The sequence below is a fragment of the Sturnira hondurensis genome, unplaced genomic scaffold (genome assembly GCF_014824575.4).
Source record: "Sturnira hondurensis isolate 20B ecotype Veracruz unplaced genomic scaffold, ASM1482457v3 Scaffold0000167, whole genome shotgun sequence".
Taxonomy (NCBI): domain Eukaryota; kingdom Metazoa; phylum Chordata; class Mammalia; order Chiroptera; family Phyllostomidae; genus Sturnira; species Sturnira hondurensis.
Window position 1 is genome coordinate 6699980 of NW_028072798.1, and position 139378 is coordinate 6839357.

A 139378-nucleotide genomic window follows, 5' to 3' on the forward strand; every position below is an offset into this window, starting at 1 on the left:
ACGCCACGCAGAAGACACAACAGGACCCGTGAGCTCCGCCTGAGTTACCCTGTCCTGAGACCGGGGTCCCGGGCTCTCCGTTTTAGCTCGCACGTCCGTCACCGAAGCCCAGCGAGCAGCTGCTTCACTCTCTGCGCCACGGCCACCGGGAAGCAAGAAGAGTTTCCGTTTATCTTCCCACTCGTTAGACGTTTTACTTGGACTTTTCTACCCCATCTCCTCTCTCACGATCTGGCAACAAAACGTCATAGCTGGTGTCTGGCTCTTCTGCAAGGCAGCCGAGATCTTTCCCAGCTCAGTGACGTCAGGTCAAAGGGTGATTTTCTCCATCACCAAACTAAGGCTACACTTTAAGGGCCAGAGCCCTTCTATTCTGTAGCAATATAGGGTATAATTCTAGACTGAGCACACCAACTAAATCAACTAGGCCAGATGTTCTCTGCTCAAAGTAACCGCCCGTTACAAGCCCAAACGATGGCATACAGTGCCACAGGATGGAGAAATGACAGAGTGCCGACGCCCGCTGGTTGACGAGGAGAGTATCCGATACTCCAGTAACTCACAAACCGACAGGATTAAATCACGGTCTGAAGACCCGTCCTGCTTCCCATACTTACTCCCCCACTGGCTTTTACTTCCCAATGAAACTGCTGGGTTCAAGTGCAAAAGGCGCCTTCTGGGCACACTCAGAAAACACACACTCGCAGAAATCTGAGGTGTGTTCCAGAAGCCCAGAAACAAGGCAGGGGAGCGACAGATACGTCCCACACCTTCCCGTGGCGGGGGGGGAGCAGAGCCCCTGCACGCAGGCCGCACAGAAGTAGAGTGAACGAGGGCAGGGGCTGGACCGTCAGCTCTGCGCTCCTGCATCACCTGCAGCGAGCAGAAGTCCCACCTGGGAAACCCAACTTTCTGGGACAACTGACAGAATTCTCATCACTCAGGGGGAGCAGTAAAATAATAGCAAAAGGCACTGTTCTAAGCACCTGATGTGTAATAACTTATTTAATCCTCAAAACAGCCCTATTATCATCCCTGTATCGCACAGATGAAGAGCGTAAGGCACAGAACAAATGGTTCCGCATCTTGCCCCAGGTCCTGGAGCCAGGACGGGAAAGGTCTCTTCTGAACCCAGGTTCTCGGTCTTTCCCTAGTGGACAGTGCCATGACACCATGACACCATGTGTGTACAGTGTCCCATGACACAACGCCCTGCACGCACTCTCCATTCTGACAATGTCCCTTTGAAAGGCACAGCTCGACTGTACCCCTTGCTGCGAAGACTATGCCACGATGACACCCCGAGAGAATCAGGGTAATGTAAAAAGACCCCAGTCCCCCCCCCACCCACGGACACCAACCTGTGGGCTCCCCGCCGCCGTTGGGGCTCAGGTTTGTCCAGAAGATGGTGTGATTGATGTGGCCTCCACCGTTGAACTTCAGCGCAGACTGAAGAGAGATCTGAGTTGTGACGTCACCTGAAACATTAAAAGGCATGTACATCTTTTTAAATTCTTACTTTTTTGGCCATTCTATACACTATGTTATTCTTTGTAGAATGTCAGGTAGTTGGTTCAGTTTGTCTATAGCATCCTATAGGTCCTAAAACTCTACCATTTCAGGACTCTACACAAACAGGCCTTTGCAAAATGATCTGTCCCGGGGACTTTCGGGTGCTGAGCGGCACGGTGAACTAGAGGGGCCCAGCAGCGGGGGCAAAGCAGCAGGAAACCCGCCCCCCAGCTCCGAAGAGCTCGAGTGTCCTCCGCACAAACGTGGAAAACAGCGGGACACCAAACTGTGTGGCCCCACAGACCACGGGACACTTGCACCTCTCATTTTCTAGGGAGACAACTACTCACCGGGAACTGTCTCAATGTCACATTAACAAGAAATGCAACATAGTCAAAGCTGAACTCCTGATTTCCAACCCCAAACCTGCTCCTCCTGTGGGCTCCTCACCTCAGGAAGGGCCAGCTGTCTCCTCGAGAGGTTTTGGATGACTGGGTCATCTTCACCTCCTTTCCCTCACACCCACATCTAACCCACCGCGTGTCCACCAGCGAGGCCAGCTCTCCCTTTCACACCTACATGGGATCCAACCCCTTCTCGGGGTGCTCGGTGCAGACCAGCAGCACCCATCCCCCCGCCTCTAGCCCCCAGCATTCCTGCCACCCCAGTGCCCTGACCTCCTGCTTCCCCATCTGCTCCCGACAGTCCATTTTCAACAGAGTGGCCAGGGGACTCCTCCACACCCCGCACCGATCACTGCTCTTCTCAGTGTGAACGCCCAGTCCCTCCAATGGGCTACACACACACCACGGGAACCTCTGTAACCCCAAGCTGGCCCAGCTGCAGGCTCAGCACGCTGTCAGCTTAGGGTCCCCGCGGCTCCCTGTGTGGGACCACTCATCCCCTGAGGCAGCCTCATGATTCACTCTCTCATCTCCCCTTCGAGTTTCCGCACTGCCAACTTTACTGTGCAGGCAGTTCCCCTACTTCTTCTCCCCACACCCCCTACCATACTACATATTTACTTGCTCACCTGTCTCCCCACTAAAATAAAAGCTCCAGTGAGGACAAGGACTTTCATGCACTGCGGTGACCCAGGGCTCAATATATTCCCTTGTGTGTAGCAGGCACTCAATAAATGTTTGTTGATTGACTTGAATATATTAAATAACTGAATATATATATTGATAATTGAATACATTGAACGTAGTTTCCAAGGTAAAAAAATTCTCTGACACCTGTAGTACTTAAAACAAAATGTCACATTTGAAGACATCTTTTTCTGCCTTGCTTAACAAGTAGGCAAAATATTTTTATATGCCTTCCAGAAGCTATGGATGAAGTGAACTACCAGATAACAGTGAGAACTCCCTTGTGAAATGATTAGCAGGTGAATGATTATCATTCACAAGATAGCAAGAGACAAAGTGAAAGACGCAGAGAACCACTGAGGATGCTGCTCAGAATGTACGTAACAGAACAAGCCCTCTGCTGCTGGTCTCCGGGCGCACAGCGAGGACATGCGCAAGACACAAAACCGTTTCCTTACACAAGGCCGACCCACCACCTAGTCAGCAATTCAGACAGGAGGGGACCACATGGTATCTGAACGCACCGTTGACCTTTGAAAGTTTTTTCTAAGATGCCAGCTTTCTGCTGTTATGTTTATAAAATAACTTTCTCACAATCAGTGTCTCCCTTTATTCATTTTTCTTGAAAAGTCACCCTAAAAATAAATTTAAGTTTATTAAATTGTGTTTTAATAAGTCAACAGTAACTACAGTTTTCTAATGAAAAATAAACACACTTATTAAGAATTAGTTTAATAATTTCAATCTCTTGAGGTTTAGCTAATCGTTTTTAAATTGTAATAGCAATTTGGAGGGCTCAGGATCTGCTTTGAAGGACACTTATCTGTCGCCCTGGCCGGGTGGCTCGGTTGGAGCATCACCCCATTCACCAAAACTTCTCTGAAATTCAACTTTTCCTTTGGTTTCACTTCATTTTTTTCCCTTCTGTTTAACATAATAAAGGTTAAATAAGTCTGTTACTTACATGTGATGAGATTGATGATATAATTTTACTTCTACTCCTTCAACCCCAAATCTCAAACATGAAAAATTCAGCTCTTTAATAATTTTTAAAATACAGCTTTTTAGATTAAAGACAACTGTGCAGGTACTTAGCAATTAGTGGGCAGTACAGAATATAATGTAAAGCTTTTTTTTCCCCAGTGGCTTTCACTAAACAAGTAAATCACTGAATCGCTGTTCAATTGCACAAGCAAAGGAGAGAAACTGAGCTATTTTGAAGTTACTGAGCAGAGGTTCATAGGTGTCAGATGTCCTCAAGTAGGAAATACTTTCACAACTGGGATACCCCCAGCCTCTCTATTACCACAGCCTTCCCGCTTCTGCTGTGTCCTGAGTCACCAAAACTTCTCCCGTTGGCACAGCCTCCCCATCTGAGGTTTCTGAGTGTCAGAAAAAAAGACTCCAAAATGTGGCAACTTCCTCTTGTTTTTGTTTTGCTATTTACTTCACCCACGATCATGGCGAAATACTGCATTTCTCCACTAGGTGTCCCCAGTCAGCAATATTTCGCTGTCAAAAATTTACTCCGCCAATTTCATAGGACTGACATTCAATAAAAATACGTATATTCCAGGGGAAAAATACGTTTTTTAAACTGTAGAGCTCACGAAGCCATACCTGCTAATTACTTGGAACGCGACTGCCAATTATTTCCTCTGCAAACCACTGCTTAAACTAATAGGCTGAAAAGTGTAATCGTTTTTGCATAGACATATCAAGGCATAGTATTCCCACAAACACCTCCAGACGCAAAACACAAAATATCCACATGTTACTGGTTTTGTCAACTGGGCTCTTAAAAAAAATAGTAACTCCATATGTTTTCATTGAATTCTAAATATCAGTAAACAAATACAAGCCTGTTTCAGGCTCCCAGAAATGGATATTTTCCTTGTGGATGTCAAGAACACGTGGAGTGGATCTACCAAACGGGGGAGCATCTCCTTGTGGAAACACGCCTGGCCGTCAGCTTCCCAGAGTGGGGAGCCGGCACCTACCCTTCTGCAGTGCGTCCAGGTACTTTTCCTCGGTGACATTCAGGTTGTTCACGTAGGCCGCGTGGTGCTTGCTGTGGTGAAGCTCCATGATCTGGGCGTTGATGTGAGGCTCCAGGGCGCCATAGTCGTACGGCAGGTCGGGGAGTTTGTGCTTCTGCCTGGAGCCCAGAGACCCCAGGGCTGGCACCAGCTTCCGGCTCGTGCTGGAAAGACAAACACAGACCGAGCCGCTCACGCGCGCAGCCCGCTTCGCGCTCGCCCGTCTGCGAAGACCCGGCTGCGGGACAAGCGGCGCAGCTGGGCCTTTGCCTGGTTTGCCCGCTGTCTCGCCCGCCACCTTCTTTGAAGCCACCTTCTCTAAACTAACGCTGCTGTCCTACGCCTCGGCAGCACCTGGATGCGCTCAATGCACACCTGCCTTTATGCAAGGCCGCCCGCCGCGCCCCGCCACACCTGGGCCCAGAAGGTGCCCTAGACCCTGCCGGGACCCAGCCCGGCAGCTGCAAAGCGCCTAAGGAGAGAGACGACCGCGGAGGGGACAACGCGCAGTCCCGCCGAGGCCCCCCGCCACCCCGGCCCTTCGCCCTTGGGGCAAGAGCCGTTTTCCCGCTGCGCGGCGCAGCCGGGCTCCTAACCTGTACGCTGCGCGGGACAACATGGTGACGCCGACAACAGACCTCTCCGAGTCCGAGCCGCCGCACCGCGCTGACCGCTCGGAGTGAACCGGCGACCCGCGCTGCGCCGCAAGGGCACTGCCGGCCGCCGAAGGCTCCGCCCCCTGCTCGCCGCTCCCACTAAGGGGGGGTGCTGCCCGGGGGGCTATCCCGCCCCCACCCAGCCCGCGCCCTGGGCCCTGGGGCATGAGAAGGAGGGTCGCAGAAACCATCTCCAGTGGGAGGCGGAGCCGCGGTGCCCATCTGCCATGCTTCTCTACGTGCCACCAGGGGAAGGCCGCTATTTCCCCCCCCGTGTCAGATGGTACGGTCCGCAGCTCCCCCTGCGTCGGAACCGCCCTGCGGGTCCTGGAAGAGGAGACGGGATAGTGGGGTCTGCAAGTTAGTCCCCGCCCCTTCCCTGGTGTCCGAGCTGGGGCAGCCCCGTGGTCAAGTGACTTTCCCGAAGGAGAGACACCTGTCTCTTTCCCTGAACTGCGTTGGCGCGATCTGGCGCGTTGGTGAGGAGGGTGGGTCCAGGTTGCTGGGAAGTTGTAGGGCCATTGCGCTCCCCGCCCCCTACACCCCGCCAACCAGTGCCATGAATGGCCTCTTTCCGAGAAAAGTGACCTTGGGACCTCCTGCAGGCCTGAGCCAGGCGGAGGGCGGTTACTGAACACCTAAGAGGCCAGGGACTGCGTGCAGGGTTTCCAGACGTTTATCTCTAGCTCACCTGGAGGAAAGGTACCATCCACTCCAACCTACAGCTAAAGAGTTCACCGAGGTTAAGCAGGTTGTACCTGTCACACAGTAAAAGAGTCAAGATTAGAACTCGATATTCACACTTTCTTGAGTACTAAGACCTACCAGTCAAGTCTTGAGTATTTGTTAGGTGTGACTTAACCGCTGGGAAAATATAAAGAAATACAGCAGAGGATTCTTTCTTATAGTGCCTTATTTATAGTCTAATAAGCGGTATCAAATGCTTTCTCAACAATTTAAAAAAAATCCTGAGTTGTGTGAGCCCTCCCCATATAGAAGTCAGGACAGCTTTAACCCTGTTATCCGCCTGAGTTGGGCCCTTATTGAATGGAATAACATAAAAGGAAATAGATAGTAGGTGCTTAATAAAGAATTTCCCCTCCGGACAAGATAGCGGAAGAGGTGGGCGACGCGAGGGAGGTGCTGGAGCGACTGCTTTCTCGCTACGATCTCGCCACCTTGAATGTTACCAAATTGCTGCCACTTTCACTCGAAGTTATCACCAGACAAGCCACAATGAACATAGATACAATTTGGTCTTGTAGCTGATGCGGAATCCGGTTGTGAAAGCTATTTTTGAAGGTCACACTGTCCAAGTCAAAAATGAACTAGAAAGAAATACTACAATCAAGCTCGGATATGCTCATGGGAAGGTTTATAAACTTGATGACTCAGGTTGTCCTCAGCCGAATGTTACAGATCCTGTGGAAGTAACCGGATGAGTTTCCTACAGACAGCGCAGGGACCAAAGGGGACTGCAGGTTAGCCAGGCACGTTTCCCTTGTCCATTGCCCTGGCCAGGATACTTTGATGGCTGCTGTGCTGAACCCGGCAGCAGGTGAATGTGGCTCTTCGACTGATAGCTGGTCATGAGTCTTGTCCTCAGCCCCTGAACACCTGGCTGCTATAGAAATTGTGAATCTAACATATATTTTGATTCTAGGAAATAAAACTGATTTGGTAAAAGAAAGCTTTTACCTGATTTGGTAAAAGCCCGGCCAAAGACCAGTGTGGACACACCCTTGCCCTTGTATACAAGGTGCAGTAGCAGAAGGAGCACCTGTTTTCCTATTTCTGCTCATCTGAACCACAATATTGAAATACTTGTTATTAGGTCCTTTGACATCAACAAACCTTAAGCTGATTTTAGGGGAGTGTAGCTGGTCGGTGGCAGTATTCTAAAAGGTGTCAAAGGTGGGCCAGGGGGTAGAGGTCAGGCCTGGTATTTAACCTCTCATGCTTAAAACAGGGTCTACAATAACTGCATAAATTGGCGTAATGTGGGATTGAATCCACCAGAAATTGAGCATTCCCAAATAATGTCTAACGCTTATATCACGGAAGGATTGAAATGAAACCTCGCTACAACTAGCTTCTGCTATAGCACGCATACCACCGAACCTGCTTGAAATAAACTTTTTCTTCTTATTTTCTTCATTCATCTTTGGGTAGCTGTGGGCTTGAAGGATTGTTATACTACTAAAAACTGGAAGACACAAATTCCTGAAGACCAGCTTCCCTTTGCCTCATATTTTATGTTGCTTTATCTCCACAATTTTGAGAGAAAAGAAATTAATTGGCTCAAATAAAACTATCCTTTAGAGCATGAAAAAAACACACAAGAATTTCACTTGTTTTCTTCCACCTCTTGCACAACCCTCTAAGAGTGATGACTAGGTCTGGATGAGGGAATAGCAAGGGGAACTACCCAGAGTGATTTCCCAGCAAGTGGGCTAGGGCTTGCCGGTAGTGAAAAATGCAACCCAGGGGTGTGTTTGTCTGAAGGAGGAAATCTGGGTTGAAAGCAGATTATGGATGTTCTTAAAACAAACATATGATTGGTAACAGGAAATCGAGAAGCATTTTAGCTGAACACATCAAAAGTAGTTTTTCAGGCAAAATAGGGCAGCATTGATATCACAAAGGTCTGGCTAGTTAGGAAGCTGCTGTATGAGCCCTAGCATGAGGTACCCAGAGCCAGTTTTAGGGTATCAGCTATGAAAACTGGAAGAAAAGGGATTCTGAAGGATGGAACAACAATTCAGTGACAGATCAGTCACTAATAAAAGGGCTTAATCTAGCTGTGGCTGGTGTGGCTCAGTGGATTGAGTGCCAGCCTGCCAAACCAAAGGGTCACCAGTTCGATTCCCAGTCAGGGCACGTGCCTGGGTTGGAGACCAGGTCCCTAGTACAGGGGGTGTGAGAGGCAACCACACTTTGATGATTCTCTTCCACTCCTTCCTCCCTTCCCCTCTCTCTAAAAATAAATACATAAATATATTTTAAAAAATAAAAGGGCTTGATCTAGTGAGAATAATAAACGCATCACTATCAGGAGACTACCCAGTCAGAAAGCAGTGATGTGCTTGTTTGTACAGATAATGAGACTTAAATTGGCCCCCAGGACAAGCCTTTTTTAATTTGCTTTTTTACTTAAGTGTAGTTGATATAGAATCTTATATTGATTATATTGGTTTCAGGTGTACAATATAGTGACTGACATTTTTATAACTAACAATGTGATCCCCCCACTAATTCCAGCAATCACCTGTCACTGTGTAAACTTGTGGGGGAGCTTTGCCTGCAGAGCCCCCCACCTTCTGCCACAGGTGAGAATAAGTCTACCAAAACATGGTCTGCTTGGGGAGGAAAGGAGGCTGATCTCTCAAATAAGAAGAGCCAAGAGCCTTTTCCTCAATGGGCTTTTACTGGGTTCGTTTGCATAGGAATACAGGGCGCATACATAAAGCTCAACAATCATTGTCAGGCAGTAAAGATAAGGAATAGATAACATTCGAAGAACTCTGAGGGCTTATTCTGAGTTAGGGTCAGTTAGCTAAAGGGCTACAAAACTTTGGGAAACAAACTCATTTCATGCTTGGATCCTTATCAAAAAATAGAGGGCATTCTTAGCAAAGCAGGTTTCACAGAATTTTATGTATCCTTTCTTAGGCCTCATCACCCCAAGGAACCTGCCCTTTCCAGCACAGGGCTGCACCGCCCTCTGTCATTGTTTCAGGCTTTAGTCAGGCAGGGGAAGTAAGGCAGCCAAGAGGGAATGAGGACTCAGGCTATGTCAAAGCCAAAGGGCGAGGGTCATCACCCCCTTTTTCTATAGCCCCCCAAGTCCTTCCCTGAGGGCCCCTTCATGACCATGCCTGTCTTAGGTTGTCCCTCCCTTGAGGAATCTTGCATGTTGTTGGCTAACTGGTCATCTGCCTGGGGCCAAGTAGGATGAAGTAAAGGGGGCAGAGGCGGCACCCTTGCCAGGGAGATAAGCTTTGTCTTTCTAGTGATTTATGATCCCAAGGTCTCTTACTCAGCATTAGCCCTGGGGGTTATAGCTTCTGAAACCAGGCAGGGCAGTTCCTAACATAAATTATAACAATATTATTGACTATATTCCCCTTCCGCTTTTGCATTTCCTTTGCAGGGGAGAAGGAATGCACAGACTGGTTGTTCTGATTTACTCAGGCATTGGGTAAAATGTGGTGAGACCAGAATGGGGTAAAGGAGTCGCAGATACATAATATGAGTGAAGTGAGATGGGATACAAACTGTGAAGGGGATGAAGTACAGCGGGCACAGGATAAGATCAAAAGTTTAGATGTACCTTGCTGTGTTAAACTATTGTTCAAATGAGAATGAGAGAGAGTGAGCTGGTAAAAATATAAGAAAAGAAATTGGAGATAATAATCACCAGGTATAAAATACCAAGTACCTCTAGAAGGAGAGTGGGGAATGCTGTTGAGGTGGAATAGAAATACAATGTATTTTTCCTATTACAGTTGACACTCAATGCTAGATTAGTTGTAGGTGTATAGCATAGTGGTTAGGTATTTACATAATTTAAGAAGTGACCCCCTGGATAGGTCTAGCACCCCACCTGGCACCATATGTGGTTATTACAAAGGACATGGCCTTTTGAGCAAGCAACAAAGACTGGGACACAGTGAGGTGACAGTGCTGGTCAAGCAGGAGTGTCTCTAATATAATGTCTGTCATCAGCTACACCATCCCAGAAGGACAATGACAACTCTCAATCTGAGATTGAGACCAAGGGTTTGGGGTTATAAGAGGTAACGAGAAGAAAGTTTCTCTTTTTTTAAATTTTTATTTATTGATTTTAGAGAGAGGGGGGAGGGGGAACATTAACTTGTTCTACTTATGATATGTACTCTTTGGCTGGTTGTTATATGTGCCCCGACTGGGAATCGAACCCACAACCTTGGTGTATCAGGACCATGTTCTAACCCAGTGGTCCCCAACCTTGTTGGCACCAGGGACGGGTCCATGGAAGACAATTTTTCCACAGATCAGGGTTGGAGGGTGGTTTGGGGATCATTCAAGCACATTACATTCAAGCTCACCTCCCGCTGTGTGGCCTGGTTCCTGACAGGCCGGACTGGTACCGGTCCACGGCCCGGGAGGTTGAGGACCCCTGCTCTAACTGGCTAAGCTCCCCAGCCAGGGTGAAGAGAAAGCTTCTTCCATTCTTCGTCTACCACGCCCAACACACGGGCCTCTTTCCTTTCTGCGTGGCAACTGCAAGCAGTACCCATTCAACGCAATTAGCCCAAGGAGTCAGACAGAGAACAGTTGACCGGGTCCGTCCCAGGCTCCTTCAGCCAGCTCAGGGCGCCCTCTGCTGCATCAGGTGGGTGTGGATTTCCGTTGAATAAACCTGAAGACCACTGGCTGGAGGAGGCAAATGTGGGTTGAGGCGAAATCACTGTGAGCTTGTTATCAACGGCATTCACATCGAGTGACGGAGCACCAGCCAGTTGTCCCCAGTGCCTCTGCCTTGGGGAGTGTCTGCCCTCCTGTAAAGAGCGCTGGAGTCCATAGTCCAGCGTGGGGGCGACTTTCCTCAAAAGTCCCCCCAGCCGCCGCGGATGAGAGTAATCATGACTGAGAGATGATGTGATCTGCTTGGGGAGAAGTGGCCATTTTCCCAGAGGAAAAAGGCCGTGAGCAGTGGCCAGTTTCTCAGGAGAAAAGGGAGTTGAGCTCCCTTCTCTAGGAGCTTTTATTGGGTTCTAATGCACAGGAATACAGGGCGGCAAGGATCAAACAGTAGATAACATTTCAAAGAAGTTTGAGGGTTTAGTAGGGGTCAGAGTCTGTCAGGAACAGAGTTTTAGGGTCTCCTGCTCGAACCCTTAACATATGAATAAGAGCACTCTTAGCAAAGCAGATTTCACAGGTTTATCAGGAAGCCTTTGTGATGCCAGATTTTCCTCCAGGACATGCTCTAGCAAGGCAAGGAGCTGCACCTCTCCCCAACAGGTATTCAGGCTTAAGGGGATTAGAGCCAGGAAGCACTTCTCCCAGAGAACATGGGGACTCGGGCTTTGTCAAAGCTGGGGGGCGAGAGTCCATTACTCCCTCTTTGTCACTGTGCCCCAAGGATCCTGTCACTCAAGAAGTGGTGTCTGCGAGAGCTGACAGGAAGGCCTGAAGCTACCCAAAGACTGGAGTCTGGGGTCAAAGGCCACAACCTAGAGAGCAGGATTTTTCAACTTCAGCGCTGCTGGCATTTTGGACCAGCTGACTCTATTTCAGGGGCTGTCCTGTGTAGGGTGGGGCATTTATGCACGTCCCAAGCCCCTACCTGCCAGATGTTAGCAGCATTCACCACCACCAGTTTCGACAACCAGAAATGCCTCCAGCGTGACCAGATGTCCCCTGGGAGCCCAAATCCTGCCCCCCACCCCCGCCAATTGAGAACCACTGTCATAGAGGTAAAACTATCACAGAAATGAGCAGCAGGCCCTGGCTGGTGTAGTTCAGTGGACTGAGCACAGGCCTGCGAACCAGAGGATCGTGGTTCAATTCCCAGTCAGGGCACATGCCTGGGTTGCAGGCCAGTTCCCTGAAGGCCAACTCCCAGCAGGAGATGCATGAAAGGCAACCATACATTGATGTTTCTCTCCCTCTCCCCTTCCCCTCTAAAGATAAATAAATAAAATCTTTAAAAAAAAACAATTTAAAGAGGTAAGGTCAGGAAGCCAAAACATAGCTATTAGATAAGTTGACTTCCCTAATTTAAAAAAAAAAAAAAAACAAAGAAATGAGGAGCAGGAGCGGGGACCAAGAAGGGAGCAGAGGAAGATGAGAGACGCCTGGCTGCACCCCGAGGTGCTGGGCAGGTGATGTGTGCGGCAGGTGAGGCACGGGGTTTGATGGTGCTTCAGCTCCTCCATGTTCAAGTCCACTTGACCTCTACACAGTCTGGGCCTGAAGCTTGGTCTGATGGGCTAGTGATCAGTAGGCAGACAAAGAACTTCTAAGAAAGAATAAAGAAGTTCTTAGTATCTGTTATGAAGAAAACAGTTAGCAAAGACCAATAAATTAGAGGCAAGTGAGGCTGAATGATGACAACAAGCTGGGAAAGAGTCATGTCCCCACGCAAAACGGAAACCATGGGTACGCGGTCACGCATGCATTTCTGATCAAAGGTAGATGCAGTTGTGAACAAGTACAAATGCCACCTGACAGGCGGTATGCAAATGGCTGTGCGCAAAATGTCGGGGTATCGGGCAAAGGGGGAAATGGGAGAGGGAACCAGCTCCCCTACTGCTGGAGATCAACAGGGTAGCAACCACACACGACAACAACAGTAACAGTTCTTTCTTACCAAATACCTACATGCAAGAATCTGTACCAGTTGGTTTTGTTTAATCCTCATGGTTCACCAAACTTTACAGGTATAAAGAACTTGAGAAAAGAGGAAGTGTTGCCCTGGCTGGCGTAGCTCAGTGGATTGAGCGCTGGCCTGTGAACCAGAGGATCGAGGTTCAATTCCCAGTCAGGGCACATGCCGGTTCCCTACAGGCCAACTCCCAGCAGGGGACGCACGAAAGGCAACCATACATTGATGTTTCTCTCCCTCTCTCCTTCCCCTCTAAAGATAAATAAATAAAATCTTAAAAAAAAAAAGAGGAAGTGTTTTCCCAAAGGCCCTGAACTAGAAACAAGTAACACCTAGGTCAGCTTGACCCCCAGGGCCCATGCTTCTCCACGCTACCATGCTGTTCCAGGCAGGGTAAAGGCAGGGGTGAGCAAAAGTCGGTTTACAGTTATGAGTGTACGAAACACAGGATTTATTCTTGTATTATTATTTATTGTACCATTTCCCATACAAACAAGTGTAAACACTCTTATGCCCACGCCTGTATAATAGCTTTGTGATACAGAGTTGGCGTCAACAGCTTTCCGGGTGAGCAGACGTCCTCTGGTTCCTCTGGGGAGCGGCCTGACAGGTCTGACAGACCGCCACCGCGCCGCCGCAGTGACCGGGGCTAAGGCACTCACTGCTGCCTGCCACCAACAGTCGAGTCACATGCTTACCAAGCATCAGGCGTGTTTGCTCCCCAAACACTTAGGCCTAGTTTTACTTACTTCCCAGTTATCGAAATTACGTGATTTCATTAAATGCTACGTAAACTGATAAAAAATGAGTCTGAAAAGGAAAAAGTTATTTTAATGAGTCTGAAAAGTAAGTGGAATGCCCTGTAAAGACTCCATAAAGGTGAGCCACTGAAAACAATCACTGTTCAATTAGACATGGGCAAAAGAAATACGTATGAGTGGGCAAGTAGTGAAAAAGCTAAAGGATCAGCCCTGGCTGGTGCAGCTCAGTGGACTGAGCACAGGCCTGCGAAGCAAAGGGTCGCTGGTTCGATTCCCAGTCAGGGCACATGACTGGGTTGCAGGCCAGGTCCCCAGTAGGGGACATATGAGAGGCAACCAAACTGATGTTTCTCTCCCACTCTTTCTCCTTCCCTTCCCCTCTCTCTAAAAATAAATAATGTATCCTTTTTAAGCTAAAGGATCAGATTGCTTTGCAGGGGTCTTTAAGCTCCCACTCCACCTCCGAGAACTGCAGATGGAAATCACAGACAAGGCATTAGCAGGGTGGTGACGAGTAGCTTCAGTTAACTTCCTGTCTCTTCATCTGAAAAGTACTGAATGAACACGCATTCGTGTGTGTTAAGATGCATTGTTAAGGTAAATATGTGACATTTTATTCAGCCCCCAACTTTGACCACACGAACTAAAAAGACTGCGTGCCTTAGTGCTCACCGAAGGACAAATACCTCCACAGTGAGCTCTGGAAGTCGAGTTCCAAAGTCTGGTCTTTGCTGTCCCCGGAGCTCTCAGCCGTGTGAGCTCTGGGGTCCTTCGGGGTCTGAGTTCAGTGCCCACCCCCACCTCACTGTCTCTCCCTCCACCTGGGCCAGGCCACTCACCTGCACGCTGTGGCTATTCCATTCTTCTTCCTCCACCCCACCCCCACTTTTACTGAGGTATGACTGACAAATAAAATTGTAAGATAGTGAAAATAAATGTCTGGTCTTTGACGTAATGTCCATTTTTGTTAATATTCGACTTCCCATTGGCCTACTTTTCTTTTAGCTTTAGCATAACCTTTTGAAGTCCAAAGGAGAAGTTTGGTTTTCTTTTCTTAAGCACGGCAGAATCTCTCGGTTTTTGGACTGAACTCTAGAAGAGAAATTCTGGACGATGGGGTGGACTGCAAAACCCCATCATGCAAAGAGTCCATTTCGAACAACTGCCAGGCAAGTAAAAAGACAACAGCAGTCAAGCAAGATGCCCTCACGACGTGCCTGTCACAGGCCACCACCGTGAAGAGTCATCCCACACGTCCTCCCTCCTGGGGAAGGCAGAAACCTCCCCTAACAGAGGAGGGGCCAGACAAGGCAGGAAAACCAGAGACGCCAACCAGCTCCCACCTGTTCTTCCCCTGCGGGCTGCTGGCTTGCTTCAGACCTGTGACGAAGAGGGAGAAGCCTCCACTTTTTAAGTCAGAGTCTTATCACATAGGACTGGGCATCGAAGACAGAGCTGTGTCTTGACTTAAGTGATTACATGACCTTTTGTTACCTAAGAATCAGGTGACCAGCAGTGGGTCCAGGGACAAAGAAAGACAAACCCATCAGGCCAGTGCAAGACACCACGAGTGACAAGAAGGAAGTCACCTTATGACTACATCCCATGAGATGCTATTACTCAATGTAACGGGTACCCAATGTACTAACAACACTTCAATAAAATGTCTACTAGGAAAGTTCTCTCTTATTTTTGGCAGTGGAGTGGAACCCTGGCTTTCTAGCAGGACTGTGAGTTCTTTCCCCCATGAGTCACTTCAGTGGGGATTTTAGAGCTTACAACACTGTTTTCCTAGGATCACCCAGAGGTGCCCTCTAAATTTAGAAACAGTATGCAAATCCACAACTTACATTCTTCTAGACATTTTATGGCTTCCTTGTTTTTTTTTCCCTAAACATTTCTGGAAATTCTTTTTTTTTAAAGATTTTATTTATTTATTTTTAGTGAGAGGGGAAGGGAGAGAGAAAGAGAAACATCAATGTGTGGTTGCCTCTCACACGCCCCCTACTGGGGAACGAGCCCGAAACCCAGGCATGTGTCCTGACTGGGAATCGAACCAGGGACCCTTTGGTTCACAGACTGGCATTCAGTCAATTCACTGAGCCACACCAGCCAGGGCTGGAAATCCTTTTAGAAGAGCAGGGAGAGTAGCAAACACTAGCTGCTCGGAGAGTTAAACTCCTGCCTCTTTGGGGTTTACAGTCCAGCACTCGTGTTCCCTGCCTTCCTCTCCATCAGCTGGAAGATGGGAAGAGGATGAGGAAGCCTCTTCTGGGCCCAGCTGGAACGCCATCCATCCCCTCTCATGTGCCATTATCTGGAACTCGGCCACATGGCCACATTGACTGCAAGAGAAGAGGGACCCTGTAGCTCACCTCTGTGACCAGGAAGAAGAGGAAATGGGTCTGGTGAGTTGGTGAGTATTTAACAAGTCCAGTCCACACACACAAATATATATATTTTTCTATAACTGGTCATTGTTAAGATATAAATTAATATTCACAGGATACCATGAAGTGTGATGACATAGTTGTATTCATCACGCAGGGGAGGAAAATTTTTCCACTACACTTCCAAGTTCTTTTGACTGGTCTAATCGTTAAACTGACATAGATAAACTGGAGGGAAAAAACAAATTCAGTTTGTGTGTACGGGAGACTCAAGTTACAAGACTCAATGGCAAAGCAGGAACCTGAGGCTCAGCATGGGGTCAGGGCCCGGGTCTTCCAAGGAGAAGAGGGTGGTAACTCACAGAATGGGAGGAAGACAAGTTTGGCACTTAGATATTGGCCCTGCCATACAGATAGGCTTTACAGATAAAAAGTTACCTCTGATAATAGCGCTCATTCTGGGCCTGGCCCCTAGTACATTCTTTTAGGTAAGGGAGAGGTGGGCGTTTTTCTTCGGTCTGCCGGGTCTTGATTGACTTCTGCTCAGAATAACCCACAAGCCAAAGCGGCACATTTTGGGGTGGCATGTTCTGCTCTCTTTCAGTCACTTTCTGAAGAATTTAGACATGCAACACATGCACACTTCAGCTGAATGCCTAATGGCCAACTGTTATCATCAATCGTTCGTCAAAGACAAATAGCGCCACCACAGAATGAACTTTAGAAAATCAGGAATAAATCTGAAGCTTTATTCAAAATAAAGAAAATTATTCTCTTATTAAACTACTTAGTAGTTTAAATTTAAATTCATTTTAAACATGATACTAGCATGGGCCTGCGAACCACACAATCGCGGTTCCATTCCCAGTCAGGGCACATGCCTGGGTTGGGGGCCAGTTCCTGGCAGGGGACACACCAGAGGCAACCATACATTGATATTTCTCTCTCTCTCTCCTTCCTTTCCCCTCTAAAGATAAATAAATAAAATCTAGAAAAAATATTTAAAAAAACATGATACTATAATAATTTCCCAGTATGTCAGCTGCTAGATTACTACTGAGGTCATTGCTGAACCTTATGACAATGTAACCAGCTTTTCCAAAGGCCAAGGCTGAAGCCAAGCACACAGTGAATTTCAGAAAACACCAAGGTCAAAGTCATAACAGGGTTTGTCCTTTAAAAACTTAACAGATACGCCCTGGCTGGTGTAGCTCAGTGGATTGAGCGCGGGCCTGCGAACCACACCATCGCAGTTCGATTCCCAGTCAGGGCACATGCCTGGGTTGCAGGCCAGTTCCCAACAGGGGACTCACGAGAGGCAAACCTACATTGATATTTCTCTCCTTCCCTTCCTCTCTAAAGATAAATAAATAAAATCTTTTTAAAAACCTAATAGATACTTATTATTTCTTTAATGCCTTCAGGTGAGACTCCCATGCAGAACCAGCATATTTGCCTCGTGGCACTTCCCCTCCACATCTTGCTCATTCCTTGCTTTCAATGTCTGAGGCCCCTCCCAGTCCCTTCTCCAAGGGGCTGGGTCCCCATCTCTGTGGTCCTACTTGGAAAGTAACTGGCCACCACATGGCCCCACCTCTACCTGGAACCACTTTCACCTCCAGCCCCCTTGCTTTCCATGCTTTTAGGACATGGCCTTGGGCAAGTAGCCCGATTAGAGTGTTGTCCCAGTGAGCCAAGGTTGCGGGTTCCATCCAGGGTCAGGGCACAGAAATGACCAACTAATGAATGCATGACTAAGTAGAAAAACAAATGGATGTTTTTTTTCTCTCTCTCTCTTCCTTCCCCTCTCTCTCTCTTTCTAAACTTAAAATTAAAAAAAAAAAAAGACTCTGTGACCACCACCCCTTTTGGCTCCCCTCCCGCCCAGACCTCTATCTACCATTTGGCTGTCCTTTGTCTGGGCAGAAGCACAATGAAGACGTCCTGGATCACTTTGCCATTGGGAGCATTTCGTTCCCAGGAACAAAACAACCCTCCCGTGTCTAAGCTGTCTCCCACCAAGAGGAAAAGCTGGTATTCAGCTCAAGGGCCAATGGGCATAATGTAAGGATATCCCGAAAAGGAGACACTTAGGTTTATCAGTCTGATGAGATGAAACATACCTTAAGTCACATTCTCTGTGGCAGTTATACCATTATTTTGTGACAGGTTTCTAGTATTGCTTAGGTCCCTAAGGGAAGCCTGTTGTGCATGTTTAAGAGAGCAGACTCTGAAATTGGCTTATTTCATCCAAGGCGAGGTTTTACCTCTTACCTGCTGTCATGGAGCCCTCTGTGGAGACTAATAAAACAATGAGGTGGTGTGCCTGCCAAAGTGTCGGCCATCATCCCCCACCTCTCTGTCTGCACCTCTCCTTGTATTTTTTTTCTCTTCAGAAACCCACCACGAGTTTCCCCAGCAGAAACCTCAGATTTCCCTGAGTCTCCCACTGGGTGACACATCTCATACAGACTTGAACCTCTCCAGGAAGGACAAGCTTGGATTTAATCTAGGACATTCTAGCACATTCCACTTAGGCTTCATCAGTCCCTTCTCCCGACTGTATACCCCTGCTTTCCTCCCCAGTCTGGACCTGTAGCGTGGCCTTCTAAGAGCCCACACGGACTTGGCTTTGACCCAGGGCTTGGAAGTGCACACAGCATTTAGATTTTTTGCTTTTGTTCCCTCGCTAGGTGGTGCTGTTTCCCAGAGTTCTACAAAGCACTGCCTTTCCATTTGTTGAAAAGGTGTACCGAACCACTCAGATTCGGGGAGACCAGGTTGTGAGATAACCTTGCCCTGGTGTCACCCCAGTCCACCACACCCCAGATCACCGGTGCTTTGACCAGGAGTCTGTGCTGGTGAGCATGGGCATGCTGGCTGGAGAGCATGGTTGCTGGCTACAGTTTTCCGTCTTGTGGGGCTGACCCTTCCCTAGTCCTTATTTAGAGGAAGCCGATTTGTTGGGGAGCATGCTATGTCTGCACCTGGTGGTGTTTCCAGAGCGCCAGCTTCTAGGCTTTATGAAAGAAAAGAAATCCCAAGGAACTCACCCCTGTGTCATCCTCAGTCAGGGTGCCTTGTGCTTGTTTTACAGAAAATGTCCAGGCTTTTTAGTGGTGCTTAATAAGAGGAACATGACAAGCGTGCCCACTCCATTTCCCAGGAAGTGGACACCTCCCAGAATTGTATTAGGGACCAGCTTGCTTGCTGTGCGGAAGGTTTTGTGGGTACAGGAGACCAACTGTAAGGCTGGTGCAGCAGTCCACGAGAAAAGATGAAGACATGGACCCGGATGAGCAGGGCCGAGGACAATACTTAGGAGGTTAACAGGGGCAGGAAAGAGCCATGGACGTAGGTCGGACATGGTTCCTAACCGATGTCTGGAGCAGGCGGTCAGCGCGATCGTACCCACTCCAGCTGCCTCAAGCCCGGGGCTCTTCTCGGGCAACAGTGCAGCTTTGTGATTTGTCCAGGGAAAAGCAGGCACAAGGCTTTTGGATGCACTGTTTTCTGAAATAAGTGGGTCTTCTAGTTTACTGGTAATAAACAGCTGCCCTTTTAAAAATTAACAGGTTTCATGAGTGTTCGACGCCCCCCCCCCATAAAACCGTCCCTGGTATACCCACAGTTAGCATGCAGCAGAGGCAAACAGAAGAGTATTCTGAAACGTTTTGGGAATAAGCCTGTCCAACCCCCACGTCACCAGGTCTATGTTACAAAGTTCGGTCTTCCGGACGTGAATCATGGTGTTTCCATTTCTGCCCTCACACCTCGATGAGCAGGAGGGCTGTGATCACCAGAGCGATTCCATGCCACGGGGAGAGCGGCTGTGTTTGATCGTGGGCTCAGCCAAGGGAACCAATTTCTCCCTGAGATTTTAGATGTTACTCAACTCTCTGTAGGTGAACTGCTTTATTATATGTTTTTTTTCTGAGAAAACCTAGCTTTGTTGGTACTTTTCCAAGTTCCTTTAACTTGTTGACGATGTAAATTCCTTTATTCTCCAATTGTGTAAGTCTGCATGTGCTGAGCCATAGGTAACAGTGATCCCGAGGGGCGGTGCCTTAAAACACGAAGACATCCCTGTACTTCATCAAAAGCCCAGCGACTGGCCTTCCCTGGGTTAGTGTGCAAGCTTCACCATGGCATTGGGGACTTGGGGACTCCCACCCACCACGTGCAGCAGGCTGGCTTCTCTTCTCCCGCTTGGTGCTCCCCACCCTAGGGGTTTCTCTGGATGCCAACTTACAGCCTCTCCCAGCCGCTGACAGACAAGAAGGGAGAGAGGGCGAACAAAGCCCTTTCTCCTCCTGCATGTCTCTCTCTTACCAGAGAGACAACCCTTTGCAGAAACCGTGGGAGGTTTCCTCTGGCCAGGGGCCAGGACTGGTCAGCTGGCCAGTTCTGCCTGGAAGAAGACTGCATGCCACTGTTTGGTAAGGAAGGCCATGGCGCCCACACTTGACCGAGGGTTCTCAGCAGAGGCCTCCTGCCCATAGAGAGGCACTGGCAATGTAAGGGAACCCTTTCGGCTCTCACACAAAGAGAGAGGTGCTAGTGAGGGTCAGTGGGTAGGGCTAGGGGTGCTAATGGTCCGAAAATGCACGGAGCACTTTTGCACGCAACAAAAGCTTCATCCTACGCAAAATTCTGATACCACGCCTTTTAGCAAACGTTGGTTTAGACCAGCCGTAATCCACCCCGGCTGAAGATACTACGACTCAAACACAATCAGGGAACCATCAGCAAGAAAAGGAACGCGCCGCGGCGGCGTGTGCTGCGCACCCTGGTGGAGGTCAGACGGAGTTCGGCGGGGAGCAGTCAGGCCGGCACAGCGAACTCTGCAGAAAGCACTGTTGTTTGCACTGAATGGGTTCCAGAGAAAAGATGACAGAAAGCAGGACCGTCTCCAAAGGCTGACTTAATTTTTCCTAATAAAGGGGATCTCCCAGGAACTGGACAAGTTTGTTCCCAAGAAGTGGCTCTGAGTTCCCCACACTCTGCTCTCCGCCCCCTGCCCCCACCAGGATTCAGAATCATTGAAACCCAACTGGAGAGCCGCACTTTGGGGGGAAAATCTCCTTTGAAGACCCTGTACTTAGTACACAGAGCGGGTATTTAGGAAATGTTTCTTGCCAACTGACTGAATAGTATGTACTGTTTAAAACAGCAATGTGCAAGAAACATCACCAGACTTCGATATCTCATTTGAACTTGCAGCTTCAAGTGGCGTGAATAATGAGGACTATGCTAGGCCTAACTCAGGTGCTCAGTAAACATTTATTGTTGATAGTTTCATAAAGTTTTCTTGGAAGGGTAATACTTAATTTTGCTAGTACTTTTATTTTTATTTTTTTTAAATATTTTATTTATTTATCTTTTTAGAGGGGAAGGGAAGGAGAGAGGAAAGAAAGATCAATGTATGGTTGCTTCTCATGCATCCCCTGCAGGGAACTGGCCCCTACTGGGAACTGGCCTGCAACCCAAACATGTACCCTGACTGGGAATCGAACCGCGATCGTCTGGTTCGCAGGCCCGCGCTCAATCCACTGAGCTACACCAGCCAGGATTTTGCTAGTACTTTTAGATTTGCAATACTACTCTTTCTCCTGTGCTTTCTGCAAATTAGAGGTTACCCGACTTTTATGTATTTTAAATTTGATCATTTGGTTCAGGCAGTGACCACCAGGTGGCTCCCTATACAAGTGTGTTCTCTATAATTAAATAAATTACCCGTGGAGTGATATTTCGGCGCCACACGAATACTGCCATTTTGCAGCAATCTGTCATCTAAAGATTTTAAAATTCATTGAGAATCCTTGCCTAAATCAATTATTTCTTTAGGGTTTGTATAACAGTCATTTCTAACTACATCATTTATTTGCTAGCACCATATAATTTTCAGAGTAGGAAGTTGGTATGGTAATCATTTCCAATGATGGCAATAGTCTCCTGTCCCCTTCTCTCTCATCAAGTACAACCACAGAGCATAGATTTTTCTCTATTCAGTATTTACAATCAATTGTAGTCATTTGCTGAAGTTGCTCTAAATTTGGCCTGCTGGTGACCTTTTAAGCTGGCTTCCTTATCTGTTTAAAATTTACTTTTAGAACCCTGAAACACCAATCCAAAAGAACCTACGCACCCCAATGTTCACAGCAGCACAATTTATAATAGCCAAGTGCTGGAAGCAACCTAGGTGCCCAACAGTAAATGAATGGATCATAAAACTATGGTACATTTACACAATGGAATTCTAGGCAGCAGAAAGACAGAAGGAACTCCCACCCTTTACGACAGCATGGATGGAACTGGAAAGCATTATGCTGAGTGAAATAAGCCAGGTGGTGAAAGACCAGTATCATATGATCTCACCTTTAACAGGAATCTAATCAACAAAACAAACAAACAAGCAAAATATAACCAAAGACACTGAAATTGAGAACAGGCTGACAGTGACCAGAAAGGAGACGGGAGGGAATTTCAGGGGATGGGGGGTAGGATTTGAAGGAACTAATATAAAAAACACATGGACAATAACAAGGTGGGATGGAGACGGGAGGGAGGTGTGGAGGGCTGCGGGGTGGGCTGGGATAGGGATAAAGGGCAGAAAACTGTACTTGAACAACAATTTAAATTTTTTTTTTAATTTACTTTCAGAGACCAAATAGACAGACAGACATGGCCAGACCATGTATAAAAATAGAATTTTGACACAGCTGGTAGCAAAGTGCATAGGAAACCCACCCCCTCATCTCCAGTAACCTGCCCAGGAAGCCAGTCTATTGGAAGTCAGAGTTAGAGCCAGTCAGACTGCTAACTCAGAAGCCTAAGCAAACCTCCTATGTAACAATCACCCCGAAATGGCCGGATTTGATTAAAAGCTGACAGCTTCCCTGGTGTCTGACCCACTCCCAACCCAGAACCAACTGAAGAAAGCCAAACCTACACCCCTGATTGATCCCAGGCTGCCCCACCTCTAATCAGCCGCCTCCAGATTCCTTGCCCACAGCCCCCGTCAGGGCACAGCTGGGCCCTCTGTGTCCCCGACTGAGAAGCTCATCCTCCTTTTCTGCCTGCCTTTGAAACTCTTGCCAAACCCAAGTGGTGGTGCAGGAACCCTCTTGCTACAGCAACCTCTTCATTAAATAGCCTTTGCTTTTCTCATTTTGTCTTCACTTATTTCCACACTTTATTGAGGTATAATTTGTATACATATGAAGGTGTAACTTATATGAAAACTAATAGATGTGAGGTATAATTTACATTATATGCTTCCATTTTAGTGGTACAGTTTAATGAATTTTTAAAAAGATTTTATTTATTCACCTTTAGAGGGGGGAAGGGAAGGAAAGGAGAGAGGGAGAGAAACATCAGTGTATGGTTGCCTCTCATGCATTCCTTGCTGGGACCTGGCCCGCAACCCAGGTATGTGTCCTGACTGGGAATCGAACCGCAATCCTTTGGTTCGCCGGCCTGTGCTCAACCCACTGAGCTACACCAGCCAGGGCCAGGTTAATGAATTTTGACAAACATATATACCTGAGTAATCATCACCCATGACGTAAAATATTTTCATCACCTGCCAAAGTTCCCATTTTCCTTTCCCATTGATTCCTGCTTCTTTTCCCTCCTGGCCAAGCACGAATTTGACTTCTTTCACTAAAGATTAGTTCTGCCTGTTCTCCTAAACCCTGGTGACATGCTTCCACTAGCCTAAGTGCTTCCCTTGCTTTCAGGTACAACAAAACGTCTGACTTAACATGTACCTTTCCCTGCCCTAGAACTGGAATCAGTCAAGTCTCCAAGATGCTCCGGGTCTATTTCATGGGAAATTACAAACCACGATGTGGTTGGCAATTGTGTTCATTGTTACTGTACAAAGACCTGCCCCCATGGTGTGCTGGGGACAGTTCAGCTCTAGTTTTAATGCTCCAAGTTCCCATCTCAGGACATCCAAGTCCCTGGCAAACTGGAACAGCTGGTCAACCTACTGCTTCTATCTAGGCCCTTTCAGTACACAGAACGAGGAAATTCACTTTCATTTATTTTTTAAATTTTTTATTTATTTATTTTTAGAGAGAGGGGAAAGGAAGGAGAAAGATTAGGGAGAGAAACATCAATGTATGGTTGCCTCTCAGAGGCCCCCTCCTGGGACCAGGCCCGCAACCCAGGCACGTGCCCTAGATCCGGAATCGAACCAGCAACCCTTGGTTTTGCAGGCCCGTGCTCAATCCACTGAGCTACACCAGCCAGGGCAAGGAAATTCACTTTTAAAAATCATGTGCTCACATCGGTACTTCCAATTTCAACATGACACGTTTTTTCTGAACTTTTCTGATCTTGTATGTAATCTCATTTTCTTACACTGTAAGTCTCATACGTTGTAACATTAAAATATTTGTGTATCCTACTAGACAGTTCCAAAACTACATAGCAACAATATTACCATTATACCCTACCGAGTGAAGCTGAAGATTCCTTTGCAGTTCTTTTTTCATCCTTAGAATATATCCCACCACAGATACTCTGAGTACTATGTTTACAAATTCTGGGAAATAATTCTTCTGTTTAACAACATAGTTATGTCACCAATTTGCCTTCAACTNACTTTTCTGATCTTGTATGTAATCTCATTTTCTTACACTGTAAGTCTCATACGTTGTAACATTAAAATATTTGTGTATCCTACTATACAGTTCCAAAACTACATAGCAACAATATTACCATTATACCCTACCGAGTGAAGCTGAAGATCCTTTGCAGTTCTTTTTTCATCCTTAGAATATATCCCACCACAGATACTCTGAGTACTATGTTTACAAATTCTGGGAAATAATTCTTCTGTTTAACAACATAGTTATGTCACCAATTTGCCTTCAACTTTGGTTTTGTTTCCTTTTTATTTTTGGGCTATGTAAACAAAAATTCAAACACAGGTTAGTCTTGCCTGTTTATTTCCCCTCACCCCACCTCCCTCTATAGGTAACCATTTTTATTGTTCCTGGAATATCCTTCCAATTTTCCATATAACCTGGAGCTTGTTCCAAACCAACAGTATCGTCCTAATAATGTGCACTTCACTGCAAGTGAGGACGAACAGTCCTTTACGTTTACAGGCCACTTCTATTTTTTTTCTGACTTGTCTGTTCATGTTCTTGCCCATTTTTCTCTTTGAACTGTGGTCTTTCTCAGTTTTGAAGAGTCCCGTGATGTAAGTTGCAATTATTTTCTCCACACTGATCTGATTTCCTGGGGATAGCCCATCATCCCTTTGACCATCTGGAGTATACTTTACTCTTATTCTCATACATCACCTAGTTCCAGGACACCTTTGGGGATAAAACAGTTTTAGCAAAGCTGGATAAGGGCAGACCAATCAAAGAATTATCTGACCCCAGGAGTCAGTGTGAGAAGAGACTCCTTCTCATTTCCCAGGTGACACCATCGTTCTTATGCGATGGTCCGGATGATACCAAGTTCTCCGCTTAAGACGGAATATTCGAATTACAAAATTTATTTTATCGGGTTCATTGAAAGCACACAAGGTGCGCTTCCTCTCCTTTCTGGGTTAGCGAGGTGCCTTTTCTAGAGTTACCGACAAAGGCACGGCGTCCATCTGCAAGACAACAGCCCCCCACCCCCACTCCGCTTCGCCTGGAGATGTCACGACAGAAAACCAAGCGGCCAGGCGGCTGCACTTCACGACAAAACAGAAGGCAGCGGTTTCTAAGCTCTTAAAACTCGTAACCGCAAGCCTAAGGAAGCCCCGATCCGTTCTCCATCCGGCCCACGGCCACGCTCCGGATCTTGCCCTGGCCCGCCAGCGCGCGGAAGAATCACAGACAGACTTTCTAAGCACACGTCCAATCACGCGCCTCCTTGGCTCAGATTCCTCCGCCAGAGGCCGCGCCGCAGCCGCAGGTGGCTAGCGAGCGCGTCCACCCCAAGCCGCTCGTCGCGACCCCGCAGCCCTTCCCGTGATGCCTTGCGGCTGACCTCTGACCTCGCGGCCCAGCCCTCCCCGCGGGCCGCATCGCCCCGCCCACGCGGAGCCTGCGGCGCTCCCCCGGCCGCGGGGGGTGCTACCGGAGCGCAGCTCCTCCTTCGCTCCTAGAGTGCCCGTGTCAGGCGCCATCCATTCACCCTGCCTCCCTGTGACGGGGCCTAGCGGCGGCCGGGAAATTACGGCCGAGTCGCGAGGCGACAGGTCCATGACTGGGCGGGACGCGAACGAGAAGGGCGGGAGTGAACGGGCGACAACACGTTTGGGGCGGGGCGGGGCGGCGGGAGGAGAGGGAAGGGGGTGGGGCGGTGAGGCCTCGCTTCCTCCCTCAGCGCCATTTTGTGGCGGCGAGACCCGCAAATAAAAGGGAGCGTGGGGGGCTGTCGCTACCGTGATCGGGCAGCCTCGGCGGCGATCGGGCAGCGTAGCCTCGGCCTATGTGACTAGGCGGCGCCGGCGCGACCTCTGTTTGGAGAGGTAGGTGCGAGCCGGCGGCGGGAGCGGCCGCGAGGATATCTGGGTCCCAGGGCTGAAGCGCGGCCGCTCTGGCCCAGAAGGGGCGCTTAGAGCACGGCGGGCGACCACAGGCTTCCGAGCCCGCCGGCCTCCCGTTAGCCGCTCCGCCTTCCCGCCTGCAGGGACACTTCCGCTGCTTCAGGACCATTACCTCCTTCGTCCGTCCCCTGGGCCCGGGTTGAGGTGGGCGCTCCCGCGGACTGGCGATACCGGGAGTCCGCCCCCTCGGTGTGCGTCTTGTCCCCGCCTCGGTTTCGCCCCCTCCCACCCACTGGCCGGATCCCGGGGCTAGCGCTGCTAAGGAGGGCAGCAAGGGAAGGGAAGCGGCGTTTGTTAACCAAATTTCACATCGCGCAGTAGGTTGTTGCTGCGGCTGCGTTCTCCTGTAGACTTCCATTTTTGAATGATTGGTGCATTCTGAGTTAAAAGATAATTCCCTGTTGAGTTACTTCCAGATTTTCGTGAATTGAATGTCTCATTTTCGATCCTTTTCTGGCTGTTAGTTGAAAGTCCAGATTTGTTGTTGTTAGAGAAAGTCCAAGTTATTGTTTTGGCAAAATCAATTAGATGTTTGATCCCGAAGAACAATGTTAAAAATCCTAAATAATCGTTTATATAGTAAAACACGATTCTTTTGCGCGAGATAGAAAAATATTTCCATTAGCATGTTACAGTTGTAAATTGTCCATCTAGTTTTCCACCTCTGGAGAATTTAGTTAATTCCATTGCTGGAAAATAAGTGGAAGTCAGCTTTATCACCACAGCCATAGCTATGATGTGGATATGAGAGTTGTAATAATTATAAAATAATAATTACATTTGTACAGGATATTAGGTTTTCAAAGTCCCTTACATTCTTGTATGTATGTAGTATAGACTCCCCTTGAAAATATAGGGGTGGGCAAAAGGTTTACAGTTGTTAGTATGAAGGATAATACAACAATTACTAATACAAGAATAAACATTTTAGCCGACTCACCTGTAGGTTTTGTCCCACCCCATATACTTAGTAGCAGTCTTGATGGTTTTCATTAATTGTATATTATGTAGCTGTTGAAAAAATTTTCTTCTTGCTCTTAAAAATTTTGTTGGTGGGTCATTTAGGAAAACAAGACCTAGATAGTATTAAATTATCTCTCACTTCTGTGACTCTAAATAATTTTCTCTTATTAAGTTTATTAGAGATAAAACTTTAATATTCCCATAATAGTACATTGGCTATCAAGGTGGTGCATCAGGATAGAAATCAATGCTATAAATAAATGTTCTCTCTTGAAAATGTAGGTGATGGAAATTTTTCCTAAATGCACATTAAAATCTTTTATGTTAAATGTTAGTATTTTACGTGAACCCCCCGCCCTTTTATTTTTGGTTTAGCACTTTCATGGCACTTCAAGCATTGAGATTCACAGCACTTTATGGGGCAGGAAAAAATGGTGTCCCCTTTCTGTTGATTTAGAGACTGTAGCCCAGAGAGTTAAGTGACTTGCTCAGAATGACATGACTGAGAAGGTACAAGAGTCAGGAAAAGGTGGTCTTCCCATTCCTAATTAGTAGGCTTTCTACACCAGTGCCAAGGCTCGCACAAGGTCAGGTTAGTAATTTGTTGTGTTGGGAGTTTGAACCAGGTACATGCTTTCCTGCTGAAGTTGTATTGGCTGGTGCTTGCTTCTCAGTTTAGAGAGGACTGAGTTGCATAACTTAGATCTTAGTGCTGAGAGGCAGGGAGGTACTGGGATCTGCGATGCTGGGCACCTAGCCAAGCAGAAGTGAGCCTCCCCGTTGTGATAGGCTGGTTTTTCAGTGTTAGGGCATCAGGAGTGGATGATGCTTCTGCCATTCTAAACTTGAGATATATTGTCTTTGAATTAGCCATATAAATAACCGAAAGCATTACATAACTTTAAAATCATGCTTAATCATTTTCTTAAGTATGCGAAAAGTTAACCAAATTGGCCAGTTTCGAATTTTATATATTTTGCTTTTCTGCATTCTCTACTTTAGCTAGCTATAAGCTGCTTGATCATTCTTCTGGATGAGAGGATGGAGAATTATCCATCTTCATTAGTTACCAACTTTTGTCATTTTATCATCTGGAAAGTGGGGACTGACTTTCAAAGTGGCTCATAGCACTGAACATATATTCATTTTTTCCTCCAGGGTTCAACTCCAAATGACATTTCAGTCCTTCCATTTTCCTGATGCGAGAACAGATTGTACTGAGAATCTGGACTGCTCACTGTCTTTGCGACTTAGAATTGACTGGAGATGGTTATTTCACTGTCAGTTGTATCCAAAAAAAGTTGCCTTGGGAAATAATAAATTTCTTAGCACATTTGTGAAAGTCAAATTTGAGAGCTAAGTTTTATTTTGACTAAATAGTTGGATGTTGATGCTTACAAATTTTAAACCTGTTCTAATTTGCCCTTGCCAGAATGCCCATTTAGCTATTGTGCAATATCATGGACTCAAGAAAAGATTGACTTCAGCTAAAGATAAGAGAGGAGTTTCTAAATGCTGATGCCCCGAATCCTCCCGCTGTGTGTCAGTGGCAGGTGGCGTGATCTCTGGCTGTGAGAACTGACATGTGCAGGGCAGATTCACATAGAACCTGCATTTACCCTCCACTCGTATTGCTAGTGTAGAAATTGACTATTAAAAAGAAAATACAAATATCCTCTAAGCAGTTTGTTATTAAAATCTACCCAGCATCAAACTTTTAAAGAAAGAAAACATAAGCCAGTGTTAGAAACTAAACTAAAATAAAATAAAATACAAACTAAAATAACCACTATTTAGAGTTTTAAAAATTAGAAATCACCAAGAATTTTGCTCTTACACATTTAAGACTCTTTTCCTCCACCTGTCAATTCTCCCTTGGGTTTTTTGAGAAATAGTAATTGGGGTCTTTTTTTTTAAATGGGGAGAAGGAAACTAATAATTAAATGCATCTTTTATGCCAGTCACCATGCTAAAATCTAATATTTATCTTCAAAAATAACAATAATTTCGAGCCTTGGTAGTGGTAATTAATCCTGTTTGAAATGGGGGGACTGAGGCCCAGAGGTTATGTTGTCTTTTTTACTGGGTTGGCCTAAAAGTCCGTATGTTTTGGTTTTGTTTTTTTTTCCATAAAATAAAAGACAGGTTTTTCATTTTCACCAAAAACTTCATTGATTTGGATATTTTGAGCATGTCGGCTGTCTCCCGGTATTGGCTTCTAGTGGGTAGAGGCCAGGGTGCTGCTGCACACCTTCCAGTGTGTGAGGCAGCCGTGCAGCAGAGGGTTACTTGGCCAAATGTGACTAGTACCAAGAAACTCCGCAAACTACTTCTGACATGTTTGATCAGCCATAGCACTTTGTCCAGATACTGCGTAAATCTTTTTTTTTTGCATTTTTTAAATTTAATTTTTATTTTATTTTTTTCCATTACCATTTAGTCCCCTTATACTACTCCCCCCTAGCAATCTTTTTTGCATTTCAGTTGCATTTTTACCTTTCTTAAAATAATAAACCCTACTGCCAAAAATATTGTGTATCTTCTTCCATCTTCAATATTAAAATGGCTGCACAAAAATTTATGAATTTTGTTAAGGGATTTTTTAAAGATTTATTGATTTTTAGAGAGAGGGAGAGAAGTATCAATGTGTGGTTGCCTCTCACCTGCCCCCTACTGGGGACCTGGTGCACACCCCAAGCCTGTGTCCTGACTGGGAATCAAATTGGCAACCCTTTCAACACTCAGTCCACTGAGCCACACCATTTTTAATGCATGCTATGACTGCTATCAGTACAATCTAACAAAATTGTTTCAAATGAAGTGAAAGACAGCTAAGCACTACTGGAGCCATGTGTGGAAAAAACATAATGGACTTTTTGGCCAACACAATGTTTTTATTTTGTTGCCCTGTTCTAGAAAAGCAGGGCTGTCCTGTCTTCCGTAGTGTGTTTCTCGATCCTTTCAATGCCCTTTAAAAATAGTTTAGCATATTTATTGCTAATTAAGCTTGCAATTAATTTTACTTTAGTCAAATAAGAAGTTGAATAACTACGTATTTAGAAAAGAATGAACAAATAGACCTGGGGAAAGTGTCGAGTTGTAGAAGCATATAATAGTTTATTAACTGGAATTTGTATTAAATAGCATCCATAATACTTAAGTTTTATAAATAAAGTTTTGCATAGCTGTGGTGCCTTTCTGTATCATTCCAGGAAGATGCCTGGGAATCTGCCTGAGGTCAATATCTGACTTCAGCACAAAGCTATCAACTCTGCGAGGTTTGTCTTTAATAGGGCAGGCGCAAGAATGCATTGAGAAATTATTTCTCTCAATCCTTTACAGCAACATCAAAAAGAAGGAACTTTTTACAAAAGAAATGTAAAAATAATCTAATGACAGTAGTAACATCATGTAATAGTAATATTGGTGTAAGATGTTAACAAAGCAGAAACTGGGCCATGTGGAAGCCCATAACGTCTCTGCAGCTGTTCTGTAAATCTAGAGCTAAAGTAGAAAGAAACCCTGGTGATTTGATCATAGTAGAGTTCACTCATATATGGGTTTGAAAAGGCCAGTATTTTTTTTGTTCTGTCTTCAGTGGAAAATAACTGACTCTCATCTCATCTCTTTTTCTAGGATTCAAGATGACCAACGAGGAACCCCTTCCCAAAAAGGTGTGTTTTTTCCCTCAGTTTTTAAACTGCATATGTGTGTGTGTGTGTGTGTGTGTGTGTGTATAAAAAGCAGAGTTGAAAGGACTGTCTGTGATGTTTGTTTACTGTCCACTGCCTCACCTGTGGCAGTGACAGCATCGTGGTGTGTGATCTACTCAACGCTGTATCTTCTGTGCGATGTGTTTTTAGAATATTCTCAGACTTTGGGAAAATTTTGTTATAATGCTTTCCCCATGCTCTGCTTTTAGCCTTTATTATACAAAAATTATACTGTAAGTAATGTCAGGGAAGGTTATTTCACAGGTTCCTATAAGTTAATTATTTTCTTTTTTCCTAATTCAAATTCCTTTGATTATAATGTAAAGCCAGTTCTCTGATTAAAAAAGGGGGGATAACAGCTGTCTAGTTCTTAGTTTCTGCCTTCTTCGCTGGTCTGCTATTACCCTGTTCTGTGTCCTTAGTTTAGTTTAGTTACTGTTACACATACAAGTAACACAGGCAGTAAATTCTCGAACATTTCCCGTAGCACTGTATTTTCTGATATATCTTTTCGGGCAAGGAAAACAAAAGAAAAAATAAATGTGACTACATCACACTGAAAATTTTTTGCATAGCCAAGGAAACCAACAAAATGAAAAGAAAACACACTGAATTGAAGAACATATTTGTCAATAAGGGTTAATATCCAAAGTTTATAAAGAACTTATAAAACTCAATTCCCCCCCCCAAAAAAAAAACCAATTTAAAAGTGGGCAAAAGATCAGAATAGACCCGACTGCAAAGAGGACATAATGGATGGCCAACAGACATAGGAAAAGACGCTCTAACAAAATTGTTTCAAATGAAAGTGAAAGACAGCTAAGCACTACTGGAGCCATGTGTGGAAAAAACATAATGGACTTTTTGGCCAACACAATGACCAGTGATAACCTCACTGGTCATCAGGGAGATGTGAATGAAAGCCACTATGAGATGTCACCTCACACCTGCCTGAATGGCTACCATCAATAAATCAGCCAACAGCATTTGCTGGCGAGGATGTGGAGAAAGGGGAACCCTTTTGCACTATTGGGAATGCAGGCTGGTGCAGCCACTAGAGGAAACAGTGTAGAGTTACCTCAAAAAACTAGAAATGGACCCTGCCTGGCGTAGCTCAGTGGATTGAGCACAGGCCTGCGAACCAGACTATCGCAGTTCGATTCCCAGTCAGGGCATATGCTTGGGTTGCAGGCCGGTTCCTTGCAGGCTAACTACCAGCAGGGGACGCACAAAAGGCAACCATACATTGATGTTTCTCTCCCTCTCTCCTTCCCCTCTAAAGATAAATAAATAAAATCTTTAAAAAAAAGTGATTTTAAACTGGTGTGCTGCAAAAATTTAACAAAAAAAACTAGAAATGGAACTGCCTTATGACCCAGCAAGTCCACTTCTGGGAGTTTTATCCAAAGAAACCTGAAACACTGATTCCCAAGAACATATGCACCCCTGTGTTCATTGCAGCGTTATTTACAATACTGAAGATTGTGGAAGCAGCCTGACTGCCCATTAGTAGGCTAGTAGATAGAATAGCTAGGGTACGTTTATACAGTAGCATACTACTTGGCTATAAAAGACAAGAAAATCTTACCCTTCACAACAGCATGGATGGACTATGAGAAGAGCATTATGCAAAATGAAGTAGGCCAGTCAGAAAGAGAGGTACCATATGATTTTACTAATATGTGGAATCTAATGAACAAAATGAACTAACAAGCAAAATAGAGACAGGCTAGAGTGAGGGCTTGACAGCTGTGGAGAGGGGACTAGAGAGGGTGGAGTCGTTGAGCAAAAAAACCTTGAGGCCATGAACCACTGACAGTGATTGTGGGAGGCAGGAGGTGGGTGGAGAAAGTTGGAGGAGGGCATAGGTGAGTAAATGGTGAAAGGAGAGTTGATTTGGGGTGATAAACAGTACAGTATACACAAGACGTTGTAGAACTGTGTACCTGAAACCTGTGTGATTTTATTAACCAGTGTCACCCCAGTAAATTTAATAAGAAGGAGAGGAAGTAGTGGAGACAGGGCTTCAAATTCTAGTTGAATTGACTAAAAGTCAAATGCGTGCCTATTCGTTGTCATGCTTGTTTTATTTTTTATTTTTTAAAGAAGTAGTAACATAGTTTCTAATAGGAATTTATAGTTCACTTGGGAAGGCAGGGTGTGTGCTTACTAACCAGTGAATATTTAAGTGAGTAGATGAGATGTGTGTCTTATAAGGGAAACTGTAATATAACCATAATTTTATAGTAGAGTAAGAGAGGTACCTCACCTTTACAACCTTTATTTGGTGTAGGGAAACACAGTATTTCTCAATGACAAATCAGACTATTGTGCCCATTTTTAAAGTTTATTTCGAAATTACTGATACACAGAAAGTTGCAAAGAAATGTGTGGGGAGGTTATGTACACTCCTCCAGCCTCCTTCGCCATTAACATCTTGCATAACTCCCAGACACCTTGCATAACATTGTCAAAATCAGGAACTTGACACAGCCTGTTCAGATATCACTGGTTATCAGGCAGTGTGTGTGCTTCTCCGTGTCCAGGCAGTTCTTCCTCACACAACTCAGTGTGAGTATCACACAGCCTAAACAGTTGACTGGGCTGAACCATCACCACAGGCCTCCCGGTGCCATTTTTTACAGCTCTGTCCTCTCCCTCTCTGTCCCTAACGCCTGGCAAAGGAACATTAATGAGTTTCCCGTTTTAACTGTGCTACTTGACAAGTGTTACAGAAATGAAACCTTGCAGTATGTGTATCCTTTTGGGACCTTTTTTCACCCAATGTAATTCTCCTGCCACTTTATCCAAGTTGTGTGTATCATGGTCTGTTTCTTAGTATCCCGGGGTGTGGGTGTATCATAGTTTTAACTCTTCACCTGTTGGAAGTTTCAGTAGTTTTCACGTATTGGCTGTTATAAATAAAGCTGTACATTCGTATATAAATTTCTGTGTAAAAATAAGTTTTCATTTCTTTGGGCTATGTGCTTAAGAGCTCCCCTGCTGGTTTATCCGGCACATCCATTTTCGCTTTCAAAAGGAACCACCAAACCATTTTCCAGACCAGCCATACCATTTTACGTGCTCACCAGCAGTGTGTGAAAGTTCAGGGTTTTTGCATCTTCATCTACCATTTGGAACTGTTTCCACTATTTCTTAATTAGGCATTCTAATAGGTATGAAATGATTGCTCATTGGGGTTTAATTTGCATTTCCCTGATAAGCAATGCTCGTTTTAAAAATAACAAGTAGTTCACCTTTTTAAAAAAATTATTTCCAACAAAATTAGGGTTTTTTTAAAAGAGGAGAGAAATGCTGATGAGAAAATATTATTGATTGATTACCTCTCATACACCCCCAACTGGGGACTTGGCCAGCAACACAGGCATGTGCCCTGACCGGGAATCAAACCACCTCAGCCTTCTGGTTTGCAGGTCGGCACTCAGTCCACTGAGCCACACCAGCCAGGGTAAAATGGGGGTTTTAAAATTACACAGACACACACTCCCTCCCTCCCTCCCCCCCTCCCCCCCCACTGACCTGACCCATTTAAGTCTCCGACTCTGGAGGTGTTCCACTGCAGCCCTCCTTTGGGGAGGGGCTTTGTATGTCTTCAGTAATTCAAGGAATTCCTAATGGAAACTAACAGTTGAGAGATTAGACCTTATGATCCTGTCTTCATAAAGTATGAAGATCTTAAGTGCCCATGGTAGTTACATTTTTAGGAAGAGCACTCTGTTCACATTTTGATTCTCTTAATAGGTTCGACTGAGTGAGACAGACTTCAAAGTTATGGCACGAGACGAGTTGATTTTAAGGTAAAATGTCTTTTATCAAAATACAGATACTTTTCTATAGAACATTATATTGTGTTTCTGTACTCTAAAGTTTGTATCTTTATGTCACTTGTTCTTTTACTGTGAATACATTTTCAAATCATTTAATGTACTTTTGGAATGCATTTTATATGGCCTGTTTCTTATATGAACATTGAGGAAAGCATAATACTTCAAAGATCTAAAAAGCACTAGGTTCGGTAACTTCTAGACAATAGATAAACTGATTTTTTTAATAGGTAACTGAATGTTTTTCTTGCTAAGAGAACATACTTAAAATTTTACGTTGAAAAGTATAACTTGCTGTGGGGAAAGAGTCTGCTTTCAATTTAACAAATATATTGGCTTGGTTTAATGTAGTTATTTCTTCCCTTTTTTTAAGCTTTTTTTTTTAAAGATTTTACTTCATTATCTTTAGAGAGGAAGAGAAGGAGATAAGGAGAGAAATATCAATGTATGGTTGCCTCTTGTGAGTCCCCTGCTGGGAACTGGCCTGCAACCCAGGCTTGTGTCCTGACTGGGAATCGAACAGCGATTGTATGGTTTGCAGGCCCGTGCTCAATCCACTGAGCTACACCAGCCAGGGCTATTTCTTCCTTTTCTGATTGCTGTGTTTAAAAGTTGTGGTCCTAAAGGCTGTGTTTTTGGTTGTGGAAGAAATGCAAGATTTACCGATGAAGGCGAGTTACTCTTTGTTATATGACAATGTCATATCATTTAACTCTTTGTATTGTTCATTTGCTCATTTGCAACTTAAAGGAGTTAGATTAAATTACTTTTAAGAGGTCCTTACAGCTCTGAATTTCTGTGGTTATCAGATAAATGTCTTGCAAAAGGATATTGTCAAGTGCAGCATTACGGTATTTTCTTTTTAATTTTTATTTACTTACTTTTAGAGAGGGGAAGGGAGCTAGGGAAACACCAACTTATGAGAGATACGTTGATCCCTTTCCTCTCACACGCCCCCAGCTGGGGACCCGGCCCACTACCCAGGTCTGTGCCCTGACAGGGAATCAAATCGGAGACCTTTTGTTTTGCAGACCGGGTGCTCAATCCACTGAGCCACACCAACCAGGGCTCGGTATTCATTTTTTAAATGCAAGAAATCAAAAAGGGGATCACGTATTTTGTTTTTTATAATTTAAATACATTCTTTCTGTATTTTATTACTATGGTAAGTTTTTTACTTGACATCTTCAGGTAAAAATAAAATGAATTAGCCCTGGCTGGTGCAGCTCAGTGGATTGAGCACGGGCCTGCAAACCAGAGTATCATGGTTCGATTCCCAGTCAGGGCACATGCCTGGGTTGCAGGCCAGTTCCCAGCGGGGGACCCACGACAGGCAACCATACATTGATATTTCTCTCCCTCTCTCCTTCCCTTCCCCTCTAAAGATAAATAAAAAATCTTTAAAAAAAATAAAATAAAATAAAATGAATTATTTTTTAGCATCCTTGAACTTTTTTCCTATAGAAATTTCATGGAATTTTGACCTGAAGAATTAAGTAAATTTAAGAGGTTGGAAGTGGGGGAGAGAAGAGTCAGTCCTCTTGTAAGATGAACACAGATGCCTTGTTCTGTTGCCTTGGGTCTGATACCTTCCCACCTGCATTTTGCTTCCTCTGCCTCTGACCTGGACCCACGTTCTAATCTTCCTTTGTCATAAACTCACCTGTAAGATAGTTTCCCCTTTACATGCCTTTACTTTCCTCCACATACATTTTGAATCCCGAGTATTCTAAAATACATCTGTCCTCTCCTGCTCAGGGTGGCACTTGCTTATGACATACTGCCACTTACCCGTTCTCTTTGAACCTCTGATATGGGACAGTCCTTGCCTTTTATCCTTACACAGATAATTCTTCTGGTTATGATGTTTAGTCTTTTTCTTGATTTAACTGTGTTTGGGGAGTGATGAGTACTGTAATTTTTTAAAGATTTTTTTTATTTTTTTAAAGAGAAAGGGAGAAAGAGAGGGAGAGAAATGTCAGTGTGTGATTTTGTCTTGAGTGTCCCCTACAGGGGACCTGGCCTGCAACCCAGGCGTGTGCCCTGACTGGGAATCGAACCAGCAACTCTTTGGTTCTCAGGCCAGCACTCAATCCACTGAGCCAAACCATCCAGGTCAAGTACTATAATCTTAATAAAAATCATAGTAGCAATTTTTAGGATTGTTGCCTTTAAGGTTTTAAAATCACGTGTATATTCTTGAAGTCAATTTAACTTCTTTTTTTAGGAAGTTCTCATTTATGATTTTTAAGTGAGCTTTTTCTCATTAATTCTTTGATGATTTTCAGTCACCCACTACTGATTTTTGACTTTTTGATAAGGATATTTTCATTGAGCTTTTATGTTTTTCTGTCACTCTAAAACAAACAAGCCTTATATAGCCCCCACAAAAGACCTCTACCCGTCCCCAAACATGGAATGCACCCGGGCTTTCGGGTTGGTGGGGCGGTAAGAACAAGCGTGCTCTGGGCTGAGCAGCAGTGTGTATGTGGAAGGTAGGTCGGCTTGGTATTGGGAAGTATTGTTTGTTTTTTAGGTTGTAATTATCTACAGCAGGTCTCTCAGGGTTGTCAAGACTAGAAAAAGATTTTCTAAAATTAAATTTTGACTAGCTGCAACTGAAGAGCCACCTGAAAACACAGGTCTTCAGTCAGCGGGTAGTGACATTCAGGGCAGCCTACTCTTGCCTCAGCAGGCAGTCGGACTTGGGACTGGGGAGAGGTATGGTGTTTATAGGCAGTAGTTGTAAGAGCAGCTCATATAGCCCATTGTGTGGGCAGAGGAATCTGACAAGGAAGGACGGTCTCCTCATACTGTGATGGTGTACAGCGTTTATGCAGGTCATTCTGCCAGTTAGATGTGGCTTTAAAAATAATCTTGAAAATAGTGTATTCTTTTTCCCTTTTTTTACAGGTAAAAATGAAGTATTTTGAGAGAGTCACATGGTATTTTCACAGAAGAGCCCAGATAAAGAACCTTCAGTCTCTTATAATTAGGCATATTTTTATATGCTGTTTGTTTGAGGTGGGCAGCATACCTGAGGCAGTAGTGGGTGTTTTACTCGGCCTCCGTTCTCCAGGCACCGTGCTGAGTGGCTCGCATTCCTTCGCGGTGCGGAGTCAGATCCGGAGAGGCTCGGCTGGTGTGTTCTCAAGAGAGGACACTTTTCTCTGTGCTGCATTTCCGTAGCTCCTATACCTGAGAGGGACTGATGAAGTGACTGATTTATTACTGGTGAACTAGGTTTATAATTATCTCAAAATGGAAGAGACCTTAAAAGTCATGCAGTGGAATTCTCAGTGCTTAATTCACAAGTTTATAGATATGATTTTTCTAGTGAATAAAGCAGTTTCAGTTTAACAGCTAACGTGGATTTATTTTTGTGCTAGATGGAAACAATATGAAGCATACGTGCAAGCGTTGGAGGGCAAGTACACAGATCTGAACTGTGAGTTTGAGTTTTACTGCTAAAGACTGTGTGGAAGATCTCCTTTTAGACTGTATAGACATGTGGGATGGTTGGTTTTGCTAAGCAGGTGTTGTTTTTATTTAGATGTTAAAAGAACTGTGTCCAGTTACCAGGGGATGGTTGAATGAGACATGGTCTCTCTTCTTGGGAAGTTCCCTGTCATTGGGGAAGACTAACATGGGATAATGATACAATAGCGTGACTGTTGTAACATAATTATGGAAAAGGTTCTGAGAAAGCATAGACAGGGAAATGCACAACTACTTGTGACTTTCCTTGATCTGCCCCTTAACCTCCACAGAGGAATTGGAATTAAAGCACGAGTGATTAGTCTAGACTTAAATTGTAACAATAGGGTATTGCTGTGTTTTCAGGTATTTTCAGTATCTGCTAATAATCCCAGCAAGGTTTATTATTTCAAACCATTTTTTAAGATTTTATTTATTTTTAGAGAGAGAAGGGGGGGGAGAGAAAGATAGAAACGTCGGTGTGGGAGAGAAACAGATCAGCTCCCTCTTGCACACCCCCATTCGGGGACCTGGCCCTTGACCCAGGCATGTGCCCTGCCCAGGAATAGAACCAGCAACCTTTCGGTTTGAGGGACGACACCCAGCCCAGCCCACTAAGCCACACCAGTCAGGGCTAATTTCAAACTGTTTTAGCCTCAGTTTTCACCGAGAGAAACTTACCATATGTGAGTATAGAAGCCAATATAGTTTTCAAGCCCATAAATCTTAACACCCTAAAATTTTCATTGTTGTACAACTATATTATAATCCGTATACGAAGTTACAAACATTATGAAAACTTAGAGTGATAATGGTCCATGATGTGATTGGCATGTTTATTACATTGAATGGGATAAAAAGAATGCTAACAAGGATTCTGAAGATTCTGTAATGTACACAGATGCTAGCGCTGAGGTTTCCCGGTTTCCCAGGCTGCGCGGAAACAGACCAGGATGTCACAGCGCAACCCCACCCAGCCGGGGGCGGGGGGGGGGGGGTGCGGGGCAGGGCTCTCACAGGAGCACCTGTGGTTGGGAACACACTTCCTCTTTCTAAAAGGAGTTAGGACGGAGACTAAAGACTTGATGCATTTTTTACCCTGGTTTTTACATCCTTGACAAAGGCAATTAGAACTTTCTTTTGGTTAATTCAGTTTGATTTTGAAATTGTAATTCATGATGTTCTGACCTTTTTTCTTTCAATCATCAGCTAATGATGTAACTGGCTTAAGGGAGTCAGAAGAAAAACTAAAGCAGCAGCAGCAGGAGTCTGCACGCAGGGAAAACATTCTTGTCATGCGACTCGCAACCAAGGAGCAAGAGATGCAAGAGTGTACTGTGAGTATCCAGACGGTTTGCCTCCTTTGGGGGACTCGTTCTTAGTCCATATTACATATGCCAGTTAGACCTCAACTAATTCCATATACTTAATGCTAATTATAAATGCACATTTTGTTAAGGGAGACATGCTTTGAGCTATAAACAGCTAAATGTAAAATTTTGGTAGATAGCCTCTCCTTGCTGGATTTAGAATATATTTTGTACGACCCAGAAGTCAGAAGCTTTAAGTTACTCCCTGACAGCTCCATGGTTTGTGAGAACTGGATACCTGAGGGTAGGGGGAGCACCGCTGTTCACTGAAGAACTGTCTGCTTAGTTTCTCCTCTGTGCTGCTCACCTCGCAGTGCATGAAGCTAGTTTTCTTAGTATCAGCGGCTTGCGCCACGCTTCCTTTTGATGGTCACAGCTTTCATTTGTACCGTTTGCCATGTCTGCATGTATCTAAATGTAGTGACATACTTGATTCACTTCAGTAGTTTTAGCCATTTGTAAAAATTTAGTTTTTGTATCTTTGTTATACTAAATAGGGCAAGCTCTATCCCTGTTGTTTTTTATTTTAAAATCTGAACTTCTCTTGAATTCTTCTGTGTGATCCCCATTCATTTGACACATACTTACTAAAGTCTAATGAACAGGCAGTCCTCTGGCCCCTGGGAACTGAAGTGTGGGGCACGGTCCTGTCCTAGCTCATCTCATCTCGATGACATGTTGTTTGGGGCTCAGTCGCACCCTTTTACTTCTTGTACAGAGGTTATCTAGTCCTTGTTTGAAAAAGTGGGAGTCACTTAAGACAATAGCCTTTGTCATTTTCTCTGCTTTCTCACCACTTTTTTTCCTTCTGTTTTCATCTTCACTACCACTGATTTTTTTCTCTAAGGTCACTAATGCATTAATAAATTTCTCTTTTTCTCAGTACTCATATGTCTTCACTTCTGTATTTTCAACTATTGACGATCTTCACCTTTGCTAGTGATTCTTTACAATTCTAAGTCTCGCCAGTATTTTCAGCATTACTGTATTTCTTTCTATGTAACACCCACCCCACCTCTCTGACAAAATTTTTTTCTCTTACGATTTTCACATCTAATGGAGTGGGCAGTGCATCTCAGGGGCCAGTCTCAAAACCACTTTGTTCTTTCCTCCTTTCTCTGATATTTAGGGTTCTAGACTCTACCATGTGCTCATGTGGTCGTCTTCCTTCTCCCTGTTGGCATGGCATTGTGCTAGATGCTTGCATATGCAAAGCAGGAATCTTACCTTCCAAGTGCTCACACCTGCTAGGTAGAGTGGGGACAGGTGACTCTGCGGTAATACCTTCCCCCACCACTGTGTCTTGAACCCCCTCTTCTTGAGTCCCCCTTTGATGTCCTGGTTTAGGCACTTCTCACTGCTTGCTTTAGACAGTGTGTGCTACTGACTCACCTCTCTGGTCCTCCACTGTCCTGTGCACACTGGCAGTTCCGACTGTGGCGTGCCAATCAGTTCTCTGTTGGTGCCCTGTTACCACATGTCTTCTCAGCCTAGATTCTAAGATTATCTGACCTAGAACCTAACCTTTTCCAGCCACATAGTGACTGTGTAAGTGTTGGAGAGGCATATTTTCTTTAGTGATAACAGTATGTTTACGTGTGCTGTGTGACCTGCTTCATTCCTCTTAAGTTGTCCAAGCAGTTGGCCTTAAGTTGAGTAATAAGCAGTTATGTTTTTGTTTTAAATGGGTTACCTTAAAAAGATTCCTCTAAGTAAAGATCCCCATACTAAGTAAAAATCAGTATGTTTGTTCAGTGGAGTGATATATTCCATTTGGTATATTTTTAGCTTTTACTAATTCATGATAGAAATTAGCTACTTATGAAATATTAACCAAATCTTACTTAAGCATTAGTGTGAAGTAGAATCTTGAACCATATCTTCTTTGGGTGTGAAGAGAGTGATGCATTTAATGCTACTAAACCATATTTCACATTTTAGAAGGGTGTATTTAATGTGCTAATAAATAGTACAACTGAAGTCGAAATGGAAGGTTTCGTATGTAAGTAGAGGGTCTGGTGTGGTGGAGGAAGCCCTGGACCGGGAGGCAGGAGGCTTGAGGTCTAGGGTTCTAGTCCCAGCTCTGGCACTGAGTTAACTGTAGTATCCCTGAACAAGTGCTTCATTTAGTTTCTCAAAAATAAGCAGTTTGGACCAGGTCAGTCACCATCCAGCTTTACAATTCTAAGATTTAAATCTACTCAGAAAAACAAAATTTATTTTGGCTTAAGGTGCTATTTATAAAGATGTTTTATAAGGTACTCTTTATAAAGTAATGCCAATGCATGTAGATATAAATACTACTTATTTTTAATTCTAGAAATGCAGATATGTGTTTTAAATTATAATCTTGTATCTGGTATATTTTTAGGGGATTTGTACTAGGCATAGAATAACTTCAGTAGGCACAAATTTGAATGACTAAAGCACACTGTAGTGTTATGTGATTCATATTTCAAACTTGGCTTTTCTCCAGTGGGTACTAGCATTTTTTTTTAAATACGACATTTTTTTTGTAATGTTTTGGTTGCAAAGTAAGATACGGCCTCTTTATTTGAAGGTTCCAAATATGTGATACACTCAAATGCCCCAAATTTCTTTTTTTTTTAAATATTTTATTTATTTATCTTTAGAGGGGAAGGGAAGGAGAGAGGGAGAGAAATATCAATGTATGGTTGCCTCTCATGTGTCCCCTGCTGGGAACTGGCCTGCAACCCAGGCATGTGCCCTGACTGGGAATCGAACCGCGATACTCTGGTTCACAGGCCCGCACTCAATCCACTGAGCTACACCAGCCAGTCAAATGCGCCTAATTTCTAATGGGTAACCTTAAGTAGTTGTTTTTAATTTTTACTCTGTCTACAGGATTTTAAGATCAAAGGGAGGGGGGTTTAAGAAATACGTTAGTAAATCTAGTGAATGAAAGGGTCTTTACCCCCTTCTTAGGTATGTTTCCTTTGACATGGTAGTGATTGTCCCTTTTGCCTTGCGCAGACTCAAATCCAGTACCTCAAGCAAGTCCAGCAGCCCAGTGTTGCCCAACTGAGATCAACAATGGTGGACCCTGCAATCAACTTGTTTTTCCTAAAAATGAAAGGTGAACTGGAACAGACTAAAGACAAACTGGAACAAGCCCAAAATGAACTGAGTGCCTGGAAGTTTACGCCTGATAGGTAAACAAATCATACTCCCCAGTCAAGACTCCCTGACAGTCCCACTGCGAGAAAGCGGTGGTGGGACGGCCAAGTACTCGTTTCCACACCAAGACTCAGACTTTTTGAGCCAAAAAAAGCCACATTCTTATCCTATCCAGCTTGTAATGGTTAATGTAAAACTTACCAGATGAACCTTGTGTTTCAGCTTTTTTCTCTTCCCCCTCCCCTTGCTTCAGAGGCCTGATCGCGTCGGACTAATCCGAAGAAGTGGCCACCTCCGAAAAATCCCCTTCTAGAACATGTAGACACTTGAGAAATGTTTCTGTTTGAAGAAAATAGAGGGAGAAACAGAAGTCTTAAGTCTGTGGCACACTGTGTCTTCAGACAGTTTGGAGGAATGAAAACCTAGAGATTTAAAATCATGAATTGAACATGTAAAATTCCAGTAAAATGCAAAAATGGAATATGCATCGCTCTTAACCCTGAGCACAGTGACTTAGAGACACTGTATGTCCGTTTTGCCAATAAGACTGTGGACTTCGTGATGTTGTTGAACTGCTTGGTCAAAACTCAAATGAGGTGAATTTTGCCTTTAAAGGGTTTATTTGCTAAGAAACAACTTAATAGTTATAAGAGAATCAAATAATAGATACCAGTACAAGTAGTTCATATACTTAACCATTTAGTTTGGGGCTCTATTACTTGAAGGAGCCTTAAATCAATGTGGTTCTAATCAACGGTTTGTTCTTTGAATGGTTGCTAATCCTGTAGATAACCTTACTGAGGACTGTACAACATGAAGGTGTGGTATCGAACTTCAGGTTTAAACTGTTGGAAGCATTATAAACATTCATCTCACAACTAGATTGTATAAGGATATTGGCTGTGATGAGACTCACTGCGTTATTTTTCTAGTAGTGAAATTTATTAAATCCCCATTCCATTCAACAGGCACATGTTGAAAGAGCATTGTCATTGGTGTTCATGGGGGAATGTGTTCCTTCATTGTATTTGGGCCTTTGTATCGCACTCTTGATATTAAATTAAATGTGCCTTGAAATAGTTGGGTTTTTTTAAGTTCAAGGAATACTATGATGATTTTGTTGTACTTTTAACGTTTTGATTTGGGGGGCGCTGTGGAGAGCAGATTGATTTTGGAAAACTTGTTGCCGTGCTCTTCAAAGGAAAGGAAAAGGTTGTGCCTCTGTTTTCCAGCTGGCATCATAAAAGACAAGGAGACTTGACACTTGTTACTTTTTGACGCCTTGTCCCAGGATATTGAAGTAGAAATTAATGTGGGACAGCTTCACAGGGTGCCTGCCAGAAGACTGGGGAAATTATGTGTTGGAACTGTGGGCTGGCCTAAGGGAGACCTTTTGTGACTTGGAAAAAAGGTATAGTGATCATTTCTAGCAAACTCATTTGATCATTTAGCTAAATGAGGCATTTTCTTCACGCTTCCATCCACTCCTGGAGGGGAATGTTTTTTCTTCAGATCATTCTATAAGTCACCAATTCGAATTTTCTTGGTGATAATGGAGTCTAAGGTGAGTGGAAGATAAATGTTCCAGATTATCCCAATGTTTAAGTGCAGTTTTAACAAGGGTGACTTAAGTTCCCTCTTAATCATTCCAGTCAATTGTAAGTATCATGTATGTTTATGCTCTAGGGAACTGATGTGGGCAGAGGGTGGGTTGAAGTGGCTTGTGTGACTCTGCAGCGAGAAATCCACTCCTGAACTTCTCAGTATTTGTGGGGGTTGGAGGGTAAATAACCAAATCTGTTGGAAAGTAGCCTATTGTGCCTGCATTAAGGCTTTTGTATATAATTTATGCCATTTAAGATCATAGTAGAAATGGCCTAAATATTTTTAGTAGATCAAGAAATAATTTATAAAATGTGTAATGAACATGTGCCTTAATACAGCCAGCACCTTTCTTTGCATCTAGGTAACAGTCGCTTTGGGATGTATGGGTTTTTTTCTTCTTACTGTTGAATTTTTTTAACTAATGAGATAATACATGATCATGAATAAAATTGACACAGCACGAAGAAAGGTGAAGATGGAAAGTGAGAGCCACTCCTGGATGTGGCCTTGCCTTTCCCTCCGTGATTCTCCAGGAGGAGAAACCACTGTTAAAAGTCTTGGGTATCAAGATCATTTCTGTGCATGTATTGGTTTTAAACAAATGTGAGCACACCTACAGATGATTTGCTGGTTTGCCTTTGTTTTCTTTCCACTTTGTCCCTTGGACATGTTTACTTGTTTGTTTTTTCCTTCATTTTTAATGGTTACATAATCCCATTGTATTGGTGTGTTTTAATCACCTATCAATAGATTTTTTTTGTTGTCTTTTAAAAGTAGGCTATAAGCTGGGGTATTCCGAGTACTATAAATAATACATCATTGATTTTAAACAAATAGTACATAATCAATACTATGTCTGGAATAATTCAAATAGAATGAGTTGTGGGGTTGGTTTATTTGGTTTTTTCCTATTCTCTTTTCATTTTGAAAAGATTCCCTGAATTACTTTGTTCACTTGAGTTGAATATTTTATGCACGTGACAATGAATATGTTTTAGAGGGTCTGTTCCAGCATTTTGGCTGTTGTCACCTTGCATTTAAATACCAAGGTGATCATGTGTGCACTTCTCTGAGGTACCCTGGCCCCTTGAAAGCAAAGCAATGCACATCGTTTGTTCTTTTGTACACATTCTTCTCTCAAATGAATTCCTTATTGTATTTTCTTTGTGGGTTGTTTGATTTTAAGATGGGTTGGCTTTTTTCTTTTTGTAGTTAAAAACAAATTTTATTTTAGAGACATTTACTTCTAATTAGAGTCTTAGATTCTTATGTTTCTGTGATGTAATGAACACAATACAAATTTTACATGATGTAATTAGTAAAATGACAAAGTTACAAAATATTTAAAGAATAGCAGTTTTGTTAAGATTTGTTTTAGTAATCATTAATTTTAGAAGCCATAGGGTTATCCTAGGGCATTTATTTATAAAAAGGTACAGCTTCATAAATGAAACATTTTTGCATTAGAATTTGTGCTACTTTATGTAGTTAGGTCACACATTATACTGATCTAAGTTGGTTTTTTTTAAATCCTTAACTAAATTTATGTAAAAGATTTTTCAGGCCGATTGGAAGACACTGATGGTACCTGCTTTGTAAGACAGAGTTGTGGGAGCGTAGGCAGTGACCTGAGAGGAAGGGACAGTGTGCCCTGCCTTTTTCTTCATTCCTCGTTTGATTTCTAAACTCTCATTCGGTGGAGGCTCAAGTCTGAGGGTGCTCAGGGCAAATGGGAGCCAGCTGCCCATAGCAACAAACAGGAATAGTAGCTAATGAAGTTGCCACAGAGAGAATAAAACCCTTGCCCTGTTCTGGCTGGCCTTAGCCCGAGGCTCCTGTGAGCAGTGGTAACCCAGGCTGTATGTTACCAGAGTTGTGTGAGGAAACTCAAGGTACAAATTTGCCTACGTTATGTTAGGTTAGAACACGTGCTGTCAGTCAAAGAACCTTGCAGCACTGAAAATCATTTACAGAGTGCTCCCGTTTGAAAAGTTCCAAGTCTTAATAGAATCAGATACATTCTGAAATAATATATCGGGCAAGCGAAAATCAGCAAAAGTGTTTTTTTATCCAATAAGATTATTCTAAACTTAACATCATCACAATATCAAACTTTCTGTCCAAGTCTCATAGGTAACGTTGCAATTATATGCTTAAGTCACATTCCTTTAAAAGTCATTTCTACAATTGCCGAGGCTGAAGAAAAGCAGGAAAGTTTTGTTGAGAGACTGCCATTAAAGGTTTTGATCGCATTTCTTGTGACTGTTGTACATATGCACGTAGGTTCTATGTGTTGTGCGAGCTCTATGAAACTGATCTATGGAAGTACGGCACTCCTAACTGGGCACATATTTGCATTTGTGATAAGTAATACAGTTTTTTTGTCCTAAGGATAAGGTTTTGTAGCATGAATAAAATCTTAACCACATACGAATATTACATTTTTGAAAAATTAATGTCATATTTTAAGGTAGCTATGAAGTTTTTCATATAAAGAAGTTAAATGAGGGATTGATGAATAGAAATAGTCTTGAGGCTCTATTTTTAAACACCTCTTTAAAAAGTTACTGAGCACACCTCAGTGCAATAAACATTCTTGTGAGAACCACCTATTAGGACACATCCTATTAAATGCTGTTCTGGCCAGAATAAATGTACTCTCATTCACTTAAATTTCATAGGTACTGATTTTCACGGATTAGGCATTTTAAAGAATTACTTATTTGTAATACTGCATTTAATTTTTCCAAGAATCCTTTCTGTTCCGTAAAGCGAAGTACCTTAGTGTTAATATCGGCATATCTGAGGTGTGTATTAATTAACTGGCCTGTTTCTATTTCAAAAGATAATTTGGAATGAAAATAGATTTCAGAATTATCAATGTAATGGCCATACAGGGTGGCCATTCAGGTGCTTTTGGTTTTGGGTGTGTCTGTACTGCGGCACTGGCAGAACACCGAAATTTGGAAGACGGAGGTGTTCCAGAGAAGAAGATGGCAGTCGTAGGGACACGTCTGCTGGGATGTGCTTGTGTTCTGCACCTGGGACCGGTGTCGCTGTAGTGATTGCAAGCAAAGAAGGTTGTAGAACATTTTGTTCTTTTTGTGATGGATGGCTCTTTCCTTTGCAGCCAAACAGGCAAAAAGTTAATGGCGAAGTGTCGAATGCTTATCCAGGAGAATCAAGAGCTTGGAAGGCAGCTGTCCCAGGGACGTATTGCACAGCTTGAAGCAGAGTTGGCTTTACAGAAGAAATATAGTGAGGAGCTTAAAAGCAGTCAGGATGGTAAGGGTTGTTTGTTTGTTTTTAAAGTTTGGTTAACATTGCCCTGCTTTATAAAACTGCCAGGTGTGATATTACAGATTAGGCCCTGTACGTGCATTACTCTGGCCAATGGTTCTGCAAAATTATGAATTAAAGGTTTCTAGTTGGGTCAACAAACAAACCTGTTTAATTTTAGTGTCTCTACTCCCCTCCCCCCAATTTCCAGATTGTTGTTGTGCAAATTTCACAAAAAGCTTTTGTTTTTTCAGGGGTGAGATTTGATGAAAGAGGAAGCCTGTGTATTACTAAGGCATTACATAAATATACCATTTATAGTCATTGCTTAAAATGGGGGGGGCTTCATTTAAACAGCTTTTCTAGGTGTAAATTTTGGAAGTATTTGGCGGTTTGCAGCAGTCTAAAAGTACATCGTTGACTGTACCTGGAAAGGTCCTATCTAGTGAATGTGATAGTATATACGTTTGCTAAGACAAACCAGACTTGTCAGCCACCACCCTTTGGCAGTTGGGGGGTGGGGGAGCGAGTGGGGCTCTTTCTCCTCTTTATGAAGGTTAATAGTAAGGAAAATGTCTGAACTCTGAAAATTAAATTATGAATTACTGTACTTGACAGTTCATTGCAAAGATCAGTAGCCAAGTATATCTTTGAAACCACCTTTTCTAGGTAATAGTTCTTAACTCTTACTCTTTGTGAACATAGTGAATACGAGATTCTGTATAGTAGTGAGGACTTTTTTTCTCTAAAAAGCTTTTAGATCTTAATGGACATTTGTATTCTATCAATTTTTATTTACTGGTGGGGTGATTTGTTGTGGAATAGTCCTTTGGCTACTTGGCCGAGGCCTCTTTGGAGTGTTCACGAAAGGTCCGCACTGCCCTCCGGGGCTACACCTGCCCTGGGGCAGAGGGGGTCAGTGGGAGGGACAGTCACGTGGGCCGGGCATGGCTCAGTTGCACGTGCTAGATGGTTTGAATCGCTTCAGACTTGGTTGCTTTAATACATTTATTTTAAACATCTGTCTTCCCCTCAAAACAAACTCACTCTTGAATGGCTATTTTAAAGTCAATCGTAGAACTGTATTTGTTCACTGAAATATTTATTGACTACCTGGCTATGTGGCAAGCTTCAAAAAGTCTTTTAAACCACGCTGTAGGAGATAATAAAGTAGGCTCTGCTCTCCTTTACATAGAACTGAATGACTTCATCATTCAACTTGACGAAGAAGTGGAGGGCATGCAGAGTACCATTCTAGTTCTTCAGCAGCAACTGAAGGAGACGCGCCAACAGCTGGCTCAGTACCAGCAGCAGCAGTCTCAGGCCCCAGCCCCAAGTACCAGCAGGACTACACCTTCTGAGCCTGTGGGCCAGGCGGAGGCCCCAGCGAAAGACTGCAGCCGGCTGGCCAATGGACCAAGCAATGGCAGTTCCTCCCGGCAGAGGACGTCTGGGTCTGGATTTCACAGGGAGGGGGACACCACTGAAGATGGCTTTCCTCCTTCTCCAGGGAATGGTAATAAGGCCTCCGACAGCTCAGAGGAGAGGACTGGCAGAGGAGGTGGTAGTTACATAAACCAACTCAGTGCGGGGTATGAAAGCGTAGACTCTCCCACGGGCAGTGAGAACTCTCTCACACACCACGCACATGACACAGACTCCAGCCCTGACCCGCAAGAGGAGAGAACGGTGAGCGGGAAAGGTAACCGAACTGCGGGTTCCCGCCACGTTCAGAATGGCTTGGACTCAAGTGTAAATGTACAGGGTTCAGTTTTGTAATATTTTTCCAGCACATTTTTATACAGTATCATTTAATTTGGGAGAGGTTACTATGGAGAAAATTAATGCATACTTTTGTCACAATTTGCCTTTTTTGGTGGGTGTGTGTGTTTGGGGTTTTTTTCCTTTTTTCCCTTTGCTTCAATACCTCTGCCACTTTGGAAACTGTAACAGTTCATTGCTTTGTTGCTAAAAGGACGTTTTGTGTAGGGTCAGGTTATTTTTCTATGAGTTAATGTGAAGTTGTAAATGGAAACCTCCCCGTAAGGTGTAACACGATGACGTCTGTGTAGCTCTGTGTCGCGAGCCCGTGCTGTGCCGGGCGGTCTCTCATGCTGTTACTATCCCGCGCACCATTCGGACCTGTAGAGTAGATGTGGGTTAGGACTGCCCAGTTTGCCCAGTGCAGTAGTTTTAGCACTGAAAGGTGGACTTGTCGATTGAGTCCTGTAGTAGTTTCAGTGTTAGATACCATTTTTCCACCATACATCTGTGCATTTTCTCTTTAGGTGCCTGAATGTTTAAGAAATTTGTGTGCATAGTTACTCAGTTTCTACAAACTGTTGTACCCAGTTAATGCATATTGCTTTGTGACTCCAGTGTATCGTACCTGTACTGACCAAACCTAAATAAAAATTTTTATTGTAACTCCTGCATTAGTTGTTATCTCATTTTTGTGTGTGTGTGTTTAGCACTGGCTGTTTATTTTCATTGAATTGCTTAATTTCTACTCATCATCCTTCAGTAGCATACCGCAAGGGTGAAAGGTTAAGTCCATGCATCAGTTTTGATGGTGCACTTAATTTTTAAAAAATTTATGCCTTGTTTTGCAAAATACACTTGGAGTTTAGGACTACACTTTAAATTTTTTCCCTGACCTGTAAAAGTGAATGTTATAAAATATTCAAAAATACAGAAAAGTATAAAGAAATAAATAGTCAACCTTTGTAAAGTTTTTGTTGAAAAGCAGACTGTTTTTTTGTGAAACAGATTTCAGGTAATTAGGGTATCTGGTCAGTAATGTTTGTTTTTATTAAACATTAGCCAGATACTACTTAACTGATTTATACTATTTTTTCAAAAATATTTTATTTATTTATCTTTAGAGGGGAAGGGAATGAGAGAGGGAGAGAAATATCAATGTATGGTTGCCTCTGCCGAGGACACACAATGTATCATGTGTCCCCTGCCAGGAACTGGCCTGCAACCCAGGCATGTGCCCTGACTGGGAATCGAACCGCGATCCTCTGGTTCGCAGGCCCATGCTCAATCCACTGAGCTACACCAGCCAGGGCTGATTTATACTATTAACATGTCTGCCAGTATTATATAGTAAGGCTACAGAGTGTTAGAATGAAAGAGAAAATGTTTTTAAGACATAAGATTCAAAGTTTGCCATGTTACAAATGTTAATATCAAGGCTTATGTTGTTGAAGGTTATAGAATCTAGTTTTTTATATAAGGAGGGAGATGAAATGTGACTTTCTGCAAGCACAATATTGTTTTAGATACTACTATTAGTACCGGGGAACCTGAGAAGTGGAGTTATGATACTTGAAACTGAGATACAACTTAATCTGAAAACTGCTGTGGCTTTGTTTGTTTAACTGGCACACAAATCTATCTGGTCTCACATGGTGTATTTATTGCATTTCATGTCTTAACCTTCCGTGCAGTGTTCAGGTAAGTAAACCAGCATACACAATGCTGAGTAAACGTGGTAATGATAAACATTTTGGTGTGTACTAAAATACTAAATATTCCCTTGGTTTATCAAGTATTGTGGTCTTTGGTTTTGTTTTCTGTTGTATATGTTCTTTTAACTTGCCCAATTTAAACAAAAAATGAAATTTTTCTTTTGGTATTATACAGTCATTGGTGTGCAATAGGAAATTAATTGTTCAATTGTTAGTATCATTTTATGACTCAGTTCTGTGTAGGCCTATTACGTGTCACTGCCAGTGTCCACGCTTCTGTTGAGTTTGCATTACCAGGTGAGTAACTTGGCGGAGAGAACTTCAGGTGGAGCAGGGGCCACACTCTCCGCTTCTCGAACTGGAGGCTCTCATTGCTGGTGTGACCAGTAAAAGTGGTAAGGCCAAAAGTGCTACCGCAGTGCCAAGCACACCACGACTGCTCCGTGAAGGTTAGCCGCCACCGCTGTCTCAGTGAAGTCCCAGCACCGGGGACACACCATCTCCCTTGGTGGAACTACCCCAGACACAAATGACTGGTCAGTCTCTCTGAAAGAGAAAAAAGAGGAGCTTTAAGGAAATGGATCATGACACCTTTGATGTCAAAGAGAAAAGGGAGCTGCCTGTGTTGACTTCCTCTGTTAAAAGCCTGTTACTTCTCAGGGCGGACCAGTGGGCGTGAAAGCACTTTTTAGATGTCTCTTAGAAACCCAGAATTTGGCAAAAGCTTGATGAGTGCTGCAAAAGACAGATACTTTTAAAAAAGATTTTAGTTTTTTTTTTAATTTATATTTTGAGAGGGGAAGGGAAGGAGAGACATCAATGTGTGGTTGCCTCTCGTGTGCTCCCGAGTGGGGACTTGGCCTGCAACCCAGGCATGTGCCCTGACTGGGAATCGAACCAGCGACACTTTGGTTCCCAGCCTGCACTCAATCCAATGGGCTATGCCAGCCAGGGCTGACAGTTAATTTTTAAGGACAGCTGAAGTCCAAGATTAAGAATGTTTCTACTTACACATGTTCCCAGAGAGTCGAAGGTGGTTAAAAAAAAAGATGTTTTTTGACATCTACTGAGTATGTACATGCCAGAAACTGACAGGTATTTTATATGCATTGTGATCTTCATGATCACTCCATGAGACAGGCACAGAGAAGGAATCCCCATGGACACAACAAGAAATGGGCTTGAAAGGGTTGCTGAAGGGCTGGCAAGTGTTGGAGCCGCACTGGAGGGTGCCGTCACAGAAGCTCCCTGTACAACACCCTGAAGCTGGCACTCTCAACAAGAAGCCAGACTTGGCCACTGTGGCATAATACATCCCGGAATCAGGTAGTGAAATGTCACCTGTGCTTCTGAGGATGACATCTCACAGCAGTCTGAATGGTTGCTGTGCCCAAACATACTAGTTGAAAACAATCATGTGAAATGTTAATGCAATGATGGAAATAAATGCAACTTGTAAAGATCTGAAGTATATAGTTCAAGATGCTGGCTAAGGTAAGAGGGTTTGGTCTCAAGCGGTTCACTTGGTCCTTGTAGGAAATGCTGGTGGTGAACGTTTCGCCAAAGTCGGGCCTTGGTGTACCAGTTGCCATCTCCACATAAGGTTTAATGGGTGCAATTAACTGCTGAAGTGCTTGTAACAGGGCTGGCTAGGTGTGTGTTCTGCCTCTCGGCCGTATTCGATGCAACTGACCAATCTAGTTTTGGGGATACTTGGAAACATAATCCAAAGCCATTCTTTCTTAACAGTTTCCTCTCAGGTGTTATTTTTCATTAATGGTGGTTTGTCCTGTACCCAGTCATCCCTACTGCTCTTCTCTGATGACACTTTCTGGAGAGTTCATTTATTCCCAGGGTTATAATGAACATGTCTTACAACCCTGGGTAAGGCCATTACCTTTGATCTTTGATCGGGACCCATCAAGGGAGCACTGAGTTACCCCTGCTGGAAGGAGCACACTTCCTACCCCAGCCCTTCAGACCAACAAGAGAGTTTGATGCATGGGAGGTGGGTGAATTCTGCCTTCTGCTAAAATCCGGCCCGGACCCATGTAAGGCCCCCTAAGGAGATGCTGGCTTCAGAGCATGGCTCTCACAGTGGTTCCTCATTCGCTCTCCTCCCAGCCGAGGTAGACTGTGATCCTAGATCCGGGTGTAAGAATGATTTCTTCTTTCACCTGTTCATTATTCTTAGTCCCCACCTGGCCCATGCAGAGCTTTGAGCAGGTAACTGATGAGGGCCTGTGAGGACTCCTCAGAGGGCAGGTGCTGCTGTGGCCATGAAACAAACACAAGCAATTATCTCCTCAGTGTTTGCTCTTCAGTTGAATCTGGATGGAGCCCCCAGGTAGGACACGGGTGAATACTTTTCTTGCACCCAGAATATACTCATAGCTGTGTCAGGCACGGGGCATAAAGAATATATTAGTATTCCTATTTAATGACCATAACGTGCTTGAAGCTGTGCATGAAGCCATATAACAAGATCATCCTGCAAAGCTCATGGAGCCTAGTAGAGGAGACAGATGGAAATAGGGATTATAATACAGGATAAACAGAAACAGGATGCCAAGGAGTACCTTGCAGGAGATAGGCATCATTTCCTCCAGGAAGACCCCCAAGTGGAATGCTATGTGGTAGGTTGGTTAACAAAGGTAGTTACAGTGCTCGCTGACATTTTGAACATGGAAGCAACAGCGGCTGAAAGAGGTGGAGATAATGAGTTAGGTTTAGATGTGTTCAATTTGATGTGCTTATGGGACGTTTTAATGGAGAGGGCTTGTTTGCTCCGATGACAACTAGGTTAGAGATGTCAGAGCTGTCCCCAAACGGTGATAACTGAAGCCATGGGAATGACCGTGTTACCCAGGGTTCCTATGCAAAGTAAGACTCAGAGAATATATTCAGGAGCAGTCAAAGTAAGCCCACAAAAGACACAGGAGTGGCCAGAGATATAAGAAGCTCCTGGGACAGAATAAAGCATGAAGCTAAGGGGCAGGCTCCTTAAATTCCTTGGACTCTCCTGTTTCCAGACAGGGAACACAGTCTGGGCAGAGGATTCTGAGAGTCACTGCTGAGTTCCTGGGGAGGACTGCCCAGGTTCATCACTGTACCAGGCCCTCCAGCTTCTCCCTCGCCACCACCCAGCTCTGGGGCTTACACTAGTTATCTTCTCTGCTTTGTCTGACCCATCCACATAGCTCTCTTTCAAGTCTTGATGTAGGTTCCCAGGACTGAATGACATTTCAGTCTACTTGAGTCTTTCAGGAGGATTTCCCAGGCTTTTCAACAGATTTTCTTTCTACAAGCTTGCAACCAAGTCTGCTCCAGTGTTCTCAACAAGCTGCACTGCCTGTCTAGAAGCCCTTTCTTTGCTAACACGTTAGGTTGTTTCTCCCCGGTTTACCAAACATATAAAAATCTCAACTTCCTACCAAGAAATCAGCCCGGATAAGTCAGGATGCTTTCTGTCGGCTTGTCAGAGAAGCTTACTTCTGGCTCAAACAATAAGGAAAATCTGTTTCATAGTTTGGTTGCATGGGTCATATGTTTGTACATTGGCCAAGGCTGAGGCTAATTTGATGGAGTAAAATGGATGCTGGAAATCAGTCACCAGAACTAGATTCATGGAAAGGGGTGAAATGTATCATCTCTAATAACCATGAAATCCCAGCCATCCCTGCTTAGCCCACCCAAGTGTTTACCCTTGACTCAAACACACTTTGCCAATACTGACAGCCGATGGTGGTTCGATGATCATCATTACTCAAATACTTGTGCTGAGTTGAGAGATGTCCAGACTGACCCATACAGAATTATTTATGAGTGTATTTGAGCCAAACTGACAATTGCTGGGAAGCAAAACTCTCGACTGAAAAAGTGCTCCAGAAAATGGCAGTTTTGCAGCTCGTTTTATACACAACAATAAAAAAAAGACATGAAAGGGAGGGGGGTACATGAAATTCACCGGTGGTAGATTAAGGGGCAGGAGAAAGCGAAGCCAGGCGGTCTCGCAGACTGGAGAAAGACTCAAACGGATAGACACACTCCTGGGGAGAGCACACTGCCACACCGGGTGGTGGGGGGACGGCATAGAGGTTACGCGGGGCACACGGGGACAACGAGGGGCTCTGTGGGCTTGTGCTCTGGGGCAGCGGGAGCATCTGGGGGGATCTGGGAAGGGGATCGTTCCCATATTCCAGAGAACGAATGTTCTCAGATGCCCACAGCCAACAGACAGGCTGACTTCAGGTAAAAAAGGACCTTTGTCCAGGCCTGGGACGCGACGACTCGCCATGGCTGACTTTTAGTGAGGAGCTTTTCTGTTCAGATCATCTACGTGGCTCCTTTCTGTCTCTGAGTGTGTAGGGCCGCCACGCGGGCCTCCGCTGAGCTTGTCCGGTTTAGAACTTTAAATCTCCAAGTCTCTGGCTGACTCTAACCTCTGTCTTACGGAGAGAGGGCTGCACGCAGCTCTGGGTATTGTTAAAGCTTCTGGATGATAATCCTCAACATTTATTAACATTTGGTAAGCATCAAGTCCTTCCCGCGCGTCCGACACTGTCCCGGGTGCTAGAGAGAGTATGACAAAGCCAGACCTCTGTCGGGGAGGTGTGCCTGCGAGGTGTGTCCAGGGGAACACAGCCAGATCTGGGGCTTCAACAGGACTGGGGCGAGAAGTTCGGGTTCCTACAGAGCTCTGACAGACTTTGAACTTGGCCCAGGAAGGGGCAGAAAGCCGGGAAAGGTTTGACGAATTAGACTCTCCCCTTCGGACTGTGCACACTACAGCCAGAGGCAATCCTTTTGACTTGTGCGGCACTGAGGCACGTGGAGCTGACCCGACACAGCACGGAGTCCGCCCACGGAACTGCAGCGAGGACCAAGTGAACCCCCAATGGGCTCCTTGGCGAAACGGTGGTCGGGGCGTGGGGCGTGGGGCGTGGGGGCGGCGCTTCTGAAGCCGGGCCAGCCGAGGCACACAGCGGCGCGGGCCTCGGGCCTGCAGGATTCGCACTGATGTTCTCGCCACTGGGATTCCAATGGTGGGTGAACGCTTTCACTGACTCGCAAAACACTGAATTTAAAAAAAAACCAACACCCCTCCCAAAACAAAAGTGTCGACAGAAAATGCAACACTAGTCTCAAGCGGTAGTGGGCGGTGACTTTCTTACTCGGGGCGAGGGGGGGGGGTGTGGGGGTGGTTCTCGCCTCCGGGCCCCGCCCCGCCCCGCCGGCCCGCCCTCGCGCCTGCGCAGGCGGTGGGCGGGGGCGATCTGGAGCTCCTCCCCTCAGGGTGGTCAATCTTTCTTTGCTAGCTGCCGCACAGTCTTCTCAGCAGCGTGAAGTGGTCCTGTGGCAGGATGAGTGCGGACTCGGACCCCGTGGTTATCGTCTCGGCGGCGCGGACCGCCATAGGTGAGTGGCTGGCGGGTCCTGCGCGGGGATGCCTGGGATGCCTGGGATGCCTGGGATCCTCAAAACTAGGGGTCTCACGCCTCCCCGGGCCGGTCCATTAGGCCCGCACCCCCTCGCCTGGTGAGGATAGTTCTTTTTCGCGTGCTCTGATTGGCTCTCCGGGTAGAGCCACTGCGCCGTCCGACTCTGCCATTGGCTGACTGAAAGAGGCGCTCTCTCGCGACCTCCTGATTGGCTATCTCAGCCCTGTGGCCTCAGGAGCGGGGCTGCTGGGTGGTCGGAGTTGGGGCACCCGGCCGAGGTCTTGCTGGTGGTCCCAGGGTGATAATGTGACTTGCCTTCTCCTTAGTACTGTAGCGTTCAAAGCCCTTGGACGTGGGAGAGGGCCGACCTCTTTTGTTAGGGCAGCGTGGCCCCTGTGCTGGGACGTGGGGATGGACCGGCCAGTTTCCCGCGGGTCCATGGCTCTCCGCGCGCTCTGGGATCCTCCTGCGGAGGTCTAGGCTGCTGTGAGTCACACGCGCTCGGCTCTGTACCCCAATGATATGCCGAGGGCGCCTGCGCAGGGGGAGAGCCCGGGTCCGCTGGTCCACCCGCCGTGGGCGGCCTCTTCAGCGCCTTCGCTTTCCCTTCTGTCCTAGGCTCCTTCAATGGTGCCTTGTCTACCGTTCCTGTCCATGAGCTGGGCTCAACTGTCATCAAAGAAGTCCTGAAGAGGGCTGCTGTGGCTCCCGAAGAGGTGTCAGAAGTCATATTTGGACATGTTTTGGCAGCAGGTAACTCCTCCGTGATCCTGGCAGAGGGTTATGTTTATTAGAAGCAGCCCATCAACGACCCCCGTCCCCCACCCAAAGTTTTGATCTTGCCTCCATATAAGTGGCTCACAGAGTTCCTTCTGTTAGAATTCTTCTTCTTGCCCCCTTTGCCAGGACCCGTGAATAGCTTCTCTCCACTCAGCATCTTTAATATGCTTTTCCTGAATGACCCTAGACCACCATCTTCCACTGCCTTTTCATTCTTTAGAAGCCGGGCTAGCGTGGCACATGAGAGAGGATGCATGGCCCTTCCCCCCATATTCCCCTAAAGTGGTGCACATTCAATAAAAATACATTGAATTCCTCTTTCGTACCCCGCACTCCTGTGCTAGGTGTTGGGGGAGGGCTCCAACAATGCAGGTAAGGTCCTTGCCCCCACAGGTCTCACTTAGGAGCTGGTAAGGCAGTTGGCTTCACGCTACTCACAGACGGGCTGAATCACTGCTGGGATGGGCCAGCTAAGTCACCCAAGTGCTCCTGTCTCCTGATTCCCGCTGGGTGTAACAGACCAGCAGTTCCTGCCAGTTCCTAATTAGTTCATTAGAACTGGTTTCATCACTCAGTAACATCAGTTCTAATTATTCGTAGCAATAATTGATAATGCTCACTAACAATCAGCTTTTATCCTTACCCTCTCTGAGACCTGGCCCGTTTTTCTGTGTATTTACATGGCAGTTCTGTAGTTTCTCTTCCCAGTTCTCCTCCCCCTGCTTCTCTGTATGGACCTGAACACTGAAGCATGCTGCTTTCTCACGACTCTTCGGGGCTTTAAATACATGAGTGCCCCTTCAGTCCCTCTCCCCTTCCTTCTCGACTCACACTTACTTGCCCCGGGGTAGTCACCTGCTGGCTTCTCTGCTGTCGTTTCCACATCTCACCTCCAGCATCTGCGCGTGTTCTAACGAACATGGAGCTGTGTCTGTTGGGGGTCTGCTTAGTGCTGGGCCTTTGAAGCACAGGCTTAGTGCTCTCGTTACCTCACTGAACAGTGAGTCAGCGAGTGGGTGAGATTAGGAGAGGTTTAATCACTTAGGCAAGGTCTGAAGTCGAGCCAACCCCTCAGTCCACACCTGCCCTTTAGCACAGATCTCTTCCACAATCATATAACAAATACTTCCACAATCATATAACAAAAACACTGGCTGTGTGCCACGTACTTACTGATCCTAACAGCTAGAGTTAAGCAATGCTCATAAAAGGTAGAAATCCTCATTCTCATGGATCTCAAATTCTGTTAAATGCTAAACTACTAATTAATTATGCTCAACATTCATTTCTTAACTCTAAAATACCTGAAGACGAGGGTTATGAACAAATTCATACAATTGTTTTTTTTTAGGTTTTATTTATTTTTAGACAGAAGGAAAGGGAGGGAGAAAGAGAGGGAGAGAAACATCAGTGTGTGGTTGCCTCTCACGAGTCCCCTACTGGAGACCTGGCCTGCAACCCAGGCATGTGCCCTGACTGGGAATCCAGTAAGTGACCCTTTGGTTCACAGGTTGGAGCTCAATCCACTGAGTCCCACCAGCCAGGGCTAAAATTTTTATAAAGGATTTATTTACTTAAATGCATTTGTAATTCATGGTAGCTTAAAAAGCAGGAACCTTCCCTGGCCAGGTAGCTCAGTTGGAGTGTCCTGGTGTGCCAGGGTTTGTGGGTTCAGTCCCCAGTCAGGGCACATACAAGGAACAGTGAATGGATGGAACAATAAATCAACATTTCTCTCTTCCCCCTCCCTTTGTCTCTAAACCAAAGAATACGCATATGAGTGGAACCACAAACTGATGTTTCTTTCTACCTTCCTCTCTCTTTAAAATCAATTTTAAAAAAGCAGGAACCTGAAATAATATTGCCTTCTTCATTAACTAGTGTCCTATGAGTGTAACTCAGAATATTTTAATATTCTTTTTAATGTTTTTCCTGCATCTACTCACAACGTCCCAGATTAATAACATTGTGATGACTGTAACCTCTATATTTTTGTCAATGACCCATTCCCTCGTTTTTTTCCAGCAGCCTCCCCAAGGCAAGCTGCTGGGCGGGGTGCGTGGGTAGTTTGCAGTAGAATGACCACTGCTCAGACACTGACCGACCCTCCGGTACAGACAGTGGTGACTGAGAACATCTGATACTTTCAGTGGTATCCTGTATACTGGTACCTTGATTAAATTCAGTGTGTGATGTTTCTTCCAACTCTCTCAGCACTCCCCCACAGTTTCTGTTGTGCGTCACTGGTTGCGTAACCAGTTGACCAAGGTGTGGTGAACATTCAGGAAAGAAGTGCTTCTCATGAGAGATTTTCTGCTTTCAGGAACCCTCTTACCTTCCCACGGCTGAGGCATCGGAGCTGCCACAGGGCACACAGCCTAGTTAGAGATGTAATCAGTGCCCCTGTTCAGGCCAAAGCCCTTACTTGATGAGGGAGTGTGGGCTTATTCAAGCCGCATGAAAAGGTCCAGAAGACAGTGTGTTCCTAATGCATCAGTAACCTCGTGGAGAAGAAGGCTGGCATCCACGAATGTCCGTGGAGCAGCACGAGATCATATGTGCGTGAGGGCTGGACGGGAGCAGATGTGGGGTGCGCCTAGGCCTCTTTGCCCCTGGGAGAGCTTGCCTTGACAGTAGCAGGAGGCCCAGATGCCGCCTCCTGATTCAGCATGCGCCTCCCCCCGAACGTTTTAGTTTGGGTTGCTGAGAGGCCCCTGTGTCCCTCCTCCAGGTTGCGGGCAGAATCCCGTCCGACAGGCCAGTGTGGGTGCAGGGCTGCCTTACTCTGTTCCCTCATGGAGCTGCCAGATGCTCTGCGGGTCGGGCCTCAAAGCCGTGTGCCTCGCAGCCCAGGCCATCAGGACGGGAGACTCCAGCGTCGTGGTTGCCGGAGGCATGGAAAGCATGAGCAAGGTGAGACCTCCGGCGAGGTGGCCGTCACAGAGCTCCCGCTGGCAAACTCAGAGCGGAGCTGGGACCAAACAGGAAACAAACAAAAGTGGATCCAGCCTCGATCCCTTCCTGAATGTTAATTATTTTCCAGATTAGGTGAGAAATTTGGGTTGAAGATAAAGCCTGTCAACCAGTGTGATTAGAACAGAATGATTTGTATAAAATGCTAACGAAGCATAAAGTATTTTCTGAATCAAACCTGCAATGGTAGTCAGTAGATGTCCTTGGTCTTAAACTTCTTTCTCATGTTGAGGAAAAGTCAAAAACATGTTGCCTCTTACCTTCCTGCACATGACAAGGAGGACCCCAGGGGCCAAATTCCGTTGACCTTTGGGAGGTGTAAAATGTAGAAAAGAGGGCCACTGAGCAGTGCCCTTCTCCAATAAGTTTGCAAGGTGGGATTTGCTTCACCAAGTTCCATCCCTCGAACTGCCACAACAAAGAGGAAAAGTATACCCTACTTCATACAGGCAGTTCAGAGGTCTGCCCTGGGACCCCCTAGCCAGAGGCCCCTTCAGCCCAGCCATTGTTGAGGCCCAGGAGGGGCAGCTGGAGGTGTCACACTCAGTAAGTGCAGTGCTCCAGAGGTGCTTGTATACGTGCCACCACAACGGCCCTTGGAGGGTAGAAGGTATCATTGTGATTCACTGAGGCCCAGAGCCAGGATTCAAGCACAGGTCTTCTGACTCCAAATCCTTGTGTTCTGCTGTGGCTGCCATTGAGTTGGTAAGAGTTAAGGCGATACCCTACCTACATATCCCTCCCCATCAGTTAATTAGGCAACCTGATTATTCTCACCATGGGTATTATGTCTCCCATCAAAGTAAGTAACACACTGTTAGTACCACTTAAGCTGCAGGTGGCAAACACAAGGCCAACAGGTGGAATCCAGCCCTCCACCTTGTTTCTACCTGGCAGGCAGCGCCAAGCTGTCACTTAGCTGTTAAGGAGCAGTTGCATTTACACAGTCCCAAAATTGCACTCGGCCCTTTGAGGGCAACTGTGAGGCTGATGTGTGTGGCCCCCGGTGAAAATGAGTTTGACACCCCTGATAAGCAGAAACTAGTTCTCTGTTTGGAAAGAAAGAATGAGGTTCTTAAAGAAAGAGGACAGCCCTGGCTGGTGTAGCTCAGTGGATTGAGCGCGGGCCTGCGAACCAGAGGATCGTGGTTCGATTCCCAGTCAGGGCACATGCCTGGGTTGCAGGCTGGTTCCCTGCAGGCCAACTCCCAGCAGGGGATGCATGAAAGGCAACCATACATTGATGTTAAAAAAAATAAAAATAAAAAAAGAAAGAGGACAGAGCAGGGATAGGTTTGACAGAAAACGGAAATGGGTAAGTAGGAGAGGAACAGGCTCCCAAGAGCAGAAAGGTGGGCTGGTCTGCTGATTCTGGGGGTTTTCGGGCCCTGGACCCTGGGTGAGGAGGAAGATGGGCCGGAGCTGGGGAGAAGGGTCACAAGGGGAGTGGAACTTAGGGACTACTGGATAGTTAAGAGTGGGATCCTGGGGCGAGGACTAGCTCTCACCAAGCCTAAATTCATTGGTACTTGTTCCAGGCTCCTCACCTGGCTCACCTGAGGACAGGAGTCAGGATGGGGGAAACGCCGCTGACTGACAGCATTCTGTGCGACGGCCTTACAGATGCTTTTCACAAGTACCACATGGGCATCACAGGTAAGGCACACGTCACTGAAGACATGTTTGTTGTAAAAAGGTTAAAAAGGCATATACTGATTGGCTCCACAGGTGCTCCCCTCCTCGTTATGAAATCCTATTTGGTGGGACGCCTTGCTTTTCTGCATAATCTTAGTCTAATCTTGAGGAAACAACCAACCCAAATCAGGGATATTTGACAACCGAACTGTCCTTGCTCTTCAAAATAACAAGGTTAAGAAACACTAAGTCAGTCTGAGGAACTCTCCCAAAATAAAACACTAAAGAAACTGACATTGAAATGCAGCGTATGATCCTGGATTGCGTCCTGAAGAAATAAATTAGCTGTAAAGGACAGGATCAGGACAACAGGTGAAACTGGAATGTGGGCCAAGAATTAGAGAGTGGTAACATGTCAGTGCTCTGCTTCCTGATTCTGAAAGCTGCGGTTGTATTCGCAAATGGCCTTGTTTGAGGGGAATACACACCGACGTTGAAGTTTAGGGGTAAAGGAGCACGGTATCTTTAACTTTCAGATGGTTCAGAAAGAATGAGGAACCAGCTGGGACAAAAATAAAGGAAACTTCTGAAAGTTTAAAATTACATACAGAGGAAAAGACAGAAGGAAGCAGAGAAAGAAAATGGCTTCTTGATAAAGTCCCTGCCGACATTTTCACACCCATTGCCAGTGGGAGGCAGGGTTGTATGCAGAACTCAGTCTCTCGGCCTACCTGGGAGCCTGCTGGTGGTGGGCGGTCAGTGCTTGTTTCAGAAGCACTGGAGCGACCAAGAGCCAGTTCCTGAAGATGTTTGGTTTTGCTTTATTTTTTCCACAGCTGAAAATGTAGCCAAAAAATGGCAAGTGAATAGAGAAGATCAGGACAAGTTTGCAGTTCTGTCCCAGAACAGGACAGAGAGTGCACAGAAAGCTGGCCATTTTGACAAAGAGATTGTACCAGTTTGTGTAACTTCTAGAAAAGGTGGGTATATAAATCCTAATGATTTAAACATCAACAAGGCTATTTACAAGTAAGAGTAATATTCAGAAGACTAATAGATGGGACTGTTCATAAATTGCATGCTAGCTCTATCTTTCAGGTTGTAACTAAAGGAGAGATCTGGGTGCACCTGAGTATGGGTGTGGGGTGAGGTGTCTATGGGACACTGTGCCAGCGCTCAGCCACTCTCGACCCCAGGAGTCCACACTGCCTGGGAGGCAGCACAGACCCCCCCCAGGGCTCCAGCTCAGAGCTGTGAGGGGCAGCAGCTGACCTTTCCCAGGACAGGTCTCTTCCACAAGTAAACACCCGTTACTTTCTGCTGCTTGTGTGCATTTCGTATTTCTTGGGTGGATATTTTTGGGTCCCTTTTTTTTTCATGTTTTATTTTAGGGGAGAGGGAGGGAGAAAGAAAGAGAAGCATTGATGAGAGAGAGAAACATCATTTGGTGCCTCCTCCCACAGGTGCCCTGACCAGGGCCGGGGACAGAACCTGCGCCCTGGCCAGGAATCGAACTGGCAACCTTTCTGTTTGCAGGGTGACACAACCACCAAGCCACACCAGCTGGGGCTCAAGTTCTGTGAGTGTGGTTAACTGACAGCTCTTATGTCCCACCCTCACGAGCTTGACTTTCACATTCCCGGGTCCAGTCCCGTGCCCGAGACCATAGCCGTTTTACACAAAGAACTGCCTGTACCTACCTTCCTCGGAAAGGGTTGTGGGTATGGGAAACTCCAACTGTCTACTGACAACAACACTCATAAAACATTTTAAATTTATTTATTTTTCGAGAGAGGGGAAGGGAAGGAGAAAGGAAACACTGATCGGTTACCTCTCATGTGCACCGACCAGGGATGAAGACCACAACCCAGACATGTATCCTGACTGGGAATCACTTTGCAGAATGACTCCCAACCGAGCCACACCTGTCAGGGCAAATGCTTTAACACAACAATTTTTATTTATGTATATCTTTTTGTTGGAATGAAAGTATTTTATAATAAATGTTCCTGCCATCTCTGCTCTCATCCAGGGTTAATTCATTTTCTTTTTTCAGGTCTCACTGAAGTTAAAACAGATGAGTTTCCCCGTCACGGGTGCAACGTGGAAGCTGTGTCTAAAGTAAAGGCTTGCTTTCTCACAGATGGGACAGGGACTGTGACCGCAGCAAATGCTTCAGGTGAGACATGCCATCTTCTGGTCTGTCTGCCAGGTTAATGCCTTTTTTTCTTTTATCTCATTAACTATGTGTACACATTATTCTAAAACTTTGTTTTAGCTGCTTTAGGGGAAAATGTTTTCAGATGTAATCACTAGTTTCTCCATATTTGATTGACTTATCCTGTATACTGAATGAATGGCTCAGCTTTCCCAAATAGATGGACAGATGCAAAAGCCAACTAGGGAGCCCTTTATCGACGACCTTTGTCCTTTCCCAGACCCAGAGTCCATAGCCTTCTGTGAGGATGAGGCTGCTGCTTCCATTTCTTGTCGGTCTCCCCTTCCCCACTGCTTTACTATTTCCGTTTCCTCCCATTGGGATGTTCTGTGGTCAGTTATGTCATGTTGCCTAAGGTACCGTTTCTAAGTGCACGCCATCTGAAATATGGCAGGATGGCTTTGCCAAGGTGCGTTAGCTCGTGTCTTTGAGTGTCAGAGGTGAGCACAGGTACACAGGGAAGTTCACGAGCACTGCTCCAGACACCGAGACAGTCGCCTTTCGCAGGAATCAACGACGGCGCTGCGGCGGTGGTTCTCATGAGGAAGTCGGAAGCCGACGCTCGCGGGCTTACCCCTCTGGCACAGATAGTCTCCTGGTCACAAGTCGGTGTGGAGCCTTCCATTATGGGAACAGGGCCCATTCCAGCAGTAAAGCAGGCGGTGAGTCTAGTTCTGAATTCGGTTGGTTTCCGTCTGGGGTACTAGCACAATAACCTGCCGCTCTACATTCAAGCTCTGCCTTCTGTAAACCTTCCAAGGTGCTTTCCACACCAAAATGCCAAGACTGAGCTTGATTTTGCTTTTATCTTCATTCCTATCAGGTTGTACTGGCTTTGTTTCCCTTTTATGAAAGTCTTCTAGTGAGCCTCAAATGAGCTCATTCATTTCCTGCCCTATATATTTGGATCATGTGCTTTAGGGCACAGGTGGCAAACACAAGGCCTGTGTGCCGAACCCAGCCCTCCACCTTGTCTCTACCTGGCAGCAGCACCAAGCTCTTAACTGTTAAGGAGTAGTTACATTTATAGTCCTAAAATTAGGTTGGACCCTTCAAAGGCAACTGTGAGGCTATGTGGCCCCTGGTGAAACCCCTGCTTTAGGGGCACTGGTTCTGCTGTTATCACCTCTCCTATGGAGGACAGGTGTTACTGGTTCAACATTTGAGATAGTCTGAGTGTCTTAGAACTGGTGTCTGGGCAAAACGTGGCACCACTAGGCTGATTCAGGAACCCGCCTGGCAGCTTTTCGAGACCCTTCAATACCGCAGTATATCCCACTGTCACCCACAGTGAAGAGTGGGCCCACCGTTTTTAGACCTTCCCCATTCATCTTTCCTGTAGGTTGCAAAAGCAGGCTGGTCACTGGAGGATGTGGATGTATTTGAAATCAACGAGGCCTTTGCAGCCCTGTCTGTGGCAGTATCCAAGGAACTTGGATTAAACCCGGAGAAGGTAAACGTAAGCAAGCAGTTCTGAGGACAGCTTGCAGGCAGACATGCACAATGCAGTTTTAAGACTGGAAACAGCAAACCCCACGTGTGTAGTTACATGGTATGTCCCGGACACGGGCCACGCAGTCGAAATGGGTGGCTATGAGACTGAAGTCCCTGCTGGGACTCACAGGTTCACTTATCTTGTTGCTTCCCAAGGCAAAAATCCTTGACATCATTTACTTGAAATAGGAACAGGGTCTTAACAATTTTTTTAAACTAAGGAATAAGGGAAGGGTCAGGACAGATGTCACAAAGGTATAAACCAGTTCCTAAGCAGTGGAAAAGGGTGGCTTACTGGTATAGCGTTAAGAGGACAAAGGTCATAGTTTAGGATTTTGACTGATTACCAGAGTAACAAATCTTTCCCCCCTTAGGTCAACGTTCAAGGAGGGGCAATAGCCTTGGGCCACCCTCTCGGGGCGTCTGGCTGCCGGATCCTGGTCACCCTGCTACACACAATGGAGAGACAGGGCGGGCGTCGCGGTGTTGCTGCCCTGTGCATTGGGGGCGGGATGGGGATAGCGATGTGTGTCCAGAGAGGGTGAGCCTGAACTCATCCTGAAGCTCCTTTCTTTCTACACTAGCAATCACTAACATGAAATCAAGAGCAACGTGAGGCTGGACGCCATCTTCCACCTCACAAGAACGCACAGGAGGCTGACAGCTGGTTGTCCTTTAATGTGGGATATACAAGACAGCTGCACCTTATAAATAAGAGCGAATCAGATCAGTCATCAAGGTCTCCCGAGTGAACAGCGTCTTCATAACCTCCATGCTTATCATCTTTGCTTTCTGGGTGTAATTTAATAAGATCATCAATTCGGAGAATGGTAATTGCAGCTTCTGTCGCAAATTTCAAACTCTTCACTTTAACTATGGTTGGTTCAAACACTCCTGCCTGTTTGTTGTCTCGAGGTTTGCCATTAATCAGATCAAGACCAATCCTGTAATTCAGAAAAAAAATCTTGGATAATGTTTTACAACGCATACTCATCCTATCCTAGTTTTACAATGGTTGTCCTTGGCCGGGTAGCTCAGTGGGTTGGAGTGTCATCCCAATACACCAGTGCTGTGGGTTCGATGCCCTGTTGGGGGCATAAATAAGTGGGGCAGCAAACTGATGTTTCTCCCGTTCCCTCTCTCTAAAATCAGTAAAACTCTTCAATAATAATAAAGACTAAAGTAGTTCTTTATGAATGACAGAATCAGCACAGAAACTTTCTAAACCATTTAGTAACTTACAAAGGGGTTGCTTTAAAATAGCTGTGGATTGGCCCCAAATAATCTCCACTATTCCTCTGTGGGACTGTCCTGCAGGTAAAGTAACTACTCAGGTGAGGAGTGGTTAAGGACAAACTTCAGACACATCAATGCTAATAAAAGTTACCGGAAAACAAGACTGATATATGAGCTACAGATGACAATGAAAATGACAGAGAAATTGTGTACTTACCATTTTAGGTTTTTGCGTTCTGGGTTAACTTGAGCCTCGTTATGAAAAGCTCTTAACTTTGCAACCAGATCAGTGGAGTCTTGGGCAGCATTCACTGCCAGTGTATTAGGAATGACCAGAAGAGATCGCGCAAATTCTGCAATAGCAAGCTGTTCCCGAGACCCCTAAGAAGGAAGACAATAAGGTGTCTTCACACAAGAAGACAAAACTCAGAGCAGCCAAGATCTGAGATGAGGTGTATTATCAAAATGCTAGAGATGGTCTCTTGTGAGCTTCTTAGGGGAAAAAGGGGGGTTCCTAGACGTTCTTACCATGCTGGTTGCGTAGTTTTCAAGGTATATGGAGAGGGCTGCCTCTACAGCGCCCCCTCCTGGAACCACAGACTTGGACTCCAGCACTCTCTTCACCACACAAAGAGCATCGTGCATGGAGCGCTCCATCTCGTCACACATGAAGTCATTCGCCCCACGTAAGATGACTGATGCAGATGTACGAGCCTTGGTGCTATTAAAAAACAAAGTGAACTTCTTAAACCAATACTTTCCTAAAATTAAGTCTACATAGAATTAACTCATTATAAACACACTGATTAAATCCTGCCTAAATAAGGGCAGTGGGACATGAAAGCAGTGTCGAGACCACGCATGCAAAAGATGAAACGGCCATTCCACCCCCATCCACCGTGGTCCGGCGTTCTTCTATCCCATGCGTATAACTGCTCATGTCACTGGGGAGACGAGAGCAGCAAATCAATGGGAAAGGGACCTGCTTTTATTCACTAATAAAATCGACCCGGCTCTGTAACTGAGAAGGCAGCTCTCACTTTTTGATCAGGATTAGTTCATCGTCACAGATCCTCTCCTGCACCACCTCTTCGGCCTGTCCCAGCATTGAGGCTTCAAAAGTTTCATCACCTTCCAAATTGGCCAGGGTTGACAGGATAGTTGCTATTAAGATAATTACAAAGATCTTGTAAGCATTGTTCTCCATGAATATTTCCATAGCTTGTCTTAAATTTAGAAACATTTATGAAAAGGTGATGTACTAATAATGCAAGTTTAAGTTTCCAGTTAGGCATCAGACAAGCAACTGTCCTTCTGTACAAGATAGAACTGTCACTGAAGTGAAGAAATTCAGTAAAACTAAAGAACTTTCCCAGTTACGTAAAAAATGGCTCTATAAATACATCTGTAGATCATTATAGGAAGTAAGAGCAACAAGGGTAGTTTTTGAAGCTGCTTAGTGTTGACATTCCAGGGCAGCTTCACGGCCATGTACAGTAACCTGAAATGTCACACCTGAGAGCCGGCAGAAGACCTACCTCCAGAAGCTTTGGCGATGCGTTTCAGGTCCCTTTTCAGAACTCTCCTGACCGCCATGGCGCCGGTCTCCACGAAGTACTTGAGACACATATCGTCGATTCCACCGGTGGTTAGAACGACATTGGCGCCGGCTGCCAGGATCTTCTGGATCCGCTCCTTGGTGATATCTGATTCTCTACAGATGAAGTAGCCCAAAAATACCATCTGTGTTTTACATAACCCAGCTTTAACTTCTGTAAGTATTTTTCACAAAATAACTGCAGATTAAATAGTAACCGACCTTTCTCTTCTATGAATAGAATTTAAATCAGTCCAATTTTACATAAAAGTTCCAGGGATTAAAAATGACCACTGAGCTTCCCCCAAATTTGAGTCCCCAACCCCAAGAACTGTGATTACAAACGAGTGTCCCTGCCCTCAAACACCTGGCAGGGGTTCCGACTGTCAGCCACGTCCCATGGCCAACGCAGAGATTACAGGCACGTGGGGGACAGAAACCTGCCCTGGTGGGCGGGATGAGGAGCCTGGGGGCTGGAGTCAAGAGGGCTTAAGAGGAGGAACCGTGTGCAGGGCCGAAAACGCAGAGCCCTGTAGTGAAGAGTTCAGACTTAGTTAAATCTTTCTAAGAGCAGCATGGTCAAAGCTGTGTCTTCAGAAGGACCCCCTGATGGCAATGTGGAAACCGTAGGAGGCAGTAACGGAACCCAGACAACCGGAAGGGAGAAGTCAGAGTTGACAGCTTTGGTGACTGGGAGGTTCAGCCACTCCTTGAGTAAAGGACACGCTAAGAGCCCAGGGGCAGGATGAGAAAGGAGAGCTGGGTTTTCAACAACCTGAGTTTGAAGGCCATGTGTCTGTCATTCAAGTGACAAGCCAGAAGGCAGGCAGGCAGATGGAGATAACAAGCAAGCTATGACAGAGTGCATATGTTGGTGACTGAAGCCATTCTGATTATCATTCAAAGCATGGCAGGTAAGATCAAAGTCATCTTAAAATAAAGATTAACCTCAAAATAAACCCCTTTGTACATACTGAACAAGTACTGTGTGCCAGACACTACCCTAAAAACGGGGGACATGAAGCCAAGGAAATCCTTTAGGGTCTCCCTTCAGAGCTTGTAATTGAAGCCACGGAAACACAGAGAAAACTGGTAAGCGCCAGAACACAAGGCACAGAAAGTCTTGCTGGAGCCCAGTGTACACTGAGGGATGGAGAAAACCTGCTCTGAGAGACCGACCACCTAAAGAGTAAGTAAAAAGTTGACTCATCAAAGCAGGCAGGCAGAGAAGATGGTGCAGGTGCAGGGACAAACATCCTAGGGCCTGCGGAGGATGAGTTTGGTGAACCCCAGTGCCTGTCGTTGGGGGACCACAGTGAGAAGAGGCCTAAGGTATTCACACGCGGCCTCGGAAGTGCTGAATGAACTCCAGACCACCAGCTTGGGGGCCCAAGCAATAGTTTTGCATAACAATGGAAATGCAAAGTAGACGAACTTGAGATTTAACTTGAAGATAGAAATCAGGTGGTCTTGGTGGAAAATTAAAAAGGAACAAGTTACTAGGTTAAAGAAGGTATTTTCTAGTGTTCTGCCTGAATAGAGGGTACCCATCACTAAACCAAGAGCAGATTGTGTATCATCACAATTTTGGTTTCAGGCATGACTGAGATGTTTATAAAACATCCAGCTAGACAAATACACCCGTGTTTGGAGCCCAGAGAAATGGATTAGGGAATCTGCAAACCACCACTGACATCTTGGCAAAGAGGAACGATCTTGGGGAGACCAGGGAGGCAGCAGGTGCCCAGAATACAGATGAGGCAGGGTCAAATCCTCTCCACCTTCCAAGTGTGTTAAGAAAGGAGTCAAAGGCTGAATAAAGGTCAAGTGAAGGTTGAAAGTGTCTAGTGAATTTCTCTCAGTCACCAGTGACCTTGGCAAGTGGTCTTCTGCTGGAGAACAGAGCTGTAAAAGGAAGAGAAAGCACCAGGCACATTTTGGTACAAACCCCTTGAGAGACATCTGGCTGTAAATAGGTGGAGAAGGATGGGGAGGAACTGGAGCAAAATGTGTGAGCTACAGGTAGAATCTGAAAGGAATGAAGAGCAGACCTAGTAGCTGAAGACACAGATGAGAAAACTATCAATCAGGACTCTAAGGCAGAAGGAGTCTGGAACCCTTAGTGCAGAAGGACTGGCCTTTCGAGGAGGGACACTTCCTGTTACATCAGGAAGAAGAGGGACACATGCAGTCAGATTTAAAAGATGAGGGCATTCCTAACTCTTGGAAGAGATTTCCTGAAGATTTGGTTCAGTTACTAAAAACAAACAAAAAACCACCAAGCAGCGAACCATTAAAAACTTACCATTTCCCGACTAGGTCTCTAGCGCGCCAATCAATCAGCAACACCTTCTGCACCCCCAGCACCTGCCCGGCGCACAGAGGAACACAGTGCACTGCACCGCTTGGTCCCTCTGCCGCTCGGCTAAGGCAGTGCAGTAACTACAAGATGCAGCCCTCGTTCTTTTTCGGTTTACTGTCGCCTGCTCTAGCAGAAGCATAATTTACAAACACCTCTTTTCGAAGGTCAAAAATGATCTCTCAACATACCTCTGTCTAATCTGGTCCAGCTTTTCAGGGTCTGTAATAACCACCTGTACACCGAGCTTCATTTTTGTTTTCTGCAGGCTGAAGTCAAGGCAAGCAATTTTTGCATTAACTATTCTCTTGGGCATGCCTATAATTAAACATAATATTAAGTTCCTTTATAATAACTATCAGTAACACATTTTATAACATATACCCAGGCACAAAACAACAGAATAAGAGAGATTAAACTAAACTATATGTAAACACAAATTTAGACTGTTACATTTGACATTACAATCACGTTTTTATGGTATTAAACATGTGTACTGTCTTCTAAAACCTGCATTTTTCCCAAGCTATGTGCTTAAGTCACCGAAGAGAAACTGACATGACATACAATTCCCCACAGCACAGTAAATACACAGCGTGGACGCAGTCCACCTGAAGATGAACAGTATGCAGTCCACAAAAAAAAACATTTTAACCGCTAGTCTCCTCAGCACGTGACCAAACTCCGAGGCTTACCCTGGGACCCCACCACACAGTTGAGTGCGTAGCCACTGATGAGCATACTCTCCACCTGACTTCTTCCGTGGGCTTTCAGAATGTTAATGGAATTGACTGGATAGCGAGGCTGGCCTCTCACATCTGTGTATTTTATAGCAAGTACAGCATCTACTACCATGTTAGCGAAGAAATCACCATTTCTAAGGCAACGGTTAAGGAGAACAAGAGACTTGGAATGGACAACGTATGCACATGACAACCAAGGGTGATCCAAAGGCACTTCCTTTTTGAAACAAGCATTGTTTACATCACCAAAGTGCTAATATACCGTTACCACTGTCTGCAACTCATACTGCCTCTATGAATACTTTACATTACTGTCCCACCTAGAAGAGCAGGGAAAAAAACAAGGAATTTCTACACAGTACCACCTGGCATGAAAACTACCACAAGTTCTTTCAAAAAAGCCTCAACTTTACTGGACCACAAGGATACATTCCAATGATTTTGGACGACATCGATGTCTTAGCAGCATTAATCAGGCAATCTCTTCCCAGTTCATCTGTGTTAATAATTAGGTTTTCGCTAATATAACGCACTGCTTCCCTGTTTAGAGTGTGCGAGAGGAAACAAAAATTAACTTCCTATACAAACCCTTTTTCTATCACAGTGTCAAGTGCCAGGGGCACAGTGCCCTGTGCAGCCACTTCATGGCGGACGGGGACATGGACAGACCCTCCCTCTTCAGCTCACAGGCACCTCACTCTGTCCCATGAGCATAGCCACTAAGATCTGCCACCAGGAGAAAATGCAGTCAGTCGGGAAGGAAACATCCTGGCCCTACTCACCTCAAATATTAACCAAATGTAAGTTTTCCAAAATAAAGCACAGTCGTTAACAAGACATTTTTAAATGTTTACAATTATTTTAGCCAATAATGTAAAATTTTCTCTGTGTGAAAACAATCTTACTTGCAAGCAAGTCGATAGCCACTAATGACGGAGGTGGGGTGGATCTTCTGTTTGACTAGTTCGTCCGCATTCTTCAGAAGTTCCGCTGCGATAATGACCTGTTGAGAACACACACACCGCTCTCACAGCAGCCCGACACTCAACGTGTGCAACCATCGCTAAACACCAAAGCGATCAGACACTAAGCGGAATCTCGATGGCAGCAAAGCAACTAATTAGAAACTGAGAAAAGGAAGCCTGCACCATTTCACATACAAATGGCCAAAACCAAGAGCCAGGAAAATATTCTGGCCAAAAACCTAGCTCTGCGGTGTAGCAGCAAAGGACTACACACCCGCCACCTTCGTCGGCGTCCGACAGAAGCGGAGTGCAGAGCCCGACCCCTCAGTGCTCCTCAGGTTACTACTGCTGGGTTTTTGTTAAAGGTCGTTCAAAGCCCTGGCTGGTGTGGCTCAGTGGGTTGGGAGTCGTCCTGAAAACTGAAAGCCACAGGTTCAACGCCCTGCGTCAGGGCACATGCTTGGGCTGTGTGCATGCGAGAGGCAACCAACTGGTGCTTCTTTTTCTCCTCCCCTCCCCTCTCTAAAAAGATAAATAAAATCTAAAAGCAATGAAAAAAATGTCCTTGGATGAGGATTTTAAAAACTGCTTTAAAAATAAATAAAAATCATTTAGACACTAAATTTTTTTAATCAAAAAAACTTCAAAAATACTTCTTTACAAGATTATAATTTTACTAAAAACTCCTATTATCATAAATAACTTCCTTATACAGAGACCAATTTTATTATTTTAGAAGAGGTAGATTCTATTCTTTTATGGCCACACTTTTTTTTAGAGCAAATTATCTGTTCTTCACCAAAAAATAGTGTTTCTACATTGACGTGCTGGCTGGCCTCCATGTTTATATCATGTCATTGGTCAGGTGTTTACTGACTTTCTCCACTCCCACTGAGAGCCCATGAGAATGCCCTGTCAACATTTAAAACATAAAAACATCTTGTTTTTAAAAACCAGTGAGATTGTTTTCTTCAGATAATTTTAAAGGGAAGGTTTTAGACATTTCTAAGTCTCAGGTCACAGGGCAGGGAAACATAAACGAGGGGACCATATTAAATCATGTTTCTTTTCTATTTAAATTGTGCAAACTAGCTATAACCCTCAATTTTTGCCAATTTTGTTTCTGAATCACTACCAAAGAAACTAATTAAATTTTCTCCCTCTGATGTATGTAACCTACTTCTAACTCAGAAGCGAATGACTTACTGTGGTCCACTTTCAGAAAGCCTGATTTAGGAAAACTAGTCTTGTGTGGTTTGCCAGATGACTACCTACCACAGAGGTGGTCCCGTCTCCCACTTCCTTGTCCTGCAGATCGGCCAGCTCACAAAGGACTTTAGCTGCGGGATGTTCAACCTCCAGTAACTTCAGGATGGTTGCACCATCATTAGTAATGGTTACATCCTAAGAAATTTGCAGGGGAAAAAATAAACAATCATCCATAGAAACAGAACATTCTCTAATTAACACAACATACATTCTGTTAGAACATACACATGTTCACCTTTACTACACATTCCAACATCAGCACTCTGCTTAAAAACAAGTAATTTACACAGTAAGATATTTAAGCCATTTCTAACTGAAAGAAACATCCAGCTGTACTTACACCAATATCATCCACCAACATTTTATCCAAGCCAACTGGTCCAAGAGAACTTTTCACAATATTGGCAATAGAGGCTGCAGCCATAACTGTAGAAATGAAATAATGGAATTAGGAAAACCCACTCCTTCAAATGGCAATCATTACAGTGTTAAGAAAGTATATTCAACACTGAATTTTCCAAATCAACAAATCTCTCCTGTTTGCCTAAAATAACAAGGTAATCTACTAATCATAATTTCAGATTTGGCCACCTGGTGGTGGGGGGGAGATATACTATACCAGGCTTTTCCTTTAGAAATTGGCATCTTTTTTAAGAAATCATATAAAAGCAAACCATCTTTATCTGTGAATCAAGAAAGCGGGAATCCCAGGCCTCTCACTGTATTGCAAATTCATCCAGGACAAAAATTAATAATCCACCAAATTATGCTGAGAGGGACTGGCACCCCTGACTTCAAATGGCAAACGCTCTCAAAAGAGGCTCAACAACAAATGCTTTAATGCGAATCAATGTTCACCAGAATACATTCACTTTAAGTACCCTCATGCTAACATTCAACTAAAATTTCATCAGCTATTTTTTTTATTTCAAAAAGCTGTTGGCGACAGGTGGGGTAAGAACTGCATCTGGACGTCGGGCACCCGGCCTCTATTGCGGATGACAACGGGTGAGGTACAATGGGCAAGTCGTCGGAACTGTGCCCATTTTGCTCATCAGTAACACGAGCAGTTGAAACTATTACTTTCTGGTTAATGTCCTAAAACGAGGCCCTCCTCATCGTTAGACTCGGAGCAAAAGGGCATCGGAGCAACCCAAGGGGATTCCAGGCACGGTCCAGTACCAGGGCTCGCTTTTTTCTACATCAGAGCCCGGGCACCCACACCAACCACTCCTACGCCGTGCGGTTTTCAGAAACGTGCGGCGTCTCCCACCCCCGAAGTGGCGAGACCGGCGCGGGTAGAACATGTACCCCAACCCCAGACCCTTTTTGGGGGAGAGAAAGAAAACACAAGGACTGTAAGGACTGTAACCACGGCCAAAGCGGGGCGAGCTAAGGGAGGGGGGAGCGCACCACGTCGACCCAACCCAGGCCTTGTCCGTCCTTACCGTTCTGGGAGCGGATCGTCTCCCCAGTGCTGCGGTCCCCGAACACGGACAAAGGCCCCTCCATCTTCGCTGCACCGTAAACCTCCGGCTTCACGCGCACCGCGGACAACTAGAGCCTCGGTCCGTACGCCTGGCAGCGGCCACAACAGCGGCAGGAGTCAGCAACGGCGTGGAACGGGCCCAGACGTTGCCGCAGGGGCCGCTGGGAACACTACTCCACTCTCCCAGAACCCCCGCGCCGCCGCGGGGCACGGCGGGAAAGAAAGAAGGGGAGGGGGCCGAGAAGCGGAACGAGCGGGAAGTGATGAGCCGGCGGAGGGCGGGCTCAGGACCTCCGGTCCGTTAGAGAGCGAATGACAAAGGCCCCAAAAGGTGGAACGGAAGTCCGGCTCCCGGAGCGCGCGAAGGCGGTGCTCTGTTGCGCATGCACATTTGTATATTCCAGCGCCTTCTAGAAAAGGTGGTTCACCTTTAGGAGGAGTTTAGGGTGTGATGGGAAGGGGAGGGGCGGGCCCTTCTTAGAGGCAAAGCGGGGCTTCCAAGCTTGATTTGCGTCTTATTTAACAGAGATTTTCCATCTTTTTTTTCATCTTGTGGCACACATAATCTACTAAAATTCTGCAACACACCCAAAAGTACATGTTTTGACGATCTGACAAAAAGGGAAACTTTGATCCATTCATATGGATGGATCGACAGCTATTTTTCCGTTGGCTGTTATTTTTAATTTGACCGTCTAAAGGAAGGAGGCCAGTGCCCAGGAGTAAGCAGGTTAGAATTCTTGCACGCCGGCTGCAAACCAATGGTTTATACAGTAACTGTTTTCCTTGCCCTAAAATGTAGGAACTTGCCCTAAAATGTAGGAACTTGCTCCTAGAGCACGCAAATCACAGGCTTTGTTCCTGCTCTCCGAGTATAAGCTTGGACCAGGGTGGGACGGGGCAAGGCTATCCATGGATCCCCTCACCCCCGCAAAATGAGCCATTGCTTCTGAAAACTGCATCTTGCTCTGTCCCATTCCCTCTCAGTGCCCAAAGGGTGTGTGCCGCTCCCTGGCCCAAACTCTGCGACCAGAGGGCCCAAATAAGGTAGCGTGAAGTTACGGGTTCCTTGTGGGGGACCTGTAAAAAGCGTGGTGTAAAAGCCGGTCGCGCTCACTTTCCAGTGCGTTACTGCAGAGTGATGGGTGGGCCCTGGCGTCTGCGTGCACCCCAGCGTAAGATGATTGGAGGGGCGGAGATGACGACTGTCCTCTCAGCCACTCGGTTGAAGGGCGGTTAGTTCCCGGAGGAGGCGCGATGACCGACGCGGCCTGAAGGCTTTTCCCTGAGTTAATATGGCTCCGGCCGGCGAGCCGCGGGGTCGCGGGTGAGGAAAGGAGGCTAAGCTTTTCCTAGGCTTTGGCCACGATCATGTCGGTGATGGCGCTTCGGTCACGGTTCTGCGAGATGTTGTCGGTTTGCAGGAACCCCGGTAACTAATCTCCTCACTTCTCTGAGGTCACTCCCCGGGGGCTGCACAGTAAAATGCATGTGCATGTCTTATTTTAGGCCAACACGCCCCATGGAAGGGTGAACGAGCCAAGAGCTCTGTGGTGACAGTCGTAGAAAATTAGGGACCGGGTTCTGAGATGGCTACATCCCGTGGCCAAGCATACCTTTCCAGGGCGCGAAGATGGGTCAGGGGTGGGAATACTCCTGTTTTGTCCGTATTCGTTACATTTGAAGACCCACCTGGGTGTGTCCGTTCTTAGGGCGTGGGGTCGCAGCGCTGTCAACCAGTTCCAAGTCAGAGGTGAAGCCTGAACTGGACCCTCTGGGAAATGAAGCCGTTGCCCCGGAGTTCACCAACCGGAACCCCCGGAATCTGGAACTGTTAGCCGTGGCCAGGAAGGAGCGGGGCTGGAGGACAGTGTGGCCCTCCCGCGAGTTCTGGCACAGGTAACTAACTCTGCTCGATGTTGACCAACAGAGCCATGCACGGTGCCCCACGCGTTGTTTGTTTTCCGTTGTTTTCATCAATTCAGGGCCGGGTACTGCTGCGGAACCGACTCTCTTCCCAGGAAGCAGAGCTGCCGCAGCTGGAGGAGGGGCTCGGGAGTGCGAGGGGCCGAAACACACAGCAAGCAGGTGTCAGGGAGAAACGTAAAGGAGGTGGTGGTGGTGGGATGGGGGACTGGGTGCCTACTAAAGCCCCTCTGAGAGCCAGGAAAAAGTCGTTTTCTGCCGGGAAGAGCATTGCCAGGCGCGGACACAGAAGCGTGGGTGTGAGCTTGGTGTGTGTGAGGATCTCAGCGGACAAAGGAGTGGATGGTGCAGGATGAAAGTGGAGAAGTAGGTAGGATACAGATTGTTAACTTCAGATTGTAAATCGAAATAAGCTATTTAGACTGTATTTTCACGGCAGTGAGAAACTTGGACAGGATTTCAAGTTTGAGCCTGAGTTAAAATCATTCTGGTTAAGGGAGAACACATTTTTAAGAGCAAGGGTAGAAGCGAGAAGACCGTTTAGGCATCTCTTTGTTATAAGGATGGTTATTCATTGAACACTTTCTGTTTGCCAGGAACCCGGCTAGTGGATTCATATGCATTTAAGTCTTTGATCCATATCATATTTATTTTGGCGTTAGTTGGAAGATAAAAGCGTAGAGTTAAACTTGTCTTTACCCTGTACACTGTAGGGACACAAATTTAGCTTTGCCACCTCAAGTCCTTTTTGACATAGTTGCTATGTAAATATAGCTCTGCTCTCAAAAACCGCAAATTGCTCTTCGATGTTTGAGGTTAAGTGGAAATGTATGGTTTATTTATTATTGAGGATATCCTCACGGAGCCAGAGGAAAAATACCTTTCCCAAGTAAAGCCCAGGTCAAGTATGTTGAAGTAAATGAACACAATATTTAGGCTTTTATTCACTTGGGGTCTCTTAGTCTTAGGATTCTTTTATGGTTTTACTCTCCTGTCCTCATTTAGGTTGCGGGTTATAAGGACTCAGCATCACGTAGAAGCACTTGTTGAGCGTCCCAATGGCCAGGCTGTGGTTTCCGCATCCACGCGGGAATGGGCCATTAAGAAGCACCTTTACAGCACCAGAAACGTGGTGGCCTGCGAGACTGTAGGGCGGGTGCTGGCCGAACGGTGCTTAGAGGCCGGAATCAACTTCATGGTCTACCAGCCGACTCCGTGGGAGGCAGCCTCGGACGCGGTATTTTTGTTTTCATGTACTTACTTAGTTGTGTTCATTCTTGACATCAGAAAGTTGCATAAGAGCAGTGGTTCCACATTTCAAGCTCTTTTCATGTGTCAGACTCTTGATGTGAGTATCCTGATGAGCATCACCCGGCCTCATCCTCCCAGCAGCCCAAGAGGCAGGACCCTCTGCTCTGTACATGAGGCACTTGGTGGAGGCTGGCAGCCCCGTGTCGTTGTGGGGGAGGTTTCAAACTCGAGGTCACTGGTTACAGCCACAATGTTGACCGCTCTGCTTCCCTGTTCATGTAGCAACACCCTGTCTGTATAATGTTAAAATACCGCTGTCTACATTCTCCTTTTTTCTTATCTCTGTCATTACTTAAAGATCACTTTCTGAAAAGCTGGTATGCGGGGGAGTTAGCAAAGAGCAAACCAGGCGTTTACTTCTCTTTCTCTTAGGAGGCGGACTATTTATTGTCAGCTTACTTGTGGTAGGCTGATTTCTTTAATCTTTTCCTGTTTTTCTGATCTTTAAACCCAGATGAGACGACTGCAGAGCGCAATGACAGAAGGCGGTGTGGTGCTGCAGGAGCCACGGAGACGTTATGAATGAGGGACCGGCCTCGTGCAGCACGTGTGAATGTCCAGCTCTCAGCGCTTCCATCCATCAGGAGAGAGCATCTGAAGAACAGCCAGCTTGAAAGTGTTACGTGATAATGTAGCTGCAGGAAGGTTTTCGCAGTTGGGATCGGCCCCTCCTTCCCTTGCGCGTGTGGGGCTGACATCTTAGGGAAGTGTCCTAGGAAAGCCGTCACCAGTTATAATTGACTTTCAAAGTTCAAATTATATGCTTATACATTAAAAATAAAGCCATATTCTGAACTCCTAATTTTTGGTTATATGAAATTTCTTCACTTTTTTGGCGCACTCTGGCAAGCATGCACGTAAGAGGTTCACGTGGAGCGCTTGCTGCCACGTCCAACTCCTGGTGGGCGATCTGAACGGTAGCTCATGCTGCTCAGGGTGTGGAGGTGGTTTCAAAATATGAAATATCAGTATCAGTTTATTGCAAACAGTAATATGCAGATACAAGGGACAAGTTCTAACCTCAGTGGGGCTCCCAGACCCTAACAGGCAGAACCCAGTTGGAAGGAATAAAGGAACGCAGTGAGGCACTGAAAACGGGAGTGGACAAGGTGAGTGTATTCTGAATTTGGCATGAAGTGGACACTGGTCAGATAAGAGATGAAGCTTGGCATGCGTTCAGGTTACCCAGAAGTTGGGGAAGGGTTTAGGTGGAAATGTGGGCAGTTCTCTTAAATCAGGTGAGGTGCGAAGAGGGAGAACTGGAAACAGTTAAGGCAGCTTCTAGAGCACCCCTTTGGCTATGGAATGTGTAGCCGATTATGTAGACGTGAAATAGCAGCATACTGTCAGTCTGGGTATTCAGTATGTATTTTAAAGAAAACAAATACATAGGCACCAACACTTTTAAAAAGTGTGATTGATCCTGAGAGGCCTTCGGAACACAGTGGTTTATTCCCTTTGGATCATTAACTACCCCAGTGAAGACATTTAAATGTACATGTTATAGTTCTGCTGTTTTCTTGCCTCACCCTGGAGACTGACCAGAGCACCTCACTTTTTCTATGGAGTTTATAATGAATGCATTTGTATTACACAAGCTTCGTGGATTCTGTCTTTTGCAAACTAATTCTACACATTATTATTTCTTCCACATTTTTAATTGTTATTCAAGTACTGTTGTCTACATTTGCCCTCATTTTGAAAGTCATGGTTCTCTAAAGAAGGCTGTTCGGTCAAGTCTAGACTTCAAGGGAAGATATAAACCATAGCTAGGACAAGTGGCTTATGGGGCTGGGTAATGATGAAACAGGGTTCACCTCCCAGTGATGCTGTAGGTGGGGACTTCTCCCTGCAGGGAAAATCATTGTTCTAGTTATCTCATGGCATCAAGGATTCCTTCCCTTTGATTGGCAATTCTCGGAGCTCTGTGTGGCGTTTGACACAAGGCATTAGAGACAGTGATGATGCTGCCCTGGCCCAGCAGCTCCCTGGGTTAGAGCATAGTCCCCATCCCACAAGGCTGCAGCTGGGGTCTCAGCTTAGAGCAGGCACAGGACACAACCAGTGAATGCACGAATGAGTGGAGCAATGAAACCAATGTCTCTCCCTTCCTCTCTGTGTCTCTGAGATCAGTCAGTCAGTAACAGGGCAATGATGATACAAAGAGAAGGTGGGGTGTAGTGGGGGGATGGGGGCACACCAGTACTGGTAGGGATGGCGCGGTTGGGAAGAAGTGTTGATTCAGGAAACAGGCGAGGTGTGGTCGCTTCAACTGCGCCCACCCACGGGCGCACCTGCATTGTCTGCTTACTGCACTTCCTTCGTGGTGGAAGGGGAGGTGCTGTTCATAACCTGGTTTTACTTTTTCAGGCTCTACCGTCTCCTCAAGCCTCAACATTCTAAGTCTGCATATTTTGTGACCGCAAAGAAACTGCGACGGAGCAAGGTAAGCGGGCTTTGACTGCAAAGGCGAGTCTGAACGACTCTTACCCTAGTCCGCACAGTAAACACCGAAGAGCAGGCAGGAGGTGTGCTGCGGCCCAGCAGCCCAATCCGCAGGCTCCGGCGGGGCGCGGAGGCGGCTAATTTCCCGCGCGAGCCCTTTAAGGCCAGCGGCGCAGTAGAAGCACGTGGCTGCTTTGGGTGACCTCAGCTGAGCTGCGTGGCTACGTGACCATGGACGTGGGCGCCGACGAGTTCGAGCAGAGCCTCCCTTTGCTGCAGGAGCTTGTCCTGGGCGCGGACTTCGTGGGTAAGGCGCAGGGATCCAGCCTTGGCACAGGGGCCCTCTGGGCTGGGAGAGCCGGCAAAGGTGTGTGAGCGGGAGGAGGGGGGAGGTGAGGTCGCTGGCTGGGACCTTCGCTAGGCCTCGGGAGGCACAAACTGAGAGGTACCTTCTGGGCCTGGGCAAGGGCGTGCCAAACAGCAGTTACCCCCTTGGCTCCACAGTGGTCCAGGTGGAGCCAAGCCCAAGGAACTGGCTTGTCCTTGCTTTGGCTCCCTCCGTTTCCCCTTTTTGAACTCACCTGGCCTGTTGAGCACGAAAGAAGGTGAGCAAGTAGTTAATCTCCCGCCTGCATTGTTTAGAGTGTGAAGAGCCGTGGCAGGGGTCTGCACCTGAGGACTCTGGTCTCTTTCGCCTTCCCCGCAGGTCTGGACATAGAGTTCACGGGCCTCCGCACCAACCTGTCCAGGTCTCAGCAAATCAGGTAAAGCTGAAGCTGCCTTGGGCTGAGTGAGAGACGACCTGGCCTGCAACCCCCGCATGTGCCCTGACTGGGAATCAAATGAGCCACCCTTTGGTTCACAGGCCCGCACTCAGCGCCCTTTGGGTGTCACCCTGGCCACATCGCCTTGTTTCTCAGCAAGCACCTGTTGGCACTGGGCGGGCAGGACACTACTTTACGTGGGGTTCTGGAGGTCTGGCCTTGTCCACCAAATGCTAGGAGTGTTCCCCAGCTGGGGCAAGGCGAAACGGTGGAGAGGAGGTGGAGAGGCGCGGGTTGGCAGAGGCCGGTGCCTTGCTGTCCTGTCATTGCCTAGGGGATGAGATGCCCCTATTTTCACAGCCTTTTCGACTTGCCATCCGAGTGGTATCTAAAGACCCGTCAGAGTGTTCAGCAGTTTACAATCTGTCAGATTGGTGAGTTTGCTCTTCAGATGTTGGTCACGAATTACACTTCTACTGTCTTTGTGTCCTTTTTTAAAAAAAAGATTTTATTTATTTATTTTTAGACAGGGGAAGGGAGGGAGAAACAGAGGGAGAGAAACATCGATGTGTGGCTGCCTCTCACCTGCCCCTAACACACCCAGGCGTGTGCCCTGACTGGGAATTGAACCGGCAACCCTTTGGTTCGCAGGCCAGCACTCAATCCACTGAGCCACACCAGCCAGGGATGTTTCTTGCTGATCAGACAGCTTTGACATCTTCCAAAGACCCCAGCTATCATTATGTTTGGTTGGTTTGGGGCTGCGTCACGCTTGTTGGACCTAACACTTTGGAATAAGCAGAAATCAGTTCAGCAGCAGAATTTTCATATCGAAATACATCAGCATTAAGGAGCCTGTACCATCTTTCAAGGAAAGATGTATAGGATTTCTGTTTAGAGAAAACTTACGCAAACAAGAGCATCCTGCACACACGTTGTTCTGCATCTTTTTGTTGTTTCTGCATCTTTTTGTTGTTTCTGCTACTCTGGTGACCGTTTGTGACAAAACAAGGCGTGCTCAGTGAACTCGGGAATAAGCCAGACAACAAATCGCTGTTTTTCTCTATCTCCCTTCCTCTCTCGCACTCGAAAGTCAATCAACTAAAAACAAACACAGAAAACAAGGTTGCACTGACTATCTTAGTATTTGTACTTCCCTGTACGTTTGTGAGCGTGTGTTTGAGCACTTCCAGCAGTGGCGTGGGGGCGTTAGACAGAGCGTGTGTGAAAGCGCAGCTCCGTGTCGCCAACCCCTTCCTGCCAGGCACCCGCACAGGTCAGTGACTCACCCCGACAGCGGCGAATGTGCCTGTTCCCCTCGCTCACACTCGCTATCGTCATCTTGAACTCTTTTGTTTACCTAGTAGAGGAGAAGTGATGGGATTGTTAAATCGATTCCCATTTTTAATACTTTTTCTGCAAAGAGCTATTCAGTACATGTATTAGGTTGTACAGACTGCATGTTTTGTTACAACTACTCAGTGTTACCATTGATAATGGGAAATCAGCCTTAGATAGTATGTAAATGAATGAACATGGCTGTAATCCAATAAAATTTTATTTATAACAACAGGCCTTGACCCATTTTACTGACCCTTGCTTTTCCTGTGAGTGATGGTGGGCATTTGTATGTGTTGCTCTGTATCTTTGTCCTCTCCTGTTTTTGTTGTGGTTGTGTTACTTAATTTTAAGGCCTCTTTGAGAAGTGTGGGAAATACATATGTTTCTATTGCTCTCCCCCTACTTGAAAGTCTTTTTCACTTTGTATATGGTCTTTTAAACAACATATACATGTTAAAGCAGTTAAATGCATAAATTGTCATGGTTTTAGGTGTTTCCTCTGGTTAGTTTTGAAACTATAAAAATGTCGGTTTTGTTTGACTTCTGTTTGAAGAACCATCCAGAATTATATTTTAGTATTTTCAGTGTGAGTAACAGTTTGACAGCTCGTATTTTTAACCTGTCTCCTCCTCCTCTTTTTCTTTTTTAAAAGAGGTTATCTTCATCTAAAGCCCACACAGTTTTCTGAAAGCAAAGTCCTGTTCCAAATGTTTTGCTTTAGTGCGGTAGTTAACGCCCGGGAGCCCTTCTCGGCCCTCACCTCCCTGCTGTCGTTCCTCCAGGACTGTCTGTGTTTTCCAGCCTTGAAGGGGAGTCAAACAAGTATGTATAAAGTCCTTTGCAAAACATGTGGCTCTTCTCCACCTGCTCCCCCAGATCTGCTCAGGCTCCGAGCCACTTTGGGCCTGGATGCCCCCTACCCCCCCCCCCCCTGTGCCCTTGCACTTGCTCCCTTCCCTGAAGACTCCAGCTTGTCCTTCAAGTCTCCCAAAGCAGCACCTTTTCTGGCGGCCCTTCCTGCCCTCGTGCCATGCACCTTACGCACGCCTTTCCCTGTTTCCATTGTCGCCTGCGTGCCCCTCACGTTAACCACGAACACCATGTGGCACTGGGGGCGATGAAGCTCCCAGGCGCCGGTGGTCAGCAGGGATGCTGTCCGGCGTCCCCCGTCAGGCTCAGCCATGAGGGGTAGACCCTGCTCTTCGGGGGCAGGTTGTCTGCCTTTTTCACTGACCCTGCAGGCCAGACATAGTACTGGAAAGAGTCCACCTTCAGATGCTTCTCAAGTGACAGAAAGCGCCCTCTCTGAAGCCAGCTCCAAGCCAGAGCTTTAAAAATGCATTTGGCTTTTTCTCCTTGTGTACTTTTTTTCAATAGGTACGTAGCCCATTCATATAACTTCTTTCTCTTCCCGACAACATTTGGGACTTTGGACTCGGAATTCTCTTTCCAGGCTTCTAGTGTTCAGTTTTTGAACCAGTACGGCTTCGACTACAACAAGGTACGGCCCTGCAGGAGGGAGCGGGGAGGTGGGAGGGAGCGGACCCAAGCGGTTTTTGCACTCCATTTCTGGCCCCTCACACCCGCATGAAACCAGGAAAGCTTTCTTTTCACTCTGCTCCCCAATACAGAGGATGACACTACCAGACTCCTGTCTCTTCTCGTCTCTAGTTTCTCAAAAACGGAATCCCCTATATGAACGAAGAGCAGGAGAAGAAGATCAAACACAGTATCCTGACCGGGGACTGGAGAGTTCGCAGGTAGAGCCCGTTTCTCGGGGCACTTGGTGGGTTTCTCTGTGGCTGGCATTTCTCTGCGTGTCCCGTGGGTAGGCACATGCCCTCCGCAGGGGCCAGGGAGCTTCTGCGGCCTGTGCTCCATCCAACATCACCACTCAGAGCACTGGCGATTCCATTCCACACCTGGAGTGGAGAGACCTCTCCCTGTGCTGGGTGTGAGGTCAGTGTTCAAAAATGAAGAGAAGATGGAAAAAGAACTGCCTCTTAAATTGCTTCTCAAGGCAGCAGGAGCTGCAGTGCTGGGAGAGGATGGCTCTGGCGGATGCAGCGTGAGATGCGTGCAGCGTGAGGTGGCGTATTGCTCTTCAGTGTAACTCAGGGATCTTTCCGAGTGCGTCACAGGCAACCCTGACCATGCCAGCCACATGCCTCAACTTGGAGCCTGCTGTGTTCCCCGAGGGCAGGATTTCTGCCTCTTTTCCTTTGACCCCAGTGCCAGAGGTCGTCCTTGAGCCCCTTGCCTCCTGTAGGTCTGGGCGGGCAGGGGGGAGAGGGTGGTGGGTGGCAGAAGGGGTAGGCCACCGGGCCCCAGGCCGGCCCCGCCTTCAGTCGTCTGCTTTTGAGCAAGCGATTGAAGCTCTTCCTGCCTCCATCAGGAAGCGGGTTATATGAGACAGCTTTGGACTCTGGGATGCTGTGATCATGCTGTCTAGATCATGATCTTGTGTAGTGGTGGAGTCCTGGGCTTTTTTTTTTTAATTCCTTGTTTGTGGTTTTCACACAGAAATGTAGCTTTTTGTAAGGGGAAAAACAATTGGAATTTTTAACCTTCTGTTATTTTCAAATGTTGGAGAAAAGTATTTCCGTATCTCAAAATAGCATCATGTTCTTGTGTGTCTACGACAGGAGACGCTGTAGCCGCCACGTTCCTTTCTTTTCCTTAGCCGCCCAGACGGTGCCTTTCACCTCTGCACGTGTGTTAGGGAGACAGGCCCGAGAGCAGTTCGGCGAGCTGGCCAGCCGCCCCTGCCTTTTCCTCCGTGTGTCCTAGCGAGGTGGAGAGCGGAGCACGTCCTCCTGTGACCGAGTGGGAGAGGACAGGCCAAGTGCTTGTTTCCCCATGGCAGGGCGTGACTCAGAAAATAAACAGTCTTTTTTGGGCGAATTTTCCTGCTAGGGTCACGTGCTAAGCTCAGAGGCCACAGAAGCCGCTCCCACATTGACGTCACCTCAGGGCTCTGGTGGCCTTTCTGCAATGTGTCTGATGTCCTATGCCCATTCGCAGTTCTCTGGATAAGGACCAAATCAAGGCAGTGATTGACAAGGTGACGCGGTGGCTGACCCTGGCAGAGGAAGGCGACTGCATGACTCTCCCTGGCATCACTGGTAGGCAGGCGGCTACCCCACCTGCAGCCCGCAGGCATCTTTCTGGTCATTGTCACACACCCTCTGCTCCCTTGGGTCACTTGCCCTGCCAACGTGTGCTCCTTGGGGTGAGACACAGCGCTGACTGCAGTTCAGAAGTCAAAGGCAGTTTGACCTATTCTGAACTTTAAGGTCGAGGAAGTGAGGTTCCCTTCGGAGCCACCCCTTCACCCCAGTCCCGGGGCCCGGTGCACTTGTAGTTGGTTTCCATTAATCCCCGAATTGTACCCCCACGGAGCGATGCAGAGTCTCGGCCCCCAAGCGCTAGATTAGTGAGGGGTCCTCAGGCCAGGTCTGTGGACCCCAGGGGCCTCTGAGACCTTTTCCAAGGGGACCATGAGGTCAAAGTATAGTCAAAATGTCACTTGGCCAGCACTTGCCGTTGTCATTGTGCCATTTGCGCTGATGCTATCAAAGCCCAGGTGGGTGAACCTGTCGGCACCTGGGCACAGACTGAGGCGTAGCATCGACCTGCTGGTGGGCAGTGCGTTCTGTTAAAAAAGAGGTTCAGTTTAACTTAACAACCCCCTTGGTAGAGAAGTAATAATTCTGTTTCTGTCAAAGATTTTTATTTCTTTCTTTTTAGGGAGGGGGAAGGGAGGGAGAAAGAGAGAAACACCATGAGGTGCCTCTCGCACGCCCCCTACTGGGGACCTCGCCTGCAAGCTAGACCTGTGCCCTGACCGGGAATCGAACCGAAGCCACACCGGTCAGGGAAAGAAGTAATAATTTTATTAAATCTCAGTCTTTGCTCATCTTTTTAAACATTCTGTGTGTCAGCACGAGCACGTGAAGAAGGAAGTGTGCATGACACTCCGCCACTGCGTGCCAGAGCGCGGTGGCTGTCTGGAAGGAAAGCACTTGTGTAAGTTTTTGAGTTGAGAGTGGAATTAGCTGCTTTCCCCTCCCCACTCTAGGCGGCATTATTTTTACTTAAAGGAATTTACTGTGATTATTTTGACTTGGGTGTTTTCATTCACTTTCTCAAATGAAAAAAGCAAGTCTGTTTCTTCAAGGAGCATAACTTGCAGTATTTCCTGGTGATGCAATTGGAGCTTATAATCAGAAACGGGAATTTTGGCCCTGGTGGGGTGACTTGGTTGCAGCATCACCCTGCACTCCAGAAAGGTTGTGGGTTCGATCCCCGTCAGGATACACACCTAGGTGGTGGGTCTGATCTCCAGTAGGGTGTGTACAGGAGGCAACCGATGGATGTTCCCCTCCCGCCCCCTTCCTCTCTCTAAAATCAATAAAACATATCCTTGGACGAGGATTAAAAATCAAACAAACTGGGATTTGGGGAAACTTGAGCCTGCCACCCAGAGTGCGCCAGCTCCCCAGTCCCGAGACCTTTCTGACGAGGTCACAGGCCACGTTCATAAGTGTCTGTGGTTGCTGCACTAGGGTGAAAGGTGTGCACACCAGCAGGTCTGAGTGGCGTGGCACACTCGTGTTTTCCACGTAGCCCATGCGCAGTGTTACAAATCCTGGGCAAGAGGGGAATGGGCTTATTGTTTTCAAGGAGAACTGTACCATCTTAAATTTAAGGTATAACTTTAATTTCTAACATGGTGGTGATCCACAGCTATAACTGACACACAGAAAGACTGTGGGGTTCGCAGCGGAAGAGTGGCCGGCCCGGAGACACACCCTAGACCGTGCCCTAGACCGTGCCCTAGCACGCTGCAGCAGGCTGGGCCAGCCCTGCTTCCACTGGGGAAGCACCTGAGCGCTGCTTTTCCATCAGACCCTCCTCTCAGCGGCTGTCTCCCTCCGGCCTCTCTAGAGGGCAGGGTGGACCGCTGGCCCGGAGTCGGCGGGGCTATGTGCGAGCCTTGTGACCCCTTGCTGCAGGCTTCCAGGCCTTCCCGGTCCAGCTGGTGCTGAGGCAGGCCCTCCCAGGCATCTGGACGGTCCGGACAGACCACGGGGTGAGTTGTCCCTGCCACGGGGCACCCTGGCTGCTCCACCCACTCTCTTCTGCGGCCATACCTGGCCCCTGGGAAACGTGTCTCTCTCTCCTTCCCACCCTTCCCCTTTCAAGATGAAGAACCACTTCTTTGGCATCATTGACAGGAGTCGGGGAACTTGTCCCTGTTTTTTATTTCAGGTGACAGTGAAGAAAGTGAGCAAGCAACATCACTGGTACCTTGGGAGCACCTCCTGTGACCGAGAGGGTTGTTGGAAGGAGAAGCTGCTGCTCTCCGCGAGGGGTTTTTCCGTGTTTTTCCAGATGCTGGTGAAAGCCCAGAAGGTAGGAAAAACAGCTCCTTTCTTGGTCTGTGACAGTCTTCTGCATTTCTGGCTGTCGCACAGGTGGGACCCCCAATAGTAAAATAAGGTGGGTTCTTGAGAGAAGCGATTCCTTCTCGTTGGTAAGTGGCTTTATGGATCTAACTTGCCTTCACCGAATCACGACACTGATCTGAGGAAAGACTGCCCGTATGAATTGTTGCTATTCCTTTGCTCCTTTCGGGCACACAGGTACCGAGGTACTAATTGGCCCCAAACTACTCGGGGAACTGATGTTTATCCGTTTCACAGTTTAGATTTCCAGTGTGGCCCTGGCCTCCCTACTCACTGCTTTTCTTTTCTGGGATTTGAGCCATCAGACTACTTTTCCCCGGGGGTGGGAGGGGATGGTATTACCACATGGCCACAGCCTCCGTGGGTTCTGGAGCTGCACCCTCTGCGAGAGACTATTAGTCCGTGGTGTCTGTTTTTATTGTGCTTAAAGTTTCACCCTCACCTGTCGATTCCCTCCAAGCAGCCCTTAGTGGGGCATAACATGATGATGGACCTGCTGCACCTCCACGAGAAGTTCTTCAAACCCCTCCCAGGTAGGGCCGCCCGTCACTCTGCTCCCTTTGATCAGTGTACCACCTGGAAAGGGACAGGCCCAGAATCCCGCCCCGGGAGGAGCCGAACGTCTGCGCAGAGCTCAGGCCCTGCGTGCTGTTTACCGTCTGCCCCCACCCCCCCACGGAGGACCAGGGCACTTTCTCACGGGGAAAAGCCTGCGTGTGAATTGACACTCCTACCCCGAGACAGAGGGTGCACAGTCTTGTTGTAGGAAACTCGGCAAAGTCGGAAATGGGTGACAAGCCACCCGTGATCTCAGCTCTAGTCCCGACGCGTGCCTGTCCTCTGTTGTGAGTGCTTACACATTTGGTCACACTGTGTGTTTGATTTTATGTGTGGGTTTCTTTTCTCATACCAAAAGCATTGACTGTGTCATTAACGCAATGAGTGTGATTTTATGGCTGGGTGGCCCTGTCTTATGGCCGTTGTGTACCTTCCCACCATGGTAGTGCCGCGCCGCCGTTTGGAGCCCAGGCCCAAGCACTCACGCCCCTTCATTCCGTGTGTGTGCTGAAGTGAATCACGTCGACACACCTGTTCTCGGTCTCCGTGCTGACATCATAGGGTTGTTTGGGATCAACTGAATAAAATATACCCAGGGCACTTGTCTAGAGTGACAGGGAGAGGTTGCCCCGGAGACAAATGGACAGAGTACCTTGGTTCAAGGATATTGAGAGAATTGGAGAATGAAGGGCAGAGTTAATAAGAATGCGCTCAAAAACTAAGCAAACAGCAAAACGAAAGTGCTGGGAGAATACGAGCTGCAAGAAAGGAGGTTGCTTGAGACTCAGTCCCACGTGGCCCTCATGCCCGGCGTGTGGGCGGCTGTGGGGACAGGTGTAAGGACAGGTGCTGGCCCTCATGGCTGGCGTGCGGGCAGCCGTGGGGCAGGGCTGGGGCGTGGGCTGAGAGGCAGGCAGCCACTGTTTGAGTACCTAAAGCTGGGAGACTGCCTGCCGGCGCCAGTCTGCTGTCTGGAGATGGGGGTGACACTGAAGGGAAAAGGGGAGCCAGCAGCCGCCTTTGGGGAGTGGAGTCTGGCAGGTAGGGGGAAGAGCACACATGGCAGGGTGTTTGGGTGGGTTGGGTTTTGCAGCGAACCCCTCTAAACCACACGCAGGTGTACTTTTGATAGACAAGCCCATTGGTAGCTAAAAACTCCGACCGGGCGCTTGACCTTCGCTATGATGCTTTTGGTTGTTTTTTCCTCGGAGCAGTCATTTACCAACCATGGTTTCGTGTCTGATTCCCAGTAACACCTCCTTCTCCTTTCTCCATTGGCTGGACTTTGCAAACTACGTTAAGCAGTGTTGGCAATACCAGTATGCTGAATTGGACAGAGAACCATATGGCTTTTTGTACCAGAAATGGTGGTGCAGGTTGGGCTGAGGTGTGGGAAGCCTTGGTGATTTCAAAGTGAGGATGTTTTCAGTTCCTAGTTTGTTTCATTTATTAACCAGTTGGTGGCGAACTAGGCTGGGAACTTTCCTTCCCACTGTACCGACAAACTCCTGACTTTCTCGGTCTTTCCCTGCAGAGAGCTACCATCAGTTTAAGCTGAATATCCACCGCCTGTTTCCCGTCCTCATTGACACTAAAAACGTGACAAAGGACATATGGAAGGTGAGGAACGGTGTTGCTCTAGGGAAGGGGTGCTCCATTCCAGGAGTGCGGCCTCCTCTCTTCCTAACAATCGTTCCTTGAACCCTTGCTGATTCTCACATTTACAACCAGTGTTGGCTTGCTTTTCTGTTGTGGTGCCTCTGGGTCATTTTAGCTCACACGTAATTTTTTTCCTTCCCTCGTTCAAGTTCATGCACTTATTTAGATGGGGCCACAGAACCTGTTCTAGAGCTTGTTACGTACCTAGTGTTTGCAACATGCTTAAGGGGCATCAGGATTGGGCGTGGGGGTCACACATGGCAGAGTGTTGAAAAGGTCTCTACTGAGCCACAAAGCCCTGGGTCTTCAACCCGCACAGCCCATTAAAGTCACCTGGGGAGCCAAATCCTGGCACCTGGGCCCTACTGTCTGCCTCTCTGGTTTAGGGGGGCAGGGGGGCGGGATTGCCGAAGCTCCCAGGTGACTTGTATTGTGCTTGCAGGGGACCACCCAGCTGACTTAAAGGCTGCTTAGTAGTTAAACTGAGGAACAGGGAAAGAGGCTTGGGATCCGGGTTTTCGAGCGGCAAACTGACCACTCGAGGTTAATGACCCGATCAGGGAGCCTCAGAGACGAGACTGGGGGCCTGGTGCAGCTTCGCCCAGAGATGCGCCTCGTTTGTGCTTTGCATTTTTCTAGTGCTGTCGGCGTTCTGTGAGGCCGCTTGTCTCCGTGGACCTGAGTCCTGGGGACAAAGGGGCGGGGTGTGGGGCCAGTCTCTGGGAACCTGTGGTGCCCCTTTCCGTGCAAGACGAGACGGGCTCTAGGTTGTGGGGACCTGGTCTTGCCCATAGCCCTCTGGTCCTTAGAGTGCCTAGTGTCCCGCATACCCGGTGTCCTCGGCCGGGTCTGAGGCCCTGGAGTCCCATGTGTCCAGAACCCCTGAGCCCTTGCCTTTGGAGGAAGAGAGTACGAGCTGTGTTTGTGGCAGCTCAGGTTGCTGGGTCCCTTACAGGAGCCCCATCTGAGGGCAGTAGGTACCCTGGCATCCTAAATAAGGAGTATGGACTGGTACATTTGGAGAGAAGGAGGCGGTTGTGGGAGTTAACATTTTTCAGGTCTGTTTAATGGCCCTTTGGTGATACCTGAAGCAGATAATAAACCAAAGCACAAATCTTTAATTCTCCCTAATTTGTTTTCCATAATTGTAGGAACTGAATTTCCCAAGGGTTTCAAATCTTTCCGAAGTTTATGAAGTCCTGAACAGGTAAGGAAGCTGTCATTTGGAGCTGGGGTTCTCAGGAGGGCGAATCTGCTCCCTGGACACATTGGCAATGTCTTGACCTTTACAATTGGGGGTGCCACTGATGTCCAGCGAGCAGAGGCCAGGACACCCAGGACAGCCCCCAACACAGAGTTCTCCAGCCCAAAACATCACAGGTGCTTCAGCTGAGAAACTAGAAGGGTGGGGACCTGCTAAAAATACCTGCAACTGTGTAACGATGTGGTATTTTCTGTCTCCCGGGGTTTTATTTTCCTCTTGACCTGTTTCTGGTTCCTGGAGTGATGCATTCCATGAGAGCAGGGTGACTTCGTTTTGTTTTTCTTTTGAACCCAGATGTTTCTCTCGGGCCTAATGCTATTCACGGAGTAGTAGGTGCTCATTAAACAGTGCGCGAATGAGTGACACCCATGCTTAGTGGAGCCCCTGACCTTGGCCTTGCACTATTCATGCCCAGGCGCTGCACGAGCAGGATGCAGGTGTGATCATATCTCTGTGTGTCCCTCAGATCACTGGACAGCCAGTCTTCGGGGCAGAGCTGGCGTTGAGCTCACGTCAGTGCTCGGGCTACATGTCTGCTGGACACTCAGAGCCAGCGGTTCAGCCTGGTACCCGCTGGTCTCTTTCGCCTGCCCCATTGCCTAGTTACCTAGGCCCTATCTGCCCAGGCCTTAGTTCCTTGCCATTTTTTTCCCTTTAAAGATGTCCCAGTACTAAGAACATGTTTATTTATATTAAGACAGTGAGGGAAGAGCTCAAGAGACTATTTTTAGTGAATAGTCTTCATCCTGTGTTCCTTCTCTAATAGTGACTTGAATCCCACCAAGAATTCTGGGCCAGTGATCATTCATGCCAGCGAGTGTGGGAAATACGGTGGGTGCCCTCAAGGGCGTGCCCTGCAGGGTGAGAGCTGAGGCTGGGTCTGCCTGGGGTGGCAGTGGGGAGCATAGGACATTGGGGTGGCCCCCCACCAGTCTCCTATGCTGTGTTCCCTGTCACCCCCTCGCTGGAAAGGCACCATCCTAGAGGCTCTGGAGGGTCCTGGGCAGGGTTGGGGGCATTGGCTCCCCTTGGCTGTGGTGGGTGGGCTGTGGGGAAGCTCTCGGCTCTGTACTTCTTCCCCCTGGGGGTGCTCATGCTGCATGGGAGGGACTGGGCGAGGGTGGCTGTGGGTGGGTGAAGGTGCACGTCTTTGGAGGAAGGGTGGTTAGAGGTCATGTGTGCCTGGCCAGTGCAGGGACAAGCTGGGGCAGGGATGCCAGGTTGGGGATGCCAGGGCGGGGCAGAGACGCCGTCCCCAGGTGTGTTCTGACCTGTTTGCCGCTCTCTCTCCCGCTCTGGACGATGCCTCAGCAGAGACAAAGTGCCCGCACGAGGCAGCCTATGACGCCTTCCTCTGTGGCTCAGGTGAGAGTGGGCGTCCTTTCACGAGGAAGCTCGGGTCTCCTTTGTGGTGGCCCCTGCCGCCCGCTCTCTTCCCAGGAAGGCGCGCCTCATGGAAGTGGCGCGTGCCTTCTGGGTGTGGCCAGGCTGGGCCTGGCCGACTCGGCACACTTCTGGCTTCTCTCCCCAGTCCTTTTGAAAGTGGCGCACCTGCTCCTGTGGAGAGCACACAGGTGAGTGGTCCTTCCTTTTGTCCCATGATCCGCCCTCCCCGTCAGCCAAGGCTCTCGGCCCTCTTGGCTGTCCCAGAGCAAGGGGGACGCAGAATGTCACTGTGTAATGGAGTCCCTGGCTGGGTCGCAGCTTCCTCCCCAGGGTGGCCTCGCTCCCTGCCCCTCCCCTGTGTTGGTCCTGCCTCCCTGGCCCCTGTCTTGGGGTTGGGCCGAGGGGTCATTCTGCTTCAGTGCTTCCCAGCCTGCTGTGCTGGCTTTTTCTGTCACCATGATCCTCGTAACCATGTCACTCAGAGTGAGGCAGGAGGACAAAGTCCTCCTGGAGGAGGAGGTCAGTGAAGGACACCTCCTTGGGGTCCACACAGGCCAGCGGGCAGGTGGTGGCAGTGACTTGGAATCAAGTGCACAGTGTTGGGAGGTTCTTAAAGCCCCAGGTTAGAATTGGGCACATGTCCCCCACACTGGGCATGAGAGGACACTACACTGGGCAGCGTCCTCTTGGATGTCTGTGTGCAGCCCTGGGCTCAGAGGCACCAGCTCCCACCCTTGGGGACACGCTTGTTGAGCGGGGCTCCGCAGGCCAGGTGAAGGAGCCAACCAGAGTGGAGACGTGGAACCAGTTCTGGGCTGCAGTCTGTTAGATTGGGCTTGGCCTGTGCTTATCCATCAGGGTGACAGGTATGGTGCCCAGAAGTGGTCTGTGGCACATTGGCCTGAGGCTAATGACTCAAAGGAGAGGCCTGTGCCCCGTCTCTCTTTTTTCTGGGCTCTGGGGGCATCTGAGGGCCGACTGGGAGGCTCGTGTGCCACCCGGAGCTGGCTGCCTCCCAGAGCAGCGGAGTCCCCTTGTGCCCAGTGCCAGGGCCCTGCAGCCTTCACTCCCTCTTCTGCTCACCACCTTCGCCCTGGTAGGTTTAGAGAGGTTTCTCGGAGGCCCAGGCCCACCTGGGACCACAGCTCATGCCCCTTCCTGGCCTGCCCTGGGTCGGGTGGCAGAACAAGGCATTGCAGGAGGGACAGCCGCTTGGAGTTGAGGGTAATGCCACATCAAGGGATGGTAAAGTGGCCTGTCTCCTGAACAGTGGCCTCTCACTGCTCCTCTGAGCCCAGTGCTCACATGTGTCAGCCGAGAGAGTATCATCAAACTGTCACCGACAGATGGTGACCACCTGGAGGCTCTGCTCTGGTGTGGGCCCCGGGGGACATTTCTGAGCTTGGCAGTGGGGGAAGCTCACCGGCCTGTACCCCAGGGGTCGTGGGGGAGGAAGATGGAGTCTGGGGCAGCCTCGCCCTGTAGGTCTGCAGAGCCGCAGCCTTGGCCCAGGATGTATGCGTGGCTGCCAGCGTGCCCAAGTGTTCTGGTTCTCTCTGCCCGTGCAGTGCCGGCCCCGTGCCTGAGCCCTCCTTCGCCCTGTGCCTCGACGTGCTGGCCCCCTACCTGAACCAGGTGAACCTGATCCGAGCCGGGGTCCCAAAGATTGTGAGTAGCCTCTGTCCCGCTGTTCCCCTGTTCAGAGGCTGTGCTGGGCAGCAGCCTTGTTCTCTGGGGCATCCAAGGGGCGCTTGTAGAACAACTGAAATCTAAACTGGTAGTTTTTTTCTCATCTTCCTGCCAGAACCAGCGTGGACCCACTCCTTCCTTCCGTCCCCACCCCACCCCACCCCACCCCAGACGGAGCCTTTCCCACGTGCTCTCTCAGGATTTTCCAGCCGGGTAGGTCGTCCGCAGGAGCAGTGAGAATCTTCTTCTGTTCTTCTCCTTGTCTTCCAGAACTTTTCTGGCCCCGATTGTTCCAGTGTCCGACCCCCCATCCTCATCCTCAGTGTCAGCAGGTGGCCTGGGGTCAGCGAGGAGCAAGTCTACCGAGAGTTCCAGAGTCTCTGCAAGTTCGACGTCCGGCGACTCACACGGAACCAGTTCCTGCTTCTGACCAATAAGTTCAAGGAGTAGGTCCCCCGGGTGCCAGCTGTCCTGTCCCCCGTGCCACCCCCTCTCCTTGCCCGCAGCCGCTCGGAACCTGCTTGGATCCTCGGGTGTGCGGCGCGCGTGTGCCCCCGGCCTGAGCTCACTTCCTTTGGCAGCGCCCGGAGCGTCCTCAAGGAGCACAGGGGCCACCCCACCCTGCAGGTCGCCCTCTATCGGCACTGGAGACACTCGCCGGACATCAACTGCCTGCTGCAGTGAGTGGCTGGGGCTGGGCTCGCAGGTCTCCCCGTCTGCGGTCCTGCCCTGGGGTCAGTGGGGCTCAGCCCGGTTGCTGGCGTGCTGCTGGTGTGTTGCTGGCGTGCTGCTGGTGTGTTGCTGGCGTGCTGCTGGTGTGTTGCTGGCGTGCTTGGCGCATGTGGCGAATGAACGTCACTCAGTGACATTCACTGGGCCTCTGCTGTGTGGGAGGTGGTCGTAGGTTCTAGGGCCTCGTTGGTGATGACAGCAGACTCCCACTGTCACGGAGCTCACGCTGCAGTGGGTGGGGGTGGCCACAAGCTAACGGGCGAACTGCACGCCTGAGTAGATGACACGTGCTTAGTGAACACCAGAGCAGTTCGGAAGGTGGGGCTGGAGGGGTGGCAGGGGTTGGGGGGCTGCTGTTGAAGGAGAGGATGGGAGGCCCTGTGTCCACGCAGAGCGGGTGACAGAGTGGAGGCCCTGGGTGTGAGTGCAGTGTGTCAGGGGCAGCGAGGAGGCCGTAGCGACGGGGGGGGGAACTAGTAAGGAGCTGAGGGTAGAGACGTTTGTGGGTCCCGAGCACATGGGTGTCACGGGCGAGGACTGGGGGGAGAAGCTGTGGCTCTTAGATGCTCTTGACAGAGGAGGGACGTGTGGCTCTGTGTTGAGACAGACTGTGGACACCAGGCAGGGGAGGAAGTTGGAAGGCTAATCACCTGGTCACAGTTCGATGGTGGCTTGGACTGGCTGGTGGCAGAGGGGGGGGTCAGTGAAGGAGGGATCAGTGGCAGGGTGGAGAGAGTCAGGTGCAAACCCCGAGGTTTTGGCCAGAGTGTCGAGGAAGACGGGGTTGCTGGTAAAGTGCTTTAAAGGCCCCGTCTGGCGGGTTCGGAGCTGGGCCTGCGGAAGCAGTGCTGTTGGAGAGAAGCCCATGGCCCCTAGGCAGTGCGGCTTCCTGCGTCAGCCTCTGATGTCAGGCACTGGGAAATGTGCCTGCTCGGTGTCCCAGAGCCGTGCTGACCTCGAGAGGCAGAAGTTCACCACCGGCGCCAGGACGGCGGCCGTGAGAGGAAAGATAACATTTGCGTGAACAGAGCCCGGGAAGCAAGGGCGCGAGCCTGTGCGTCGGAGCTTTCAGGCTGCCTGCGCTGACCCCTGCGTGTGGCCGTCTTGCAGAGTCTGCGGCATCGTGACCACCTGGGCGCTGCTCGCGTTCCTCCTGGGAAGACCCAGCCCCTGACTCCGCACTTGTCTGAGGTGGCCAGCCCGGGTTTCGTTCGCGGGCACTGGATTCTGTTTGCAGATGGACCTGCCTGGTCGTTACAAGGAATGTTGTCGCCGTTTCAACCAGAAAGGCTGTAACTACTATCAGTGATAAATCCGTGGGCGGCTCTCCCTCCCAGGAGCACGCCTGTGAAATCCCCATCTCTTCTTCTTACCCCGGGCAAGCTGCTGTTACCCCCATCTGTCCGTCTGTCCCCTCTCCACCCCATCCCGGTCTCCCCCAAGCCCCGAGGGCCCCCCTACTGCCTCTGTGACTCATTTCCTGAGCCCATCTCTTCTACAGCTCACTTCTACCTCTGCGACTTTCTAAATAAACTTTCTCGTATTAAAAAAAGAAACCCTTGGATCTAGTACCCTTGTGGCCAAAACTTTTCTTTCAGTCAGTGACTGAGGAGAAGTCACCACCTCTGGGGCTCTGGTGTCCCAGAGCACCTTGTGAGCAGACAGGTGGCATAGGAGCTGAACACCAAAGGGGGGGCGGGCTGTGTTCTTTCCGGGGGCTGAGTCGGCAACCTGCCGGCTGGTGAAGGGAGAAAGGGAAGCTGAGCATCCATGCGCATGGGCGATGCTTTTGAGATGGGTTCTACACCATAAAGGGCTAATATTTACTTTAGAGACAACAACACAGTTAAAGTTGAAGTATAATCAGATATTAGCTTACCATAGTCTAAGATCTTAATTTCATCCACGTCATTGGTTATAAGCATTTAAGTCATCCTAAATGTCTGGTGTGGTTAAGGAGGGTAAAAGCAAACAAGGCAGGAAATAAACAGGGGTGGGCGAGCCTTGCCCCTCGGCTCTCTAGGGCTTTCCAGGCTGCCGCCTCTTCCGACACCTCTCTGCGACGTGGCTGCTGTGGGGGCAGGGCTGATGTGCCCACTGGTCTGGGCAGAAGGCTGTCTCGGGGTCCCTGAGAGGGCAGGGGGCCACCAGGTCCATGTGGCATGTCTGCCTGAGGGCCCAAAGGCCCCACCCCCGCTCCTGCAGGAGGCAGGGTGGTCCACCTTGGGAGTCGCCAGGCTCTTGTTTTAAACCAGTTACTCTGCTTTTGTGTTTTGTGCCTGAGAAATGCATTGACAAAACGCAGTCTCGAGACGAGGTTTATTGTGTGTGTGTGAAAATTTCCATCCATGTTCGTCCAGCATTTCATTTGTCACCCAGCAAGCCAGGCTCGGGGCCACTGGCAGCCTCGAGGCTCATTCTGAGCTTTTCAGCTGCGAAGGTGCCCCGGGGGCCCTGGCTGGAAGCAGGCTGGGCCTTCCAGGCGCTGGACAGACCCTCCGTGTCATTCTCCCCCGGCCCGGGGAGCTGACGGGAGGCCCGGCTGTGCTGTGCCCTGGGGGTCTTCCCTGGGTGCTCCCAACATGAGAGGAGGCGGAACAGGAACGCAAGGTGGTCTTGAGTGTTGAGAGCTTTCTCTTTGTTGTGACCGTGTCCCCAAGCTTGCCGTTTTGTCAGGTCTCTGCAGTGACACAGAGCAAGCCTACCTTTCAGCACCCCCAGGGAGAAAGGGACATTGTAATTGCATGTCATCATTGTCCCTCATCTTGGGGCCTAAAAGAGGGAGACAGGTCACCCCCTGGGAGAAGAGCAGTGGCCACCTTTTTCCACCCTGGTGAGGTGGGCTGAGTTCCCATGTCTGCGTGGACCCGTGGGGCTGATCGAGGAGCAGTGTGGACGTGAGGGTGGAGAAAGCAGTGGGGGTGAGGTCTGCAGGCTGAGAGAGGACCGAGGGTCTTCGTCCAAGAGCCCTTTGAGACCTGGCCAGTGCGGTTCAGCTGGTTGGAGCGTCATCCTGTAAACAGAAAGGTTGCGGGTTCGATTTCCGGTCAGGGCACATGCCTGGTTGGTGGGTTCGATCCCTGGGTCAGGATGTGTATGAGAAGCAACTGATTGATGTTTCTCTCCTTCCCCCTCTCTTTAAAATCAATAAACATGTTCTCGGGTGAGGATTTTCTTAAAAATCCCTTTAGGTGCTGCTTCCAAGAAATTGAGTTTCTCACTGACAGACTCAAACAGCCTATGGAACTATATTGGGGGTTGGCCAAGGTAAAGGAATCTTCCCTGGTTCGGGAGGAGGAGTTCCCCTAAAATAACAGTTTAAGGGATAAAAATGCAACCTCCTACAGAAGTAGGAGAAAGAGCAGAATAAAAATAATTGTTAGGATGACTTGTGTTGTGTGAAAACCCAAATCACCACTTGGTGGCACCAAAAAGCAGGAGACCAGGAGAGCTCCTCCAGTCCACGGGGGAGTCGCTTAAAACCCCGTTCTCCCCGAACGTGGGAGGTGGGTGCCAGTTTTGTTCTTGGGAGAGCCTGTCACCCTGATTCCCTCTCCCTGCTTGGGACACACTCATTGCCCGGCCTGCAGTGTAAGAATTTGAAAACTGAACCTGAGACGGTGAAGCTTCCTAGGGACTTGGTGGCTGCTGTGTGTGTCTGTAGGCCTGGCTCTGGGGACTAAAGCCTGAGGGTCCGTTTTAGGACAAACTGTGAACAGTGGGGGCACATGCCACCCATGCAGGCCCTAAGGGAGCTGGCATGGGACTGGTGGGGGCACCTGACACCACGCTCAAACCCCAGGGGGCAGATAGCCCAGCGAGGAGAGAACTGCGGGAGAGGTGACCCCAATCTTCCTGGGACACTTGGTGGAGGTGTCAGGGGATGTCTGTCCTGTGTGGGCCAGCCTGTGGCTGCAGTGGGGTCAGCTGGTGGACTGGAGTGGCGCAGCAGCTGGGGGTGGCCTCCAGCTTCGCTGTGCAGGGCTGAGAACAGCACTTATGTTGTTGCTGGGGACAGAGGAGGGATGGAGCGAGGAGAGGGACAGCTGGGGGAGGGTGGTGTCGGTGGAGGGGACGCACCCTCCCACCCTGGGCCCCAAGGCTTCGCCTCCCAGGTGCTGCTCCCAGTGAGCTGAGCCGCCACAGGGTGCTGAGGCAGCAGGGACTCGGCGGCCAGCCAGCTTGGGCTCCAACACGTCCCATGGGCTTTGCTGACCCTTCCTCCATCTGCAGGTAGGCCAGGACGTGCCCGTCCCCCAGCCATCCTTCTCGCCCCCTCACGAAGGATCAGACTTACTCTGAGGTCTGGCAGCTTTCCCGGCCTGCTGCTGGCCCCCACGTTCTCACAGGTGGTTCCCCTATACCTGCCTTGCATGGACATCCTACCTTTGGGGTTCCCTCCTGGGGGCTGGCTCCCCCACCCCTCTAAGGCTCACTCGGTCCCCACCAAGGCTGTGATGTCCTCTAAGCCAGACTCAGAAGGACAAACACTGCATGACCCCGCTCAGCGAGGTGTGCAGAGCAGTGGACTTAGACGGAAAACGGAGTCCAGGGGCCACCAGGGCTGGGGAAGGGGGTGGGGAGCCAGCGTTCAAAGGGACAGAGCGACGGTGTGGGAAGATGGAGAAGCTCTGAAAATGACGGTCTTGGCAGCCCCGCAATGTTGCGGTTGTGCTTTCTGCTGTGGTACCATACCCCTGGACGGCGGCTACAGTGGTTGGTTTTGTGTTATGTGTGTTTTATCACAAAAATGCAGGCGGCCACACTGTTCAATAGGACGCATTCCACCCTTCCACCTCGACAAATCTGTACCTGTGTGACAGTTGGGAGGGCAGGTTTAAGTTTAGAATTCCCGGACTCCTTGCAGTTCTGGGCTGGGGAATAGCCACTTGGGGAGAGCAGCCCCTGGCCTCTTCTCCTCCTGCGTTCAGCCCTGTCCCTCCCCGCAAGGGGCCTCACTCACCCCCACATGGCTGCCCTTGTGAATGTCTGAGCTAATCACACACCCTCTGGCCATCCCTGGGCCCAGGGGGGGTTTATGGGCAATGCGGCTACCCTCAGGTGCCAGGCCCAGGCACAAGGCGTGCGCAGGCCCTGGGAGCAGGCTCAGTGCTGTTCAGCCCAAGAACCAGGCCATGGGCCCCCAAGAGCATGACCTGCGGGGGCAGGTCCACCAGTGGACTTGGGGTCTGCATGCCATGGGCTTGGGTGGGTGGGACTCAGTGGAAGTGGCCCCTGGGGACCTTTGAAGTGTGGGCCTCAGGAACCCCTGTTCCTGGGATGACTGGGGTTTGCTGGTGGGTGTGTTCCTGTCTTGAGTTGGCTCTGACGCTTGGTGACCCTATGAAGGGTCAATGCCATTGACCCGACATGGCTCTTTGTCTCTCCTTTGGGCTACCCAGAATCCCCGCTCATTCCCACTGGCGAGTGGAGGACTGCCCTTCCCCCCATCTTAGGAGAGACGCACTCTTCCAACCTCCCTCCCTGTGGGCATCTGGCGTCAGCCCAGCCAGCCAGGTGCTCTGGCCCTGCCTTTGTCTCAGCTGCTGGTGACAAGGGAGCAGGGACCCCGAGAATCCTCTCTGGTCGGGGTGAGGGAGACCAAGAGCCCAGGGCAGCAGGACCAGAGCGGAGGGCACACTGGGCGCCGGGCGCCAGTGGTGGTGAGGGAGCCGCTCGGCCCCTGTGGCCCCAGGCTTGGCAGAGGCAGCTCGAGCGCCTGGATGGGGCTAATTCTGCCGCGCGATTTTAGCATCACGCCGTTGTTTTTGGCCGCCCAGCTTAGCCTGGGTTTTTCTGTCCTGGAGGGTCTGTGAGCTCCCGAATGTCCTTTTAATAAGTCCCCTTTCTACTCAGATTGGCCAGCGTCTGTTTCTGCTGCTGCAGTTCAACCCTGACTGATACAGGTCCCTGGCGCAAGTGCAGCTTCGGACCGGCACTACCTGCAAAGTACCTTCTGGGTTGTTTTGGGCAAAGCCTATTAGATTATTGATTCCAAAGGGTTCCTGAAAACTGGGTGGCAAGAAGGGCACGTGGGCACCAATCTATAAGCCTGCCCTCCCAACCCCCAGGGCTGCGCTCTTACAGGTGGTAGCCTGCAACACCCCAGGCCCCTCAGTGGATGAGCAAACATTCCACGTACATTCCATCCAATGCCATGGGGTACTATTCGGCCCTCAAAAGGAGCGAGATCTTACACAGGCTGTGCCCTGACGAACCTTGAAGACATCACGCTGAGTGAAGTAAGGTGGACTCGAAAGGCCACTTAGAGTGTGAGCCCACATACAGGAGCCGGTAGAGCAGTCGAATCCTAGAGCCAGAAGGCAGGTGAGAGGGCCCAGGGGCTGGGGCGGGAGTGGTGTTTCATGGGCGGAGGTTCCGTTGGGGAAGGTGGGAGTGTCCCAGAGCCGGACGGGGGTGCTGGTCATCGTTGTGATTACGCGTGATGCTGCTCACTGTGCAGCACACTTGACAGTGGGTGAAGTTGTCAATTTTAGGGTTTGTGTGCTTTTTAGCTTTATTTGGGTATTCATTTATTTGTAGAGAGAGGGGAAGGGAAGGAGAAAGAGGGAGAGAAACGTCAGTGCAAGAGGGAAACACTGATTGGCTGCCTCTCATACCCACCCTGACCAGGGACTGAACCCGCAACGCAGGCGTGTGCTCTGACGGGGAATTGAACTGGCAACCCTTAGCTTTGCGGGATGATGTCCAGCCAACTGAGCCACGCTGGTCAGGGCAGGGTATGCATGTTTTAAGATAAACACATACATACAAAAATGCTCTCTGAAGAGGAAGTTCGGCGTATCAGCCTGTGTGGAGCCACTCGGAACCTACGTCAGGTGGGGTTTCCTACTCTTCAGGTTGGCCATGGTCACCTGGGTTCTGGAGCAGGAGTGGGAACCGGCTCTGCGACGAGGACCGACAGTGGTCCCCTCCCATAACTGCTCCTGGGATCGGCGCAGGCGCTGGGGGTCCGAGGAGGACAGCCACAGTGGTGGATTTCAGGATCGCGTGTGGGCAGTGCCGTAGCAGTGGAGATGGGGTGCTCACCTTGTGGGTCCCCATCATCAACCGCTGAAGTCTTCCCTGGGGAAGGCTGGAGAGAACACGGGACTCTTCCAGGCCGCAGACAGTCCCTGCCCAAAGTCCGGCTGAGGGTTCAGGGCTGAGAACCCCCAGGTGAGAGCCCCACGCACTCGGCTGCCAGGGTTGCTCCCATCAGGGCAGGGGATGGAGGAAGTGGAGGCAGACGGTTCTGAGCAGAGGGAATTAGGAAATGGGGAGAGCAAAGCTTTGGTCTCCAGGAGCCCCAGCAGCTTCCCGTGGAACGAGAGCAACACGCGGCGTGGATCCGGGTCCTTCTGAGTCACATCCGGATTGGGGCGAATGACTTCTCTTTCCTCCTGACATCAGTGATGGGGTGGGCTCCTGAGAAGGTGCGGGATGATGGCAGGGCTGGTGACAGTGTGTGGGCTCTGGGTGCTGAGTGGGAGGACTGGCCGCAGGGCCACCTGGCTGTAGACCCTTCAAAGCATCGATGTGCCCGGACCCTTGCCTAGGAACTCGGGAGCGTGGCCTTGGACATGCCCTCCTGCGTCTGCCCAGGTCACCCTTCTGACATGGGCAGAGTCTACCCAGGGCCAGAATTCTAACCCTTCAGCCTGTGGGTGCCCTGCTGGAACCCCCTCATGTTGGGGTGACGCACCGGGCACATGCCTGGGCCAAGGGAGGGTCGGAATCCAGAACCGTCCACCAGCCACTCCTGAGATGGCCTCACCAGGGGATGTCTAACTAAACTTCCAGAGGTATTGGGCGCTCCCATGCCCTTTATGTCTCTGGAAGTGATGCCACAAGACCTGTCACACTGGGGGACAAGAGGAAGAACTGAGGCTCCTGTCTCACTCTAGAAAGAGTCGATGTGGGACACCTAGTCCAGCGGTAGCTGGTTTGAGGCACAAACACAAGAGCCGCCACGAGTAGCCGCTCACACGTCCTGGGCACTCAGACCCAGGCGGGCTCTCGCTGGGTGCCGGAGTAAGGGCTCGGGCTGTCAGTGGGCAGAGCAGGAAGCAGGGCAGCAGGACGGGGTGAAAGGGCCCCTTGGAGCTGGCCGTGGAGAACAGGCTTCCCTGCCCCGGGGGACTGGGTTGTCCCCATGTGGGTGGAGGTGAAAGGGCACCAGCAAACCAGGGGCTGGAACACAGAGCTCAGGGACCCGCCGTCTGGTAACAGCATCAGGTGCCATGAGCTCCAAGGCCCCCCGATGTGCTCACGGGAAGAACCCCTCAAATTTAGTTTTTAGGCAGCTCCCAGGCAGGGGCGCCCACCTCCAGCTTGGAAGCGACAGAGAGCCCAGTGTTGGAGGTTTGTGCCTGTGGGGTTGGTCGGCAAAGACTGATCCTGGAACTTTCCTGTTCTAGAACTTTCACTTTGGGCTATTCCTCTAACAATTCCCAGGTATCAGAATGATTTAAGGAACTTGAATGTAACTGTGATCAATGGCAACATTAACCTAGGTTGGGCTTGGGCTTGACCTACAGCGACAGGTCTCTGCCCGTGACCTGTGACCTCTCCCTGGGGGTCCCAGGGATTCCTGGAGGCAGGAAGTGCACTTCCTGGGGGTCCCTCATTTTTACGTCATGTATGGAGCCTCTCTCCTCATCATCCACTCCCTTCTCCTCAGCACCAAAGAGCCCCCCTCACTTCTGTCCCCCACCCAAACCTCACGGCGTGGAGGACGTTAAAGGCCAGCGCCTCCGGATTCAGGGAGACTGAAGCACGTCCTTGTCACTGGAGCACAGGGAATGTTCGATGGCAAATACTGTGAATCCTTAATCTCAGTCTGGCCAATAGAGCAACCGCCTTCTCTAGCATATTCTCTGAGGACACCAAAAGTGTGGTGGGCTCAGCCCCATCTGGCTGGTCTGGCTCCCCTTCTCCCTGGCGAAGGGCCTGTGGGGATGTGGGACAGCAGACCACAGGCCGAGGGGCCGGCCCAGGCCATGGCCAGCTGACCGCGCTGTCCTCTTTGCCCTGAGCAATGGATACAGTTGGGACGGGTTTTATTTATGCTGCCTTATGTACATTGCTGTAGGCTGAGTGTTCTTAGTTTTGCCAGATTACGTCTTTATAACTAGGCAGAGGGTGGCTGGGTCGCTGTAACATAGCCAGAAATCTCACTGTCGTTTTCGGTGGTGGCTGCTGAGTGTTCAGGGCAGTGTAGGGACCCCAGCTGCTGTAGGGGTTACTTTCAGACAACTGAAGCAAAGCTAGTTGGGGACATTTTCACCTTTGGAATCTGCCACCAAAATAATCTCGTAAGGGTATATATTTGGCAGTGATAAGACACTCTGGTTTTACATAAAAGAGTTAGCAAGCCCCTACCCTCTAAAATATGATAGGCAGTAATGGCGGAGAGGAGGGTACCCACACGTACCCTAAACGATGACAAGACATCGGTATAAGGTCGCATTACATACCGGCAAGAGCTGGGGTCAACAGAGGCAGGCTGGTTCAGCAAAACGGCAGCCTAGCGCCCTGGTGGGTGTGTTGTCCCACGGTGCACTTGTCCAGCCATCTGTCGGTGTCCAGCCCCCCGCGTCCTCGGCACCACTCCAGGCCACCCAGCAAGTACAGGTATGGTTCTTTCTGCAAGTGACTTGCAGTTTGATTGGAGAAACTAGACTAACACCAGAGAAACAATTGTAAAACAACCAATATTGAAAACTGTGGCACTGATTCTGAACATAGATGATTTATTCAACTTGTTTTTTCACTTGGCCAGTACTGAATGAGTAAGGCTCTGCATCAAAGAGCTAAGTTGTGTGGGGAAAACACACATAAACATGTAACTCTAGTAAGATGAGGGGGACCCAAAAAACCCCAAAGTTCTCTTCTGGTGGGCAGGCCTCTTGGAGTACAGGCTTCCCCACTAGGTGAGTGTTCTAGGAACCCATCTGGATCAGTGGACCAGCTGGTGGTGTTGTGAGAGGCTGTGTTGGGCTTCAGTGAATTTTTTTTGAAGACTTTTTCAATGTCTTTGCCCATTTCACGATGAGTGATTTACGAGTGCACCTGCCCACACTGTGCAGAGTGTTCAGCAGTTTTTGACCAAAAATGACATGACCCTGTGCCCCACCCTCCCTATTCACCCAATCTTGTCCCAAACGACTTTTTTTTTTTTTGGTTCCCTCGATGAAAAAAGTCCTCAAAGGGAAACATTTCGCCCATGTGGAAGAGGTGAAACAAAAAAATGCCAGAAGCACTAACCATATCTTTGCCCTGGCTGATGTAGCTCAGTGGATTGAGCGCGGGCCTGCGAACCACACCATCCCGGTTCGATTCCCAGTCAGGGCACATGCCTGGGTTGCAGGCCAGTTCCCAGCAGGGGACTCACGAGAGGCAGCCATGCATTGATATTTCTCTCCTTCTCTCCTTCCCTTCCCCTCTAAAGATAAAAAAAATAAAAAAAATGCCAGAAGCACTAAAAGTCATCAAAATCGACAACTTCAAAAACCATTCTGAGCAGCGAAAAAAGTCTCAGTAGGTGTGCTGCACAAAACAGAGAATCCTTGGAAGGTGACTGAAGTTTGAACATGTAAGAATAAATACATAATTGTTTATAAATAAATTCCGGGTTTTCCTGGCTCCCACCTTGTCTATTTTAGTGGGTGCTGCCATACACTTCAGCAAGCCTCTGTCAGTTCCGATCCAGAGTCCCTGCTAAGTGTGGTCATCACAATGTGTGTAAGTCACTGTCATTTGGACGTGACTTATTTTTCTGTCTCCTTGAGGATACAGTAGGTAGAAAAAACATTGCCAAAATCCACAGGTATTGGCAGTAAAAGGACAGCAAATACAAGTTGAACAGTGCCCAGATTTGGCCTTTGACCAAATTAGAAATTTCAAGCATTTTTCTTTTAAGTAGCCACATGGTCCCTTTCTGAAGGCAGGTTAACTGTGTGTCTCCAGGCTTCCCGGCAGGAGGAGAAAACAAGGACAATCGCACATGTTCAGGCGTCCTCCTGGGCCTGGCGCGCCGTGGCTGCCACCACAGTTGCGGGCAGCGCCGAGAGGGCCTCTGGAGGCCCAGCGGGAAGGGCGCGAGCCAGTTCCTACAGGAACCGGGCTCTGATCTTTTTCTGTCTCTGTTTTCAGAGCCTCCAAACACTAGCTGATGCTATCTCCAAAGGATGACTTAGAAATTACAGTTTTATGAAGGGCCAACACGAGGCTGGCCAAGTATGCAGGGCTAGACCCAGGGTAATATTTAGAACATCCAAAGGCATGGATAGACTCCATGTCCCAAGGCAGTGCTCCAAAAATATTCTTTCTCACAACTGGATGTTTTCGTGGTGTTTGGACAAGCGAGAACACGCGATGACAATCTAGGTAAGGAATCCAGAGGGCAAGTGTGTGTGCAGCCAGTTAGGTGCCGGTCCGGAGGGGAAGGAGGCACTGCATTTGTTCAAGCAAAGAGCACCTGTGTCTGGGTTGATCTCAGCCCCCTCCGGCCTCCCCTGCCACCCGCCACCCTCCCTGCCTCCCCCCGCCCCCCCCCCCCCCCCCCCGCCACACACAGTAGGTGTGCAGCCCCTGCCCCTCGTGCGGAGAGCTGTCTTTGAGGAAGCACTGCTGGCCTCCTTTGGGGTCATTTCACATTCTCCCCACCACGCTGCAAAGGCAGGAGGAGTCTCTTCCAGCAGATTCCAAAGATGGGGTGGCGGTGTCGGGGGAGCTGGGGGGGACACAGCACCGGGGACCGGACCCCCACAGCTGGGTCTAATCTGTTTGGGGCCCTTCCCAGGAGTCTGTCTGCTCCCTTCCCTTCCTCACAGGTTTGCTCCACACCCCTTCTCCCCACCCCATTGTTGTACCTGCTGTGACTGTGCCCCACCCGAGGGCCTGTCTAGTCAGAGGAGAAGGACTTTGAGGAGAGAATGTCATTGCTCTTTAAAATTTGTTGTTTAAGAAAAGCACACTGAAAAGTAACAATTGTTGCTGGGGGGGACCCAACAAACCCCAGGGCAGGGTGGGGTCAGAGAAGCCCGGAAAAGATTCCCCCAGGCTGACAGGATTCGATCAGCCTGGGAGAGTTCTGTTCCCTGGGTTTTATCTGGGAGTCTTATCTGACCAGTGGGATCTGAGATCTGAGGTCTCTGCTGCAGGACTGGAGGGCGGAGGGTAGGGGGTCAGGGATGGGGGTTGGAGCCCATCCTGCTCTGAGACCCTGTCAATCAAACAGATGGGATACAAGTCCTGTTTCTGGCACGCCGGAAGCTGTTCTGCGTCCACATGGTGAACCAAGACAGCTTGTACTTCGCTGTCTGCCGTTCTGGGGACCTGCTGTTTCTCAGCCCCGACTCCCCCAGCGTCTTGCTGTGAAAATGGGCTGTCCCACGGCCATTCTGTCAGTGGGAGTGGCCCAGCCCTGATATTCTGACTCTCACTTTCCAACCCCAAGGCTAGTGCTGGGCTTTGTGAAGAAGCACTTAACCCCCCGTAACCACAGGCTCAGCATCTATGGTGGAGCAGAGTTCCTTCCAGATGAGGACTGCGTTCTAGGCTGTGATGGGAATTCACCGGGCCTCCCTGGGGTTAGCCCTGAGCAAAGCACCCATGGCATTGAGAGGGTCTGGAGCCTAAGAGTGACATCCTGATGGAAGAAAAGAATTATATTACTTGTGGGTCTACTCATGGGCTCTACCACCTATGGGCTCTACCATCTATAGACTCTATCACTATGGGCTCTACCATCCATAGACTCTACCACTCATGGGCTCTACACTCATGGGCTCTACCACCTATGGATTCAACCACTTGCAGGCCCATCCCATGGCCTTCTAGGTTACTAAACTTCCTCTTTCTTCACCCCTGTAAGGTCTGTCCCCATGTCTCCCTGTTTGAGGGAAGAAAGGATGTTGTTTCTCTAGGAAACTTCGGAAGGTGCAACTTGACTTGTGGAGGTGAAGCTAGAACTTCTTCCTACACTGGTCTTTGAGGACCACAGTCCCCGCAGGTTCCCCTGGCACCGTACCCCACTCTCTGTGCACCCCCTTCCCTCCAGACTCTCCTTACCTCTCAAAGGGGGGAGGGGGATTGCTCGCAGAGACAAGCCAGGCACAGAAATAGCCAACCTATTTGTGGCTTAAGTGCAAGCAGTTTTATTTTTACAGAGAGTTGCTTTATTTTCTCTAAATGCAAATCATTATCTACCACAAATGAAACTCCAGCTCCATCTGTAGTCATTCCTGCTTTTGTTAGTGGTGCCAATTAGTCACAAAACGGTCGGTGCCTTCTCCTGCCCACTCGATCTAGAGGGAGAGAGCTGGTCTCTTCCAGGCTCCCCCAACTAGCCGCCACGCCCGGCCTCGCTCCCCCACCTATACACCACCTGGCCACTCCAGCCTGCTGGTGGCTCGTTCCTCATTCACCTTGTGGTTGCTATCAGTTTCCTAATCGGGCAACTGATTCTCCGCCAGTCCGCGCAGACTTCTGTGTTCTGGCCGGGGCTGGAAAAAGCAAACCACTGAAGTCCTGTGTCCTGCTGACTTAAATAGTGACGTTGGAGTCTTCCTTCCAGTTGGTCACTCTGCTCGGGGTTTCACAGCCCCCCTAGGGACAGGGTGAAAAATCTGGACAGTCCCGGAGCTTCTGAGAAGCAGCATGTGTGAGCGGAAGAGCCGAGCGGGTACTTCTATCCACGCTGTTACCTCTCATGCCTCCTTCCCTTCGGGGATCTCTTCCCCACCGTGACTTGGGAACTGCCTCAGCCAGCCTGTTCCTTCTCTCCTCGTGGCATTCTCCTCCGTGTGTCTGGCCCCCTTTCCACTGAGTACGCCTTCCTTTCTGCCTCACACGGTCCTGGTTTTCTTTTCAGTCTCTGATTGTCCTCTGGAGATTGTAAACTTCTTCAGGAGGCTGCCTTTTCTTTCCTTGGAACATCATAACCAGGTAATTAAGGACTGTCGCAGCTTCCCAGGATGGAGGTCATCTACCTATCTGGTAGGTGCCCCGACTCCCACCTTGTTCCACCTGTGGCTTTAGGGAACGTCCCCTGTCTCCCTGGTCTTCTTCCCTGTGGAGGACAAAGCGAAGGTTGGCTTCCCACAGGGGAAGTCTGGCTGGCCTTGGGTCTCACTGCATATGCAAACAGCCGGAGGAAAGCTTCGTACGCGGGTACCCGGGTCTGCTTTCCCACAGAATCTGGGATTGTCTTCCCACCCTGTTTTGATCCCGTGGGTCCCAGGGGTCTGGGACTGCTTTGACACAGTAGCCATAAAGGAATAGTTTGGAAGGAGGAAATGCCGCCACAGATGAGGGAGTGGGATGGGTGGGTCTTCCCTGCAGGGCTTGGCTAGTCACACCACCCAGAATTCTCCTGCTTGGCCTCTGGGCCTCCACACAGGGCCTGTGGGAAAGGGAACAGGGGTCGCAGGGACAGTAACTGCACTGCACGGGTGAGAAGCTGCAGCTGCTCCCAGAAACATCTTCCAAACCAGGCTGGGCATTCCCCTTAACTTCTGGGCTTTCTCTCTCCTCCGCTGCATGGTACTTACTTGTACACGAGACTCTGAAAACGGGTTGGAGGAGGGGAACGGGTACCTGATTGTTGAGTAGTGCGTGCCTCACTGTGCAGGTGTGTACGTACATCTCATTTAACCATAGCTACTGTTTGCGGTGTTATGATGAGCTCCATTTCGCAGGTGGCAAAACTGAGTCTTAAAGAGCTTGGCAGAGATCACATGGCTGGTACAGGCTGAGACAGGAATCTGAGCTGTTTCCATCTTTCCAACACGTGACTTGGCCCCTCCACGTGGCCTGTCTCTGGCTCATCTCCCTCCTTAGCCCCTTCTGGCCCTGGTGGTTCAAGGGGGTCACATCTTGCATGGTCACCAGCGTGTCCCCACTCCGGATCAGCATGCAGACCTTCACTTGGGCGTGCCACTGAATGATGCTATTTGAACACGGCTCCTGCTAATAAGCGTGGGACCATCTGCTCGGCACGTCTCAGCCGTGGGGAGCAGCTCTGATTTGTTCAGAGAAGGGAGGCTGTGGCCAACCTTGGAGAAGATGTTGGGACCAGAGACCCTGCAGGCCGGCGGGGCAGCAGCGCCCCAGGATGCGAAGGGCCGGCCTCTCTGCTGCCGCCCCCGACCCTCCCTGAGCCCCTGGAGCTAGTGAGTCTGCGCCCCACTTTTTCGTTGCTCAGCTGCCTCTCACAACCAGAGTAGGATTCTTCCTCTTCAAAAGCTACCGCCTGGGGAACTCTCTCTGTGCTGTGCTGGTTGTCTTTACAGTGTGTTAGGCGTCTGTTCGGGGTGGGTTGCCAAGACCCTTGTCTCCTCCTGCATTTATTTTGGAAAATCCGACTCTTTGTTGGGTTAACTGTCCCCAAACATTGTTTTGCAACTTCAGGGTTGAAACTTCTGTGCTGGCTTTTTCTTTTTCTTTTTTTGACACATGATGGGGGGTAAGAGTCTTCAGACCAATTTATAAACACAGGAGTTGGGGCTTGGAAGGGTTGTTACTGTATTTGATTTTTCAGAAGGAGGTGGGCATGGCCAGAGGCAAGTCGGGTTGGGTTTTCTTTGCTTTTCCTTGGTGAGCGCCAGCATTAGTGCTGGTCTCTGTTGCTTATGAAGTCAGGTGTGCAGTCCTTGGGTGACTGGGGGTCTCTGTAAGGGAACCTCCTGCTCAGTCTTGATCTTTGATGTGAGTGTCTTGGCAATATTCCCCAGGCGAGTGGGTGGGGGGATGAGGGGGGAGTGTCGGATGCCTTTCGGCTGCTATGCACACAGCGATGCGAAGGCAGACTGAGCCTGTCTCGGGATCAGGGTTTGCAACCTGGGCACCACAACACTTCAGACCAGACGATCCTTGGTTGTGGGGGCTGTTCTGTGCATCGCAGGGTGTTTAGTAGCATCCCTGGCCATGCCCCGCTAGATGCCAATAGCCCCCTCTTCTCAGTTGTGACAATAAAAATCCCCAGAAGTACCACATGTCCCCTAGGGGACAAAATCACCATCCCCACCCTTTGAGACCCGTGCTCTGAGTTGGTCCTGCCGTACACTGGAGCAAGACGTTCCTGCTTCTCTATGCACGCGGCTCACGTGTTAGGAAGATGGGAAGGAGTGTTTAACTCCTGGACAGATGCTCCTGCCCTGCACATTCCCATCGGGCCCCTTCCCTACCATGGAAATTCCACCTCCCAAATGGGTTTCTGTTTGCCCAGGTCACTGCACACATGCACAGAGGAGAATTTGCCCTTTTCTCTGGAGCTGTGCACCCAGAAGGTCCAGCCGAGGGTCAGGCCTCTCTTTTTGGTTGCCTAGAAACAAGGCAAGGTTTCAGATGGTCCACCTGGAACTCTTGTTTTACTGGCTTTTCTCCTCCCTCCCTTCCCTCCCTCCCTCCCTCCCTCCCTTGCTTCCTTCCTCCTTTCCTTCCTCCTTTCCTTCCTTCCCACTGATGTGCTCGGCTGGGATTCCAGTACCCTTGGTGGACCATGGCCAGCTAAGTGGGAACACGGAAAGAGGTGTTTGCTTCTTAGATCCCTAAGAGAAAACTTCAGCAAGTGTAAATGTGTCGTATTTAAAACTCTCTGCCTTACACCTTAGTAAAACTGGGAAAAAAAACCCTCCTCTCTGCCTGATTTGATTCTCCTTACTTTTCTGTCAGCTCCGTTGCTCATCTGTCCCTCTCTGTTTTGTGAGAGGTGGATGCAGGTAGCATTCTCCCCCAGACTGGGCTCCGCCAGGCTCACCTCCGCACACCTCTGCGGGGACCACTGTGCTTGTTTTCCCTGCTGGCTGATTCGTGGCCTCAGCTCAGCATTTCCGGGAGGCTGGTGCTGGCTCTGTGCTTTTCAATCTCTGGCTCCTCTGACACCCCAGCCCTCGAGAACTGCATTGAACTGGCAGTGGGTGAGGGAGCCGAGGTCAGAGTCTCGAAGCTGCTTTGTCCAGGACTTGCGTCTAGGGGCCAGCTTGACGGAAGGAGTGATTTGGAGGCAGAGCCAGCCTCAGGCACAGGCAGACTTGCAGTCCCCTCCGCGTTATCATTTGACCAGTGGGAAACTTCTCTTCTCAAGCGCCTCTTTTGCATTCAGATGCCGTACTGCCTAGGATTCTTTTGGCTTTTGCGTGAGGGTGTGGCTGTTAAGTATTACTGTCTGCTGTAGCCGGCCTGCTTCACCATGGTGTCCGTGAGGCTCTGGAGCCTGAGCACGTGGGAGCATGCATGGGGGGCAGTCCAGGTGGGGCGAGGGTGGTGGGGAGGGTGTGGCAAGGTGAAGAGGTCATCCACAGGGTGACGGAAGGGACCTGACTCCAGGTGGAGAGTGTCTGCTGGGTGAAGACTGTGTCCCTGGGGCAGAACTACTGGCAGTGGTGGCCTGCCATGAGGTAGGAGCCCAACACAGCGAGCAGGACATCTGTGCAGGGATGGGGGAGGGGCAGTGGCAGACACAGGAGATTATTTACCCACGGGTGGTTTGATCAAATAAGTAAATACATTAAGGATAATGGAACCAACTTTCTCACCACCATAAAAGGGAGTTACAAATGGAGAGAGGAAGAAAACAGGATTGAACTCAGTATATTGGTGTAAATCCATTGGTTATCTGGATCTATATTTATACACATAAAGATACAGAAATGTCGATGTCAGCGTGTGTATGTTTAACTGTCCACAGAAAAGGCCTGGAAGCAATGACACCCCCAGAGCAGTGGGCACACCTAGCACCCAGATCTTGGCTCCTAAATACCCTTCTTTCCTAAAAGGAACCAGGGCTCTTTGGAGAAATGGCTGATTCTAGGGACCGGTGCCAGCACGATACAAGAGGCGTGGGCCCTGATAAAACGTCCAGAAGTGATTGGTATGTCTGAGGCTAGAATATTATTAAAAATAAATTATGGTACATCCAACTAGTGACCATTAAAGTCATGTGTTTAAAGCAAATTCTGACAAGGAGCGTGTTTACAACATGCTATTGAATGAAAACAGCAGGGTACTAAAAGGGATGATAAAAACACGATTCAGTTTATAGAAAGAGCGTGTGTAAGATATAGGAAAAAGACTAAAAGGCAATATCCCAGATGTTCAATGGGGTTAATTTTGAGTAGCGGCTTCACGTGTGATTTTATTTAATGAAAAATCTCTAAATGTTCTTCAATGAACACACATTGTTTTATACTTAGAAAATAAAGCGACAGGAGTCCCCCCCTATGTGTGTTAAGAGGACACAGGCTGTAAAATGAGCCTGCCGGGGCGAGCACTGCCCCGGAGGCGAACTCTGTGTGCAGCAGGGTTGTGTGATCACAGAAGGCGCTGGTGCACAGGGGGCGTGGTGATTCGGGCCCTAGGCTGGCAAAGTCACAGTTAGAAATCAGACAAGTCTTTGGGGGGAAAAATCCCCTATACCATCAGGGACTATGATGCGTCACACTCCGTCAGTAGGAAGCAGCAGAAGCACGCTGGATCGGAAACCACGGAAGGGACAGGCTATAAAAGGTAAGGTCTTAAAAATAGGATGAGGCTCCAGGGCAGAGTGCAAGCGCTCAAGAGAAAGAAGGAGCTCCCAGCTCCGAGGCTTCCTCGAGTTAGTTGTGAATGTTGGCCTCTCTCAGTGTCTCCAGCTCCCATTTATTCAGTGGTGTGTGGAGTGAGGGGTGGCTTCAGATTTAAAGTGGGGAGACTGGCTCAGCTCTTCCCAGAGAGTTGGGGACTGGGACTCTCTCTTGGCTGGCTGGCTCCAGAATCAGGATCCATGTGAGCCTTCGGGCCCCGACACCTTTCCAGGACCAGGCAGCACCAGACACCGTGCCGCATAGCATGAGTGGTGAGGCCCAGGGCAGCCATGTGAGCCAGTGGCTCTGAACTTGACATGCTTATTAGTCCTTAGTTTTTCCTCTGGGGCATGGGGATGATATGCTTTCTTTGGGGACAATGACGTTTCCTTATCACCCTCCCCAAGCTGGTTGGAGATGCGGAGTTGGAGTTGAGGACTCCCCACTGCGTGGTTTCCTCCTTAGAGACTCTGCTGTGAGAGGCGGGGAGGACGGGAAAATGCTGCTGGGATGCAGCCAGTCATGGTGCCATCACCTACTCCCCTGTCCCTAGCCAAGGTGTCCCCGGCCGGGCTGCTGTGTTACTGACCACGTCAGGGGGCTGGCAGTCTGAGCTGTCCTTCCATCCCGGCCTGCCACTGCCAGGCGACAGGCACCCTTGCAGAGATGGCTGCCGTCTAAAAGCAGAGCTGAGAAAGACCATGACATGCATGTTTGGGCAGAGCTCATGGTACCAGAACTGGGGGCACAGCCAGACATGCTGCCCACGGCGTTCATTTGGGGGGCCTCGGCTTCCTCTTGTCTTCAGGGGAACCCACTGTGTGCCGAGCAACGTGAAATTCTGCTGAGCTAGACAGTTTAGTCGGCAAACAGCAACAACCCCTGTGTCCTCCTACGCTTCCTGACCTCACACATCCAACGGAGGTGAATAATACGCAGAGTGACTAAGGACCCAGAGGAGGGCAGGGGTCAAGTGGTGGCGAGCTGGTGGGACCAACTATGTTCCAGGGACTCCTTTGCGGGGGGGCGGGGGGGGCGGAGTTCTGCTGGGTCTGGTGAGACTGGGAATGTGACTTTGAGCAATGTGTTGACTTGAACCAAACACGTCTGTAACAGGGTAGTTTGGAGGATCATCCCTAGTTTCTAATGAGATTAATTTGGATGGGATTTTAATTTGCTTTTCAATCACATCATGGTCAAAACCTGCCTCACGTGTGATTCACGAGGTCTGTTCTAACCATTGCAGAACGGCTGGGTGTGAGACTGCCTTCTCAGGGCGTAGCTGTGGTGGCCTCCTGTTGTGGAAGAATTCAGGACATGCCAATGCCAAGCGCTGGAGGTTCAGATGTGAGTAAGACCAAGTCCTGCCCCCAGAAAGTTGGGGGCTTAGCCAGGGAGACAGTGTTCTACTTTTCTGAGAAGGAATGAGGTAGCTATGAAAGTACGTATTTTGCTGTGTGTGCTGCACAATTTTTTGAGGAAAAGATAAGGATACGCATTATACATGGGTAGTACTAATTCCATATCTACATAAATGTTTTTAATTCTTTTATTTATGCTTCTGCGTTTAGAGTATAACTTTAGAAAGTAGTAACAATTTCCATATGTTCAAAAATAAATGCTAAAATTCCTTTATAATACAAAAAAACAAGTATCTAAATATAAACAAATAAACAGTTGGATTACAAAGTTAAAACGAAAGATTGTTTTCCTGAAAGTTTGGGCCAAAAATATGGGTGCGCATTATACATGGCAGAATACGGTAACTGGGGATCGCACCAGAGCGGGCAGAGGGAGTGTGGGATGGCAGTGTGACAGGCTGGGAAGGACGGATTGTGCAGGGACCAAGGAGACGGGGGACTCATCCCGAGAGTCCAGGCCAGAGACGCGCCAGTAGAAGAGGAGCATGCGGTCTAGGTCACGTCTGCATTTGAAATGTACACTCAAGCAAATGCACCGTAATGAATACTGTTCTAAAGGTCTCATCTGTGTGTCCATTACTCTTTGCTTTGTTACATGCGGCTCATTAAACAATTCCTTGAGAGCTGGGTGTACAAACAGGAGCACCCCTGCACTGGCTCTTATCCACGGCCTCCTGCTGCTTCACTCCCCATGCACCGCGCACCTCGTTCTGGGCCCTGCTGCCTCCTCTCCTGGTCCCTGCCCCCCCCCCGCCCCCCCCTCCTGTTGGCAGTTTAGGTACGCAGCCTCCTCAGATGGAAAACTCAGTCCCCTAGCTCTTCCCCGCCCCCTCCCCTGCACGGTCACTGAGGCCCAACCAGTCTTCTCTGAAATGTCTCTGGAATTCATTCTCTCCTTCGGCCATTATCCTACTTAAATATTATTTCTTGCAGGACTCTTTCAATGCCTCCTACTGGTTTTGTTGCTCCATCCATCCTCTTCCTCCATCCAGCCGTTAGTCCACCATCCCACGGTGAACTTCCTAAGACACAGTCCAAGTCACATCACCGCCCTGTGTGAGCCCCTGGGATGGCCCCCTCGGGCAAATGGCAGTGTTTTTCGAACCATGGCCCACGACCCACCTGCAACAGGAGCCTCCGGGCTGTGAAAACTCAGATTCCAGGGCCGCACGCCAGGCCTTCTGAAACGGACGCCCTGAAGCTGGCATTTTTAATAAGCTCTTCTAGGTGGTGTGTAAGCACTGAAGCTGGAGAAGCACAGCCTATGGACTGGGCTCAACCACAGGGTCCTAACCAGGCCTTGCTCTCCTGCTGCCGCCCGCCATTCACTTCCTGCAGCCAGGCCTCCCCCCCGAGGCCCACAGATGCCCAGACCATTTGCCATCATATCCCAGGGCCTGGAGCAGGGCCAGGCAGGGAGCTGGCCCTGAATTCGTGTTTGATGTGTGAATCTGGGGGACAGGGTTGTGTTACCTGCAGACTTTGAACCAAGCCACTGCAGGCCTTCAGTCAGCAGTCACAGCGTTGTGGGTTCTGGTCCTTGGGTGGGACCCTCAGGTCCCGGGCTCTATCTTCTGTCTAACTGTGAAATGGAAGAGGCATCTGCCCCGGTGAGAATAATTCCAGCATCTCATGAGAACGGCTGAGGGAAGTGTTCATGGGCAGGGAGGGGTGTCAGGACAGAGGAGGCAGGGACCTCTCTGGGCTTCTGGGTCACACCCCTGGGGAGGGAGCTGACCCTTTAACCAGCCCGCCTACTGGGCCAGGTCTCAGGCACAGCGGTGCTGAGATTGAAACTCGGAGCCCTGCCAGTGCTGGGAGCTGCTGGGTCTGTCCCAGACAGGCCTCCTGTCGTCAGAGACGTTCAAGCTCACCAAGTAGCCAGTCTGTGTTCCGCTCTGTGCAAAAGGCAGGCATTCGCCAATTCAAAGTGTTGTTTTGATCAACTTCCTTGAGGTTAATTATTGGTACATGTAGGGACCCTGGTCTGCAAGGGTAAAGTTCAAAAAGCAAAGGATGATATTTTAGTACACCCACAAAAGAACCTAAAAAAAAGCCAAGGTCAAATTGGAGGTGCAACAAAGGAGACACTCTCTGCCGGCCACTTCCCTCCTCTGTTCTCTGCTGGTGGGAGTGGCTTACACATGCGAAATCCCATCTGCTGTCCTGTCCGCCATGCTTGTTCCATATTAACCCAGAGACCCCAAAACCACCCTTTTGGGGCCATGATATAGACACTTATTGTGTAGGAGGAAGAGGAGGCTGTGCAAATCCTTATTTTGCAGTTCGGAAAGCACAAGGGAGAGTTTCTGAGAATCTTTGCTTCACCGTTGAAATATTCAACATTGCTGTTGGGCTCCAGTGAGTGCATTCTTCACCGTCTGTCAGTAGCGTGTTCCTGTGTGGCCCGGGCCTCATGGGGTACAAACACATCTTGTTAAGCTCGCCATCTGTCAGTGTTGGTTTGCACCGCTCACCTAGTCTGAGCGGGTGCCCAGCTTCGCATGGGACTGAGGCAACATGAAATAAATGCCTCTAATTGTTCACACTTTAAAATCATTCGGTACATCGTTGAACATAATCTTGTGAGCTCTTCCCCCTCCCAAAACGGCACTTACCCATGGCTTATGGCACTAGCTGCCTTAAAAAATGACAGCAACCTTGACCAAACATGTACTTTGTCATCGCATTTTAATGCCATTAACTGGGTTCCTCAGACCAGGAGACGGAGGTACGGGAAATGAGGTGACCTGTCAAATGCCATTCAGAAAGCTTGGCCAGACCACAGACCGACACCAGGGATCCTGGCCCTCTGGCTTTGCTGGCTCCCTCTGGCTCTGAGCCATAAGCAAATAATAATGCAGAATTAAAGGCTACTAAGGGATCAGAAACAGTTAGTAAATCTGCTCTCTTTCTCGGTGCCCTACCTAGTTTTATCATCATTAGAAACAGATTGTACAGCCTATCAAATATTGTTTTGTAGGAACGTTACGTGTGCATCACCTTTTGTATGATCATAAAGAACCTTAGTGTAATTATACCAGGAAGCTGCAATCATAGCTGAAATTCTCCCTTTCCCTCCAATTCATCGATTTTATTGATTGACTGATTGATTGATTGTTTACTTCTTTGCAGAAAACTATCTGGAGAATGCCAGCCCGAGGTCTCCTCATGGACGCATCAAACACGACCTCATCTGTTGCCAAGGGGCCTGCGAACGCCTCGGCCAGCAGGAACGCCTCCACCGGGGAGCCGGGTCAGGAGGTCCCCGTGGTGCACTGGGTCATTATGAGCATCGCCCCCCTGGGCCTCCTGGAAAATGGGGTTCTCCTCTGGTTCCTCTGCTTCCGTGTGAGAAAACACCCCTTCACTGTCTACATCACCCACTTGTCGATCGCAGACATCTCGCTGCTCTTTTGCATTTTTATTCTGACGGTCGACTATGCTTTAGATTATGAGCTGTCTTCAGGCTATTACTACTCAATTGTCACCTTATCAGTGACGTTTCTGTTTGGCTACAACACGGGCCTCTATCTGCTGACAGCCATCAGTGTGGAGAGGTGCCTGTCCGTCCTGTACCCCATCTGGTACCGATGTCATCGCCCCAAGCACCAGTCGGCATTCGTCTGTGCCCTGCTGTGGGCGCTTTCTTGCTTAGTGACCGTCATGGAGTATGCCATGTGCATCGACAGCAAGAGGCAGAGTCACTCTCAGAGTGGCTGCAGGGCGGTGATCATCTTCATAGCTGTTCTGAGCTTCCTGGTCTTCACCCCGCTGATGGTGGCGTCCAGCGCCATCCTGGTGATCAAGATCCGAAAGAACACGTGGGCGCCCCACACCTCGAAGCTGTACCTGGTCATCGCGGTCACCATCATCATCTTCCTCATTTTCGCCATGCCCATGAGGCTCCTGTACCTGCTGTACTATGAGTATTGGTCGGTGTTCGGGAACCTTCATCACATCTCCCTGCTCTTCTCCACCATCAACAGCAGTGCCAACCCTGTCATCTACTTCTTCGTGGGCAGCAGTCGGAAGAAGCGGTTCAAGGAGTCCTTGAAGGTGGTTCTGACCAGGGCTTTCAAAGACGACATGCAACCCAGGCGCCAGGAAAACGATGGCCACACCACCACCAGGGAGACTGCCATCTGAGGACCAAAACAGCGGGTCATTTGTCGTCTGTGCTTCAAATGCAGCTTACGCATCTGCTCCGTGTGATGCAGAAGGACACCCATCCCATATGCATGAGACGCCAACTAGCCGTGAGACTGCATTCTTGTACCGTACCTCCTGGAAATGCCTAAAAACTGTCCCCAGTCATTTCTGTACCCATTGAAGAAAAACTCTTTCCTTTCTTCCTCAGCTCTTCTGGCAGAGTTTTCCCAAGACTATAAAAATTATTCTAGCAGGAAGGTTTGCAGATATGTACAGGAAAAGGTCCCAAAAATATTTGTTGGAACTTGAGGAGGCAGAGCCACGTAGCAGGAAGGACGTGGGTTTCGGAGTCAGGTCGACTCTGTCATTTGCAGCCTGTACGACCTCAGGCAAGTGGTTCGACCTCTCGGAGCCCTGTTTCCTCTCTTGGAAAACGTTCCACGGTGCTAGTCCGTGCTTCCCAGGCTTGCAGTGAGATGGGAAGGGAAGACAAGGAGTGCAAAGCCCTTGGCCCATTGTCAATGTTCACTGAACGTCAGCCTCTCCTTTTTTAAGTGGAAGGAGAAATACATACTTCCATTCTATAGAGCACACCCATAGCTCTGTCGGGTGCCCACATTCTTACAGGTTTTCAAATGTCGACTGTAGACTTGAGAAGGTCCTCTTCCTGCTTGCAGTATGAAAGCCTTTCGTGGTGCGGCACCACCATGGAAAACAGCCACAGGTGCGACCCCACCCAAGCAGCCTTGGGGCGTCATTTCGGACTGTGAACAAACACATCTGGCCACCAGCAGAGGGCCTGTTCGCAGCTCCCCCTCCTTCTGTGGGAATGCTTGATGTCATGAAGTTCTGTTTTGACATGTTTTACTTTACATCAGTTTTCACAAGTGGAACTTAAGTCCAGATGCACGAGGTGGACTGTGCTCTCTGAGCCCTGCCCACCCCCCACCGCCATGAAGAGGGAGGTCATTTATTTACAGCCTCAGATGTCACCTGTAGCCAAGTGCCTGTCCCTGTGCCGCTGGGCCTCCTCTCCTCTGGAGGGTGCATTTCTGTGTCCTTCCAGAAGGAGGCTCGGTGGCAGGGGCTGGTGACCCTGTGGCCACATCTCCAGGGAACTTGGCAGGACTTCCTCAGCATCTTAGCACTCTTTGCTGCCCACCTGCCCCAACTTGTACCCAGGTCTTCGGCCTCATGTCCCAGGTGTTCGCTGGGACACACGTAGGGCCTCTAGATGACATCTCTCTGTTATGTTCCTTCAGCCTCTCCTGGGGCCTCGTGAAAATGGCAGTGCTTCATGTGGCTCTATGGGGAATAATGTGTTCGTGCCTGTTATTATTTATTTTCACTGCCTCGGACGGGCCAGGAAGTGTGGCAAAGTGCCTCTCTCTTGCTGCCTGTTTCTTCTCCATCCTCTTCCTTTAGAAGGAAGCCGTCTCCTTGTGCATGCAGGTGGCTCTGCTGGTGGAGTCGGGCTGGTCCCTCCCACTCAGGTGCAGGCAGCTTTGCCGTGGAGATCACATTGGATTCAGAAATGAGGCAGCTTGTCTCCGGGAGTCCCAGCTGGGTGCGGAGCAGTGACATTTAGAATGATCTTGCTTTTGACTGAAAACGCAGCATCTCCACTGGGAAGGAAAGGAACATGGAGATCAGAGGGTCTGTCCTCTGTTCACCATCATCTGCCCGGTGCTGCGCTGGCCTCCTGGTCGGTGGGAATGGGATCCACCTTGGCTGGTCTCCAGGGATCCCGGTGCTGAAGAGGAATGGAAGGCTCTTAGAAACATTGAGTTCTCACCGGAGGGAAATATGGTGACCTAATGGGAAGCCCCCACTCACTGCCTTTCTGCTGACAAAGTGGGGAAATTGAATGTGCTAATGAATATTCAAAGCCATGAGTTGCAAAGAGGTAGGATTCAGTGTTTGGTGGTGGTGTAAGGACATGCTCCTTGCTTGCTTCACCTAAATTCATCCCCTACAGCAAAGTGTAAGGTAGAAACTGAAGCAGGAAGATGTATGTAAATACACACATATGGGGAATAGACTAGCTGATTCCTACCCACTGGGCACCCAGACAACACACCTGAGTCATCGCAGGCCGGGGCCATTTCTGAGAGTCCCCTGGGCCTGGGGAGGACGCTGTTTGGATGATGTCTGTCCTTGTCCGTCCTTGACGAAGGGGAAGGGCCTACAGCACTCATTCGACAGAGACTCACGGATGGCCTTGTCTGCCAGACTCCAGGGTGTGAACCAGGCCCAGAGCAGCAGGTGGAAGCTGCCGAGCCGTGGCACAGGAGGCGAAGGAGGGTTGCAGGCATCTCCTGCCCTGCTGCACGCGACTCAGCCTTGGGAGACTGTCTCAAACACAGCCCTGCAGCAGTCAGGGGGAGAGGAGCTCACACCTTTCGGAGTAAAAAAGGAGTGTGCCCTGCAGCGGTCAGGGGGAGAGGAGCTCACACCTTTCGGAGTAAAAAGGAGTGTGCCCTCTGGTTGCTTGAAGGCAGGATTTGCAAAGGCTAAAGCAGGTGGGGGACCAGGCAGCGGGAGGCCTGAGTGAAGGTGAGGACAAGTCCACCCAGGAGAAGCAAGTCCAGCTGCTGCCACTTCTCTGGGTTGGCTGCAGCAGAGGCCTTGGGGGCCCATCGGTCCTGCTCACCACCCCCTCTCTTTCTTTGCCACTGTCATCTTTGGCCTTGTGGCCACATTTGTCAAGTCCTTTGAAATGTGGCCCCCAGGCCTTCTGTCCATACCCACCGTCGTCGTCATCGCGCATCACGTCGGCCGTTCTAGTTTCTCATCTGCACCAGCCCTGCTCCGGCCTGCATGTCTGCGTCCGCCCTGCTGGCCTTCAGCTTCTCCCCCTGCTCAGCTGCACGCTGAGCCCCATTGCAACCCCAGCCGGTCTGCTTCTGGAAACTGCAATGGCACAGCCTCCCCGTCCGGCCACGCTCTCCTGTCCCTTCCATCATCTGCTTTCTCACTCCCACGGCCCCTGGGCTTCTACGCCACTGAGACCTCCTGCCTCTCCCCGTTGAGTCCACTGTGTCTGAGTCTCTTCCGCATCATCTCTGGTCCTGTGCAGTCAGGCCTCAGGTGTCCCCAGTCCAGTCACTCTCACTGTGCTCCTTGACTCTCTTCCCTCTGGCTCTCCCGTCCTGCCCTTCTGCCACAGTGGCTGCTGGCCCACACTGGGCTTCTGAGCAGACCTGACGCAGCCGTCGGGTGAGGACGCGGTCCTAGCAGGCTGGCCCCTCATCACGGCCTCTCGAACCTGTCCCTGTCCTCTGGGCAGCTCTTCCAAACCCCGCGTCTGTCCTCAGGCTCTCTGCATGGCACCTGTCCCCTCACCGTCCCTGTCTCCTCACTACCTCGCTTCACAGGTCACTGAAAAAACAATACCAGGCCACTAGGTAACAACTCTCAGACTCTCCCTGCCACGTGGGGGAAACTGTCCCCCCGGCCTGCCTCCCAGTTCTCCTGTCAGAAGATTTTTTCCTCTTCCCAATTTTCCTCTCTGCTGGCACCCCACCCCCACCCCCAGACAATAATATCAGTCCTGTATTAGCAACCAAACTTGTGGGTTATTTATTTATTTATTTTTGAGTAAAAAACACTGAAAGGGTCCACACGACCCAGCCCCTAACTCTCAGCCCCTCCGGTTGTTCTCCGGGGCTGGTGTGACTCCCTCCTCTGGCTGCTCCTGTCTCTTTGCAGTGCATTGAAAATGCCAAGGTCACTCTTGCCTCTGAGCCTTCCACTTGGATGTTGCTTCTACCCGGAAGGCCTCCCCTGGTCTCTGCTCACCTCCCTCTGGTTGGATGTCGCCTCAGCAGGGAGGCTTCCAAGACCCCTGACCCCCAGCGGCCACCCCCGTTACTCAGGGGCCCGCTTGCTCGTCATTGTCACCCTCGTGCCGTGCGTGGATCTGCTGGTCCCTGGATCTGCAGGGAGCCCCTTCCACTGGAGGCCACGGCCCAGGCCCCTGGTTTGCCGTGGTGGCACCGCATGTGCCACCCATGCGGTGGCACATGCGGCTCTGGCTGCTCCCATTTCAACACAAACAATGAAGACACGAAAGCCGTTCCCTACAGTCCTGTGCGGCTCCCATCCCATCTGCCCCTCGCTTCGCAGACACCCTTCTGGGAAGCCCTCTGTCCCTACTTTCTCCGCCCCCGGCCAACACCACACTGAAATTGGCGCCAACAGGAATACTGGTGACTTCCACACGGCCATAGCCGAAGGACCCCTCTCTACCTCTGTCTTCTGTGGCATTTGACATAGCTGACCGTGCTCTACTGCCCTTGAGCCCTGGCCGGGTAGCTCCGCTGGTTGGAGCATCTTCCCAATACACCAAGGTTGTGGGTTCAATCCTCAGTCAGGGCACATACAAGAGTCAACCAATGAATGAGTGAATAAATGAGTGCAACAACAAACCGATGTTTCTTTCTCTCTCTCTTTCTCTGCCCCCATTCCTCTCTCTTTAAAATCAATCCATAAAAACGATACCTCTTGAATTCCAGTTAGCCCCTTCCCCTCCAGCTCATTCGCCATCCTGTCCCGCCTGCTCAGAGGTGTCTCACCTCTCCTGGCTCTTCCCCGCTGCACCACCAACGGCCACGTTCTCTGTGGTTCCATGGCTGGACCTCTGCTCACTCCTTCCACCCGCTCTCCCTGCATGCCTGACCCAGAACCGCTTACATGCTAATGGCCCTCCGAACTGCACTGACTGACCAGAACCCTCGGCTGTGCTGTGTGTCCTGGGTGTCCCATGTCCACCCGCCTGGAGGACATGTGACTGGACACCCTGCAAACACTTCAGATGCAGCCTGTCGGAGTCCCCACTGTTCCCCTTATGTTCCTTTCTCAATGAATGACACTACTAGTCACCTGTCCCCAAAACTCTGTGACTCCCTTGGCGCAGGTCGCCCTTCCTTCTTATTGACCTAGCAAATTTCATTTTTCCGGCCACGTCCAGCTCACACATCGGCCGCTCAGGAGCACTTTCTGAGAGCGAGCATTTCGCGCCTTCTCTTGCCTTTCAACATCTCTTTTCTGCCCCCGCTCTCCGCTGATGGCTTTCTCCCCTTTTCACGAGAGCGGCAGCCCCCAGAAGAAACCTTGCACATCCGGCCAACATCCTGCCACACCTGCTACCTGCTGTGTCCCTGTGCACACGGGCATCTCCCCATTACCGCCAGCTGCGGTGAACCCCCACATCTACGCCCAGCTCCCGACCCTGGTGCCTGCTCAAGGACATCTCCCCAGGGCCTCTGCCTCCTCTGCTGTGCACCACCGATTTCAGTCCAGGCCAAGAGAGGACAGATTTTCGGGAGCAGAATGGAGAGGGTTGGTGAGCTACGTCATCGGCGTGGACTACCTGCCCCAGTCGCCTGCGTCGGTCGTTTCTCTGTAGACAGCACTGCGCACTCTGATGTCACACCTGGAGCCCCGGCCGTGCCACACCCCATGTCCCCGTCCCTGTGCTCATGTGGAGGGGCTCGGAGCAGCCTACTGCCTTCACAAGGTTGTGTGAGGAGCCTGTGGCAAATGCTTTATGGGGTTTCTACAATTTCACCATGAGTGAAATCATTCTTTCAGGTTAAATTTTGATTTTTTTACTCAGCTCTGACAATTACAAATCATCCCAGAAAGGATAACACACCGAGTCACAGATCACTCTTGCTGCACTTTTTCTAGTGTAGAGAGGTGCTGTAAGACCAGACACCCAGGTGTCAAGGCTGCTGAATCAGGGGCTGGGTGCTGGGGGCAGAAAGGAGGAGGAGGGAGCCCTAAAGCACTGAGCCCTTGATACCCAAACAGGAAATAAAAGTCTTCAAAACATGGAAACGTGAATTACCAAATGTATCACTTAGGAAACTGGTTTCCACCAAGCCTCCCTCCCCGTCTGCAGAATGTTCAGGATTCTGCCATGCTGGTAAAAGGTGTCAGAGACCCGCTGAAGTATCACTCCAGACCACTGCCTAAGGGCTGGGGTGGGGCAGGGCCCCGTTGCAGCTGAATCGGGAAAACAGACACGGATGGTGGCAGGGTGAGAACTTCCAAAAAGAAGGGTTTTTGGAGCAACGGTTTCAGGAGGGCTCTTGGCAAAACTCATGAAGTCCTCGAGTATTTTTGCAAAAATTATCCATTTTTGACATGCAAAAAAACCAACCATGCAATAATGGAGGTCATACCACAGGAGGACACAATGTTGATGGGGAAAATATTCCCAGCGTCACCTCCTTCTGTGACTTAGGACAACGACAGAATGTCCTTTCTCAAGGCTCCCTGGGCTGACTGAGCTGAGAGCACGCTTCTCACTGGGGTTCTTCAGCAGCAGTCGTTGGATGCTGGCTGAGGCAGGGTCACCTGCAGGCTGGCCCGGGCGGGCCACTGACAGGACACACTGCTTGCCCCTCTACCGCACGGGCTCGGCCGAAGAGGTCATCCGGGGCTCCTACACGTGACCTCCTGTTAAGGCTGGAGTTTCTCCAACACAGCAACCGTGTTCCGAGAGCCTCCCTCCTGGGAATGAGCTTTTCCCGAAGGCTGAAGCTCAACTGTTGACTTCTCGTTAAAAAAAAAAAAAAAAAGGAAAAAAAAGAAAACGAAAAAAAAAGGAAAAAAAAAGAAAAAGAAAAAAAAGAATCAGCATGTGGTTGAAATTGTCTGAATTTTAATAGAGAAACAAATATTTTCATGATTTTAATGATACCACACAAAATAATGTACTAAGCTCCCTCCCCCTTTCTTTTGGAGTTTACTATGAAGTTCTGGTTCTCATTTTAACAGGATTCCCTTTTAATGGACTTTCACTAAAATCAGCGGCCTGGCGCTCATCACTGTCTCTGGCTGTGTGTGTGTGTGTGTGTGTGTGTGTGTGTGTGTGTGTGAGTGTTAATGCACAAGGTCGAATGGTCGGAGCTGACTCCCCGTGTGTCATAGATCTCGCCCGGCCAGCAATGGATGATTCGAGTGCTACTGGCAACTGCAGGCACGGAACATTCTTTTCTGGAAGAACCCAATGCTCCCAACCTGCCCCCTTCTCCTCCACAGGGACACAGTTCAGTTTTGGATCGACTCACGGGCTGTGAGCAGCACAGCAGATGAACTGTCCCTGCAGGAAGCTGCTCAGGTTTGGGGCTCTGTTGATTCCACAGATAGCAAACGTGTGGGGGACTGCTCCCCCTCCTCCAGTCCCCTGTGCCCCGACAAGCAGTCTTAGAAGGTCAAGTGTATCCTGCTGACCATAGGGCTACTGCATTTTGTCATGCACAATGTGCGCATTTCTGCCCAAATTTTTGAGGGGAAAATAAGGGTATGCATTGTACATGGGTATAACGATTACATGCTGCAGGTACAATAGTGGGTATAATGATCCTGTGTATGGTGTGCACTGAGTGGGTGTGCATTATTCATGGCAAAATACCCTAGTTCCCCGGGCATAACTGTTGCCAAGCTATCTGATGGAGATGGGTAGCTTTGCAAGGAGCCCCGGGGGGAGGTCGCCCACTCCTGGGGCATCGACATGCCCTGTGGGGAAGGAGTGCCACAGGCAGGTGCTAACACTCCATTTCTGATACCTCAGCTGATGCCAGGCTGCACATGCCCAGGCAGAGGCCTGTGTTCCCCCTGGGGGTCAGTGAGAAGGGCACTGCCCATGGAGGGAGAAGGCTAGGACTACAAGCCTGCATCCACTGCAGGTTCACCTCTCTGACCCTTAATTACCTGCAGTTGGTGGAATTATCTGTACTTGGAATTCCCCCCAAAGCGGATTCTGAGACAAGGACTTGGTGCAAGAGATTTATTTACTCAGGAAGTCACCCAGAGTGTGGAGATGGAGGGGGGATTCAGGTAGGGAAAGGGGAAAGCCGAGGTAGGGTGAGTCAGTGAGTACGGGAGCCCAGTACAGCGGGGATTCTCTGGGAGACGGTGTAGCCCACCTCAGTACTGTCCCCTGCCTGCCCCTCTGAGGCCAGTGTAGCACCTACAACAATGACAACTCCCAGCTCTTCTGAGCCTGCCCTGTGCTCAGGTGCAACCCAGCTGGACACAGCGAGAACACCTGGAGGCAGATAGACCCAGGGGCCGTGGGGAGGTGCAGGGTCTGAGGACGGGTGACCTGAGGGTGGTGTTGCTGAGAGTGGAGTGAGGAGGGCCTGCCTCACAGAGAGGCCGTGCCACCCAGGGCAGACGATGTGTGCGGGGCTCTGTGTAGGGTGGAAAGCAGCCGTGAGAAGTAACTTAAGATGACATGCTGAGTGAGCACAACAAGCCAGAGACAGAAGCACAACCACTCTGTGACCCCACTTGCATGAGGTCCCTGGAGGAATGACATCCCTACAGACAGGACATAGAGGGCGGTTGCCAGGGGCTGGAGGAGGAGGGGTGAGGGAAGTGTGATGGGCACAGAGTTTCTGTTTGGGAGGATGAAAACATTCTGGGGACGGATGGTGGTGATGGTCAGGGAGCCATACTTAATGCCGCTGAACTGTACCCTTAAAAATGGCTAAAGTTGTGCTGTGTATATTTTACCACAATAAAAACAAGTAGTTCTCATGCTTTCAAGGCCCTGGGTGTGCTCCTTGGCATCCTTGACAGCGTCTGGCCCAGTGACGGGCACAGAGCCAACACATAGCGCTGGTGACACAGGAGGAAGACAGACCCCTCCTGACTCCAGGGGGCGCTGCGCCCGCACGTCCCCGGGGAACGAGTTACCCACACGTCTCAGGGCCTACACTTTGGAGTGAGTGTGTTTCTTGTGGGGCAGCCCCACTCGGCCCCAAGGAAGCCCTGGCAGCGTGCCAGAGTCGCCATCCTGGATTCCAAAGGCCAAACAGCCTGTAGGCAGGGAGTCACCTCCGCCCTTTAGGCAGGAAGGCAGCCATTGCCGACGCACAAATGAACGAGCATGGCTGTGTGGGAACAAAACTTTATTCACAGGTACCATATGAAATTTCATGTACCTTTCATGTGTCGTAAAGATGCTCCTTTTCCTTCAAACATTTACACGTGTGAGAAACGACTCTTAGCTGTTGCCACGTGAGAGCAAGCAGCCTCTGGCTTCGGTGGCCACGGGAACTTGCCAGCCAAGCCTAGAGCATTTTGGGAACCCCTCTTCCGGAATCGACCTCAGTGTGGCCGCAACGTGTCCGAGTGTTATCCAGACCCTGCTGTGGGCAAACCTCCGCGTTCCCGGACCTTGCCGAAGGAGCAGCAGCCAACCCGACTCTAACCCGGTGGGCGACATTGGGGTACAGCTGAGAAATCCCTCTTCCGGGGGCCCCTGCTGTGACCCTAGAACACCAGGGAGAGAGGCTCCGTAGCAGCTAACCGGCAGAAAACGAAATTCCCACTCTATGCTCAGGGAACACTGTGATGCGCCGCACCAAGCCACAGTCTCGGGACTGAGGGGAAGTTATTAGAGTTTTTCAGAGGTCAGGAAGGAAAGGCTCACGCTTGAGAATTCTTGATGGGTTTTTGGAAGGATAAAGACCTCGCATATGGCCTTGGGTACAGCATAAATAAATTCTAATTGCTAGCAAGTTGGGAAAACAGAACATTCCTAATACTGGGTTGATTAGCACTTGCAAGCTTGGTACCATTATGGGACAAATATCTCAGGATGTNCCGAAGGAGCAGCAGCCAACCCGACTCTAACCCGGTGGGCGAGATTGGGGTACAGCTGAGAAATCCCTCTTCCGGGGGCCCCTGCTGTGACCCTAGAACACCAGGGAGAGAGGCTCTGTAGCAGCTAACCGGCAGAAAACGAAATTCCCATTCTATGCTCAGGGACCACTGTGATGCGCCGCACCAAGCCACAGTCTCGGGACTGAGGGGAAGTTATTAGAGTTTTTCAGAGGTCAGGAAGGAAAGGCTCACGCTTGAGAATTCTTGATGGGTTTTTGGAAGGATAAAGACCTTGCATATGGCCTTGGGTACAGCATAAATAAATTCTAATTGCTAGCAAGTTGGGAAAACAGAACATTCCTAATACTGGGTTGATTAGCACTTGCAAGCTTGGTACCATTATGGGACAAATATCTCAGGATGTTATTAATGCAAAGGTCATTACTACCCTGATTTGCTGATGTACACTTTCCATTAAAGTGCCCCCTATAGAATGATCTGCCTTTAGGCAAATGTAGAAAACAGAAAATGTTCCTTAAACCACATAAAACCAAACAACCACACAATGAACCATCATTAAAACCCTTCGGTCCTGTGGCTCTGGTTGGCAGTGGTCGAATGTTCACGGAAAGTTGAAGGGAGCCCCCCGAGCACTCCCTGCCTCTCTTCTTCCAGGGAGGGAGGACCCCGATGACGCCCAAGGGGCGGAGGGGTAGAGGGGCAGAGGGGTTGCTTCTCTTCCGGCATCTGACTGAGCCAAGGACTCCCTCACCCAGCGAGTGCATGGCAGCGCTGACTCTATTTTTGGAGGGCAGAGCACCCCCAAGTTTTGCTTTTCTTTCTACAAATCAAGAACAAGGAACTTCCCAGTAGAAAGTCGGGTTTGAAGGAAGGGCCTTCTGTCAGGCACGTGAAATAGGAAAATCACTGTTGATTCTATGTGGGTGGAGCTTGTCCGCCAGCCTCTGGCTGGGTTCAGCACCCCGTGTCCAGCCATTTTCCCCGGGTCTGTCCTCGAGGACGGGGAGCTCAGCTGACAGCCTCTCTCAGACATTCCCTGCTGGCTCTGACTTTTTCTTGTGACCTTATTCCCAATGTTCAGTCCTGTTCCTTCTTCGTCTTAAAGCTGGGTGACCCGGAAGGAGAGAAGATAATGTCAAGGCGGCAAGGAGTTGTTGATGGGAAAAACTTCGAGCCTCTGGGTCTCTGCCCATCCCCCCCGCCGCCGCACAGGTGATACCACTGTGGGGCCAGAATGAAACAATGACACTGGAAATGTGGCCTGGAAAACCAGATGAACCTGTGCCACATCTCTTGGGTCACAAGAAATGACCTGAAGGACTGGAGGGGCTCATCAGACCTGGGCCGGGTTCAGTAAGGGACCGGGTTCAATAAGGGACCGGTGGGATAGAACACTGGTGTTGTAGGAACTCAACAGTGTCTGTTGGGTGACTGAGGTTTCTGCAGGTCAAGTTTTCTCAGGGGGGCCCCCAGGAGAACCCAGCCCCGGCTCAACTACAGGAAACAAAGGGGGCATGCCTTCTTATTTTTTGTAGGACCTTGGGCAGCTTTAAGTTTGGGCATGTGTGGGCTCCTTGTGTTCTAAACAGAAGGGGGACTCGCTTTGGTGCAGTGAATTTTCCACTCCCCTGTAGCAATAATCTTCTGGGGGGAGTTTGCTGTCCACACTGGCCAGGGGCGTGAGACTTCATTTGCATGAAGGAGGGTTCCTACTCTGTGGTGTGCAGATCAGCGCCCCTAAACAGGTGGCTGTTTACTGTTTGCCGGGCACTTTGACCTGGGCTTCGTGTGTGCATCTCACTTAATACTCACGACCTGCCACGAGCAAGCTGTGGTCATGTCCAGTGTCCTGAAACTCGTTAGCGGTAGAGCCGGAATTCACACAGCCACAGCCTGACTCCAGGGTGTCTGTGCTTGTCAGACTCTAGTTCGCTTCTCTGCCATACAGACCAAAGATTCACTTTCACCATTATTCCTGCAAAGGAAGTCAAGAAATTTCATGTCATTGGATGACGTGAGGAGTCCTTGGGGAACAATCAAGATGTTCCTTCAGCCCTGGCTGCTGTGGCTCAGTGGATTGAGTGCCAGCCTCTGCACCCAAAGGTCGAGGGTTTGATTCCCGGTCAGGGCATGTACCTGGGTTTCGAGCCAGATCCACGGCTGGGGGCATGCGGGAGGCAACTGGTCGATGTTTCTCTCCCTTTCTCCCTCCCTTCCTATCTCTCTAAAAATAAATAAAATATTTTTAAACTGTTTCTTCAAGCTTAATATCTTACAGAGCTAAGTAGGGCAAAGTGGAGCTATTAAGGGAATGTTCTGGCTCCTTAATCATCCCATCTTCCTCCGCCGGCCCAGCGGTGCCATGTGGCCTATTCCAGTTAAACACTGTGGAGGAGACGGAACTAACACTGTGTGGCCGCTGCCTACAGACAAGACAAGAAGAGCGCCGGGGCCTGGGTCCCAGTGCTAGGCAGTATCTGAAAGTTCCTACTTGGTGGGTCAGTCTCACCTTGCGTTGCTCCTCCTGAACGTGGATCCTGTGGACATGGCCTTGAAGGCAGCACGACACTAGAGTCCTAGTCATGACAAGTTGGCGGGCACAGAGCGAGATCGGAAGGCAGATGTGTCTGGAAAGACAAAGGGCAGTTCTAAGGCATCTTGAGAAGGAGGGTAGGAGAGACTAGACGATGAAACGAAGCTGAAGGATGTGATGAAATACCCGAGCTAAGGGACTAAGAGCAATGAAATTCAGAAAGAATCAAGATACACAAAATCATGAATAAAAATGAACTACATAATAAATGGCACAATCTATATCTTCTTTCAAGAGCTTAAATTTTTTAAGTAAAGAAAATGTCCTTATGCATCCTTCCCCCAATTTTTGGAGCTCCTTCCTCTTCCAGAAGGACCCAGACCAAGTTCTACCAGAGGACCCCCCTTCCACAGCTTTTGTCTCCATCACTGTTGACTGAACGGAGGAGGGGAGCTTTCATACAAAACGCTGAGCTGCCCTTCCCCCTCCGTTTGCCCCGCTCTGGTCTAGGCGGCGGCCGCACCACTGATGTTTCTCCTCCTCACACGTGCACCACTCACGGCTGACTTTGTCTCTTCATCAGCTCGTGTAGTTCCCACATGGTGACACGTGTGTAGTACAGAGTGTCAGCTCGTTTTCGTGTTTTTGTATAATAATTACATCCTAGTGTATATCGTTTTCTGCAAATTGTTTTTTACACTCACATTACATTGAAGGATTCACCTGTGCTGGTGTGTGTCATGTAGCGATAGTCTATTTTTTCACTGTTGGAAAAAACTTCCTCTGAGTAAACATACCCCATTTTATTCTCTGGAAAAACACAAGAATGTTTCAAGTTTTTAAATATTTTTTAATTTAAAATTATTATTATTATTATTTTTGCTGCAATAAGCTTTCCCGTTTCCACCTGGTCCAGGGTCTGGGCGAGGCGCAGGCTGGTCGAAAGGCTGCCTGGTGGCTGCAGGGGGAGGCTCAGGCAGGAGCCGGACCCCAGGGGTGCAGAGGGGCCCCTCGAAGGCCTCTGGGCTCCTCAGGCTCCTGGTCCTGCTTGAGGGGAGCCTCTCAAAGGGACACCCACCCAGAGTCGGGGGGGGAAGCACCGCCAGCCTGCAGAGGTGAGCCAGGTGTCACCTATCTTCCTGGTGAGCTTCACCTGCTCACCCAGGACACCACTCTCCAGGATGTCACGGAACTGAGGGGCCGTGCAGGCAGAACCGGGGCCTGCAGGTCCACGAGGCCTGGGTCAGGTTCTTCCCCAAGGTCAGGGCAGCTTCCCTGGTGTCCTGAGTGCCACCCCCTCGTCTGGGGCGGCTTCCACATGTCCTGGAAAAGGGTATACAGACACCATGCTGGTTTTGCAGCTTTAAGAGACGCTCGGTGCTCTTGGCATCTCCTCGGCCACCTGGGGGAAGAAGAGGCCCAGGCCCCCAGAGATACAGCGTCATGGTGGAAACAGAAGCCTAGAGGAGGTCAGTGTCGGGGCCGCAGGTGCAGGCTGACTGGGGGTTGACGGGGCCTCTAACTTTGTGGGGTTGTTCTGATGAACCTGGGAGCCCGTGCTTGTCTGGCGAGGAGGAGTTAAGGCCTAAAACCGGTGCTGGCTGGTCTCGAAGGCTGGCGGTGGCGGAGGTGGTTCCGAAGATGGTGACTGGGAAAGAGGCTGGAGGGTGGTCGGAGGCTGGAAGAAGGGACCTCGGTGGGTCTGTGTGGTTCAACCCCGCTGACATAGCAGACAGACCGCGGGGACCACCAGGGGCACTGTCATTAGTTTTTTTGAACTGGCAATGTTGTTCGGAAGTGTTCCTACCCACGGCTCCTGGTCGGTTTGTACGGGAGCTTCCCTTGGGCGTGCATGAACTAGCACCCAGCAGGAGGATCTCTGGGTCAGATCTGCGGGGCGGCAGCAGAGTGTTTTCTGAGGTGCAGCAGGTCGAGTGCAGAGAAGCAGTCGCAGGGCCCCGCCCTCCCTGGGTCCCCTTTATCCTCTCTGCGGGGCTGTGGCCACCTGTCTCAAGGGGGTGCGGGGGAGGGGGTGTTCTTGTAGACCTGCTGTGCCCTTACCAGGTCGTTAAAGAGGTAGGTTAGGCTAAACCCTTGATCCTATGCCTGGTGGCCTTAAGGGAGAGCCAGGTGAAGACGCGCATACCAGGGAAGACGGCCGTGTGAAGTTGGAAATTAGACCTGCGTCTGCAGGCGAAGGAACACCACAGACGGCCGGCCACCCCCAGGATCTTCTCCGAGGCCTTCAGAGGGAGCATGGCCCTGCGGCACCTTGAGTTTTTTCCCACTGGCCCAATTTTCAATCTCTCTGGCAAGTCTTAATGAGCCTTCATTACTTACCTGCCTTCATCGCTATAGCCTTGTGCACATCTTGACGTCTAATACTGACGTTGTTTGGGGGTGATGGAGCAAGCACAGCTGGTGCCCTGCCCAGGTCTCTCTGGGCCCCTTATGTCCTGCATCTCCCCACCGGTTACTTCCTGGCACATCATGTTCACACGTGTCCTTGCATGTCCGTGTTCCGGGGCCTCCTGGGGAACTGTTCTAAGACTGTGATATTCCACAGGCATTGGAGGATATCTTTTCAGGTTACCTGAAAATCCTGCTGCGATTTTGTTTGGATTTTTTCTTTTGGTAATAGAATATATAGACCCATTGGGGGGAAAATTATGCCCTTAAGACATTAAATATTTTTTACACATGAATATAAAATATTGTTTCTTTTATAGGTCTTTTTAGTGCCTTTTAACAAAGGTTTTATCATTTTCAGAGTAGTGGTGTTGCATGTGTTTCACTGGATTATTTCTAGACACCCTGCAGTTTTTGTCGCATTTGTAAACAGTGTTATAAAAAGGGGATCGATTTTCACTCTTGATCCTTTTTTTTTTTTTTTTTGGTATGCCTGGTAATTGTTGGCTGAATTCTGGACATTGTACATGGGAAATATATGTCAGCAGCTCTTTGCCAACCTAGCAAAGCCTACACTCCTTCCTAGAAGAATGTATTTTTTAAAGAGTTTATTTATTTTACTTTTAGAGAACGGGAGGAAGGGAGAAAGAGAAGGAGAGAAGGAGAGAAACATCAATGTGTGGTTGCTTCTCATGCTCCCCCTACTGGGGACCTGGCCCGCAACCCAGGATGTTGAGAATCAAACCAGCAACTGAGGATCAAACCAGCAACCCTTTGGTTCGCAGGCTGGTAGTCCACTGAGCCACACCAGCCAGGGCAGAAGAATGTTTTTAAATGTAGATAATAAAATGCATGAGATTACAAGGAAACCAATTACACTGATTGCAACCCAGAGACCTTGGGGGTCAGGGACCCCAGATTAGGGACTGTGCAGAAGTTTTGGATGATGACGTCTCGAGAGAGTGTTGGCCGCCAACTTTGGTGAGGCAGCGGGACTGGATGGAGTGCGGTCGCCTCGCCCCAGTCCCGAGCTGGGCTGGTCTGAAGCTGCAGTGTGCATTTGGAAGGCTTTGTCTACCTTTGGCCTGCACCCCCTGCGGGGGTGCACCCCTCCAGGAGTCCTGAGTAGGGGCTTCGTTTGGTATTAGGTAACTTCCAACAGAGAGAAAATCCGAACCCCCCACTGTTACAGGGACTGTAATTGGCAGAAGCAAATATGTTTCTGCAGATAATAGTCTCAGACAGATTGCAGATATCAGGACATTTAATGACAGGGTTTTGACATTTAAGAACTCGGGAGTTCGGAGCTGTGTTGGCTTTCAGAGACAGGCAGAACTTAATGAGCCAAAGAAATTATTCTTCACTTTTTTGCTGAAAGTGCTGTAAATAGCTTCTTACTAGTCTGACTGTCATTTTCTTTTTTATGAGGGACATTAACTATTCCCTCTGGTACAATATTTTTGAGATGGACGGAATATTCCTAAATATTTTTATTAATTACAAATAACAAGACAAATTAAAGATCAGAGGTCAGTTGACTCCCATCTCTTCAGGGACTCAAAAAAATGGCTTAAGATGTTTTTAATGTACAGTTCAGACCTTTAGTTCAATGATGTTGGATTTGGGCAACAGAAGGGGTTACATGATGGTGCAGCTTCCTTCTACCAAATAAAGACCTGAGTTGTTTTTTTTTTAAGAAACCTCACTATTTAAATTCAGAAATTTTAAATGTTTGGTTAAGAAACAATTTTTAAGACTTTATTTTTTAAGTAGTTTTAAGTTCACCACAAGACTGGGAGGTCTGGAGGTTGTTCCTGCACTCCCATCCCCACCTGTGCGTGGTCCCCCCTGTGACCGACACCCCCCAGAGTGTGCGCTGGTTACGATTCATGAGCCACCTCCACATAGCACAGCTGCCTGATGAACCAAGTACATCGTTCACGTTATAGTTGGCTCTTGCTGGTGCCCACTCTGTGGGTTTGGACCTGGCGTTCTACAGTGACCCCTGTCAATCAGTGCAGAATCACGTAGAGCGCAGTGGTCTCTGCCATCGCTGCAGGGTTGTGCGCCAGGATCCACCGTGGAGGCCCGGAACCGTGGAGAGCACCGCACTCTTGATATGCCGTGTTCTCCCACCTTCCGTACCTGTTCCCCGAAAGGAGATCTGATGTGGCTTCTCGCTGGCGTATCCCTATTGCCAGCATCACTGCTCTTGCACTTTGGGGACATCGTTAAGGCAGACACGGCACACTGATCACCAGCACAGACATTCTGCAACAGTCCAATGACTAGCTATTAAGTGACTCATGGGCAGGGAGTGTCTACCGTGTGACAAAGCTGGACAAAGGGGTGATTCACGTCTTGCACAGGATGGAGTGGGAAGGCAGGCAATTTCATCGCTACTCAGAATGGCACTCAATGTAAAACTTACAAATTGTTCGTTCCTAGAATTTCCACTGCAGGATGGGGTGGGAAGGCACTTAATTTCATCATGATACTCAGAATGGCACTCAATCTAAAACTTATGAATTGTTCGTTCCTAGAATTTCCACTGCAGGATGGGGTGGGAAGGCACATCATTTCATCATGATACTCAGAATGGCACTCAATGTAAATCTTACAAATTGTTCATTCCTAGAATTTCCACTTCATCTTTTTAGGCCGAGGCGGACTGTAGATAACTGACACCACGGGAAGCAGCACCACAGACAGGGGGCTACTGTATTTTCACTGCCCTAAAAGTTCCCTGCGCTCTGCCCATTTTCCCCTCCCTGCCTTCCATGTCCCTGCAGCCCCTGATCCTTTTACTGTCTTCACAGTTTCACCTCTTCCAGGATGTCATGTAGATGGACCCAAACAGCAGGCAGCCTTTGCAGCTTTGGGTCCTTTCACTTAGGAATGTGTATTTAAGACTCCTTCCTGTCTTCTTAGGGTTTGATGGCTCATTTACTTTTAGAGCTGAGTGATACCCCACTGCCTGGGTGGCCCGCAGTGCATTTAACCATTTACCTGCCAAACGGCATCTCGGTTGCTTTCAAGTTTGGACACTTACGACTAATGCTGCTAGAATCACCCGTGCGCAGGTTTGTATGGGGAGTACACTTGTAGGGTGCACTTTCAGAGCATGTTGAGTTCCATAGGAAACGGCCCAACTGCCTTCCGAAGGGGCGGTGCCCTTCGCACCACCCCCAGCCATGAGGGAGAGCTCCCAGGGCTCCACACGGGTCAGCCGTTGGTGAGGGCAGAGTTCTCGACCTTGGCCGTTCTAACAGGTGTGTGGTTATCTCTCGCTGTTTTTTAAGTCACTGTTCCCCGGTGGCTGGGATGGGGAGCATCTTTTCACAGGCTTATTGCCACCTGTGTGTCTTCTTTGGTGAGGTGTCTGCTAAGGTCTTTGGCTCATTTTGTAACCAAAACTCAAGTGTTGTTGAGTTTTAAGGGTTCTTTGTGTATTGGGATAATGGTCCTTTACCATGTGTGTCTTTTGTAAGCGTTTCTTCCTGGGCTGTGGCTTGTCTTCTCATTCTCTTACATTTCACTGACAAAAGTTTTTAATTCTAATCAAGTCCAGTTTATCGATTATTTCTTTCATGGACCATGCATGAAGGTTTTTTTTTCATTTGATTTCAGCCCTCCCCCAAACTTTTCTTGTTAAAAAACAACAACAATAAATACAGTACAGGATGCTCTATATCACATTATTTGAATGGCTTGGGGTCAGCTGGAAGGGAAACAGTCCTCCACGGTATCTGACTTTAAAATGGTCATTGGAAGACTCTACCTTGTCAATGCAAACCAGCGCCAACACTGGCTGAGCCTCTTCCACAGCCGTGCACCATGGTCGGCACGGCCGGGTGGCCCTGGCTCAGAGAGTCTGTATTCTGTACCACATCGGAGTGGGAGCAGGGCAGGATCGCTCCATGGGCAACAAGTACCAACAAGTCAGGGATCAGAAACAGAGCAAAACAATAAACTTAGCATTTTTAGAAGATTTTATTTATTTATTTTTAGAGAGAGGGGAAGGGCGAGAGAAAGAGAGGCAGAGAAACATCAATGCGTGGTTGCCTCTCACACATCCCCTAATGGGCACCAGGCCCACAACCCAGGCATGTGGCCTGACTGGGAATCGAACCTGTGATCTTGGTTTGCAGGCCGGCACTCAATCCACTGAGCCACACCAACCAGGGCAAACTTAGCATTTTTTAGAAGAGTTGTATTCCCTTTCTCCTCTTTTTTGTGGTACCATCACTGTACCTATTACATCTGTTAATGATTGAACCCCAACAGTGCACTGTTATAATTATCATTTTATCATCTGTTGTCATTTCCTTTTTTAATTGTGCTTTTCCATTGTCATCTAACCCCCTGACATGCCTTACCCCTCTACAATCACCATGCTGTAGTCTGTGTCCATTACCATTCTGCATACAGAGAAATCTAGAAATCATTTCTAACTCTGCACACGTGGAAGCCTTGAGTTTTATGGTGTAGTATTTTCCTCTGAAGGTCACAGCGGACAGGTGGTGGGCATCATAACCATTTCTGCGCCAGGGACCACCACTGTTCTCCGCATAATCTCAGTTCTGACTTTGCAGACTTGGCTGTGGGAAGCTTAGGAGGTGAAGACAGGGCACTTCATTCTCCTCG

General features: G+C 48.8%; 7 protein-coding genes, 2 non-coding genes and 1 pseudogene across 14 annotated transcripts in view; 6 read left to right on the plus strand and 4 right to left on the minus strand.

Annotated features, from left to right (window-relative positions):
• Positions 1-5504, minus strand: part of SOD2 (superoxide dismutase 2) — a 7744-nt gene extending 2240 nt beyond the window's left edge. The window contains exons 1-3 of the mRNA XM_037057742.1: positions 5239-5504; positions 4604-4806; positions 1362-1478 (exon numbers count right to left, since the gene is read on the minus strand). Of these exons, the coding sequence (XP_036913637.1) occupies positions 1362-1478; positions 4604-4806; positions 5239-5489 (571 nt within the window). The 5' untranslated portion in view covers positions 5490-5504. The remainder of the gene's footprint in view (positions 1-1361; positions 1479-4603; positions 4807-5238) is intronic.
• A 74-nt stretch (positions 5505-5578) lies between these two features.
• Positions 5579-7248, plus strand: LOC118988480 (eukaryotic translation initiation factor 2 subunit 3, Y-linked-like; annotated as a pseudogene).
• An 18636-nt stretch (positions 7249-25884) lies between these two features.
• Positions 25885-50213, plus strand: WTAP (WT1 associated protein). Of its 4 annotated transcripts, XM_037057953.1 has the most exons (9): positions 26130-26310; positions 30564-30629; positions 30988-31025; positions 34827-34882; positions 38299-38357; positions 39596-39723; positions 42751-42929; positions 47630-47784; positions 48974-50213. In XM_037057953.1, the coding sequence occupies exons 3-9, from the start codon at positions 30996-30998 to the stop codon at positions 49555-49557; spliced, it is 1191 nt and encodes a 396-aa protein (XP_036913848.1). In that variant the 5' UTR covers positions 26130-26310; positions 30564-30629; positions 30988-30995; the 3' UTR covers positions 49558-50213. The 4 variants fall into 4 exon arrangements, with proteins under 4 accessions (XP_036913919.1, XP_036913848.1, XP_036913760.1 ...); XM_037058024.1 differs by lacking the exons at positions 26130-26310; positions 30564-30629 and adding an exon at positions 25885-26037; XM_037057865.1 differs by lacking the exon at positions 30564-30629.
• Positions 50214-56539: 6326 nt separating this feature from the next.
• ACAT2 (acetyl-CoA acetyltransferase 2) lies at positions 56540-66686 on the plus strand. Its single transcript, XM_037058260.1, has 9 exons — positions 56540-56672; positions 57314-57448; positions 60207-60388; positions 61987-62104; positions 62920-63063; positions 64140-64262; positions 64809-64963; positions 65644-65754; positions 66170-66686. Exons 1-9 carry the CDS (start codon positions 56618-56620, stop codon positions 66338-66340), a joined length of 1194 nt encoding a protein of 397 aa, XP_036914155.1. The 5' UTR covers positions 56540-56617; the 3' UTR covers positions 66341-66686.
• On the minus strand, positions 66454-75666 carry TCP1 (t-complex 1). Its single transcript, XM_037058192.1, has 12 exons — positions 75413-75666; positions 74305-74390; positions 73971-74099; positions 72636-72733; positions 72160-72270; positions 71683-71864; positions 71179-71305; positions 68570-68745; positions 68072-68195; positions 67560-67752; positions 67249-67412; positions 66454-66739 (listed from the first exon to the last, which is right to left on the minus strand). Exons 1-12 carry the CDS (start codon positions 75474-75476, stop codon positions 66523-66525), a joined length of 1671 nt encoding a protein of 556 aa, XP_036914087.1. The 5' UTR covers positions 75477-75666; the 3' UTR covers positions 66454-66522.
• Positions 67876-68008, minus strand: LOC119001562 (small nucleolar RNA SNORA20). The gene has a single exon (XR_005069607.1). It is a non-coding gene; the product is annotated as a small nucleolar RNA SNORA20 (small nucleolar RNA).
• LOC119001662 (small nucleolar RNA SNORA29) lies at positions 72354-72490 on the minus strand. Its single transcript, XR_005069617.1, has one exon. It is a non-coding gene; the product is annotated as a small nucleolar RNA SNORA29 (small nucleolar RNA).
• A 1032-nt stretch (positions 75667-76698) lies between the features above and the next one.
• On the plus strand, positions 76699-79492 carry MRPL18 (mitochondrial ribosomal protein L18). 2 transcript variants are annotated; one of them, XM_037058476.1, is made up of 4 exons: positions 76699-76885; positions 77166-77352; positions 78385-78467; positions 79145-79212. In XM_037058476.1, exons 1-4 carry the CDS (start codon positions 76825-76827, stop codon positions 79210-79212), a joined length of 399 nt encoding a protein of 132 aa, XP_036914371.1. In that variant the 5' UTR covers positions 76699-76824. The 2 variants fall into 2 exon arrangements, with proteins under 2 accessions (XP_036914371.1, XP_036914291.1); XM_037058396.1 differs by having other exon boundaries at positions 76710-76885; positions 78385-78616; positions 79145-79492.
• Positions 79493-80934: 1442 nt separating this feature from the next.
• On the plus strand, positions 80935-97551 carry PNLDC1 (PARN like ribonuclease domain containing exonuclease 1). Of its 2 annotated transcripts, XM_037058604.1 has the most exons (19): positions 80935-81442; positions 81842-81899; positions 82260-82333; positions 84023-84062; positions 84618-84741; positions 84912-85000; positions 86265-86365; positions 88259-88335; positions 88515-88658; positions 89175-89244; positions 90804-90889; positions 92080-92135; positions 92959-93023; positions 93504-93557; positions 93724-93766; positions 95147-95246; positions 95538-95713; positions 95849-95947; positions 97110-97551. In XM_037058604.1, the coding sequence occupies exons 1-19, from the start codon at positions 81367-81369 to the stop codon at positions 97171-97173; spliced, it is 1596 nt and encodes a 531-aa protein (XP_036914499.1). In that variant the 5' UTR covers positions 80935-81366; the 3' UTR covers positions 97174-97551. The 2 variants fall into 2 exon arrangements, with proteins under 2 accessions (XP_036914499.1, XP_036914575.1); XM_037058680.1 differs by lacking the exons at positions 95849-95947; positions 97110-97551 and having other exon boundaries at positions 95389-95631.
• A 21609-nt stretch (positions 97552-119160) lies between these two features.
• On the plus strand, positions 119161-120138 carry MAS1 (MAS1 proto-oncogene, G protein-coupled receptor). Its single transcript, XM_037066542.1, has one exon. It carries the CDS (start codon positions 119161-119163, stop codon positions 120136-120138), a length of 978 nt encoding a protein of 325 aa, XP_036922437.1.
• Positions 120139-139378: the final 19240 nt, after the last annotated feature.

Bases quoted from the DNA above. Each gene is read 5' to 3' on its own strand.
- WTAP (XM_037058024.1), top strand. From the start codon at position 30,996: ATGACCAACGAGGAACCCCTTCCCAAAAAG. The intron at 39,724-42,750 runs GTGAGTATCCAG...TGCCTTGCGCAG, and splicing joins AAGAGATGCAAGAGTGTACT to ACTCAAATCCAGTACCTCAA. The intron at 42,930-47,629 runs GTAAACAAATCA...TTTCCTTTGCAG, and splicing joins TGGAAGTTTACGCCTGATAG to CCAAACAGGCAAAAAGTTAA.
- TCP1 (XM_037058192.1), bottom strand. From the start codon at position 75,476: ATGGAGGGGCCTTTGTCCGTGTTCGGGGACCGCAGCACTGGGGAGACG. The intron at 68,196-68,569 runs GTAGGTCTTCTG...TTATCTTAATAG, and splicing joins CATCGCCAAAGCTTCTGGAG to CAACTATCCTGTCAACCCTG. The intron at 67,413-67,559 runs GTAAGAACGTCT...CTTCCTTCTTAG, and splicing joins AAAACTACGCAACCAGCATG to GGGTCTCGGGAACAGCTTGC.
- ACAT2 (XM_037058260.1), top strand. From the start codon at position 56,618: ATGAGTGCGGACTCGGACCCCGTGGTTATCGTCTCGGCGGCGCGGACC. The intron at 57,449-60,206 runs GTAACTCCTCCG...TCCCTCCTCCAG, and splicing joins TGGACATGTTTTGGCAGCAG to GTTGCGGGCAGAATCCCGTC. The intron at 64,964-65,643 runs GTGAGTCTAGTT...TCTTTCCTGTAG, and splicing joins TTCCAGCAGTAAAGCAGGCG to GTTGCAAAAGCAGGCTGGTC.
- MAS1 (XM_037066542.1), top strand. From the start codon at position 119,161: ATGGACGCATCAAACACGACCTCATCTGTTGCCAAGGGGCCTGCGAAC.
- PNLDC1 (XM_037058604.1), top strand. From the start codon at position 81,367: ATGGACGTGGGCGCCGACGAGTTCGAGCAGAGCCTCCCTTTGCTGCAG. The intron at 89,245-90,803 runs GTAGGGCCGCCC...CTTTCCCTGCAG, and splicing joins GTTCTTCAAACCCCTCCCAG to AGAGCTACCATCAGTTTAAG. The intron at 95,714-95,848 runs GTAGGTCCCCCG...TTCCTTTGGCAG, and splicing joins CTGACCAATAAGTTCAAGGA to CGCCCGGAGCGTCCTCAAGG.
- MRPL18 (XM_037058396.1), top strand. From the start codon at position 76,825: ATGTCGGTGATGGCGCTTCGGTCACGGTTCTGCGAGATGTTGTCGGTT. The intron at 76,886-77,165 runs GTAACTAATCTC...GTCCGTTCTTAG, and splicing joins GTCGGTTTGCAGGAACCCCG to GGCGTGGGGTCGCAGCGCTG. The intron at 78,617-79,144 runs GTATTTTTGTTT...CTTTAAACCCAG, and splicing joins GGGAGGCAGCCTCGGACGCG to ATGAGACGACTGCAGAGCGC.